At 48.0% G+C, this 139,443-nt stretch overlaps 1 protein-coding gene across 1 annotated transcript; it reads left to right on the top strand.

Annotated features, from left to right (window-relative positions):
• The first annotated feature begins 25,581 nt into the window (after positions 1-25,581).
• On the top strand, positions 25,582-109,646 carry PAX2 (paired box 2). Its single transcript, XM_055720799.1, has 9 exons — positions 25,582-26,015; positions 27,077-27,274; positions 55,801-55,886; positions 57,969-58,088; positions 79,840-80,015; positions 81,844-81,970; positions 98,309-98,410; positions 104,411-104,497; positions 105,864-109,646. Exons 2-9 carry the CDS (start codon positions 27,189-27,191, stop codon positions 105,983-105,985), a joined length of 906 nt encoding a protein of 301 aa, XP_055576774.1. The 5' UTR covers positions 25,582-26,015; positions 27,077-27,188; the 3' UTR covers positions 105,986-109,646.
• Positions 109,647-139,443: the final 29,797 nt, after the last annotated feature.

The raw sequence follows: 139,443 nt of genomic DNA, 5'->3' as shown, positions 1-139,443 counted from the left end.
AAAAAGTGTATTGAATTGTTGAAAGCGATTTTAATTTTAATTCTCTACCTGCAGATGTCTGATAATAATAATGTCTCCTAATAAAATAGGAAGGTGTCAGTTTAAGCAGCAGTATTTCGCTTCACTTCATCCTTCCCATCCCCAGACTGTGGCAACATTAACCTCTTCTTATAAAAAGGCACATAAAATTATTATAATTACAGAGTTATTAATTTTAAAAAGAGGGTTAGCAGGATTTTTTATTATTATTAATAGAGCTCGCACAGTACCCCTGCAAGTAAATCCCCGTGTGAAATGATGGATCCGATTGCTAATTCTATTATTAGATATTGCCTAGGAATTGCCTTTCGGGTTTTTAATTAGAGTAATTGAAACTAGAAGAGGCGGGGCTAATTATTTTTATTTTCCCCCTTTGTTATTATTTAAAAGTCATCGATAATGCTCCCTGCATTCAGATCTCGGCTTCAGAGGGAGACCTGCAACAAAGCAACAAAGGGAGAACAGGCAGATCCCCGGCTCTGGAGGCTGCAACTCCCGAGCTGGCAGCGTGTGTGGCGGCCGAGCGGGGTGTTGGGGGTCTGGGGGTCTGGTAGGAGCCCAGCCTCAGCGCAGCCCCTGCTGCCTCTGATCCGGGCGGGTACTTCACGTCAAAAAAAAAAAAAAAAAAAAAAAAAAAAAAAAGGGGGGGGGGGGGGAACCCAACTACAACAACAACTCCGGTAACATGAAATCAATGACCTGGCAGTTACACTCTAATTAGCGCCTCCTGCGAAGCTGCCCAGAGCCAGCCCAGGAAGCGCTGCGGCAGGGCAGGCACCGGCACCGGCCGGCACCGGCCGGGAGCCCCGCTCCCGCGAAGCCGGCCCTGGCCTCCCCCACTCGCGGCGGGGAGACGCGGGGGGCGGCCGGGCCGCTGCCCCGCGCCCAGCCATGGGGGTCCCGCAGCCGCCCAGCAGCCCCCGGCTCCGCTCGCGTCCGCCCGAGCTGTTTTTCTCTCTCCCCGAAAGGAGCAGACGATCTTGTCCATTCATCAGACAGGCAGGAATTTGGTGCTTCTGGTTGACTCCGAGCCGGGTGATTCAGGGAGAAAAGCAAGCTGGACGAACGACTCGGGAGTGTAAATTGGAGTGGAGGGCGCAAACCGTCTCGCGGAGAAGTACGGTCTTATAAACAACAGCATCATCTGGCAAAAGGGTAAAGAACTGTGCCGAGCTCACCGCTTTTCTAAAGCATCACGTTGATATTTTATACATGCACAAGAGGGGGGAGAGAGAGAGATACGTGTGATATATGTGCATAAGCACAGGCTGTGCAAGCACACAGGAGCGTTCCCCCTCAAATCTCCGCACAGGTGCATCTCTCCCCATGTTAGATGCTCCCTAGCTGTCTCCGAAAGAAATCGTTATACGCAATAAAATATATATAAATTAAAGTATCTCCATTTTGATATAGAGATTCGGGTTTATACTATACATTTCGTGCATATTGCCACGTATTCCTCTCCACAGACGAATGTATTTCGGGTATATGCGCGTAGCTGTGAATATAACGTATATACTTATAGTCATGCAGGGAATCTGAGAATTGGCAATACGTCTAGCAATAAGAGAACTCGTTAGATATATAGTTGCATAAAGGATCGTGTACAGTTACATTAAGTCCCATTAAGAGAGAGAATGTCGGTCTGCGCCGTTTCGCACACGAAATTACAATTACAAGTTCATCGCGACAGAGTGGGAGGAAATTGCCAGAAGCTGGGGTGGTCCGGTTCCCCCGCCTGGTGCCTGCGACCTCCTTCCCACCGGGGTGCTGAGGGGTTTAGGGAGCCGGAGATGGGGAAAAGGCATTTATTCAGGGCAATTAGAAAGCAGGTACCGCTTCAAAAAATGGATTTATTAAGGGGGAAAGGAGTTGAAATTATTGTTTAAAAAAAAAAATTGCGCATAAACGAGTCTAACAAAGTAGGGAAGCAGAAGCAGCTTGGCGTGTAAGGTATCGCACTGGAACTGCTTCTACTTCAGACCTCGGGATTAATCAAAGAAATCGGTGCGGCTGATGAGGAGTTATTCAGCAGCTGAGCTCTGGAAAACTGCATCCATGCTTTCTTTATACATTTTATTATTTTCAATTGGGTTGAAAAATTAGGAGTGTTTAGAGAAAAGAAATACACATTTCTTCTTCCAGCGGGCTGGAAAGCTTTGATTTCATTTCCCCCCTCTCTTCTTATCTTTCCTTCCCTTTCTATTTTGCCTTCCTCCCAAGTTTGCGGTGGGGGCCGCAGGGAAGGATGCGTTTGAGAAAGTCCGAAATTGAGGCGTTTTTCTGGAGGGGGCTGCGGCCCTCCGCCCCCCCGCACCCGCGACTCCCGCTGCCACCACTCCCCCCGGCGCGGGGAGCCGGCAGCCCGGCCGTCCCGCACCCGCCAGCGCCAGGCGGGGAGAGACAAACGCGGGCGCGTCCTGCCCGCTGTCCCGCACCTGCCTGCAAACCGCGCCCGGAGGGCTCAGCAAGTGCCTCTGTCCGCTTGCGGGCGGCCCTGGCGGGGGGTGGCGGGTGCCCCCCCTTTACGTGGACGTTCGTCGATGACCAAACTTTGTCGGGAAACTTGCGGGAAGACCCTGCCCCTGGCAGTCAGGGGAAAGATGGCAGCTGCCGGGGATGCCCCTTGCCATCAGCCCTCCGCAGCTTTCTCCGCTTTCCAAACCAAGGGGAATACGCCTGTCCCCGGGCTGGCCGTCTCCTCCCTCCGTTATTTTTAAGGATAAATCTTTAAAGCGGTTGAACCAGAATCTCCGTCCCTCGGCAGGCTCGGAGGCAAAGCTGATAGGCTAAGGGGATGCTGGGGAGGTAAAGTTGCTGACACGAGTGGGAGAAGGCAGGAGCGGCCGCAGCCCCCGCGCCCACCTGCGCTGTGCCGCGGCCACGCACGCCAGGGCCGCCCGGGAAATACCCCCGGGGGCGTCCCCGGGCGGGGAGCGCGGAGCACATCTCCCCCTATGGCCGGCGGGGTGGGGGGGCAGGGAGGAGGGAAAGGAGCTCTTGGGCCACTCTATCAGTTATTGAAGGACCCTTCCTGGACCTGCAGAGCTCAGGGGCATTTCTCATCTCAACTCCAAATAGGAAAGGAAAAAAAAAAATGCAGTCAGCTATCTTTAATCATTGACTCGAGGGCACATTTCACATCATCTCTCAAATCTGCATTTTTTATGAAGTGGCCAAAACGTGTGCTGTGTGCCTAATTTTCTCTCCCTTATAGGCGTTAAGAAGAGTAATGAGAAATCGGCTGGAAATTAACTTGCTTCTGCCCCTGCAGCCTTCTCTCCTCATGAGAGACTGGAACTTTTATCCCTCTCGCACACACTTTTATATCAACTGGTTCAGAGCCCGGGGGCTGCCGGGGGTGGCGGGACAGGCGGGGGGGGGGGGGGGTTGGCCGCAGCGGAGTTAGGAGACAGACCTGCAGAACTCCCTTTTCTCTGCAGCTCCCAGACCATAACAGAGATTCTTGTCACAAGGACAATGGTTGTGTTCCCGGTATAAGGTGAAAGGCACACGAGTTACACCTCCCCCGGCTCTCACTCTTCCCATCAATGTCCCTCTCTCGAACCCACCCCGGCCCTCGGAGCACCCTCAAAACTCAGCGCGTCCCAGAAACCCGGGGAGCGGGAGGCAGCGGGTGCAGGAGGACATTTCCTAGGTTTTAATATACGAAAACGCATTATCACTGTTGTCATTACTGTTCCTGTTATCATTATTAGTGCCTGGAGTATTGGAGTTTTCCACCGAGGTTTGGAGTTTTCCACCGACGTGGAGGCGGCGTGTAAGGACCGGCTGCCTGGGGAAGAGAAGTGGCTTTCGCTTCCCCACTTCCCTGCACCTTGAGGTCCTTCTTTCGTCGCTCCCGCAGCCGCCCCCCAACCGTCGCCCCCCGCCCGGCAAGAGCCGAGGAGCTAGACAGCCTGTCCGTGCCTCCCCCCGCCGCGGGGCCGCCTGTCCTCCTCCCCACCCCGGGGGAGCCGTGCCGGGGAAGGGCAGGTCCTTCCCCTCCCTCGACGTGCCGGGGAACTGTTGCTCCTGCCCGAAGGCCCACCCCGGCGGCTGCGGGCCAGCGGGGAGCCGCCTGCTGCTCCCCCGCGGGACCCCTGGTCTGCCGAGGTGGGCGGGGGCGGGGGCGGGAGCCGCCGTGTCCCCCCGGCGGGAGGCACTCGCTGTGGGGCGCCGGGCGCCGGCTGCCCCCGCTGCGAGGGACTGGCGATGGCAACTGGAAGTGAACCTAGAGCAGAAAAGTGTGGGGGGAAATAACTCTTACGGCTCAAAACAGCGTTAAGCGGAGATTTAGGAGCTCCATAAAATGCCAATGGGGAAAATCGCCTCGGCGCGGGCTGCCATAAATGCTTCTGCTTTTCTGTTCTAATTCTGATGTCTACCAACTGTTTGACAGCTCTTAAAAACCTCTTCTCATGTCTTTTTTCCTTTCCTTTCCTTTCCTTTCCTTTCCTTTCCTTTCCTTTCCTTTCCTTTCCTTTCCTTTCCTTTCCTTTCCTTTCCTTTCCTTTCCTTTCCTCTCCTTTTTCCCCTCACTCCCTTCTTTCGGTCCACAAATGCTAGAAGGGTTTTTTTCACCCCTCATTTTCTGTTGCCCTCTTCTCATATTTTCCATCTTTCCCATTAAAATATTATCTCTGTTCTGTCTATTTATCCATCCATCCATCCATCCATCCTCCTTTCATCGTCAAATTAAACGTCCCCTTCTTTATTCAGCCCTTTTTTTTCTAATATTAGTAAAAATCAATGTCTGTCTGTCTGTCCATCCATCCTGATTTCCACCTTCTCACTTAGTTTCATCCATCTTTTATTTTCCCCTTCTTTACACATTAGTACAGGGCGCGCTCTGCGCCTCCAGCCTCTCGGGTTTTTTACGTGATCTTCCACTTTCCCCTGCCCCTTTCTTCAGTCCTGGCAACGGCGAGGGGTGCCCCCCGCGCCCGTGCCCCCCGCCCTCATTCCTCCCCGGCCCCACGCAGCGGCCCCCCCACGCTCCCCGGCCCCGGGGCAGCTCCCCGGCCCCGCCAGCCTGGCGGGCTCCAAGCGCAGGGCACCCGCAGGCCGCCGGGCCCCTCCTGGGGCCACAAACTTGTGCTGAACTATCCGGGGAAGGAGGGAGCGCTCACACCGCCTGTCCTGAGCCCCCGGGGAGCGCTGCCGCACCGGGGCTGCGGCACACCGGACCCAGGGAGCCCTCGCCCGATGTTGCCAGCTGCCAGGGGACGGGGGGGTGAGCGTGGGAATGTGCTGGGCGGCGCTCCTGGGCCCCAGCCTCGCCACCGGGGCTAAGCGCCGCCGTCCCCGCCGGGACCGGGGCATAGGCCCCCTGAGCGGGCCGAGGCCGCAGCCCTGTGCCCGGGGGGCCCGGAGCGGAGCCCGGCACCGCCGATCTGCACTGCCCCCTCTGGCGGGACAACGGGCAATGGGGCCGGAGCCGCCCGGCGGCTGGGGCCCGAGAGCCGCGGGGCCAGCGGGGGTGCGCCCCCGGGCCCCCCCGGGCCGGCGCCGGAGCTGCCGGCCCAAAAGCCGGTTTCCCGCAGCCGGCCGGGCTCGGTGCCCCGGGGCGGCAGCGAGACGTCCGCCCGCCCAGCCCGCTCCTCCCCGCGCCGCGTCCCGGCCCCGGCCCCGGTCCCGGCCGCAACTTCACGCCAAGGCCGCGACACCGGCATCGCCTGCCGCAGCTCCGCCGGCCCCCACCCATCCGTCCCCCCCAAGCCCCCGCCAGCTCCGCGATACCCCGCCGGAGAGACCCGGAGGCAGCGGGAGCCCTGCGGGGGCGGGTCCCCCCTCCCCGCCCCACAGCAGCCCTAACCCACCGCCTCCCCAGGCGCTCGCCCCCGCCCCACACCTCTCGCGACCCTCTTCCCACTCCACTGCTCTGCCACCAGCCCCGTCCCCAGGAGGGCAGCCTCCCCCCGTGCCAGAAGCATCCCTCCGACCTGGGTAGTTCAAAGTTGCTCCCGCTGGTCCCACGCCCCCCCCCCCCCCCCGGGCAGCCCCTGGCCGAGGGGGAAGCCCACTCCACCCTCTGCTCCTCTCCCCTTCCCTGCGCCCTCCCCGGCACCTCCACCCCCGCCCAAAGGCACCGGGGGGGCGGGCCCGGCGCCGGGGCACCGCGCGGGGCCCGGCGGCAGCGACACGGGCGTCCCCGCGCCCCTGAAGTCGCCCCGAAACTCCCGGAAGGGGCCGGCTGGCCCCGGGCTCGGCTGCCGAGGGGCCGCGACGCTTGGGGGCCGCCTCACCTCTGCCCTTGCACCCCCCGCGCAGGCTCCTCAGCCTGTCCCCCCCTTCGAACCCTTTCTATCCTTCCGAGCGCACCCGACCTCAAAGGGAGACGAGGCACCGGACGAAGGGAAAGGCACCCACTTCCTTACGCCGCTCTCCAGCCGAACGGCCAAGCAGTGTGCCCCCTGCTCCCCGTGTCGCTGGTGGCTGCCCTGTTACCTGTTGCAGCCACTTTCTGCCTCGGTCTATGGGAAAATATCCTGCCTCCCTCCTGCATCCCACATCCCCATCAGGAGTTTATTCCTTAAAACACTCCGTCCCGGTTTCCCTCCAAAAACTCGCAGGCGGCCGGACCCCCAGCCCGTGGCGGAGGAGTCGGGGAGTTCCCGGGGGGGTCCCTTGGGGGCCGGGGGCCGCGCTCCCGCGGCCGGGAAGAGGCGGCCGGTGCTTGGCGGGAGCAGGGCGAGCCGCGCTCCCTCTGCCTCCGCATGTCCCTGGGAACTTTCTGTTCCGGAGTTAACTATTAACTGCAGGAAAACAGGCAATTTTCTTCGGAATGTGAACTATTTCCTTTATCCACCAGATAGATGGGGTGATTGATTAATATGGAAATTTATATTAAAATATGGGTCGCAGGCATGAACACTTTCCCTGTAGTCACAGCCGCACAGAGGAACAGGCGTCCAGGGCAAAGCGGCGCACGGAGCTACTGCCGGGGTTCTCCTGGCCCGCCAAGACGCGTTAATGGGGAAATGCACGCGGAGGCAATTAGGACAGCTCACGTTAACACATTCCGAACAGCGCTGAGGGAAAGGGCGCCCGGAGGGGGCCCAGGAGCACCCACACGGGGGAAGAGGGGCCGGCGGCCCCGCCGCGGAGGCGGGGGGTGCTGGGACAATGCTCGGTGGCCACCTCGGGAGCAAAGGCGGGGGTCCCACATGCTGGCAGGGCCGGGGGGGGGGGGTGAAAACCAAAGAGAGCCAGGCACGCGGAGACGGCGTGCAGCCAGCCAGGTACCCCCCGCCCGTCCGCAGGGAAGCAGCTCGCTGCGAGGGGAGAAGGCAGGAATTGCAGCGGCAGGTCCGTGATTGCGGGCTCGAGTTGGGCAGCACCTCGGCAGGGCTCCCGGGCAGGGACAGACGTATGCCCGCGGTGTACCGCGGGTCCCCCCTTCTCAGCCGCTCGCCCCTTGCACCCGCGGCAGCAGCGGCACTTGCGGCCCAGGGCCGCCCCCCGACGGGAGCTGTCGGAGCCCGCAGCGCGGTCAGCGGCCCGGTTACCGCCTCCCCGGCCCCACCGCGCCCTGCCGTTCTCCCTCGGCCGGCCCCGTCCTAATTAACAGGCGCCTCTTTTAATTAAGAGGAGGACCGGCTCGGTGGCGACCCCCGCTCTGCCCGGCCGCCCCCCCGCCGGGCGGGACCCCCGGGGGCCCCCGGCCGCCCCCGGCCCCGCAGGAGCGCTTGGCGAGGCACCTGCTCCGCCCGGCCCGCTCGGCTCAGCCCCCCGGCGGCGTTTTTCGTGCTCCTTCCCCCCTCCCTCTCCCTGCCGATTCAGATGTTATCCCACTCACCCCCCTCCCTTCTCCTCTCTTTATTCTGGGGAGGGGGGAATTTTCCAGTCTCCTTCGCCGCTTTTTCCTCTTCTCCGGGTCTGCCCCTCTCCCCCTCGCCCCCTTCCCCCCCGTTTCCCTGCTCCTCGCCCCCCCGCCGACGTTTGCTTGTCCCGGTGCCCGGACGATCATCGCGGTGTATGAAGTTCTAACTGGTTTGTGTCAGGCAGCTCTCTCTAAGCAGCCTGGCGTGACGGATTAAACATCAACTAGTTAAATAAAAATTAATATCAACTGCCTCCTAACTTCTAATGTCATGTTGTTTATAACTAATGAACTGATTAGGGGATAAACACATCAGGAAGACATTTCTGCTTCCCTGCTCTTTCGAGAGAGATTTGCAGAATTCAAAGTAAATCTCCCAGAGTCCCTCCTGGGTTTTTCCCACACCAGCCTGGGAGGGAGGAGGGGGATCCCGCGGGGTTCGCTGGGGCCAGGTCGGAGGGAGCCGGCGCCTGGGTGAGGGTCACCCGCGCTTATGTCAGCATCTCCCCGCGGCAGCGCGTTTCGGAGCGGCGGGCAGGGCTGGGGCTGCGGCGGGGCGAGGAGCCTCCAGACCCGCGGCTGCTGCCGACCGGGCTGCAGACGGCGCCTTGGAAAAATGCTCATTGCTGCCATTATTGACTTTTGGCGTCCCGTTTTAATATTTAAAATTAAATTTCTCTTCCCCCCCGCCCCCCCTTGCTTGAAGCGACAATCGATGCTTTTTAAGTGTTACGAAGGAAAGCGCTGCCTCCACCTTCTTTATTTTTACAACGATCCACTTGTCTGGGGCACGCTTTTCGCCAGTCCGCGTTGTTAACATTTTCCTAAACACTTTAGAAAAAGAAACACATGCACACACAAAACCCCCAACAGCCTCATCTTGGAGACGTCCCAAGCTTTTAAATACTGTTTGCCCAGCACCGCCGGCTCTGACAAGACAATAATAACAGGGGAAGCTTTTTAAAACCAATTTAGCAAATGCAGAAATGTAATTTTAATGAAGAATCGATAGCAGAATGGTTCATTTTTCCTGGGACTCCTTGTTGGAGCTGAGAGAGACTTTCAATCAATGGGGAGATGGAAGAGGGGGGCTGGAAAAGAGAAAGAAAAATATTCGCTCGGTGATGTCTTTAGCACTGGGAATTTTTCTTCTTTTCTTTGGAGCTTTGTTTTATTAATTATTTATTTTCAGTCGCGAAGCCTCTACCAAAATGAGGCCGTAAGAGCAAGGAAGAGGCGAGTGGACAGATAGATGGACGGACGGACGGAGGGATGGGCAGGCAGACAATCCCGCAAGAGCACAAAGCCGGGTGCTCCCAGGGGCAGACTCCACGGGACTGCCTGCCGCCGCCTGCCAAGTCTGGCGGAGCCCCCGGCCGGCTCCCCCGCCGCCCCACCGGGAGGCTGCCCGAGCCCCGCGCGGAGTGCTGCCGGCCCCCGGGTGGGCTGCGCCGCCGCATGGACCCCCCTGCCCGGCTCCCCCCGGCCCGGCCCGCTCACCCCACCGCCAGAGCCCACCGCCTCCCTCTTCAACTCGGAGGAAGTTCCTCCTCTGTCCCGCGTCCCCCTCTCCTTGCCAGCCCCTCTCCGAGCACATTTTTATGGTAATAAGACAACAAATTAATCTGCTGTTGCAACAAGACTTCCCTACAGGTAGCCAGTTTGCGGGAGGGGGGCAAGGGGAAGCAGATTCAAAGTCCAGGCGCTGCCCCCCCGCAGCCCCCCCCCAAGCCCCTTCCCTCCCCGGCTACACAGCCCTGCTACACTGGAGCAGGTGAGACTCTCTCCACTTTTATAAGCAGCAGCGCTGCACTTGCTTTGATTGTTATTTATTTTCTCCTCCTTTTAGCCTGTCCCGGCTCAGCAGAGCGGCGTTTCTTTCTCTGTGGCTGGCCTTTTTTTTTTTTTTTTTTTTTGGTGGTGGTGCTCTGGTGTGTGTGTGTGCGTTGTTATCTAAACCGTTTAGTTTTGGGTGGTTGCGCCTAGATCTCGAAAGTCAGCGGGGGAAAGCAAGACACCCAAGCGGGGAGGAGAGAAGCGAAGAAAAGGCCGCGGCGGATCTACTGGTTTGCAGCCGTCCCGGGGAGACGGGCCATTAGGCAGAGGAGCCATGGCTCACAGCTCAGGGAGAGCAGGTAAGGGGGGGGGGGGGGGGCGCTGAATATTCAGCAGGGAGGGATGAGATCGTCACCCCCAACTCCCTCCTTTGGCAGGAGGCAGCTTGCCTCTGCTCTCCTTCACACACACCCTCCTCGCCTTGCCAGATTCCCCTCTAAGACTCGTCACCTCACCTGCTAAATGCCCCGCTGGCCTAACGGGGGCCCGCTCCAGGCCCCCTCGACGGGCTCGGTTCCCCCGTTCGGACCGGGAGGGCTGTGCCAGGACCCGCAACGCAGCCGCCCTTCAGGCGCCAGGGCGAGCCGGGCCGACCCCCGGCCCCAGCCCTAGCCCCGCCGCCCACCCCGCCGCCAGCCCCCAGCCCGCTTTACACGCCAGTTTTGGCGATTTGCCCCTGCCCCGCAGCTTCCTCCCGTCCGTAGAAAGTTCAGGGCATCGCCTAAACTCTCCTCCCCGACTCCCCACACCGACCTCGGCCCGCTGTGGGGCCCTTGGCGCCCGTCCCCGCCGCGGGGCTCACCGGCCGCCCAGCGCTGGCCGCTCTCCGCGGGGCCGACCCGGGGGCCGCGGCAGCATCGCCCCCACGAGGGTTGGCTCTGCTCCCCCCGAAACCTGCCCCGCCGCCCGGGAGGCTCTCCGGATTGCCCCCCCCCCCGGCCGCTCCCCGTCGTCAATTTTATGATTTGCAAACAAAGCTTCAAACAAACCCCGCCGGAGAGGAGGCTTTCCCCGGCGCTGCCGCTTGCGGTAAAGGCACCATTACGCGGATTTGGTTCCCTCAAATCACGTATATAAATGGAGCTGCTTGTAATTTAGAGATCGGGGAGGGGAGAACACAGAGGTTTAAAACGCAAACCTCGCCGAGCGCCAGTACGGGGCCGCTGCCGGCCGGGGGGAGCCCTGGCGCGCGGGGGGCCGGGGCGCGCGGCTCCGCTGCCTGTGGCCCTTGCTGCTGGGGTCGCAGGGTGAGGTGCCCCCGTCTGGAGAGCGGTTCGAACAGAGGGACACGGACGGGAGGCAAATAAAACCACCCGCCCTTCAGGAAAACACATCTCTTTTCTGTCGATAGATTCCCTATATATAAGCGCGCGCGCACCGCCTCAGTAAATCTTAATATCAAATACGCTGTGTGTGTATATATATACGCGCATATACGCACATACACGTGCGAGCGTATATTTTCATAATCGAACCAACAGAGTCTATTATATATGCCGTATATTACATATAAACACCACGAAGATTCACCAAACGTAAAGGAAAAATATAAAGGCAACAAAAAAGGCCTCCCGAAAGAAAAGGCCACAGCGGCTTTTTTTCTCTGTTCTGCACCGAAAACCTTCAAAGTCGAAACTAAAAAAAACCTTCAGAAAGTTTGCAACTCCCTCTGCTCCTTTTCCCTTCTGTGTTTTTAAAGGATCTGCCGAAGTCCCTTTGCATCTGAGGTTTAAATAGGGAGATCAATAGAAAACAGTTGTAATGATCTAATTAATTATGGCAAAATTAAAAGCGAGTAGAAAATCAATCTCTGATGGTGTTGAAGATGGAATTAAATTGATAGTCCATCTGTTCACCTCCTAGACCGTATAAATATGCAACCCAAGGACGGAGCTAATGGGATCAAGCTGCCTGGGAGACTCTCTCTCAATCTCTCTCTTCTTTTCACTCCTTCCCTTGCCGAGGTTGAGCTCCCGGGCTGTCCCCGCTCCCACCGCGGCCCTGGGGCTGCCCCGCGCCACCCGCTCCGGGGGGCAGGCGAAAGGAGCTTGTGCCGAGCAACTCACACCGACACCAGCAGCCTGCAAACCCGAGGGCAAAAAGCTGTATGGTTGGGAGGGGTGTGTGTAAAAAAAGGGAAGCTGAGGAGACAGCCTTCAGTGACAGCGTGATCCCCATCGTGCTGTTTTTAAATCAAACGGACAGGCTTGATGATGATGATGATGATGATGATGGCTACGGAGTAGGCTGGGGATGCTCGCTCTCCCTCCCTCTAAGCGTCTTTTTTACATCGGTGGGGGTTTCAGAAAAGTCAGCCGTTTCTTTAGCCGGATTTCTACAAAATACCGTGTGTGCGCTGGCAGGGAGAGGCGACACATTGAATTGGTTTTGTTTGTCGGGATTTTCCGACTGTGTGAAGCTCTGAGGGCAGAGACCCAACGGGAGGACCTCGGTGCCGCCGTGTCCCGACGCCGGCCCCCCCCCGCACACCTGCCCGGTCTCCGCCGGGCCAGCCCCCCCCCCCGGGCTGCCCCCAGCCCCCTCCCCCCCACACCGCCCACCGCGGCGGGCTGCGGGGCTGCCAGCGCCACCTCAGAGGGAAGGAGCGTCGGTGTCGGTGCTGAATTAAAGAGGGACAACGCAATTCCTGTATTTACCCGTTGAAAAAAAAAAAAAAACCAAACACCAATACCGAAAGAGCCTTTTCTCCCCATTTCCCGCTGATTCGCAGGTGCGGGGCCCCCGCACGCTAAGCGCAGCGAGAGAGGACGAGCTGTGGGGCTGGGGGAGCTCCCCACCGCCCCGGCCCCTGCGGACTGTGAAAAATGAAAGCCAGGGGGCTGCGGGTCCGCCGCTGTGTATCGCCCGGGTTAGAGCTGCGTGGGGTGGGACGCAGTGCGGGGGGGGGGAGGGGGGGGGGAAGTGTCGCTTAAATAAGTGAAGCCTAAATATAAATCAGCTAAGGCGGGGGGGCCCAGGCCCGGCTCTAACCGCGTGTGCACACCCCCACCACCGCCCCTGTGGGGGCCAAAAACCCGGCCCGTCTGCCCCCGGGCTGTGTCATGCAGCCCTGTCAGAGCCCAAGCCCCGCCGCGGAGAGCCCCCCGGCTCCGGCTGCCGCCACCGGGCCCGGGCCGCGCTGCCGGGGCTGGAGCCGGGGCCGGGGCTCGGCGCAGGGCCGGGGCAGGGGGCGGGGGCCGGCGCTGCCTGCGGGGACGGCCCTGCCAAAGTTTGCCTTCCCCTCACACTTCCCCATCCGGCCAGAAAGAGTGCCCGGGGGGGAGCAGCCCGCAGCAGCAATCGGATTTATTAATTGATGTATTGAAAAGAAGGATTGATTGACATCTCCTAATGGAAATTACAGCCCCGCTTTCCTGCTGCACGCTGCCCTCCCGGCTATCCCTTCATAAAGAAACCCTTGAGGCGAAAGGTAAATTTTCATTTAAAGTGCCCAATTTCAGTCCTCAATTTCACAGATTAGATACATTTTAAACACAGACACACATATTGCAAATCAGAAGCTAATTTAATTATAAATCAAAACTGGGCATAAATCTGCACTCACCACAAAGGATCCATTTAGCAGAATGCAACCACCTCCCCTAACCCTGGAAATCTGCCTTGCAGAAATAACATTGTATATACATTGCCAAAGTTATGGCTTGTGCACAGTTCAAAGAGATCCACGGGAGATATTTTTTCCCCACGCTGGGGGAGGGGTATAGCCCCGTGTGTCAGAAATTAGCCGATCACATGGTGACAATTTCTCTTTCTCCTAGAGAAAGGAATTCTCCGATAAATAAAAGTTTGCATAGATGTAGAAGGTTGTAATTCTGAACTTACAGGCTGGGAGGGAGTCGGAAGCGGCAGATTTTTGAAGTCCAGCAGGTCAGGATCAACACACACGCTCACACACACTCACACACGCACACACACGCACCCACGCACCCACAGAGCCGGGGTTCGTATTGATTTGGTGACGTTTGGTTTGCAGCCTTCAGAGGGCTGAGGAAGGAGGGAAGGGATCAGGGTGCAAGAGAGGAGAAGGCGAGACAGGCAGCCAGGAAAAGCGCTCGGCGGCTCGGACGGGCGCCGTCCCTCCGCCCCGCCGTCCCTCCGTCCCTCCGTCCCTCCGCCCCGCCGCCCCGGAGCCGCTCTCCCGCTCCCCGCTGCGCGCTGCCCGCCCTCGCCCGCAGTTGCTCCCTGACTCCATCCTTCTCCCGAGTCTGCCCGGCTGAGGCATCCCGGGGAGCTGGCGGGGAGATCCGGTGTCGGCTCACAATCCAGTCCTTCCCCGCCCCCTCCACCTTCCAGCTCCTCTTTTTAAGTTAAGATTCTCCCCTTCCCTCCTTCCTTCGATTTCTCCTTCTCTTCCTTCACCACGCCGGAGACTGCCCTTCCCTCAGCCCCGCCGTTTCCCCGCACTCTGCGTTCCCCTGCCTCTCGCTCTGCGTCTTCCTCAGATGCACTAAACTCCGAGGCCATTAACAGCTGATGTTAAAGAGGAATGACTCTTCCTGCCACTCTTTTTAATTAGGCGCCGAACTTGGGCTGTCGCGGCTCCCAGCCAGGGGAAGGGAAGGGAAGGGACTGACCGAGACCCCCTGCGCGAAGGGAACGGGCGGGGAGAGAGAACTGAAACCGCCCGGGCTGCCGGCTTTCCCAGAAAGAGGGGAGGGGAGAGAAAGTTTCCCCACCGACTTACGAGCAGTTTCTCCTGAAGCCCCGCAGACCCCCGCTCCCCTCCCGCCGGTGCCGGCACTGCTCCGCGAGCAGGACCCCCGCGCCCGGCCGGGCGAGCCCCAGCGCTCACCTGCGGCGCTCGCACCGGGCGGAGGGGCCGCGCCAGGTCCTTTGTTGGTGCGTGCCCAGCCTTTGTTCGGCGGCGGAGAGCAGCCTGCCTTCCCGGCCCCGCTCCGGCGCGGCCCCGCGGCCCGGGAGCCGGCCCTGGCGGGGGGAAGCGGGGGCCGCGCCAGGGCTCGCAACGGGGCTTGGGGAGCGCTGCCAGGAACGCGGCCGGGGCAACTTTCTCTGGGGAGGTGGGTTCGTGTGTGTATAGAAATTGTCCGGGCTTAGCTTGGCGGGGAAGGGAAAGAAGACGGGCAGGGGAGAGGGAAAGGAAGAAAGATGGGAAGAGAGAAGGGGGAGAGAGAGAGAAAGACAGAGAGAAAGAAAGAAAGGGAGAAAGAAGCTGAGAGAAAGGAGAGAAAGAAAGAAAAGAGAGAGAAAGGAGAGAGAAGGCGAGAAAGAGGGAAAGGGGGGGGGACGGGACGACGGACACAGAGGGAAAGAAGCAGAGCAGGAGAGAAAGAGAGAAAGGAGAAATAAAGTCTGGAGGCATATCTATCACTTTCTAATGCATGTGTGGAGAAGCCTGCGCCCAACTTCCCCCGGCCCCGCGCAGGACGCGGAGCGCAGCGGCCGCCCCGCTCCCCGCGGGTCCCTTTGTGCCACCAGTTTGGCGATGGGAATCCCAGGCAGTCATTACCACACTTTGGCCCCTCTGACTGCTGGAATTACCCTTTCCGGGGACTTTAATGGGCAAGCCATAGGGTTTTTCGCTGATCCGCAGCAGTTTTCGCTCCCTCCCCGTTTTTATGGGTGTATTATAGTTAGGGGTTATATAAATGTTTTTGCGTGTGATAACTGTAAATCCTAACATTTGCAAATGGCCCGGAGGCAAACTAACCTTGGACGGGCAGAGAGAGGGAGGGAGGGAGGGTCTCCCACTACTGCTGATTAAAAGGAGACTTTAATAAGCGTCTAATTCACTCATCGGGAGTTTTATGGAGAAATTAGAGGAGGACAAAAAAAAGACATCTCCAGCGCGGAGGGAGGAGGCGGCAGGCAGAGGGGGGCTCCCACGCCTCCTCCCCGGCGGTAGCCCAGGGCAAAGGGAAGAGGCAGCTGGGCCTCGCCAGCGCCGCAGCCTCCCATCACCAGAGGGCCGGGAGGGTTCAGATCTGGGCCAGCTCCTTTGGGCCAGGCGCAGCACGGCCCCCCGCGCTCGCCCCCAGCCCCGCTGTGGGCAGGCAGAGGGGTAGCAGGGCTGGGGCACAGACAAAGGCAGCGCTCCGCGGCGGCGGCTTCGTGGCGAGCGGGCGGCCGAGCCGGGGCCGGGCCCCCGTGGCGGCGAGAGCTGCCCCAGCCCGGGGCCGGAGCGAGGCCCAGGCCCGGCGCCGGGAGTCGGGAGCCGGGAGCCAGGAGCCCTCTCCCTGCCTACCCGCCTGGGGAGGGCGAGGCTGGGCCGGCGGGCTGCGCCCAGGCCGGCCCCGGCCCCATGTGTCTGTGCCCGGGAGGCTTGGCGACTCGCCCCAGCTCCGGCCGGCCCCGTGCGCTGAGAGCTGGCTTTGTTGCAGAAGTGTCTCTTCACATTGTTGGCTTTTCCCCCCAACTCTTTCTTTCTCCCCACCCCCCACCCCCTCACCCCCCACCCCCAATGAGGCTGCAAAAGGTCTCCGGCTTGTCTCGTTTTTGTGGCAAACGCTCTCTTGTAAAGAGGAGAGGTTAAAGTGTTGGTGACTGAATAAAGAGCAGCACACGTGGGCTATTACCATTCAGGGCAAACAAATGCAGAGCAGGGAAAAGCCAGCAGCAGGCAGGGCAGGGGGAGCGCGGCCCCCCGCGCACACACGCACCCGCCCGCCGGCAGGGCCCGTCCGCCGGCCTCCGCGCGGCCCCCGGCGCCCCCCAGACATGCAACCCACCCATGGCTCACAAAGGAGTGAGAGAAAGGGAGAGGGGGAGACATGAGGGGGTCTTAGATGGGAAAAAAAGAAAGTAGCTTTAGGGGGAATGTGCTGTGGAGTGTGAAATTGCAGCCCGTGGTGCTCCATATTGTACCAGAAGCTCTCCAAAAACTCATCCTCCAACGTGACCAGAGGTGCTGAGAGGGGGAGAGAGAGGGAGAGGGGGAGAGGGGCTCAGAGACACAGGGGGAGGGGAACGATGGGCATCTTTTATTCTTTTTGCTCTCTCTTTTTTATTAATTGTTCATTTAAAATCTAACTTCGTGCTTATTTGTTAAACTCAGCCACCGAGAGCAATCTTGGGTCTCCTGGGCAGAGCGGCTGGGGGGGCAGCCGGCAGGGTCCTGCTCCACTCCCCTCGCCCTGCCCGGCCCGGGGAAAACCTCTCAGGCAGCTTTGATCTTGCTCCCACATCTCCACACCGCTGCCTGGCACCTCGTCCCTGCCCCATCGCCCTCTCTCCCGGGAAGATCAGACCCCAGCACCCCTTATAGCGAAGGAGTGATCCCTGGTCCAGACACCCCCTTCCCCTGGGTGCTGGCTGGGGAGTGGCAGCAGGATGTCTGCTCAGGCCAGAAATCACTCTGTCCTTAGACAAAGCACCCCAAAAGTCGCCTGGGAAGGTTTTATCAAAGCACTCCCTTCCTTGAAGACCCTTCTCACACTCACACACATGCCAACTCCTTCCTTTAAATGTCCACAGCCCTGCCCCCCCCCCTCCTTTTTTTAAAATCTTTTCACAGCCAGGGATTTTGCCCCCAACTTTCTCACATGAGGTTAACTTAGTTGTTGCAGGTCAGGAAAATACATACAGAAGGTCAGTGCACATTTCTCCTGCAAATTTGTAAATATGGTAACGTGGTGTTGGGCAGCATCAAGGGCCTGGCTAAACCACCTCCGAAGCACCAGCACTATGGCTGTAGATGCTCACCTGGTGCTCACACGGGGAGGAAGACAGGCGGTGCGTGGGGCCAAGGGACTCATGGCACCTCGATGCAAGGTCAACACAAAAATTCTGCATCCTCAGCATGCCATCCCACTAGCTAAGGTCGCGTTTAGCTGGTTTCCAGCATAACCAGTGACAGAAAACCTGTAGAAAACTGGGAGCCAAGCTGGGCACAAGCCCTGGCCCCAGAGAGGATGATGATGGCAGACATGAGGGCTTTGCTGCAGGCCTGGCTTCTCCCAGGGGCTCCCGTCACCTCCCGCATTGTTCCCGGCCCGAGCGCCCTTCCCAGGGCCAGCAGCCGGCGGTGAGGAAAACGCCAGGAACAACACTTGTTCCACCCGCATCCCAGGGACACGGCCAGCACGGCAGGTTGGCCAAGCCAAGGAGCACGGGGCAACCGCAAAGGCCTTGGAGGGAGCTGACAGGGCCCTCCGGGTATGTGTATTGGGGCCGGGGGTGGGAACAGGATCAGTGGAGAAGATTTCGGCTGGATCAGCTGGAGAAAGCCGGCTAACGAAGCAGATCGAAAGATAGCTATCGCAGCAACTCCCCCCAAAAGTTTATTTTTCTTGAAAGTTCCGCAGAAAGGCAGCCGTCTCTTTTGAAGTGTAAATGTTCCTAGCTGGGAGGAAGGGGGGGGTCTGGGTTTGCGAAGAAGGGGAGATCCTTAGATCCTCTTTGAGAAAGAGTAAAAGAAATAAAAGGGGGGAGAAAAAGAGAAGAGAAAACAAAACAAAAAAAAAAAAAGAAGAGAAGGGAAAAGAGATGAAAAGAGAAGAGAAAAAAAGAAGATATGAAAAGAGAAAAGAACAGAAAAGAACAGAAAAGAAAAACGAAACAAAACGAAACGAAAAGAAACGAAAAGAGAAGAAAAGAAAAGAAAAGAAAAGAAAAGAAAAGAAAAGAAAAGAAAAGAAAAGAAAAGAAAAGAAAAGAAAAGAAAAAAGAAAAGAAAAGAAAAGAAAAGAAAAGAAAAGAAAAGAAAAGAAAAGAAAAGAAAAGAAAAGAAAAGAAAAGAAAAGAAAAGAAAAGAAAAAAGAGAAAGAGGAGAGATGGAAAGGTTCATTTGAAGTGGGATGAGGAAAAAATGCACCCAGGGCGGGTGAAGTGGGAATAGGCTGGGGAGATGCATGTGGAGCCGCGGGAGCAGGAAGAAGCCCACGGTCTCGGCCTCACCCGGTCCCGCAGGGAACAGAGCCGTGCCGGGGCCATGGGGACAGGCCGGTATTTTTACTTTGGGCAGACAGAAATTGTTCGGTGGATTTAAATGTTGACAAAGCAATTCTTCCAGGAAGTCTGGTGCGGGATGGGGTACCAGGTGATACTGTGGTATGCGTGGTGAGGGTAGGGGACAGCAAGTGAGGAGCTTTTTCCTTCTTCTTTTCCCTTCCTTTCCCTTCCTTTCCCCTTTCCTTTTCCCCTTTCTTTTTCCCTTTCCCTTCCTCCTTGCCTTCCTTTCCTAAGAGAACGGTCCCGTTCTACCAGGCAGGGGCTCCCCCGTTTCCACAGGTTCCTCCGCACCGCGGGACTCAAGACTCGCAGAGGGCTCACGGTGTGTTTCTCGCGTCCCTCACTCCTGCCGTTCTCCTCACTGAGATGGGGAAACAGCACCAGGGAGGGAGGAAACTACGGCAAAACACATTCCTGGGGGGAGATTCGGGGCTCGCCCCCCGCCCCCGCCCCGGGCTGTTATCTGCTCGCCATACAATCAACAGTTACAAGGGCCCGCAGAATCCCCGCGGGAGGCGAGGCGGACGCCCCAGCGCTCCTGAGGGCACAGGCGGCGGGTGACCGACCGGGGCGCTGGACAGGGGGGCGGGCAGGACAGGTACCACCCGCGGGGCGCGCCCCGCTGCCCCTGCCCCCCCGCCTCGGGCCGCGGCCCGGCTCGACGGGGCGCCCGGGGAGAAAGGGAGGGGCAACTGCCGGCAGACGGGGGGACTGTGCCTGCCGGGCGGAGCGGGGTTACGGGAGGGCCGCTGGCCGCCGCGGGCAGCACGGGGGCCGCGGGGGGCGGCAGGGGCTAAGGGCGGCGGCAGGGCCGGGGGTCGCGGCAGCGCCCGGGGGTCGCGGCGGCCCCGCCGCCGGCCCGGCCCCGCCGCCAAGCCGACCGGAGGGCGCCATCTAGGGGCCGCGGCGGGGAGCGCCGCTGCCCCGCACCTGCGCCCGGCCGGCCCCGCCGCGGGTGGGCGGCCCCGCCGTGGGCTCAGCAGCCCGGCGCGGGGTGCGAGCGGCTGATAAGGCGGGCGGCGGGTGAGCGGCGGACGCGGGTGGGCGAGCTGCGGCCGGCGGGTCCGGGCCGCCGAGGGGGGGGCGACCCCGGAGCGGGGCCTGCCGGCGCAGCGCAGCGGCCGCTCGCGAACTTGGCGCGGGGCGGGACCCTCGGGCGCGGCGCAGGGGGCCCGGCCGGGCGGGGGGCCCGGCCCGCGCGAGCGCGGAGGCGCTGCTGGGAGGGCGCTGCCGGGGCCGTGCCCGCCGTGCCTCTGCGCAGCGCGGGGCCGGGGCGCAGCGCTCCTTACTTGGCGCTCAACCCTCGGCGGTGTCAAAAAAGAAAATTATTATTATTTTTCCCCAAACCATCCCTTTTTGCACGCAAGGGAACGAGAGAGGGGAGCGGGGGGAAAGAAAGATAAAGCATCAGCTGAAGTGCCAAAATGATTTATGAGACAGTAGAAAATATTTCATAAAGATCTCTCACAGATTCTTTACTTAAACCAGTTAGAAAACAAAAGCGGCTGTTTCGTGACAGATCAGCAGAGGGATGGGGCAGGATGACGGAGGAAAAGAGGAGCAGGAGAAAGTACGTTTCAGGTGATGATGAACTCGCCGCCTGAAAACCAAAATTGAGCTCGCAATTCGTGCCTTGTCTTTCTACCCCTGGTTATCACCCTCAGAAGGTGTTTCTCCCTCGCTCTCTGTTGCTCTGCCAGGTCAAAGACACGTCTATTTTAGCCGCAGACTTACCTGTGAAACAATTTTAAAATTCCACTCTAGCATTAAAAAAAAAAAAAAAAAAGAAAAAAAAGAAAAAGAAAAAGAGAAAAAGCGGCGGGGATGGGGAAAGTTGAATTTGCTGTTATTTCCCCAAACGCGCGCGAGGGGAAACTTCGCAGTGGCTGCAAGGGGCCCGGGTGCGGCTCAGAGGGGTGCCAGGAGCCCGCCCTGCCCTTCTTTCGTTCTCTCTTGCCTCCTCTCGGGCTCTCTGGCTTCTATTTCTTTATTTTTCTTCTTTATGTCTTCCCCTCCTGATCTCCCTCGCCCCTCTCCTTTTTCCTTCCTCTTTGCTCCCCACCTCCCTTCTCTCTGTCTCTCCCCGTCCGCCTCCCGCTCCCCGCCGCACCCCGCGGAGCCCTTGGCGTGCACCGACCACCCCCCGCCCCGTTTCACCCCCACTAATAGACCTCGGTAACAGAGCGGGGCGTGAGCGGGGAGATGAACCGCCGGGCCGTGTGCGCGGCCGCTCAGGGAGTTGGGATCCAGAGCCGCAAGTGACAACAAAGCGGGGCTCCCGTCCCCGCCGCGGGCCGTGCCGTGCCGCCCCGCACACGCGTGGCCCGGGGCGCTCCGGAGCGCGCGGCCGGGTCTCCCCCGCCGTCGGCGCTCCCGAAGGCGGCGGCCCCCCCCGCGCCCAGCGCCGCCGGCCCGGCTCTCCTCTCCTCTCGTCTCGTCTCGTCTCGTTTCGTCTCCACTCCTCTCCTCTCCTCTCCTCTCCTCTCTTCTCTTCTCCTCTCCTCTCCTCTCCTCTCCTCTCCTCTCCTCTCCTCTCCTCTCCTCTCCTCTCCTCTCCTCTCCTCTCCTCTCCTCTCCCCTCTCCTCTCCTCTCCTCTCCTCTCCCCTCCCCTCCTCTCCTCTCCCCTCCTCTCCTCTCCCCTCTCCCCTCTCTCCTCTCTCCTCTCTCCTCTCTCCTCTCCCCTCTCCCCTCTCCCCTCGCCTCTCCTCTCCTGGCCGCGCTCGGCTCGGCGCGCTGGCGAATCAGAGAGTGTCGGAATCTATTGCCTTTGTCTGACAAGTCATCCATCTCCGGGGAGGCGGGCGGGGGGCTGAGGGCGCTGCGGCTTTTAGAGAGACACACACCGGGAGCGGAGGCTCCAGTCTCCGGCCCCGGCTGCTCGCAAGCACTTCCCACCTCGGGCCAAAGTCCGCCGGGCGCCGGATCCTCGGCCCGGCCGAGAGGAGGGGGCGCGCCCGCCCGCCGCTCGCCGCTTACCCGGGGATTGCTACTCCGCTTTGAACTTAAATGAACTAGCCCCGGACCGCGGGAGGAGGAGGAGGAGGAGGAGGAGGAGGGAGAGCCGCGTCCTCCTGCGCCTTCTGCCGCCTGGCCGCCGGCCGCACCTTGCTCCGGCACCCCCTCCCCGCCGCCGGGGATGCTCTGAGCCCTCCCAGCCATGACACCCACCTGCCCCCCGGCGCCGCCAGCCCCTCGCTCCCACGGACTCTGCTGACTCCGCCGGCCCCACCGCTCCGGCCCCCCAGAGCCGGCGCAGCCCTCCCGCCCCCCGGAAAGTACTTCGCGCCCCGCTCCACCGGGCAGGGGGGCCAGCGCAGCCCGCCGCTCCCCTCCTATCCTCTCCTTCTGTGTTTTATTTTTTTGTTTGGTTTGGGTTTTGTTTTTTTTTTTTTGGTGTTGTTTTTTTTTTTCTCCCCTAAGTCTTGAAGTTGAGTTTTAGAGGCGACACGGCGGCTTCAGCCGATTTCTTCCCCTTCCTTTGCCTCCCCATGGATATGCACTGCAAGGCAGACCCCTTCTCAGCAATGCACCGTGAGTACTGGAGCCCGGCTCCTTCTGCTGCTCTCCCTCCTTCTCATCCCTCCATTCCTCCTTCCCCAACCATTCTTCCTCGCCTGATCCTCCTCCGGGTCCATCCCTTCCCCGCCAGCCTCTCCTCCCGCGGCCAAGCCCGGGCTCAGAGCCGCTCAGCAGGCAGGACGGGCACGGCCGGCCGCGGCGGCAGAGCCAGGGTCCCGGGCAGCCCCGGGCCCGGGGGGAACGGAGCTCCGTGCCAGGGGCGGGGCGGGGGCCAGGATCCCCAGCCCGGGGGGCAGGGGGCTGTGTGCGACCGTGCCTGCGCTGCGTGCCGTGTGTGTGCGAAAGAAAACACACACACACACCCCGAACCAGACCTCTCCTCCGCAAAGGCACTTTCCCCATCGCCCCTCAGACAACGCGAGTTCATTCCTACTCGCGTCAGCCCCGGGCTGGACCTGCACCCCCCGCCCCGCCGGGCGGGGGTCCCCCGACCCCCGCCGTGGCTCCGAGCCCCCGTTTGCCCCGCGGTCCGAGGCTGTTCGCGCTGACTCCGGGTTTCAGTGGCAGAGGGGAGACGCCGGTTTAAATCCACGGCGGGCTGGTCGGCGGCTCCGCGCCTCGGCCGGGCTTGGTGAAAGGCTGGGTTGCGGGGAAACAGGACAATTGTGTGGCCGGGAGATGTGGCGGCTTCGGAGGCTCCCGAGAAGCCACGGTCCCTCCTGGTTTATTTACCAGGTGCCCGGTGCGCATTTTAAATGTATTCCTGGCGCAGAGGAAAGCGCATTCGTGATGTATTTTCACTTTAAAGAACCTTTCTATAATAGGGGAGCGAAGGAAAGCGAGAAGACCCCTTTACCAGGGACTGTAACAAGGCATTTTCAGGAATTTTAATTTCACCGCACGGAAGGAAAATAATTCCGAGATTTAAATTAAAGAGGAAGGAAAAAAAACCTACAACAACCAAAAACCAAAACCAAAACCGAATAGAAAGCCGAGACTGAGAGCATCTTGAGTCAGGAAATGAATAATTAAGAGCAATTTGTAACTTTTGACACCGAAACTTTTTGAGGACACGCCCTGACCCCTGCATAAAAACAAACCTAAAAGATGCAAAATGGAAATGCTTGAAGTTTGAAAAATTCCGATTTTGCCGTGAGAAGGGAGGCACAGAAATATAAACCCACGATCAGATCCCCAAACGTGGATGTAGGTAACTGTCTTCCTGTTTCCAAACCAGTGATTTCCAGGAAACATTGCTTAAAATGTAGCGTTTCATTTTCGAAGACCTTTAACAGCAAATGGTCTGTGCATTAGACATTATTTTTGGTTTCCAGCGTGCAGACGCGATGGCAGTCATTCCGCCTCCGGTGCGATCCGGAACATGTAGGCAGCCGAAAGAGGCGTTTCACTGCCGCTGGTTTTTTAAAAACTCCAGTGAGATTCGTGAACAATTCTGGCTCTCGATTATGAAAAATAAATAAAACCAATTGATTTGTTCCCTAAAGTGCATTTCTAGAGCTACAGACCTCCATATTAGTCAGCAATTAAAATACGTACGAGCGCGGGCTCCTGCCACACAGAGAGCAGAGCACGGGCTGTACGAACGCGGCACCGGCTGGTGTGTGTGCAGACGGCGGCACTTACACACGGATAAATACACGTAAATATCTTTACTGCTCTGATAGAAATAACCGAGGAAACCACGGGGCAGAGCAAAACAAACTTGTGTGAAAAATATCCGGGCTGCAATAATTTGAATTATTAATTTTTAATCTTTTTTGCATCTGTTGCCTTTTAATACTTTGTAATGCGAGTGATAAAAGGTGCTTTGAATTATTTATCATGGAGTTGCCGAAGAAATTGCTGTCTTGTAACTTTAGAGGCAACATGTGCAGAAGGGGTTCTGAACAATTGAAGAAAACGCAGAGCAACACATACCCGCGGGTTTTAGTGGAGGAAGATAAATACACCCCCCACAACCCACCCACCCCTTTCCACTCTGAAACCCCAAGTATGTTTTAAGAAAGACTAACAAAAGAATGCAACAAATAACCCCTGCTCATCGGGGAAGGGACGGGGAAGCCAGCCGGCGCCCGGGCCGAGGCGGCTGGGAGGGGGTATGTGGAGGTGTTACTGAAGGGGTGGGGGAGATAGAAAAAACTCTATTTGTGCGAAAGGGCTTGGATCGATCGCAGGGCAATGAGAGTTTCCACTAAGTTCAGAGCCAATAAGTCAGTGTCAGAAGCAGGGGAGAAAAAAAAACTCAGCGAAAATACAAACAGATCATTTTTCAGCAAACCGCAAAACGAACTAAGATCTCCTGGCGAGGAAGATACAGAAGGTTAGGGTTGTGTGAAAGGAAAGCTTTAATGCAGTGCGCGCTGCACAGCTATATCAGCTGGGCGCCGCGGACAGGGACGCGCAGGTAGCGCCCGCGGAGCCGGCAGCGCTGCTCGGCCCGGCCCGGCCCGGGCAGCCGCCCTCCGCCGCCGTGCTTCCCTTTATTCCCGTCACTCCCTTCCTCCTGCCCATGCTTAGCAGGTGCAGAGTTATTTCCCCCACAAGTTATTTCTCGAAATGGGGAAAGACAGATCGGGAAAAAGCGACTCTAGCAGTCCTATTTGAGAGAGAGCGGTTTTTTTGCCCGGAAAGGGGGGGGGGGGGGACACAGAGGAAAACGGAGCATTTTGAGTTCTCCCTGAATTAGACTTGTGTGGGGGAAAAAAAAAACACCGGAACGTGCGAGTCGGTTAGATTAATTTTTTGTAACTGGAGGATTTTTCCTTCAAAGATCGAAAGCTGAGGACAGAGAGGGTCTGTCTGTTAACGAACACTGGCCGCGGGACAAAAAATATTTTCTTTCTCTCTCCTTCCTTCTCCCTACATTTCTTTCCCTTCCTCTTTTTCTCTCTGAATCCCTTCCACTCGCATCCGAAAATAACGGGAGAGGACGCGTTGCAGGGGGACACGCCGCGGGGTAAGGGAGGGCGGGGTTCGCCAGGAACTGTAATTGACAATGTGATAGAAAATCGTGGAAAGAAAATGAAAGGCGAGAGGAAAAGCCCAGGAGCAGAGAGAAGGGGACAGCGGCAGGGTCTGCCCGGCGCCGCTGAGCAGCTGAGCCCCGGAGTTGGGGAGCGCATCGCCCCCGAGCCCCGGGAGTGGAGCGGGCGCTGCCGCCGTGCCCCGCACAATGGCCCCGCCGAGCTGCCGCTCCGGCGTCCCGGGCGGGCACGGCGGGAGGGGGGTGGCCCGGGCCCGGGAGGGGAGGCGGCGTGCGGGGGGGAGAGTCCCCGGCCAGTCTCCGGCCCGGGAAATCCACGCTGCCTTCTCCTTCCTTCCCTGCTTTCCTCCTTTATCTTTCTTTCTTTCTTTCTTTTCTTTCTTTCTTTTCTTTCTTTCTTCCTTTCTCCTCCTTCTTTCTCTCTCTCCTGTTCTTCTTTCGCTCTTTATCTTTTCTCTCTCATTCTCTTTCTCGTATTCTCCCCGTTCTTTCCTCCTCCTTTCCCTTTTTCTCCCTTTTCCTCTTCTTCTCTCTCTCCCTCACTTCTTGCTCCCCCCTCTCCACCCCCTGCCTTCACCTCCATCCATCTGTAGTGACTGGAGATTTTGCAGTGCGAGTGGCAAAGAATCCACGACTAACGGTGTGTTTCTGGTGTGCGTGGGTTGTTGTGTTTTTTTTATTTCTCTTTCCCCAGCAGGGCACGGGGGTGTGAACCAGCTCGGGGGGGTGTTTGTGAACGGCAGGCCCCTACCTGACGTGGTGAGACAAAGGATAGTGGAGCTGGCTCACCAGGGGGTGCGACCCTGTGACATTTCCCGGCAGCTGCGGGTCAGCCACGGTTGTGTCAGCAAGATCCTGGGCAGGTAAGGAAAGAGGCAGCTCCTTTTCCTCCCCTGGGACGGCAACGGTGCGTGTCCCCCCCCCCCCCGCTCCGGTGTGACCTCCCGCCCCTGCGGGCTCTCCCCGCCGCCTCCCCGGAGAAGCCCAGGCCCCGCGGCTGAGCAGGGCCCCCTCCCCTGGCCGCACCGAGATGCCCCTCCCGCCTACCCCCGCCCCGGCGGGGTCTGGAAACTCCTGGGAAGACAAACAATTTCCGAGGGGAGGGCGGGAGAGAGAAGGGACTGGGGTGGGGGTGAGGAGGTGGAGGGAGAAAAAACGAAAGAACGACAAAAAACCACCCAACAACAAAAAGATCCCCAACTCACAACAATCCGTGAGCGGCCTTAGCAAATACACGGGTAAATAAACAAACAACGGCGCAAATAAATAAATAAATACCCACGGTAACCGATGGCCGCCAAACGGGATGTGAAAGACCCCCGGAGGCAAGGCGGGGGCCGGCCTGGCGCCCCTGCGTGCAGCTGTGCCCGGGTCAGAGCTGCGGCACCGGCGGCGGGGGCTGCCTCGCACGGGCACCCGCTTCCGAGTGCCCGAGGGGGTCAAACGGCGCCCCCGCCCCCACCGGCGCCCCGAGAGCCCGCCGGGTGCTGCGAGCCCGCACTGCCGGTGTCCCCGGCCCGTCTCCGCGGTCGGGGGGCTTCGCCTGCGGCTGGCCGCACCGCGGCGGGGGCTGCCGTTTTGTTTCCTGATGCCCGGGCCTGGAACGAGCGTGTGCGTGTCAGGCGGGCAGCGGGGAGGCAGCGGCGAGCCCAGCGCCCCCGGCACCTCACACACACAAAAAGAGGGAAAAAAATAAAATAAGGCGGGGGGGGGGGGAGGAGAGCGGGAGCGAGCCCTGGAGAGGAGGAGAAGGAAGCCCCCAGCCCCAGCCCCGGGAGGCCGCGCCATGCGGCACTCGAGCCGCCGCGCACCGGCACCGCGCACTGGCGGGCCGGGGCCGGGGGCCGCTCCGGGGGGCAGCCGGGCACTCGGGGGCGGTGGGGCCGTTCCGAGCACGGCAGGTCACTGACCGTCCTTTGTGCAGGTATTACGAGACGGGGAGCATCAAGCCCGGCGTGATCGGCGGCTCCAAACCCAAAGTGGCGACCCCCAAAGTAGTGGATAAAATCGCCGAGTACAAGAGACAAAACCCGACAATGTTCGCCTGGGAGATCCGGGACAGGCTACTGGCCGAGGGCATCTGCGACAACGACACGGTCCCCAGCGTCTCCTCCATAAACAGGTAAGCGCAACCCCGCAGCCCCGCTCGCGTCCCCGTCGCCTCTTTATGGCCCCATAGTCCCCCCCGAACGGCGCGGCCGGCCCAGTCCTCCCTGGGTCAGGTCAGACCCAGCCTGCTCCTGCCCCCCGCCCGCAGCGGGACCCCGGCCCGGCCCGCCCCGCGGGGCTGCCCCGGGGCTGGCCGCTGCTCGCCGCGGGGCTGCAGCCTGCGCTGCCGCCCGGCCCGGGGCGGGCGCGCTGCGGCGGAGGCTGTAGGCTGCTCAGGCCGGCGGGGTGGCGGGCGGCGGGGCCGGGCTGTCCCCTGCCCCCCCCAGCACCCCCTGCCCGGGGGTACGCGGCCGCCGGCCTTGCCGGGGCGTCAGGGCTCCGAGCCGCCGAGCCGCCGCCGTGCCCGCAGCCCCGCGCCGCGTCGCGCCGCGCCGGGGGAGGCTCCCCTCGCCCCCCGGTCCCCTCCTCACCGCTAGCCCGAAGGAACGGCCCCACTTGCGGGGCGGCCCCTTCCCCGGCCGGGGAGCGCTGCGCCCTGCGACCCCCGCTCGGGCTGATCCCTGCCCTGGCCGCCGGCTGGGATCGATTCCGTAGTAGCGAAGGATCCCCCCATCTCCTCCCCCAGCTGCTAGGGCGCGACTCTTGTCGGCGGAGGGACTCAGGTCTCGGGTTTGAGGTGACAAAAATAACCGTATGACAGGCAAGGAAAAAGGATCGATGCAGGAGAAAAAGGCCGGTGATAGATGTGATCGAGTGCTGCCTGCGAGGCGCTCAGCCCGCTCACACGGCCGCGATCTGAGCGCGGCACACCCCGCACCCCGCGCTCCGTACCCCGCACCCGGCAGCGCGCAGCAGTCTTTGCATGCGGCAAAAGTAGTTCGCTGTTTTAGTGTAATGTACGTACAGATCCTGTGCCTATGCCCACAGACACACAACCTCTAGAGAGTGACACAGGGGTGTTGGCAGAGGTTACACACACAGCCACCAAACACCTTGCCGGCGGAGTAAGCACACATGACATTTTGCATGCAATCCCAAATATACAGTACTTCCCGCTCAAATAAACACACGTAGCATATATGTAAATACGCATGCAGGATTTCATAGTGTCTGCGCAGATAAAAACACACAAGTCAGTATATTGGCCCTTCTGATATATAACAAGTTTAGCTAGATTTTTTTTTTAAACCTGGTGTATTTATAGCAAGGGAAGCAAAAAATAAATAGCAAGGAAAATGCGGCGGTATTTTTTGTCTTGTGCTTTTCATGGCAGATTTATCAAAATATGTCTAATAACTCAGACTGTGTATTTCTAAATCTGGCATCCTATATAAATGGGTTTTAATATTTTGCAAATGATATGGAATTATCCCAAATCATCTTGAAAACAGCAGGTAGAATTAGCTAGTGGAATGTACCTTGGCTAAGAAAGATTCCCTCAGACACACTGTCTCTGTAATATACTGCTAGGCTACCCTAGGAAATTATCCCTGTGTGTGCCATCTGTATTAAAATGGTTATTAAGTTATGAACAGGGTAACATAATACTGATCGGCTAATTATACACCCTCCTAAAAAACCTCCAGGTCTCTGTTACTCTCTCAGTCAGGTATTGAAATAATAACAGTTTGACATTCAGACACCTTACAAAGGCAGCTGTGGAAGGACAGCCGGCTATCCCTGGGAGGAATTAAGCTGGTGGTACAGAAGTCCAGAGGAACGGCTGCGGGCTCTTGGAGGAATAGCCTAGACGGACCCGACACACTTGTATGCCCCGGTTAGCTCAGGGGATGTCAGCGTCCAAATGCCACTGAGGCCTCAGCCCCTCCTGCTGGACCTGCCGCCTGGTGTTGGGGCGCGATGTCCCAGGCAGAAGGCAGAGCGCCAGGTTTTGTTCCCATCTTTGCCACCAGTTTGCGGCAAGGCTTTGGGTGTTTTGCACCTCAGTTTCCCCACCATGGAAATGGAAAGTGATCCTTCTCAGAAGGCAATGGGAACAGATGTCAGTTAGATTGCGCTTATAAAATGCTTTGAGAAGGACAAGTGCTTTGTAGCCTCTAAGTATTATTATACTAAAAAGGCTCAGCTGTGACCCACCATGTTTGATTCATACTGTGATGGCATTTGATGTCTAGTCAGCAAGGTACAAGAGCATTTTGGTTTCACACAGTTCAGTCTTTCCCCATTCCTTTTAAATGTTCAGGCCTGACTTCCCATTGTTCACTGTTGTATGAGGCTCCCTAAAACCCACACCTGTGAGGAGGTGAGCCCATCGCACCACAGGACATAAAATTTGCAGGTCTGTGCTAGGCAAGAACAGGAGAGTGAACTGGGAAAAACTGCAGCTGAATGGGAAATAGTATGTAAGGGCCCAATCCTGGTGCCATGGAGAGTAGCTTAAGCTTCATCACTCCAGTGACTTTTGTGACTCCAGCTCACAAAACTCACAAAATGTAAAGATGGGACTAAGTTCACAATTTAAAGACACATTTTCCTTTCTCCCATTGCCAAAATACATGTGTAGAATCGGGTCAATCCTTTGTAACAGCACATCCCTTACCTGTGGTGCAATCACAAATCGGAATGAATCTAACACTCCGAGTCTCTGAGCACCTTCAGATAGATGACAATTTTAAAAGTTAACCTTCTAGAAATACCTGGCACCTTATTTTTGCAAAATGTTTTTTTTTCCAAAGCAAAATCTGCATTGGCTCAGTGTCCAGAACTGTTAGAGCTACATCCACGAGCGCTTTAGTATCTTGAGACTATATGCGAGGCATTTACTGAAACAGAAGTTACCTAGGTCCCTGGATAGGCTGTGAGTAGTGCACTTAAAAACAGAGATCTCCTTGTACATGGAAAAAAATTACTTTTGGTTATTACAAGATTTTTCTGAAAATGTATTAATTACATTGTCTTTCCTTTCTTTCTGGGGATTAGTCTAACATTAACAAAGGCTTTTGGGTGAGAGACTACAAAGCAATGCAGTTTCAGTTCAATTTTAAAAGTCTCCCTTAAACATTTAAAAAATCTGTTTTCCATGATACCTGAATTCTCCGTGCCTACATTGCACTGATCTTTCAGTATTGCACTGAGAGTATCAGGATGCATTTGGGGCGACGTGTGTTGAGATTTATCAGAAACTTGTTCATACCAAACTCATGCAGATACAAACTCGGGTGAAAATCATGACTTAACTACCCTGTCAAGATTCAGGAAAAATATTAAAGTCTTCTGCTATGCAGTAATTTTCCTTTAATTATGGCAAAAAAGTCTAGAGCGTATACTAGTTAATAAGCAAGCACACCAGAACTGACAGGATCAAGACAGAGCAGTTATCTCTGCCGTGGGAGCCTTCCTGTTTCTGCTTCACACATTAGGTACTATACGGTATAAACCTATTGTGTATGTGTAGATACACACACACATACACACAAACATATATATATACATGCATATATGTAAACACACACACTTAGACACAGCGCACGTAACTGAGAAGCAGGCAAGTGATTAAGAAGCTCTTATTTCTTTGGTAAGCAATTAATGCTTACTTCAAATCACTCGAGCACCTTGCTTCTTGAGCACCCTGCCAGCCTGAACTTTTCCATCTATCATATGATGACAAACGAGTTACCTTTGGTCACTTTGGGTTAGAATATTTTGACCAGACTTAGGCACTGCTGTAAGCCTTGTGGCGGTCTCCTAAGTGTGAACTTGGAGGCAGATATTAATGAGAAATTTTCCTTTGTTTTGCGGCATGTACAGTTAGCCTCAGAACACAGGTTTCATGAGATAATGATCACCCTAGAATCTGAATTACACAGTGTACTTCAGTAGGAACAGGATGGAGCACATCACGGACACACGTTCACAGTGATGCAGCAAGTGATGCAATGGGCACCGTAGTTTATGCGTTATTTTCTGCTTCTGTTAAATTAGTGAATTCCTTACAGGAATTCCTTACAGGTCCAGAAAGGCAAAGCAAAACAACTCCCCCCACAATCTGTTCCTCTCTCCCAGCTCTCTTGCAGCTGGGTTCAGGATTAGGGACTCCCCCTTAGCCCTTAGCCAGGGAATGCTGAATCCGAAGCATTACGGAGTTCCGTCAGCCTTCTGGATATGCCTTGGACCCTGAGCTCCTGAGAGCAGACCTAACTAATACCCCATGGCAGAGAACAGAGTTTAGCAGACATATTATCTCAGTCAAGCCATTAGATGTTTTTTCAGTCGTCTCTTAGGTATTGGGTAGATGTTAATTCCCAGTGTTAAGCGTTTGGTTTGGGGAGATGTCTCTTGTTTCATTATACAACAATTGGCTAATAATTCCTAGTTAAAGTTTCCAATAATGATGCGCTTTTTAAAAACACATATGGAAAGACACAGACATTGATTCAGGTTATAATGACCAGTGAAATACATGCGTACACTGAAATATTATTGAGCATGTGGCCAATTTCAGTGGCTGTGGGCAGGCCTGTAGTTTAGACCAAAGAATGGCATATTAGGAGATCAGATTTCTCTTACCAGTTCTTCCATTAACTTCCCAGTTGATCTGGGGCAGGTCACACGGACTCCTTATGAGGCTGCTTTGCCATCTGTAAAATGAAAATAACAGTATTTAGCTACCTTTCTAAAACTCATTGTGACCCTTCACTGAAAATGCCCATGGAGTTACACGCGTAACGAGAAAAGGTTCAAAACTGAAGCTAGGTTGTTTTACACCAGCTGAGGCTTTAGCCCACGCAAGGGAGACAGAATTGAACAGAATCTTGATTGAGGTAAACGTAACATCTCAAGACAAACAACCGAGTCTGGCAAAAGGCAGGTGTATTAGGGCAGGGGCTGTGTCATATGCGGAAGAAATCAATGTTATGCAAGCTGAGCTTTCTGAGTCACTCTCGCTGGCCTCGCTTGAGAATTTCCCCAAAGGACACCCTGGACAAAGTCATTGGTGGATCTCTCCTGCCTTTCCCACCAAACAAATCTGGAATCCTTGGAGGACAGGTAATAAGTCTAGGGAGATGCTGGAAGAGTACAGAGTATCTCTATAGTGGCAGTTTGTTCATAGTGACCAAAAGCAGCAACCACTGCATGGCCTGCAGTGAACACGGGAGAAATTGCAGTTTTAACCAGCAGGTGTGTGTGTGTGTGTCACACAAACCTCTCACCACCACCAGTATTTAGTAGCCACAAGTCAGTTTTCTCAATAGAGAGGGCAAGGATTAGACTGGCCATGTAGATGGGATTAGCCTCCGACTGGCAGTGTGTTGGCGCAAGGCAGGGGTGAAGGAAGCTTGCCTGGCAGTACCTGACAGAGCTCACCAGCTCTCATAAGCTGGCACTTCTTAGGGCGCACAGAAGGAGCTCGGGATCCTAGCAGGCATCCTCTCCCTTGGTGGACGCCGAGCCTCAGGTTTCCATGGGATTTCCTGCATCAGGGCATGCCCTCAAGGCAGAAGACTTCTTACGGCCAACTGCTTTCAGCTGAGCAAAGGAAGCGATTGGGTCACACAGGGCTTCATTACAGGGAATATACTCCTTTAAATTCAGATTCTTTTCCATCAGACACAAACCTGGTATTATCTTCTTTTTATCATTGCAAATAAAGGACAGGCTCATAAAGCAGAGGTTACAGACAATGTTACTGCAGCTGAAAGAGTAAATGAATGCTCATAGCATTTCTCTTTGTCTTATTCCTCATATCTGGCCACTGGAATGTTGTATGGTGGGAACCACAATAAGCTAGCCGCATTTTTTCTAATTTTCATATTGCGGAGATATTAGCTCAACAGAGGTGGTTTAGCAAGTAAAACTGATTGTGCCTGGGAAGTTTTCAGCTCCCTGTTTTGTGAATCTTGAAGTTCAGAACCACATCGGTCCCTTTATCACCTAAAAATCCCTGCCCTTCCTTTTTGTATAGATGTACAGAAAGCCTGATTTTTTGTTGGAAGTTTTTTCAAGTTTTTGCATCTAGTGAAAGATTGCTACATTCTGCCATAGAGGTAGCTGCATTTCAGTGCTGGGTGAGTGAGTCCTATGGAGCTAAACCTCATTTACCAGAATCACTATTATGTGAAAAAACTCATTTGACTTTGGGAGAAAAGAGGAGAAAATATAAGTAGCTTGGCCAAGCAATGACGAAGTGGTGAGAACAATACAGTGATCTGAAGGGCACAGTCCCTCCAACAGAAAAGGAATTATTCACATTTAAACAAAGCAGTATAGCCAGGAACGAAGGGAGGCAAACAAGAAAGGAGACATTTAAATGGTAGCAGAAGGTATCGCCTGATAGGGAGGTCCATTAAGTTGTGGAATTGCATCCTATAGGAATTCCTGATTTCTTGGAATGTATATAACTAGACAGCGTTAATAACAAGCAAACACAGAATAACAAATAATCTTGTGTTGGCTAAAGAGATAGATAATGCTCTAGCAGGCCAGCTGGACCCTTTATGATATGATGACATGCTGCATACAAAACAAAGTCGTGTTTTCAGCCGTATATCAAATATCCCAGAAAACCCGTCTCTGATCCTAAAGCCCGTTCAAACAAAAGATTTCCATACTACCTGAATAAAAAGATACGACTTCAAAACTGTCGAATAAGGCTGAGATTCACTTAGATTCCATGGTCTTTAATTAAGGCATGTTGAAATGCAAATGGAGTTTAGGCTTTCTACTTACAATCAGCAAAATATTTAGGGATCCCACTTAATGAAAAGGTAGAGACTTCCAAAAGCATTTGTTATTGGCCTGACATGCGTGCAGCTAACTAAGGCTTTAGGAAATCCCATCTGTGTGTAGATGGCTCTGGTGATGATTAGAAAGGTTTGAGTTTTTCTCCCAAACAATCATTCTTTAAACTGAGAGCTAATGGGAATGAGGACTTTTCCACTGCAATCCCAGTTAATCTATTGGAGCCTATACATGCATGGCCGTATTTACCAGTCCCAACTGTTTAAAAATGCACAGCCTAAACCATGCAGTTGGCATAAAAATCATGAGTATGTGTAATACAACATGGGGATGGTTTTACTTGTTTTCTCTTTTCTACCCTATATTTTAAATGGATTTGGGTATCTGACTCCCATTAAACAACTTTAAAAACACCTTTGGAGAGCCAACAGGCCCCTGTACAAGTGCCCGCAAGCATTGGAAGCACACTTTATTAAATGAGAACTGAAATTCTCATGCTATCACTTGACTAGAGGAGCTGGAAAACCCACAACAAACACCGTTAGGCTTGTGATGAAATACTAGACAGTATGATATTCAGTGCTAGCCTCCAATTTTCTCTAGTGCCAGTAACTGAGAGCTGATTTTGTAGCACTTATATGGCTATCTACCCAGCTGAAAATCACAAATCTAATCACTTGGTTTCCAAACTCCTCAGAGTGCACTTACAAATATTCATTTCCAATCAATTTGCACCTGCTAATATTTCTCAACGCTCACATGCGATGACAGAGTCAGAAGCAATGCCGGTTCTTACTGTTTCTATTGCAATGGCATAAAGAGGCTCTGTGCATAGATCACAGCCCACCGCCCACCATCCAAAACAGGCACAGCGTAAACAGGAATTTCTTTCGAGAGGTTCTTTTAGAAAATCAGTATATACACACGTCTGTCTTTACACCCTCCCCTTAGCTTTGACGAGGCTTGTAATTCAGACAGTCCTCAAGGTTTCAGGGATCCTGAAACAAACATCTTTGTTATAGGAAATAAGATATCTGGCCACGGCTCACCCACCGAGCCTGAGTCTAGGTAAAAAGGCAGAGCAAAACTGGAGAGTCCTCTTCTTCAGGCTCACAGCTGATGAGACGGAGGCTGAGCACTAGCTAGGCTGCAACTGCCTCCCCCTCTTCCCTGATAAGTAGGCATATAAATAAATAAATAAACGGCATCCTAACTGCACTGAGAACTCAATAAAACAATCACATCAAATATGAGGAGGTATAAATCTCATGTCTGCACAGGTAACCCACTCAATTGCTTTTATTATGGCTCAGCCTGACTCCATTTATTACCATCCGTGGTCTGGGTGAAGGATGTTTGCATGGAGGGTGGTCTCCTGGTGAAATCCTATCCCTGGAGCAGTGACAATCAACCCATACAGAGGTGGATTTTGGTGGGGAGACCAAAGGCAGATCCATCTGTCTGCATGAAAACCAATCAATAACCCTGTAACTAGACCCCTTGTCACTGGGAAATGGACAACAATAGTTCAATCCTGGAGCCATAGGAGAAGAATAGCTGTGGTTGGGGTGTGAGGAATGACAGGATGTATGCATGAAGTGTTTGAGACATACGGACAGAGTATGTCTGTCCATACAGATACTGAGGAGAAATGACAGGATAGGCGGAGAGCAGCGAGTACATTTATATATATATTTTTTTTTATATATATATGTAAGGCAAATTTGAAACGCTGATGTGTTCAAAGGTGGGTATGGCAAAGCAAAAAGCAGAGTTATACTGTGTTTTTTTACAGGACATTTATATGGGGACTGTGAGTGTGATGCAGGTACCTTTGGTGGCACGCACCTGCTGGTTGGATACTACCTATGAGTATATTGGCATACGGCAGGGAACATGGATCTCTGGGCAGGCACACAGTCAGGGACACAAAATGCTGGTAGGCTAAAGGAAGCATATGCGGGAGTTTGATGTGGCCGGGGAAGGATATTCCTTTGTCCTCTGTCTGGCTTGGGATTTATGTGTGTACTAGTTTTGACAGAGAGGAGGAAGAGTGATGTGCCTAAAGCCTGAGCTAACGGACTGTGAGTTCACAGATATGCTTCCCAGAAAATACTACGTATGAAACATTTACCCAAACCTCACTGTTAAATGAGGAAGGGAAATTCTGGAGGCTTATTTCTGCCTGTACGAAACACAGAAATAGGACATTTCTTGCTGCTGTCATTCCCTAGCTCTGCAGTTCCTGTAGTGTTTCTAAAATCTGCAGAGTGTATTGTTCCCCAGGCTTCTAGCAACTCCCCCAACACAGGCACACATGCATACGCACACAGATATGCTGGAGTTGGCCTCTATTAATTGTCCTCTCTTGGGGGCCAATTTAGTTTTTATTCCTTCGGCTCCATTTTGAACAGTTCCTCCTCTGCCAAGGTAGGCACGCTCCCCTCTCGGCAGGGTCCAAGGCACAGGGTTAAATGTCCATCTCTGGTTGGGAGGCAAATTGCATCAAGAATAGCAATCAGCTCTGCCCAAAATGCCCATCACTGTATTGCAGTTCAGAGGGGAGGTATCCATATTTTTCAAGGCAGATTGATGTCTGTTCGTTAATTTACAAAAGGAAAAGCAGAGACTGTGACCAATTGACAGGGTCACAGAAGAAACCCTCACGTATCTGTCAGACAGGATACCCTCTAGTTTCAGGGTAGTTTGGATGGTTCTGGCAACAATAATAGTACCCATTTCTTTGGTCAGGAAGGGTTAATATACCGGCCCTTTGACTCTTGAACTAGTCCTCATTTTCTTCAAGCTGGGCTGAGATACAGGGCAATGTCGTTACTCGGCTGCCCATTTTCAAGCTCTCACTTTAAAATTGTAATGGAGTCTTTGGGCACTAACATTTGGGCACTTCCTAAAGGGACTGTTGCCTTTCAACATACTCGTGTTTCTCTAAAAATTCTTTTAAGAACAATTTTTGGTCACTACCTTTAAAAAGGAAGACCACAGCACCATGTAGCTATGTAATAGTGCTTGCTGTTAATATTCGCCTACGTTTAAGACCTTTCTTGGTTGTCTAAATTTAGACTCTCGAGCTTGAAAAATTACACATTTATACATAAATTATACATGCACAAAAATACATATACACTTATTTATAAAATCAATATGGAAGACAGAAGGTGTAGAAAGGAAGAGGAAAGGAAGGAATAGTATTTCTGAAGAAAAAGACATCATGTTTGCATACTGAGCACATAGGGGAAGGGTATTTCTGGGACATGCTATGTACAAATGGGCCAAGGCTGTGCAAGCAGAAGTAGAGTGGAAAATGTGCAATGTCACAAATTCCCTCTCCCTGTGGAACAAACAGTAAATTTAGAGTTTTAAAGAGCCAATGTTTGTGGTGCTGTCTCTGGCAGACAGACGGCCACAACACAAAGCTCCCACAGCAGGTGGAGAGCACAGCTGGGTGGGGTTGGTGGAGGAAAAGGCAAGAGATAAGGATGGAGTGAAAGGCTAAGGCAGATGTGACTTGGATTGGGTCAAAACCAGACCTGCTGTAGTTTCAGAGAAGGCAGTCTTGGCCACTGGGCCAAACAAGATGCAGAGTCACCCAGTACCGGCATCCAACACCCTTACGTGGCTTTAACAGTTTCAGGCTACGTGTGTGCCTGAGTGGGGAGTCTGTGTGTATGGAGGCAACCAGGATGGGGACAGAGTAAGTGTATCTGGCTGTGTATTCCTGTGAGGTGCGCAAGCTGGAGAGCAGGGAGGAGCTGCATGGGTGAGTTTGTGTGCTTGCACGTGAGACAGCATGTGTAAATTGTAAAAAGATGACTGCTGTGATTCTAACCCCCTTTTGAGGATTACATGAATTTTTGTGACCTGCAAATGTTTTACGAAAAATACATGCCTATGGGTGACCCCCCATCCCCATGGGTCTTGGTGTCCAGCAGATGAAACTGGCAGGGCTGGTGGCACAGGGAGACATGAAATGAAGGGAGTATGGCCCATTTCAGGAATTGCCCCTGGCCCAGTGAAAGGCAGGAGATAAAGCGATCCTAGGGAACAGTCTTTAGAAGACTGCAACAGGAAGGTGCCTGCCCTGTAAATGAGGCCTTTGTACTGCTCAGAGCACCACCTTTCCAAAACGAAAGCACCTTCTGCACCATTTGAATGTGCTCCTAGATCATTCTGTGCACGGTGAGGTAATCTGATCATGGAAACCTGGGTGCATTTGTGCAGATAGACCGCCGAGTCTCTATTGTTCCACCAGACAATCTTCTCTGTAATGGATATTTGGGTGAGACATGCCCTATACCCCATGACATGTGTACAAGGAGGAGCGTGGGCATATCACTAGGGCAACATGTCCAGCTGGGAGTATAGACTTATAGCCAGTAGGTATTACTGGTCTGCGTGAGAACTAAGAATAGTCTTAGCCATGGAAACAACGTCATAATCCTGCAGTTACACACAGGGAGTCGTAGGGGCAAGAAAAGGCGTGGTAATACGCATCTTGGGAAGCCCATCTGGTTTCATGGGGCTCTGCACAGGATGCTGTGTGACTGCTTCCCATGGCAAGGCAGCCATGTGAACGCACTGATGAACCGTGGCTGTGAACAAATGCACGGGGGGGGGTCCTAGCAGTGCTCACTTCTTTGTCAGGAGTCCTTTTGGGCAGACCTGGGCATAAGGTGCTATGGCAGCCAGACCACCAACGTGCTGAGGAGAACGCAGGAGAACGCAGCGGGCAAGATGGGCAGTGCCAGTTACACAAGTGCGTGCGAGTGTGCGTACAGCAGAGTGGCGTCTGCTGAGGCGTGTGACCGCAGAAGGCGTATGGCAGGGCAGATACATGTATACATGGAGATGTCATGTACAAATGTGGGGACACGTGCCTGCTGGGGGTGCCTTGTGCATCTGAGGGTACAAGGGGCGCCTAAGGCACAATGTATTTGTCAGGGAGTGGATCTGTGCTAGTTTGTCGATAGGTGATGCAAGAAGGGGATACCTGGGGATAGTGGGGGCAGAGGCGGTTATGCTAAAGGAGATATTTCTAATGATAGCCATAGTTTAATGCACTGGACTCTGCCCTCCTCTCCTCTCCCCTCCCCTCACACTCTTCTCCTCATTACCCAGGTTATCTTGTTTGGGTTAAGAGGCCAATTTCAACAGACTATAATTGAAGAGTGAAGAGAATCTGATAAGATAAGGAAGGGACATCATTCCTCAAGGGATCAATAGAGGTTTCATGTTCCTCCTTCCCCTGCTGTGTCCCTAACACGCTAACACTCTGTGTCCGTGGGCCTGGTTTATTTGCTTTGCTTGTCTGCAAGCCCGGAAAGGAAGCGTGGGAGAGGGGTGGGGGGTGGCTGTAGCCCCTGTCTGTCACACAGACAGAGCAGAGGAGGGGGCATAAGAAAGGGACAATGGAGAAGTCGGAGGCAATAGGAGCCAGGAGGAGGCAGGGAGGTGTCAAGCCTGATGCCCTCCTGGCTCTGGCAGGGGCACGGCTTGCAAGGGAGGTGTTCACCTTTGGCCTTTTATCTCAGCGGTGTGTGCTGCAAGGGAAGGATACTGATAAGTTGTCTAGATTTAGACTTGCTTTTCCTAGTGTCCCCACGCAGACAAACTCAAAGCTTTTTATAAGTACTCAGGGGGCAACCTCTCAGGGCCCCTCAGGGTGAGGGAGGAATAATTACCCCTACCACAAGGAGGGCTGGTAGCTGCTCCTGATTAGGTTTATGTTAGGATCCGAGGCTCAGGCTTGATGGCCTCAGTATCTCACAAGCCATTCTTAGCAGTTTTTTGGACCAAGCCAGCATAAGCAGATCCTCCTAAGAAACGTGGAGTTGCCTCAGCAGTGGATACAGGTCCCCTCAGGGCAGGGCTGCCAGGGCTCCTGCACCCCTGGGCAGGAAGGTGCCCTTGCACAAGCCGCATGAGACCCATGTGCACCGGCAGCCGGGGCAGCCAGGGCAGTGCAGGGCAGTGCCTCCAGGAGACCCAGCCTCTCGCATCAGGTGAGCACTGTGGGCGCTCCCCCATCCTCATGACCAGTGTAGGGATGCTCGGGCACGGGGAGGCAAGCGGAGAGGTCAGCACAGTGCAGGAATCGATCCAGATCCCATACACCAGGGCCGGGCAAGTTTCTGGAGAGCTTGAGACACGGAGGGGTCTGGGGCTGAGATATCTTCTTCCAGCTGATTTCTCTTTTATTTTTAACACCCAGAGAAACAGATGCTGAGAGCAAGTCAGTCATGCAGTGAGCATGTGGCAGAGTTGGGAATACAACCCAGATCCCCTGACTCCCAACCTCAGGCTTTAACCACTAGACCATGCTTCCCTCTAAGCCACCTTGAACTTTCCTCGGTGAGGATGGGGGCTACTAAGCCTCTGTGGGCTGCAGTTTACCAAGCTGTCAGGAGTGTGCTCACTGGACCGCCTCACCAGAGACAGCCTTCCTCACGCATGCTAAAAAAGTTGAAAAGAAATTCATTTCATGGACGGTGGCTGCTTAAAAAAGGCGATTCCAGCATATGTATGTGATAAATGTTAACTGTGCATTAATCGCATTAAAGAGGACCCTATAAACTTTTCATTTCTAATTAAATTCTGGCCGGTGATTCTGGCGAAGCCAGCACACTCCGGGCCTTTGTTTATGTGGAAAATTAAAATGCAAATACAATGGAATTTATTTCCATTACTAGAGTGATATGCTGGGCTCCTCTGTTTAACAGCCTCCAATTATTTTCAAACAGGTCTCTCTCCCCCTCCCCTCCCCCCTCTCTCCCTTCCTCACTCCCTCATTTTTTTCCTCCCCCTATTACCCTGATGCTGCTACCCAGTGTGAGGGGTGGAAGCTGGTAAAGCAGTGGGTGGGCTAAGGATGGTGTCATCTGTTCAAGGTCAAATGCAGGCAGGAATACAGAGGAGGAAGGGGGAAAAAGACTGGGAGAGCACAAACAAGCAGGCAGGTGAAGTAACAAGACTTGAGCTAATGCAAGGAGGAGTAAGGAGTTACCTGTTAGCAACCTCACTGAAAAATAAAAGCTAAACTCACTGGCTTGCCATATCCCAGCCATATAGATGACCTGACTGAGAGAGCTCACAGGTCTTTCCCTGATGGGATATTTTGGTGAGAGGGTGCAGCTGAGAGCTCTCTCTAGAAGTTTCCTGGATCTTTCACAGCCTTTTTCATAGACTTTGTCTGGATGTGGCTGCTGCTGGGCCAAATCCTGATGGCTGAGGAAGCACAGAACAGGCCCAATGCCAGACACATTGCCTGCACAGAGCAAATAAATCCACGCGGCAATGACACATAATCATCAGCTGAAAAATAACTGAACTTTCTTGTTCATTTCCAAGGGACCAAATGTGGCTACACAGTCTTAGGGCATTAGTGCACAATATCCACACAAGTCAGAAGCCATTGCACAAACCCAGAGATTCATCATACATTTAAAATGTCTTAACATATATATTTACTGCTAAACGCTGCTGACATAGAATCCCATTCTTTCTTACATATATAAGAGACCCAGGTCAGCTCAGACATGGAACACTGCCAGGCAGTCATGCACAGATCAGAGGCATCTGCTAACTGACACGGATGCCCTTCTATGCATTAATACAGAAAGTCACGCAAGAAGACCCTTGCAAAGGCAAGTCTTCATTGTAGACATATGTAGTTGTTTGTAGATCCCATCACAGGCTCAGTCAAATCTATTTGAAACTGCACAGTATAGTCTTGCATATATTTGTGAAGAAACCTAGGATATGGAGACGTCGAAAAATGTAACTGAAAAGCCTTAGCAAAACCCCTGCGTGCACCAGAAGGCGCACACACCTGTAAGCGCATTCACACAGCCGTAGAAATACGCTGACACACACAGACACATGGTTATTCACAAGCAAGTGGCCGCAGACCTTGAAGCGTGCAGCTGAGAACCGGCCACACGTGCCACCCTAAGTGTCACACACGCGCGGGCAGCGCACCCTAGGCACACCCCGCTGGCAGGGAGAGCTCGGGAGCCAAAGGGATACTCTTTTAGTGCATGTGAGCATCTTAAGGAATCACCTAGTGTAAATGATCCTGCCCCAGCCGAGACAGGGAAACAGGAGAAGGACACATTCACTTACAACACTGAAAAGAGGCCATTACCCAGTCAAACAACCCAATCCCTGACATCATTATTCAATACACAGGAGCCCTGAAATGCACACTAACTCAATCACAGAGACACACGATTACAAAATAATACTGATGGAATCAATGAGACAGACATGCGGTCATACAAAGCGCACCCACCCCGGTGTTAATACACAGTAACAGCCACCCAACAGGCGAATACAAAACAGCCATTCACCACCACAATGGCAAAACACGGCCGTTCTCAAAGGAGACTCAAAACTCTGGCAACAACCCCCACCCTCAGCAGAGGGGGCTTAGAGCAGCACTGGGGGTGTGGGCAAAACCCGGCTGCTGTCAGCCTAAAGAGTAACAAATAGTCACAGCCTCGCCAGGAGGTGCCCAGTGTGCTCATCTCCTAGTGAGGCTGGTGGACCCCCAGAGCATTCAGCACCATGCAGGATTGCACCTGCAGCCATTGAAACAGACCCGTTGGTGAAGTGACATGTTTGCTTAATGACCAAAAGGGTTATGTGGTCACTACTAACGCAGGCAGGGGTGCATGACATTCAAGACTCATCGTAACACAAGCCAACACAAGCCAGCAAAACCTACTGAGTATCAGAAACACCACACGTCCACGCTATGGATGGATGCAAATGCTGCTCTGCACTCTGAGCCACAGAACCATCTCACAGACGTGCCTCTGCAGAACAGCCCAGCCCTCTTCCCGAACCACAGCACCACACCCAAACCCATCACAGCACTGGTGTCTCTCCCTTTCAGAGAGGAAAAAAGCGAAGTGCCCGCATAAAGCATGCTCGTAACGCCACAAATAATCGACCTTCCTTGCGCCTTGCAGGCTGTGCCACAGCATGCTAACCCAGGCGCTTAACACGCGGCCCGAACGGCCGGCTTTTGCAAATCCTGCATGATCTTCTGGGGAGGGAGGCAGGAGAACTGGGCTCTGGCGTCCTTTCCCTGGCACAGCAGGCATCCGCTCATACCAGGTTGTGTGCACAAGAATATGCTGTTACTGAAAAAGCCCATAAGGCTGGGGGAAGACTGCTGTCGGTTCTGTGTGCCTGCGTGTGCTCTGTGTACAGGAATTCCCCTTCCTCTGCTGAGTGCCGCTGCTTGTAGCCATTAAAAAGCCCAGGTCCTCATGCTGGGTGTTCAGTGAGTATTGATTCAGTCTGCAAGCAATTTTAATATTTCTTCAGGGACTTTCCAGCAACAGCACAAGTCATTAATTCACCCTCCCAAATTGCTTATTCAATAGCAGGAACATGGCTCCTGAATAAAGTCCCAGAATTTATGTGACTCACATGAGTCAGGAGGTCAAACAACTGTTATGGAGCGAAGTTAAAAATCCAAATAAAATATTGACACTTTTTTGGGGAGTGAGAGGAGGGGGAAGGGGGAAGGGAAAGAAAAGGTATTTAAAATAGGGTTTTGTTGCAATGCCCCCAGGATAAAGAATGGAAAGAGATTGAAGACAAGTTGGAGTTTGTAAAATCAATGGGATTTATTGCATATCCGCTTGGCATTTAATAACTCCTTCCTTTCCACCTCCCCCTGCTCTGTATGTACATGGGGAGATAAACTCTTCAACAAAACTACAAATAGCCATCCACAAAGTACACAGATGGGCACCCAAACCCCAACACATGAAGGCAGGGATGTGCAGGGATGAATGTTACTGCAAAGCAGTGGCAGAGCATCACAAGATTTCCTTAGGACCCAGAGTCTTGCCTGAGCTAGGCAGAGCCCATCACATGTGGCGTTACTTATGCCCATGTGGTAGCAGATAGTCTATGTCCACAGTCTTTGTAAAGAAAAAGAAGGGAGGGGAAACTGAGGCACAGAGTGAATTAAAAGAGCCTGTGCAGTCACACAGAGCCCATCAACAGGGCGGTGGGATCAGGATCCAGATCCCCTGATGCCCAGTTAGTGTTTTTGCTGCTGAAGGACGCTGCCTTTTACAGGACTGAAAGCACACACAGTGATGGAGATCAGACTGCAGGAAGGCATCCATCTCACAGGAGGGACACACAAACCACACTAGAAGAAACGCATCCACAGACACTACACAAGCCCATCCGTATGCAGATAGATGCACACGCTGATACAAATACATCCATACTTTTACTGAGCTCATTGCTATTCAGAAAGCACTGCAGCCAGATTACACACACAAGCGGACACACACCTGCAGACAGACAGACAGACATGCCAATGACTTCGTGTACAAGTGCACATGCACATACCTGCACACGCTGACACGCCAGCGTAGCCTCATACAGCTGTACAGCCACACCGAAAAGGCCATGCAAACTGATGTGTTGCTACAAAGCTAGATTTTGCTTACAGTGGCCTCCTTCTAGCTAGGTTTACGTAAATGGATGTCCCCACACACTCAAATGCATTCTGCATAGGCATATTAATACATAGGACTGTCTCCTTATTATATTATACCGGTAACTGTTTCAGTGAAACTATGCTAATTTTCTACCAGTCAAAGATCTGAGACTGTAGGAGCTGTCAAACAACATTTATTCATTAGCACTAACACCACAAAAAACAAACTCACAAAAATATAGCCTAACCATCTAATCAAATAATACTTGATGGCTTAGGGATATTGAAGGGGGCTTTCTTTGCTTTTTTTGTTGTTTTTATTTGTTTGTCTGGTTGACTTTTTAGCAAAGATTTAGGGCAGGTTCTTTCTCTGAGTCGAGATTTTCCAAATGGCAATTTTTCAAGGGCTTTATTGCATTGTGATAAAAATAATGTTCAATGACATTTTCCTCCTAAGACATCTTTTGAGCAAATACACAGTGTGGTTTTAAAATTAAGCAAGGTAATGAAAAGTTTGAAATTTCCATAACAATGCTTAAAAATGTTTAATATTTTTGCATTGAAAATACGCTTCTGTGTTATTTCTAAGATTGTTTTGTTCATGATCGATTTTGCAACTGCCCTTTAAAAACTGCAAGATAGAATCTTTGGGCCAGCTTATGCTACCTCCTGTCTTCTTAGAGGACAATATATTCAAGAAAAAATGTAAAGGCAGTGTAGTTTTTTAAATACCATCACCTGTGTTCCCCTGTTCTCCTCTGCCTACGAATCCTGCCTGCATCTGATCTTGTCCAATCCAAGTTAGATCAAAAAATGAAACACAGGCTAATTTACAGCTGGAGGTATTCCAATTGATTAGGTGAACAAGTACTTAATTCAGATTACAGGGACCATGTTTTGAAGTAATGGAAGTGGATAAAATCACTAAAATTCTCTAGAACATTGTGATTTTCAGAAAGAATACGTTGTAATTTGTAATACAGCATTCCACAGCAAAAGCCTAAACTGTAAAATTTGAATAATTAAATATTTATAACCTAGGTTTTCAGACAGTGTTAAACAATTGCTGTGCCTCTTCTCTGTTTACCCCAGCCAGTGCCTGGCTCCATGTACCAAGCTCTGGACAAATCAGTCTTAGAGATCACTAAAGCTTATGGGGAGAAAAGTTGCCTGCATGGGGATGCAGGGATGAGGAAACACCTGTGCATGTGGGGGGATCATTTAAACTGCTGCTCTGGGGAGGCTGTTTGTCAGCTCGGAGTTGTTGAGGGAGTCTCAGCTGAGATGGTTTCATTGACAGGGAATAGTCAACAGGTGTGTTTACACAGGGGCAAATGACAAACTTAATCTGAATTAACTTTGCAAGTGCATTGGTTAAAAGCATTAAAACATTGTTTGGATGCTCATTCAAAATTTGAATGTCCTAAATTGAATTTAGTTTACTTCATTTCCAGAGTGAATTAAGCTAAACTAAAGCTGCCTTAATTCTAAACAAGGGAGTCAAAGGTGTAATGTAGTTTAACTAGACCACTTTAATTTTCACATATTTAGTTAATTCAAATTAGTCATTTTGCACAGCTGTGTGTAGGTAAACCCTTAAACTGCTAACTCGTATGGACAGGGACTGTATTTATACAGGAACCAGGAAAATGGGTCCCAAGACTCCAGTGTATGCTACCAGCCATCGCCACTGTAACAGAGGAGGGCAGGAATGAAAGGTCGCTGAAGGCCTGCAGAGCCCTATAGCTCTGCGGGTAACTGGGTGGATGCCAGCTGTGCGGTTTAGAAATAGCTCACAAACTTACACAACTGTGCAAACGTACACACGGTTATGGGTCTTACCATACAGCAAGGTTCCACATTAGTTATGTATCAGTATTCAGATATGTTAGATATTACATCACAGATATTATAGCCTCGTTATGGATAAGTTCTAGGTGGTGATAACTTATTTGTAATAACTGTGCTTGGTGCTGTACAAAAACATCCATACAGCTAGCTGGTGATGGTTACAAGCCACAGGTCTGAACAGCCTATTCGCACATTAAACTCCGTTAAAAACTGTAACGGTTGAATTAATGTTTATTAATTCTTCATGGGGTCTGAATATATAATATGAGACCCAAACATCTAACTCCATATAGCCACAGTTACAAATGCAGACCTATAGGCAAAGACAGACAAAGTACGCACATTGTGTGGTAAATTAAAACATACGAAGGGACTAACGGTAGTGTATTTGCAAACACAATACAGATACACAACATACAGCAAACATATATATTTGTTTACATATATATTTATGTTTATATATAAACATATAGCAAACAAAACATATAGCTCGTGCTCTCTAAAGGTTAAACCTGGTAGTAACTTGCATACGTCAAGCCTACCAGTTACAGGTTTGTCTTTCCATTTCAAAAAGATGGCTTTGTCCTGTAAATATGAAAACCAGACTGCCTGCTATGGAGGTGGGCACCGGCTTTGTGTTGGGATGTAGCAGCCATGCCCTGAAGTGCTCACCTGGGCCTGACTGCTTGGGGCAGTATGATAAAGCAAGGAATAAATAATACCAAGAGCAGTGAGGACTAGAACAGGAAGGGAAAGATTCAGGTTCTCTGTGGAAATTTTCAACTTCTCAGTGTGCTTTTGAATCAGAACTTTGATAAAATTCTACAGCTGTATTTCAGTGTAGTTGGAACCTGCCACTTCAATCAAATCTCAATATATTCTTCTAAATTTTTTTTTAGCATAGTCTCTCATTCACCCTAAACAGGCCATTTTAACGGGAAAAAAACAATTTTTCCATTCTGAGAAGACTTAAATTATTCTCACGATTTCTTTAAAACCCAAGGTAAAAATAATATTAGATCTAAATTGACACATTCCCAGCACTGTTTCAGTTTGGATTTTGGGCAAATGTCTGCTGCTAAGGGTTGTGCTATGAAGCTTTCACCAGCTCCAACGAACACCAGGGAGGCACACACAGCGACGCCCCTCAAAGGGAATCGTTGACTTACCCAGCACACTCAAGTGGAGCTCTGCAGGACGCAGAGATAATGCACAGCTAACACACAATCCTGCCGAGACCAAAAGTTAGAAAGTCCTGAGTCGATACCCTCCAAAATGAAGAGACTGGCATAAAATTCACAAGGCTGTAAATGAGAATGTATTTGGGTTTTTTCCCTTTGCCTCCAGTTCTGGCCACTTGGGAGGCAGCCAGGTCCCGCTTCCACCTGGCCTTTGCAGCTATGAAAGCCAGAAATACCTCGGTATTAAATGAAAGCTGAAATAATTGCTTATCTTCAAGATCTGAGGCTTACACAAAATGGCATAACTTGCAAGAGGGCTGAGAATGTTATCTACATTTATCTGGTTCCTCCCAGTTCAAGACTCCTTTCCTAGTACACACATGTCTTCTGTTAATCAAAATGAATGTCCACAAGGAATTCAGCACAGACTCCTGAATTTTAATAACTGGAAATGGGCTCAAAGCAAAGCTTTCAATTAAAAGTTCCCATGCTCCAGATTAAGATATTTAACCTTGGCAAGCCCATGTGTTTCTGTAGGTCTCCTTAACTCACCTGCTGGCACAGCTGCTGCTGCGACAGCTCCGGCCAGTGTTGCGTGGCTGTCACCGGTGTGCTGGCAGCTCCTGGGGCTGTGCCCCACACCAGCCCCATGCTGCTGCAGCGACGCTGCTAGCAGGACCCAAGCCAGCCAGTCCCTAGGGAACAGAAGATGCCGCTTTGTACTGCAGTCATTGCAGTGTAGGTGTACACTTAGAAAACGGTGAATGCCTAAGAGCTCAAAACCTTCCGGGCATTTTCATGGCAGAAACCTCTTGCTAGTGAAGGGTACCTAGCCACTGGCAATGCTTCTCTCCTGCTCTCTTCCTGTGGCTTGTTGTTTTTGAAGCTTTTGGTCTTTTGCTGCAGAGATTATGAGTTTGTAAAAGGGGAATGGTAGGTCTGTAGCTGCTGGGATGGATGCTTTCAAGTGTGCTGTGAGTTGAACATCTGCTCTGTGGTTGCTTGTGATATCAGAATGTGGACTTGATGACCCATTGACCCAGGTGGTTCCTCCCAGGCCTGCGTTTCTACGTCCAAGACGAGCAGAACTCTTTTTGTCCTTTAAGATTTCCTTAATTCACCTTAAAACCAAGATGTCAAACACCTACAGCCAGGATCAAGTTGACTTCCAATATTTTGTAAACTGTATGACATCTTCTAGATGTTTGGATTTTAATGAATTTCTGGCTTTCCTGACTGTGAAGAAAGCCTTCCAAACGTGAACCGAGTGTAATAAAAGTAGAAACACCTGCCTGAGGACATTTCTATGCTGCAGTCACTGCTTGACTGCAGCTCATGTAGATATACTTTAGCCAGCTTTAAGGCAGGCAGACCGGGTCCCGATGGCTCTGTAGCACAGCTTTGCACAGCACAGCAACTATTCAAGCACACCTTCTGCTTCCCAGGTGGGTTCTGTACCCTAACACAAATCCGCCTGGATGAATGGGAAAATGTTTCTTAAAGCTTCATGCAGCAAATTCTGGGAGGTCAGGCTAGGCAACCTATACACATGGGGCTGACTGCTGTCAACCACATCAGTACCAGTGGCATGAAGTTGTGTGTTACTGCTCAGCAGAATGAGTTGGCAGGCTGCCCCCGCTGCCTGGCAGATCTCCCCCCTTCCAGAAGGCAGGCATCTTCACCTTTCTCTCCTTTCTTCCACCCCTCTTCCTCACTTCTGGACTTGTACCGTGTAGCACAGCAGTACTGGAATGGGCAGAGATCTGCTAGAAGCTGAACGTTAATGCTTTGCTCAAATTAAATGAAATAAAACCATATGGTGTCATCATGGGTCACTGATTTAAAACAACAAAAAAAATCCTAGCTCCTCTCTAAGCCCTTCAGATAGTAAAACTGCTGCTGTGAATTCTGCCTCTCCGCAGAGTGCAGCCAAGAAATGCAGTCAGAAAAAAGAGCAGGATTGGGCTTTCTCTCTCTGGGGTCTGGAGTGAGCAGGCTGACCTGGAACACAGCGGCACATTCTTCCTTGTGTCTTCAAGCATGATGTCAGCGTAGCTCTAGTGAAGTTGACAGACCTACACAGATTAACAGCAGATAAGGGGTCAAATTTTCTCAGGGAGGGCTGGGACTGTGTTTTGGGATATGTAAGGCATCTCCATTTCAACCTCTCATCTATTTAGAAGCTTCAGGAAAACAGATAATCCCTCTTCAGGCACCTTTTGGGACTGTCAATCTATCTATCTAATCAAGTTAATCTCTCATAGTTGTGCTTATATACTAATATAGTACATGATCACCCTCCTTCTCTCTCCCATTCCAAAAGGTAGGGAGAAGGAAATGCAATTTTCATGACAGGAGAGAGTTTGAATGTGTGAATATTGCTTGTGGCCCCTGAATATGGCAGGGTTTGAAGGCATTCTGCTGCCTTGGCAGGGAGCACCAGAGCCGCAGGCCAGCTAGCAAGGAAGCTGAGTCTGCTGCTCCTGCCAATGTCAGCTGTTGTTCTGAGGGCTGCAAGTGTTGCAGTGGATTTTGAGAGCAGTAGGAGAAGCTACTTGTCCCCCCCACATCCTAATGAAAATTATGTTGTGGCTTTTGGGGGGCAACTGCCACTCTCATCTTCCCAACTGCATCTGCTGCCGCAAATTCAAACGTGATCACCAAAGCCAGTGCAGCTGAAATACGGCTCCTGTTGCCTTTGCCTATCTCCCTTCCCTTCACGTACAGCCACTGTCAGCAGGGTACATGTCACTTCTGCTTCAAGCAGGGGAATGAAGCCAATACTGTGCTACAGCTCGCTGAAGCACTTACTTGGCCCCTGTTATTGCAGAGTCTGAGCCCTTCACTCCTCCTTCCAGCTGTCCTCACTGTGCCCCAGGTGGCACGACAATGCTTCTATCTTCACACTTCAGGCAGGAAACAGAGCACAGAGAGAAATGCCATTTGTCCAAAGTCTTGACGAGAGGTCCATGACAGAGCAAGGAACTGAAGCCCTTTCCCTAAGTCGGATTAGGCTCTAACTATCAGACTTTCTATTTCCCATCCTTCATCCCCAAATCCCTTGGTTGTTTTCCCTCACCATGCTATGAAGCTTGCTTTCCATTTTGAACTTGGTGCAAACAAGACCTTCACCCCCCCGCCCCCTTTTTCTTTTACTCAGCTGTGAATTCAGATGTGCCTTGACCCATGCACAGAAACATGACTCTCTCCCATTGGAGCTCCTTCCATGTTCAGAGATCCTTATGCCTGCTCAGCACCAGTCTGCAGCTGGGATACTGTTGGCTCCATGGGGGCTGTCACCAAGGAGCCCAAACCTGCCTCTTCCCATCCCATGTTCTCCTTCTTTTCCTCAGGCATGCTTTGATGCCAGCATCGCTGGGATGGTCACGAGGCCCTTTGTAGGAGCAATCTGATGCAGAGAAGGCATCACTGTCTTGCTTAGCCCTGCACTGAGTCCCCTGCAGCCTGCCTCGTCCCTGCCGCCGGCACAGCCCGCAACTCAGCAGTACGGCCCTGCACTAATTAAGCAGTGTGGCACAGCAGGGTGTGTGTTCCTTGGCCATCACAGCCTCCCTTGGACACACTGCAGAGAAAAGGCTGAAGCTTCGCAATGTTAGCCTTCCAAGAACCGCTTTAATTGCCCAGTAATGCACACCCTGGGGCCTTGTAATGTGCTTCTAATATGGAGCATTTAAAATATGAATACTCCAAAACAATTACAAGGAGTTTGGTGCTCTGCTGAGTGTATCCTTCCACTTTGAAAAATAATCCATGACAAAGGAGTATGACTAAAGCGAGGATACCAGTGCTTTCCGAAATCTGTTAGGGTCTCCTCCGGGCAGCAGGACACACAGCTCTTTCCCTTAGTGCAACTTCAGTCTGTTCTTCCAGGATTAAAATTGCTAGACTGGGACTCCAGAGGAGTCAGACCCACCTCCTCTCCCTCTGATCAGCCCTAGTATGATTCTTTCTATTTGTGATACTAATGACTCTGCCAGTAATAGTATGAGAGGAGAAACCACAGAGTATGTCAGGCCTGAAGAGAGTTTGGATAGAAATGTCAGAGAAGCAAGGGACGTTCCCTGTGAGCTGTCATTTTTTTAGCAAATAATTTCTGGACATGAATTTACAAGGAATAGAAGAAAGTTCTGTTTCTCAGACAGGACTATGTCTCAGCTAATTTTAGCTTCTAATATTTCTTTCTACATTCTTGACCAAATTTGATTAGTGCTTCTTACAACTGTCATACTGGGAGAGATGATTTTTGCCTGTCCATCTGTATTCAGAACCAGCAAAAGGAATTGCATTAAACCAGCTGAAAATAATGAAATAGAAATCAAACATCAGAAATTCACGATCTGATGCTGAACGTTTAAGAAAGTCAAAGGCATTTGGAAACAGGCAGTTGGTTTCAGCTGGAGCTGTATGTGGTATTAACTCTAGAAAAGAGTTACTACAAGCCAGCTATGGTAAAACTCATGAATTCCAGGAATGGATGTGTAATTCACAGTACAGTACTACGTACTGCAATGACATTACATGCCATTACTTAAGATAATATCGCGTATTAAATTCAGATTGTGAAATGAAGTTCAGTTGCTTTACTGCAATCAAAGATCTATAAATGTCCTGTTGCTGAAACTTCAGAAGGTTATGTATTAAATCTGTGTATATTCTCTGAAACTCAAAGTAGACAACTTGTGCAAAAACCTCCCACTGGAAAATGAAAAATGGGAATTTACAGTAAATACCAGTTTATGCCCCTAATTAAACGCAGACACTGTTACTGGAGTCACTGACTGTGATGGAATTACAGCAGGGATGAATTTAGTCCAAAGTGACAATTTCTTCTGGAGGAAAGAAAGGCGTTTGAAAATATTGGTGCTTACTTCGAGAAATCAGCACTGCTGACTGGTGTGCCAGGATTTGTGACCCTTCTGCTTTTGGGAAGGGCTGAGGAAGTGTTCTGCAAAAAAGCTTGTTTTTTCTCCAGTGTCTAGAGGCAAGAACAAGCCATCAGAGGCAGCAAGAGGTGGTCAAGGTTTTGCTCCCTCTTACACAGCAGTAATCCAGAAATCCTGGGTTTGAGGCAGCAGAGCTGGCTTAGTGCGTATTTTAGTCTCGGGTAAGGGTGTGAAGCTTTCAGCAATCCTGAAGTTTAAAGGCAGCATTATTATGCTGTATCTGTTGCTACAGGACCAGGTCAGCCCTGTTCATCTCTCATTTGCTGTTTCATTAGGTGGTCTCGTGTAGGACAGCCTCACTCAAAGCCTCTTAAAGCAGCAACAGCAATGCCTAGCTATCCTGCTGTTTGTCACTATCCCTAAATGCTTCAGCCCCGGGGGACACACTGCCGTGTTCCATGCTGAGCATCAGGGCCCTGAGATTTCTCCTCTTTACTTACGCACTAGAGTTCGGCCATGACTGCAGGACAAAGGAGCACTCCTGGGCAGAGCCTCTTCAAAACCTGCCTCTTCTTTTAGCCATAGGAAACAACCTTCTGCCTGAGGCCTCGTTAGGTTTGCTGTTCATTTGATACCAAGAATTATCTGACCCAGGCCACTGGAGGCTGCACAACCAGAACTGCTCCTCTTTGCTCACCATTTCCAAGCGCTTTCCCTTGACATAAAACCAGTTTCGTTCTTAGGAGGGGAACGTTTTTGAACAGAGCCTTTCACCCCTGGGTCACCAGCTGAAATCTGGCCCTGGTTGGTAGTGACCAAAAATCATTAGCAGCTGACGGCTACTTGGTGAAATGAGCTGGTGAGTCTCATTCCAGTTCCCACTGGACACATCTCAGTAATCACAGTCACAACTGGCAGTGACTGGCATTCTTAGCCAAGAGACCATGAACTGAACAGGGAAGGAAATTGAACCTTCCTCTTCATCCTTTGCCGGGGTTTTTGAAGCATTATGGACAGGCATTTTATACTGCCATTGTTTCACAGGCTGGTTTCACTCTAAAAGGCTTTTTGAAACTTCGCAATTTTCATGCAGCGTGGTTCAGCACAGCCTGATCGGCCATCTCAGTATAATTAGGCTCATCTTATGGTTCCCCTCACTAGAAGCTGAGCTGTCTGATGCCACCTCCCAGTACGGATGGAAAATCTGATGTCATATCTCCATATGAATAGAACCGTCTGATGTCACCTCACTGCTAACAGGATTTTTTATAATATGTCATCTAAGGCTGCAGGGATAATCTTCTAATCCATTCACTATGCTACACTACAATAGAACGTAACACAGTATAATGTGTAGGTTAACTTAGACACCTTCAGGCAGATTTTGGATAGACAGACGGACGGATGGATGGATGGATAGATACATTTATACAAAGTATACATACATTATATCACTCTATTGATTTTTAAAAAGTTGCAGGTTTGCCTGGCTATAATGAGATTTTTGAACTTTGTGTTGCGATCAATGAGGGGAATATTATTGGCCTGGAGAATTGATATACCTGCTCTCTGTGGCTTGTTCTGCTCCTGGACTGCCCCTGCCCCCAAGGTGTACGATTCCATCAGACACTTAACCTCTTTTACAGTGTCATCAGGCTAAAAGGAATCTAATAGTGACACGGGACTTGTGCTCAGCACTCTGGCACTATTGCTTTCCTGTCACAAATAATTTATAGCTTTCTATTTCCATCCCTTTGCCTGCACCCCATCCCCTCTTTCTGTTTCTCTGGGCTGGGGGAAATCAATAAACTCACACAACCAGAGTGGCACTTCAGGGGGTTTTAGGGGGAATGTGAGAGGAGAGGAAAGAAAAGAGAAAAACAGAAAAGAAAAAAGTTGTATTATTTGCCCTAGCACAGACTTCTCAGATCAGCTCCTCAGCTAGTGCAAATAAGCAAGACCTCAGAATCTGGCCCTGAGGCCCTCGGACACCTTCTGAGCTCCTCAGCAGCTAAGGAGTAGGGCCCCTGGTACTGCTGAGCTGTATGGGGTGAAGATCTGGATCTCCATCCCCAGCTAGAACCTTGCCATTCCCTGCCTCCAGCTATGTCCCAAGCAGCCTCTCTGTCACTTCCAGCTACTGCCTAGGCTTCATCACGTGTGTATCGGAGTTTCCTAACTTGCTGAGGTGACAGCGCTCTGAAATACCTTTCTTTTCCTAAAAAGATTTCACTCTCAGGAGTTGTGCTTTTTAAAACATGCCTTCTCACTGCCTCTGCTTATCTCTATCCATGCCATACCGCTCACCAGCCAGACACTCACTCTTTGAAGTTTTGCCAACTTATTCTACAGAACGAATCTTTAAGGGAAGATCTCGGGTGGGCAGGGAGAATGCATTATTTGCTTTCACTTTCTGGAAAGATTTTTTGGAAGAAGTTAAAGCTAATATAATGCAGGGCTGAGAGTTCCAGAAACTCAGGCTGAAGAGCATCTGCACTCTTCACCCTAATTGGAAAGGCTCATTTTAATGTCAGAAAGGAATCTGGCCTCCATAGGTCATGGCTTATTCACAGAGTTCCTTGCTGAGACAGTCGTCCCTGGGTCACAGATACCCAGCACCCGCCAGCAGGCAGGGACCTTGCCAGCCAGGCACTAGGTGCTAGTGATTTACCTTCACCGCTGACCTCAGCTGGATTTAAACCACTGACACAAAGGTGAAAGATTTCATGTAACGAGAAACAGAGCACTGGCAGTTCAGTTTATTTTAATTCTGAGCTGCATTATGAGCTCTGTGGCATTCACGGAGACATCTTTTTGAGTTCCCGTGCTGTGTTCATTCACCACCTGATAAACACCAATTTTTGCCCTCTTTGTTGGGGCTTCTTTTTCCTGGTGATCTGTATCCCATCACCACTTCCTACAGGAACCTTCTGCTCCCACCTTCTCATTTATCAAGGGCAAGGGCTTTGGCAAAGCCTTCTATCAGTACAAAGCCTTCAGTTCTATGCCAGAAAGGTATTTTTTCAGTACACAACAAAATTAAATCTACACCGTTTGTAAATCCCACAGTGGCTCTACTAGCTGCAAAGCCTGCCTTGTGATCATGCTGGCAGATTAGGTCATAAACGATACTGCAGTTGCTAACACACAGGAGATCCTACCTCACTCACTGAGCACCACAGTTATGCAGGGAATACCCAAGTTTGGGGAAAAGATGACAGAGCACAGCAAGGACAACTTGTTGGGAATGGGACCATTGAAACAGTAGAATCAGAACCACAAGAAGGCAAATGACGGCACTTTGCTGCACCCAGAGCTCGGATCAGGCCTTCGGGTTCCGATAGCCGGGATTACGGGTGTGTGAAGGCAGAGAGAAGTTACAGTTGAGTTCTGAAAGTGTTTTGCTCTTTTCCAGGATCATCAGAACCAAAGTTCAGCAACCTTTTCACCCAACACCAGACGGGAGCGGGACAGGCGTGACTGCACCAGGACATACTATTGGTAAGAAGACCGGCATGAGGGGTGGTGGCAGGGCAAGTGGAAATGAGGATGAAGCTTCGTTGAGGGAACAAAGTCTGAGAAGCAGGTGCTAAGCAGAGCAAAAGGGAGGAGTGTGTGTGTGTGTGAGAAGCCTCAACAGAAATCAGAGGTTTCTGTTCTTCGTTGCCCTTGTTGCATTGTAGGGAAGGGAATCATGGCAGAGAAACCAGCCCAAAGCAGGGGTTTGCCCAAAGTGATTCTGCCTTAACATCCATTTCATGGTCATGCTCTCCCCTTCACCTCCCCAGAGAGGAGTATTTACTGCTATCCTGTCTAAGAACCAGTCTTCACCTTTTGTCTCCTTCTTACCCTGACTCTCTCTTCCCCTCCCTCTCCCAATTTCTCTTCTCTCCCTTTGCTGAAACTGGTCTGTTTCTTAGAGCTAGTAATACACAGACATGGGTAAGGTATTCCTGATGCCTCACAACTGAGTTCTTCATTGTTCTAGCTCTGCAGTCAGGTATCCCATGGGTGTATTTCACTGAGAAAATGCCTTTTCTGCTGGGGGAGATGGGTTTGTCGAGGTGAGCAGAAGATGGAGGCTGTAATAAAGTGACCAAATGTCTCCTGGTCTGCTGTGTTTAAAGGTACTGTGCTAGATATGCAATGAGGTACTTTTCACTCTGTGGGCCGTAAGGTGCATATGTCTGCTGTTGCTAGTACAGCTTATCCACTAACAATTCAGAGCAGGAAAAAAACACACAGTATTCTGGGATACTGTGAAATACAGTGGCTTATTTGTGGCCTTAGATGCTGTCTTAGATTGTGTTGGTTACTGAGAATCAGTTGCTGTACAAGGATTTACTGGAAAGTGCTGGTCTGCAGGGGACAGAGCTGGCAGATATAATCCTGTACACAAATTGTGTTCAGGAGCACAATGGAATTAACAGGCCAGTATGGAAGAGCATTTCTGGATGCCCTTTTAGTCTGGACTTGCTCACTGGACTGGGGATCACTGACCACAACAGATGGATTGGCAGGTATTATTCCTTCTTGGAAAAGTAGCGCAATGTCTAGAGAATGCATTGGCTGAGATGGGATAGCGATTGCGAGTGCTGCTGCTGGAGTCTCTCATTGCTCTGGGATGTACTGGGAAGTGTGGGTCTACATTGGATAGTGTTGACAGATTCTGCTCCACCCTGGAAGGCTTGTATTGGACGTATTGATTACTTCATGTCAGTGCTTTATGAGCTGAATGATGGGTAGTGGCCTATAAGAGAATCGGGACGTTCTCCCCATTACAGAGACACACTGGGACATAATGAGCATGCCTACGGAATGCATAGCTCTACTTGTTCTATAGTCTAAAGCCCCGATTATCACAAAATGATAATTTCCAATCTGGATGACGTGTCATTTCTGATATATTGGAAACTCACGAGCAATCTCGGACAGCCCTGAGTGGCACGAGGAGCCTGCCTGTTGACATTGGCAAGTGCCAAAGGAAGACACTAGATTGTTACTGATCTGGGTCGGAGTGTGTATCACCGACTCACCATTTGTCGAGTAGGGAGCTGAAGTGCCCAACACTGAAGTTCTTCTAACCTATGCTAAGTAGGTAATTTTTCAACGAGTGTTTTGGGTGGACATGTAAGAGGCTGATCTGGCTAACACAGAACATGGTGCTCCTGGTGGAAAAATGCTAAGAGGAAATGATCTGGCAAAATACAGATGGCCTAGGAAGTCACAAGAGAATGTGGCCTGTGCAGCATTGCACTCAGTTACCATGGCATGCACTGGGAAGCCTGATTGGAACTGGGGTATAACAACAAGGTTTAGCTTCTTGGTGGAATACACCTGCTTGTTATTAATGGCCTTGTACTGGAAGGCTGAGGAGCTACGGTATAAGAATGGACTGGCAAAGCTGGGATGCAGCAACATTAGCAGTAGAGTGAGTATGAGTCCTTCAGTGCGAGGGACTGGAGTCTGCTTAGCGCCCAGGCTTTCCTATGCGACTGGTGGCATGTGTAGCTTTCAGCTGGGGGATCCCTGAGTGCTGTGCTGCTCTCCTCATGGCCCTTTTTCCCTTTTCCTTTTGTCCAGTGCCCAGCACAGCATCCCCTCCCGTCTCCAGTGCCTCCAATGATCCAGTGGGCTCTTACTCCATTAACGGGATCCTGGGGATTCCTCGGTCGAATGGCGAGAAGAGGAAACGTGATGAAGGTAGGGGGAGGGGAGAAGCTCATCCTCCCTTTTATATTCTTTGTCCCCATGTACAGGCTCCAATTTCAGGCCAAGGTTTGCAGCTGCTCCAGGGGCTAGATCAGTTTTAGCAACAGAGACCCGTTCCCCGCTACTGCCCTGCTGGCTTGGAATGCTCTTCTTCCGAGGCCCTTTCATGACAGGCTGCGTCTCCAGACATCTGCTCGGCAGGCAGAGAGCCGTCTCCATTGCTGGAGCTGATCCCAAGTTCATTCACTGCTGGAAACGGCTGGAACTGAACTCCCCAGGTGCCAGCAGGTGCCCGGACTTTGAACTGCGGGTAAACGTGGTTTCCCCGACTCACTCGTTTTCAAACAAAATGCCATCTCGGAGAAGCACCAGCAATGTGGGAGTTATCTTTCATTCCCCTTGCAAACAAGTTCCTGCCCTGTGACGTGCCATGAGCTACATTAGCTGGTGCTCATAAGGGCCCAGTTTTCTATGGGTAGCATCTACCACAGCAGAACTGCCACGCTTGCAACAGTCTGAAAGCAGAACAGGAGGCCTCTGAGTACTGTGGCCCTAAGGCTGTTATCCAAGCCTTTGCTAGGGCTCTAAAGAATTAGGATTAAGCTATTTCCTTTTCCTTCCTACCTGCTGGGAAGGACTCAGGGCAAAGTAAATCCTGAAATAAGCCAACAGCTGGAGTCCCAGGTCTAGACAGACTGAGTCAGGAGGGGTGGGTAAGGTCTTGGTGCTCTTGTGGTGGCTTTGTAAACTTTTTTCCTAAAGTCTTGCTCTTTTAATTTGATGCATTAAAAAACTGAGGGCCAGGAGGTGAACTTTTCGTAAGAGTAGTGCCTGACCACTTTGTTTGGTTCAGCTCTGCCTTCAGTATGTTGTTTCCCGCTGTTGTCTGTTGCGTGGAGGGACCTCTTAGCAGTACCGGTGGCTCAGTGTGCTGTGTGTGCTATAACCCCACACCTGTGCGGTGCAAGAGAATGTGAGGGTTCTCTGCGATACGTGGCAAGAAGAGAAAGCTCTTCGGAGAGAGATGCTGTATTTTGGGGTTTTGCTAGTAATTTTCTCAGTATTGGTTCTGGTGAGGTTCACATCTGTTAAGTTGCTGATCCAAATGAACATAATAACCCCATGAAAAAAAGGCAGTCATCATGACCCCCTTCTCCCTAATACAAAGTAGAACTAGAGGTAAGAACCCAATCCAGCTCCTACTGAAGCAAATGGGAAGATTTTTGTGATGTCATTGGAAATTGGATCAGGCCCCAGAGGAAGATCCACTTCCCAGCTAGATGGCAGTAGGGCCCAGCTAAGAGAAAAGTGTCACAATCGAAGGGCTGAGTCAATGCCTCAAAGTCAAAAAATGTCAGGAATAAGAGGGTGCAAACATTGCAAACCCCTCCAGCATTTCCCATCACTACATATATAGGAAATAGCAACATTTCAAACTGAGTGACAAGTTTCTCTAGTGGTTGTGCTAATCTCTTGGCAGTTATTTGGGGGTTTTGTGAACCCCTGTTCTCATACCGTCTAGCACAGTGACCACCAGCTCTCAATATGGTGCCTCCATACCTCATTTTGAAATGAAGCAGTTCAGTCTGGCTTTAGCAGCTGTTCTTTCCAAATACCTGGAAAGATCATCCCACTTTAGGTGCAGCCACGCAGTCACCTCCAGCCTCAGAACCAGAGCTTTTTTTGAGCGGTACAACTAAATGCAGAAACAACCAAGTCACAATCTAAGACTCTGACACTTCACAATGATACACTGACAGTAAGAACAACTCCCTGTGTCTGTCCTTAATTCATCCCAGATTTGATTTATGAAGAGCAAGCAACACTCTGTGACTCCCTACTGCTGGACAAGAGCCCACATATCCCACTAGGAATGAAAAAGGTACCAAACAGACCTGGAGATGTTGCTTGCCTTTAGCTTTCAGAGTTTTAGATGGCAGTTACATCACACTGCTGCAACTGCCTTAGAGAACAGCCTTCATCCTGCCACCCCAGATAGATGCTGCAGGGAGATGTTGTGCTGTCCCAGAGAAACCTTGCATGGGACCCCTAGCCAAGAGTTGAGTTATCTGGGCTCACACTGGCCTTAAGAAATGCTGAAAGACATCATCACTTTGCAGAGTTGGGTCCCAAGGCTAGAAGGGTCCAAGGGGAGGTTTTGCACAGCTGGGAACCTGCACTCACTCCTGGGCAATCTCCCCTGTAGCTCTGAGGGCTCTGATTGTGCTAGCTGAGATGGGGATTAGGAAAGCCTGGCAAGAAATCCAGTGCAGGTACCTCTTTCACGCTCATGCTGTATGCATACACCTTCTCAGTATTTCCCAGAGCTTCTAAGCACTGCTCTGTTGCAGTTTCTTCACTGCAGGGTTTATTCTTGCGTTGAAAAGCCCTTATGAGCTCCCAATGCACATCTACTTTCCCAGCATTTTGCGGGTGGATCTTCCCTAAAGGAGACAGAAGCAGCAGCATTGCTTGCTCTTGCTTTCCGCTCTGTTGGACCAGCTCTGCTGCAAGGATTCCTCTATGAGGAATGCAGTTAAGCAGAAGGGGGGGAAGTACCAAGCTGCTCCTGAATCCCCAGTTCTGAAAACCTTGTTGGCAACCTCTGTGATGGCTGGGGGGAACAGGGTGGGAGAAAGACAGAGGAGCACACCCCCTCCCCCAGGTCCTCCTTGCTGCAGCTGGTGCTTACATTAGACAGTAGCACAGATGATTAAGAAGAGGAGAGATAATTATGTGTCAAGATGATGTAGCAGAACTCCCGAGTTGGACAGAAGGAGCCAGACAGATGCATGAGGTGGGCTTAGCGATGGATGCTGACAGTGAGGTGTGCCCCTCACAAGGCATTAGAGGGAAGAGGGGAAATCCCAAACTATCAAATGTGCTGGCTGCAACTTCGAGGGTGGCCTGGGATGACCACGGCATTGAGAGTGAGCTGGCAGGGAGGTAGCTCTGACTGTCTACTAGTCACAACAAGGAACTGTGAGATCACAAGTCTTTCCTCAAAACTCACTGTGTCTTCCTCAGGTGAGTGCCTAGGAAGGATGGTCAGGATTTGTCTTGTTAAGACCATGTATTCCTTTTATTTCAGTTTTTGGTCAGTGATTGTAAACCCTCTGGCTTCCATGACAGATTAGACAAAGCAGAGTTGGTGTCCTCTGATTTTTTAAATAAATTGGCTAAAAAAAGTTCACCTCCACTTGTGGATGCCATTTCTTGCAGTCTGCAGGCACTGCCAATGTTGCTGTAATTTCACTCTGACCTTCTCCACCACTTACGTCCACCATCTTCCAGAGGCAGAAGTGTCCCTGGAGCATGTAATGACTTTCCCAAGACCACTGAGGGTCTTGCAGTATCGTGCTGCAGCTGGAAACAGGAATTCCTGGCTCTGCACGATCCTAATGTTGTACCATGCTGTGATGGCAGGCCAAGCTCAGCAGGGTCATTGTCAGACTAAGCAGCAGCAATAAGAAGTCCAGAAGGATAAAGGGGAAAAGTAATACACAAATATTTCTGTTGTTCCATAACCCCCAATTGATAGCTGAAAGGATGAGAATTGGGGTGACCCAGAGGCACTAACAAGAAATAGGTCTCACTCATGCTTGTAGTCTTGAGCAATGTATAAGGAGAAAAAGAGAGAGATGGGGAGGATAGGAAGGACAGATAGATAGATAGATGGATGGAGGGACAGATAAACAGATAATTGGGTAGTAAGAAAACAGTATTTCAAACTGCTCCCTGCATGCCACAGCATCTCCAGCTGGGTGAAATTTTTGGGATTTTTACAAAACCACTCTCATTAGAGATGGCTCTTTCTCTCCATAGCAGAACACAGACTTCTATAGACACAAACTCTCACTTGGGATTCATCTTCCAGTGAGGCTTGTGCTGTAACATTCTCAGCATTACTAATCTTGGTCCTTGGCAGTATCTGCAGTATTTGACAGCATTACCGGCAATAATACCTGCCATGCCGACAATGGCAGAGATAATATCCCCCAGTATTATCGACATTAGCAGGGATCATATCTGCAGCCTGCCATTGGCAGAAGCAGACGTAATGTGTCCGGTATTATTAGTATCAGTTGTAATAAAACCCACAGGCTTGTTAGTATGATCAGTGCTAATATCAGCAGCAGGTTTGTGGGAGAGGAGGGGACGGAGTGATTGCTACTGTAAATGGCAATAATACTCGGGCTGTTTGCAGTAAAGGAATCCCCAGCAGAGATGGGGGAGCAAACCTGAGAAGGCAGAAGTTCCTCCTTTCCTTTCTTCACCTGTCATTTTGATGATTAGAGTAATTTACATTGAAGTGAGTGATGCAGGGCTGCATCAGTGCAGGGGGACAGTAGAGTCACCAAAATTTTGGCAGGTCTGGTGGCATTTTGCAAAGAGTGTTAGCTGTGTCAGCCCAGGTGGTTCACTGTACTCTTCAAAATGGGGTTCAGCTATGGAGAACAGGGTGCTGCCTGCTAGCACTAGGAGCATTTACACTGTCAGTCCCGTAGCTGCAGGACTTTCAGCATCACTGCCCTTCCGCATAATTTTCTGTTACTACCACAATACCCTCTACTGAGAAGCATTGCTTTTATTACAGGTAGCTTTCTTTTCCTTCCCTCCAAATGGGAGGATGCTGACTGCAGGGCAGGGTTTTGACAGTGTTCAGTTTGGGCTTTTCCTACCTGGCCATGATCTCATTTTCCTACTGGGAAAGCAGAACCTCCTCCGTTGGGTGGAGTGTGAGGCAGGGAGATCTGCAACACTCCCAGTCCTGAGAGCTGTTTTTTTTAGATACTGCCCCAGGACATAGACTGTCTTGAAGAAAATTGTGAACTCAATTGTTTAAGTGGAAAGTAGTGCAGAGAGGAGAGATGTGCAATGTGTTTAATAGGGTCTGTGTTTTTGAGCAGATACACAGCAGCTGGATGTGCCACTGCAAGTATGATCCCATTTGTGTGGTTCACAGTGGCGATAATATAATTTGGCAGATGTAGTTGTGACATCTCAAGTGACTTTGTGTCATTGTCAGTGGCATCAATATGTGTTTGCTGGCAGTGTGGCTGTGGTTATCATGTTGTTGTAACTGTACCACTATAGGTTGTGGGTCGGTGACACCACTGATGAGATGGAGTGTATCACTGCTTGCTACGCTGCCCTGTTACACTCAAGGCCGTTACACCCTTCACAGAGGCGGCTGTGAATTGTTTCTGGTGGTGTGTCTGCATCGCTGCATGCGGTGAGGTTGTTTCAATGTGGTGATTGTTGGTACACTGGTGCAGGCTGTACTGTACTGTCACTGCAATTCACAGAGTTGTTACTGCAGCTGATGTAATGTGTTGATTGACAACTGACTGTCACCTGGCCACGAGGGTGAAGTCAATATGGCTATGTCACTGCAGCACTGTGTTGAGAATTGTGTATTTTCACAACATAGGACTGTATTGTGCCACAGCATACTGGGGTTGTTTCAGGACATACAGCACGCTTATGCTGGCATCTGCAGTATGATGATGCTTTACCAGCGCTGTAGTTGTTCTAGTGCGGAGAGGTCTAGCCCTTAACTGTCCTGTAGGGAAATGCATTCATTTTCCTATGCTGCCTGCATACATTTGCCAAGAGTACAAGTGAGTCATTCCACTTGACTGTATCATGGCATCTGATGTACGTTCACCTCTGGGCGTGTCAGGTGTACCTGTTCTCCCAAAGCCGTTGTGTTGCTGAAGACAACAGAGTGAGTTTGGACCCCTCCAAGTGACACAACCACACAGTCTGTGGTGTGGCTGCATCATTTCATGCTGTGATTTCTTGTCACCACAGCTGATGTGCTTTGTGTTGTGCTATACGATTACTTTATTGCAGGTCAGCAATAGTCTTAGTGACACTGGAGACACATGCAGGTACATTGCCTTGGGTGCTGACTCCATGTTCCAACCATCGCACAGAGCTGTGGGGCGTGCACTCAGCAGTTTATGGCTGTGCTAGTGGAATGAGCAGTTTCTGGAGACACTCTTGCAGTGTCTTCCACCTGCCTTCCCTGTTCCATGCAGTGTGGCAGAGTTTCCAGTGGCTGCCAGCTTGCAGCAGTGGCGTATCACTGCAAACAGCCGTGGTCACAGGGGATGTCCAGGTGCATTGTGTCTATACACACAAGTGTAGGTAACACTCCCTGCCACTGTAGATGAAAATGTAAACTGAAGAGGGAGTTTATTCTCAGCAGCCACCCACTTCTCCCTCCTGAGGGTCTCTAGCTGGTGAGACTTAGCGGCAGGACATAAAAAAAGTGCCTGCTACTGATCCTGCACCTCTTTAAATAAAACTGCAGGAGGATGGTCAGAAAAGGGAGAGTATGTGTGGAAAAAGAGGAGGGGGAAGCTGGATAAAGGAGAGGACAATGAATAAGTAGCACAGCACTGTCAGAAATGAGGGCTGATGCTCCATGCGTCTGGAGGTCAGCCTGTAAGCAAAAGGAACAGTGGGTGTGCGTGTGTGTGTGTCCGCACACACCCTGGGAGTGTGGGGGGTACGCGTTGCTCAAGAGGACTTCAGGTAAGGGAGAGTTAACAGCTTACATCACAGAAAGCAGTTTGGGCACAATGCTCTGCTTCTGAAGCTTATAGTGCTGCTTAGTTTGACAGGTTTGGTACTATCTGAAGACAAGCTGGTCTGGCTTCAGCTGTATTTGTGTGCGTCTCTGCTTGTGTATTTGTGTCCCTAGGAATGCACGTCTGTTTGTTTTTTGTATTTCTGTGTTAGGATCACTGGTTTCTACTACTCTGTGCTTATGTGCTGGGGTGAGTGGCAGGCTGGACCCGTGTCTTTGTGCATGCCTATGGAGACCTGGAAAATGTTTATATTAAGCTGTGTATAATATTGCCTAGTAGGAGAATGCATACTGTGGATCACATGGATGTCTGGGCATGTATGGCTCAGTATTAGTGCTATGTATTTCTATGAATGCCAGGTATTTGTATTCACATTTTGAGCATATATGTGAATGTTGTATATTTGTATGTATATTCTGTGTGTATGTGTTGTTACATACTTGGAGTATCTCTGTATCTTTGTGGTTGCTGGATATGAATACGTAGCCTGTTAGTGCTGTGCACTTCTGTATATAGTTTGTACAGATGTGTATTTGCATTGGGGTTATATATTTGCGTGTATGTTGTACATATATATCGGTTGTTCTTGCCTGTGTGAAGGTTGTTTATTTATGTAAATAGTTTGTATTTGTTTACATGATTTAATTTTGTATATGTGAATTTAAGGAAATTACTTTGAGTTCCAGGTTTTTGTTTAGTTAGTGTATGTATATTTTTGTAAGTTATTTGTTTATTCAGAAATTACATTTAATTGACATGCACCTGCATTAGTACCTCCTTGTGTCCCAGTCTGCATTCTTGTGTCTTTAAATGTTATTGGCTACATTTGGTGAGTCTTGCTCATGCATAGAGCTTTTCTTTAAGTTTATTTGTGTGAGTGTCGTGAATGTGTGCTTGTCTGACTGTTTATTTATGGGTATTTAGTTTGTGGTTAGTTCTTCTTCCACTTTTTGACTCACTCCTGGGAGGAGTTGCTGCAGCTGATGTGTCAGCAGGAGTCAGGCAGCTACAACTCCTCCCAGCGTCTCTGCCTGCTCCGTGTCTGCCTGTGCAGAGGCTGCTCCCCGGTTTTGCTGGTGCCCGTCTCTCTCTGGACCTTCTTGCTCTAGATGAGTTGTACCCTGGCTCTGCCTGCACTCAGGGAGGTGACTGCTACGTTTTGTCATGGATGTAGAGAGCATGGGAGTCAGAGGGAGCATGGTGCCTGGATCCGTGAGGATCCCAGGTGAATGCACAGTGGATGACAGAATAAACTGCAAAAGGGATCAGCTGGCAGTGTGCAGGCAAATGGCATTTTAGAGGGTTGTTGGTAACTGGTATAACAGCGGATCAGGGTGCCATGACAGTGGGAGACAAGAGTGACACTGACGCTGCTTTTGGGGTCAAGTGACATGGCAGTGAGACATAAGGGCAATACTGCTATGGAATCAAGGTGACACAGCGTTGAGGCACAACTGGGATCAAGGTGACATGCCGATGGCCCAGGCTGATCGATCAGAACAGGGAGGGCTGGGAAACCTTCATCAAGAATCAGCTGAACAAGGCAAAGTAGAACAGGAGAAGCAGGGTGAAGAAGATTGGAGGCAAATCAAGGGACCCGTACTGCAGCTGTAGCAGCCAGGTCACCGGCAGTGTGGGACATGCAGCGTCCCCATGAGGAGATCAGTTGCATCGTGTTGTGGAAGGCTGGGCCAGTCTTTTAGCAGTGGCTGTTTGCATCACAGTAATGGAGAGCAGGGACAAACACAGTGATGACATCAGGTGATGGACATATCCTGTGACAGTAGCCACAGACCACAGGGACTGTGTGGGATGGGGCACTATTCCCAGTTGCTGGAAAAACAAAGAACCTAACGGGCAGTAAAACAAAAACAAAGGAGACTTGGAAGCACCTGACAGCCCTAATTCATCACAGCCCAAGATTTTTTTTCCCCCCTCATGTTCCCATTATATTTGTTTGTAAAAGTGGAAATCAATTTTGAAGGTAATTTTCTGGAAAGAATGGAAGGGAGGTGGGAGGGCCGGATAAGGCAGAGATGGCAAGAAGAAAAAAAAATTTAGGCCAGGCACAGCCCAGGGGCAGCTCTTGGCAAGGTGAAAGAAAATTGCATATTCAATCTCCATCCATGAATCTCCCTTGCTGCTGCCCGCCTCCTGCTCGAAAACAATGAAGGCTTTCTCCCCTACGCTGCACAACGCCTGAGTATCAGCGCTCACTTTAACTTCAGGGTCATTAATTCACCTGATTATTGCAGGAGAGGAGAGGGTTGCAGAGGCATCCTTTCTAAAGAGCCCTCCCTTAGCTCATCCTTTGATTAGTTTGGGGTGGGGGGAGTTGAGATAATGTGTTGTCTTGGACTCAGTTTAAAATGGGAGGGGTTGAAGAGGGGGTGGAAGGAGGTAGAGGTGGAAAGGGAAAGATGTGGCCCGGCTTGTTGTGGAAGGGAGAGTCAGAAAGCAGTCATTCTTGCATCCTTCTGCTGTGGTGTTATTGCAAATTAAAAGTAGCTTGTTCCACTCCATAGCTATCTTTCAGGGAGGGGAGGGGCATGGGTATATGTCGGCATGGGGATGGGGGGGATCTTATCATTGCTTCTTCAGCAGCCCAGCGTAGTGTCACCCTGTGAGGTGACATTTGAATTTACAATTCCACTGAGAAAAGCCATTAATTCACAAATTAACATTTCTCCCCCTCTCTCTAGCTCTCTCTCTCTTCCTCTCTCTCTCTCTATCTCACATGGATGTGCAAGCAATTGAAAAGACAAAGGAAATAGCCTTAAGGAAGAGACTTTACTGCTACTCTGTCTGTGCAGAGATTGCTACTACTGCTTCTAGATAGATAAACCAATTACCTGAGCTGCTCTGTTCATGGCAGCCTGCTATTACCTCCTTTTGTAGGGCTGACTCCATTGCTGGATTACACTGTGTGTATCTCATTAATGTAAACCAGCATGATACTGGGCACTGTCCGTGACCCTTCTTGCCAGTTCCCATTGCTCTGCAGTGGCAGAGGGAACTGGGAGAGGAGTCAAGAGCAGAGGTGATGGAAGGCACAGACGTACTTCCTAATGTACAGGGACCAGGCCACACAGAGAACCTGCTTAGAATACCTTCACTGAGCTTAGGGAGACAGGGGCTTCCCTTTTCCAGAGGGGATGCATAATGTTAACTGGGGTCTCTTCCACATCTTGGTGGGCACTGAGAGTGCTGCGCAAGAGGCCTTATGCATTGGTACCAGGTGTGGGCAGCCCCTTGTGGCTCCATTCTCAGCATTACCCTGAGTTTCCTCCAGGTGTGGAAATGTGCATGGTAGGCAGAAGCAGAGGTGTTAGTGCGAAAGCTACGCATACATAGCTATAGACAGACTGCACCCAGGAGCTAACTGACTCACAGAGGTACACGACAAACCTCAGAATAGGAAGCAAAAATAAACACTCTAGCTTATGGACTGAGAGGGCCAGATTTCTCTGTAGCAACTCCACTGAAAGCCAGTCAATGATGCCTGTCGACACATTCTTGTGAAAGACAAACACTGGACGCTACTTCCACACAGCTCCCAGTCCTCTTCTGATTCCCTTTTGTTGCTCTCTCCTGCTGTGCGCCTTCTCACATGCTTACTTCTGCTATCCCTGCTGCTGTGTATGCTAAGACAGCACATGTGTACAGTACACACACACACACAGGCACTCAGCCACATGCTGATGCCACCCCAGGCACACGTCTGTGACACCAGCAGCCTGCCTGTGCATACCCACAGCTCTGCAGACACCCCTTCTCCCCACCTGCTCTGGTGAGGTCCCTTTCAGTGGCCCAAGCCTGCCCTGGGGTGCACAATGGTTGGCACCTTCTGGTGCTCTCTGCAGACAACCTTGCAGGAACACACCTGGCTACCCCTGCCCTTTTGCAGGGTCACACAGCCACGTGTGCCCTAGCAGTGTGGTTTACATAAAGCCTTGCACGTTAGTCTTTGCTCACTAAGCATTCTACCTATGTAGAACTGAGCAGAAATCTTCACCGACAGGTTGTTCACCCCATAAGGGTTTGACAGGCCCTGTTCAAGCCATTCCCTTAACTTTCATGAAAGGCAGAAGCTTGCAGGGGTTCTCCTGACAAAAGAAAAACAGATCAGAACTGCTGTTTCTGGAAGCCTGGTCTCTACATGCTCAGCGCGTGGAGCTGAGAAAGGCGTGTGCCTTTCTTCAGCGCTGCCTTGGCTCCTTAAATCTTCCTAAAAACTCACCCTCTTAGCAAGAGCATCTACCTCTCTGACATTTCCTACGCCCCACACCATGCACAGCACATGGCCAGGGAGAAGCATCCCGCAGCCGGTGCTGGAAGACGCATCACGATCAGCAGAGGAATCGGCAGGCAGTGCCAGTAATTCAAACTATCCTGACCGTTCAGTGAACCTGAACCTGCTGACCTTGACAGCACTAGACAGCAGTGGCCTCAGGAATCCCAACCTTTAGAGAGGCATCAGCGGAGGATGGCTCCTGCTTTCTCCCTTTCTTTCTCTCTCTTCCTGCCCCCCCCCCCCCCCAATCACATCCCAGCAGCCAAGGGGCTCAACAGTCAATCCCCAGTGCACCAATTAGCTCCTAATTTGGCTATCTCTGCACTCCCAAGTCTATGTCAATGTAATGTTAAGCATTGCTTGCCATTCATAGATGTAAATCATTCCTATAGAGGGGTGTCTTCTTGTGCTAAAGGAAAACACTAAGCACCTTGTTCCCTGTCAGGGTCAGAGAGAACCCCCTCCTCCTCCTCCTCCCAAAATGGGGGCTGCTGCTGTTTGGAAGGAAAGCAGGAGCAATTTTGCCTCCCTAAGTGATAGCATCAGATCCTCTAGTCTTGTTTCACTGGATCACAGGGGAAAGCAACAAGATCTCACTGAGTGATTAGCCTGTGAGAATCCTGGCTGGAGAGATGAGGGGCAGGGAACTGATTTGCGTGCTGCAGGGGGGAAGAGGGGGGGGTGAAGAGAGAGAGAAACCAGTATGCTTAATTTTGCCACAAGAACTTGCATTAAAGAAAAATGCAGTTTGTGAACATTTTAAGAGCATTTCAGGGAGTACTGGATTTCCTCCAGCTATCTCTGTGGCTGCCAAGCAAGACCTGAAATAAACAGCATTTTGTGTTGGCCTGCAGAGGCTAGGCTAAGCTCTAAGTCCTTGCATCTGGAGGACAACTCTGTTAACAGTACATGGCCTGAAAGAAGCAGTTACAGATACCTATCTACTGAGACGTAGCAGACATGTCTGTCTCCATCCATAACTCTGAAGGTGATTTTTACATCCATCAATCAGATAAAATAAGGGGCCTAAAAATAATGCCTAGGTCAACCTTTCTCCTTTGCTTTTCCTTCATCCATCCAAGCATCCTACTGCTTACATGCCATCAGGTTCAAGGTATACAGTCCTTTTCTCACACAGGTTGTCATCAGCTACAGAACACACAGGAGCACGGTGCCAGAACAGGAGCTAGGTCATGGGTATCACTGTTTCCATTTGGATATGGAGTAGGCCAGCATTTCTTTTTCTCACTCACTCTGCCTATTTTGGGAGCTCAGAGGTGTTATTCTGCTTTTAAGCTAGGGGATCTGCATCAGAACAGGTTTGTAGGCATCTGATTAAGCCTTAATGAAGTGGTTATTGTGTATGAAATGTCCATCAAGTCTTGAGTGCCTTCTAGTCCTCTCTTAGATGCTTTAGAAAAAGCTGTTATAAAGGACAAGTGCACTTACATGCTTGGGTTTCCCAAAGGAGCTGTTGGGTTTTTTTTTGCTTTGGCTTTTGGCATTTAGTGTGGGAAGAGGTAGGCTTTGAACAGAAGAGTTGATCTTGCAAGCAGATCAGAACTATCCTAGAGTTTGGGACAACTTTACTAAATCCCAGGAAATTTAAAAAAAAACACCCCTCTAGCTAATCCTTAAAGATACTTACAGCTGTTCTCTGCAGAGCCCTCTCTTATTTGTGAAACTGACTGCTACCCGTGACCGGGCCTCCTCTTGTTTGGGGAGGTATCTCTTACAATTTGGGACATCTCTCTCACATGTGTCTTATAGAGGTGATATTAGTACAGGTTCCTTCATATACCAATAAGGGCCTTTACATGAGCACATGCAGAAAGATTCCAAATTACTCTACTAATGATTTACAGTTATTATAAGAAAGAACATTAAAAAAACCCAAAGAGTTTGCATGTTGACAGTCCAAGCAGATTACTGCATATTGCAAGCCTGTAGCTCTTTCATTGCATGGCATTTTGCAATTACCCATCCTGTATCATACATTGTTTATTAACCTTCCCATTCTTAAGATCTCATTTAATACTGAAATGTGGCTGACTCTCGGGTGGACCATGGCAGATGTTGAACAATACAGAGCATCAACTGTGAAATTTTGCTGTGCCATGTCCAAATGAAACCACAGGAGAATTAAGATATGCTGTGGGTAATCACTCAGGCTGGATTTTGTTCAGGACAGCCAGGTTAATGTCTGCACTCTTGCAAAAAATGCCATGGGAATTTTAATGACTCTGAGTGATTGGAGCCTTTGTTTTATGGCACGTCAAAAATGGCAGCTCTAAAAACACACTGCTTGAGCACTGGTTTAGTGCTGACTCAGAAGAGCTTCCAATAACATGATTCACTAGCATCTGGCTCAGGGGCAGGCACAGCCGCCTTCGACTTGCGAGGCTTAGGTAGAAGTGTGTATGAGGGGAAAATAAGGTGGAATGAAAGGAAGGCAAAGTCTAGAGCAAGGGAAATGGAAGGAAAGGAGGTATTAAGAGGCATGTTAGTGGGTGACCAAGCCAATGGAACCCAGCAGGCTAAAGAGGAGTTCATATTTTCTAGACGCTGCATCGAAGGTGTCCATGGCCTGATCCAGATCTGCTGAGCCCTAACGCTGGTGGCCTCTCAGGTGTCAGTTTGCTCCACTGGAATCTCAGGGATCTCCCAGAAACTGGGAGATGGGGCTAGATGGGGACAGCCCAGCTCTGTGCTCCCTCCCTTGTCTCTAGTGGTCCTGATAGCAGCGTTGATTTGCATGTCAGGCAGGCAAAGCACTGCTTGAGAAAAAAAAAACCCTCTGAGTGTGGCGGTGTCAGCGCTCGCTGTTGTTCGACAGTGTAAAATTAAATTAATAAAGCCCCCAACACAGGAAAACATAACAGGAAATTAATGGCCTTTACTGTCGCTCTGATGCAGTCATTTGCAACCCTGCTTTCCGCACCAAAGACTTCATAAATGCAAGCAGTTTCTCTAAACAAGCATAGTTAGGGCTGCATGCAATGTAATTTTTTGCGTTGCTTCTGTCCTTTGGAGCTACAAAAGCCACCCTTTTTTATGTGCTCACCAAGGGGGATCCTGCCAAGGAGTAGCCCCCCAACAAATGGGCTTAGGAAGGTGAGAGGAGGGAGCTAAGTCACACCAATGATGTTAAGAACATCTTCTGCCCCGGCAGAGGGAACCGCATAGCTCCCGGTGCCCCGCTTTCCCTGCGGCAGCAGCTCTCCCTGAGGGCTCTGCGCTGAAGGCAATGTTGTGGACACCACAGCAGCATAAATCAGGATAACCCTTCTGATAACTTTCAGGATGTGTAAATCTGTATAACCACTGAATGCAAGAGACTTACAGATTTACACTAACTGGAGGATCTGGCCCGCTGCGTGACAGTGCTGCTTGCCACTCTGCCAGCATAAACAAAGCAAATGTACTGGGTCCTGGAGGCAGCTGCATTTCTGTCTGGCCAGCAGTCAAGCCTAATAGTGCTAGTAAGAGAGACTGGACCCATGCTCTGTCCCTCATTACAATTAAATCCCCAGTGCTTCTTCTGAGCTAAGTGAACTGTTGCAGATCTGCAGCCACCTGACTAGGAGCAGAATATGTCCGCTCACCTCCAGCATACCCAAAGGTCACAAAGCAGCAGTGACTGCTCGCACAGCAGGCACCAGCTCTGACTACCCGGGCTAACATGCCTCATCTGCACACCCACACATGCTGTAGTACATGTTGCACACACATCTGAGGCAGCTGCTTGCATCCCACCAATACCTGGAAAGGCCCTTACTGGTGTATTCAGTAAGGCTGGATGTGCTGATTATTACTAACACATAGACCTAGGTCTGTACAGACTTAGTTTCCCAGATGCTCTGGGCCAAATTTGCAATCATACCCTTAGATGCTGTAGTAAATACATATGATTTTCATACGCATACACACACACTCCCTTAAATGCGCTTTGCATGCTCCCATGATAATCCAAGACAGATCTGAGTACACACTTCATTATGCATTTGCACACACAATTCATTTCATTTACATTCTCATTGAGCATTGCCATTTTGCTCATGTAAGCCCTGCATTAAAGCTGCACTGCCTGTCCCTGCTCCATCTGAGGGACTCAGTCATACACAACCCTTGCGGTAGCAGCACGGCAGCCCCTCAGCTGTCAGGCACCGGCACACATCTCACTCTTCCTCGGTCAGGCACACTTCCCACTTCCCTGCATGAGCAGCCTTCCTTGCTCACCGATTCCTCATCTGTGCTATACCCTCATTTCAAAACATAAAATCCCTTTGTTTCTGAACCTTTTGGCTCTAAGTCTGAGCATATAAGGAACAAATACACACAGTTTATGTGTCGCTGACACACTTAAATTACAGAGACACGTGGACCGACACAGTACCATCAATTAGCATACTCAGTTCCAGGCTTGAGGATTCCCTTGAGGCAAATGGTCACAGGAACCTCAACAACTGCAGAGTTCACGAAGGCTGATACACTTCCTTGAGGTGATACTGTTCCAGCACTCACCTCCCAGTATCCCTGTTTCTGCAGGATCCTGTACATAACCTGAATTTGTACCTGATCTTCTTGTACTATCACAGTGGAGACCCCTGATAACATTCCCTCTCTATGCGCTGCTTAACCTCGCCAGCCCCCCTGCACTCACTTGAGATCCTTTCCATCTGACTCTGAGGTTCATCTTTCTCCCCACCTGTTCAGTTATCACAGTGAAAGCCCTGACGATTCTTGCAGCACTACTATGTGCTGAAATACAGCACTGACCCATCTAGAGATGACGTCTTCTTCCATGCTGCCCAAAAGGCTGCAAAAATTCTTCTGCAAGGAAACAGAAACCAAATTTTTCAGCCCTCCTTACCAAACCCTACTGAGTAGGGCAAGAAAGTCAACACAGGTGAAAAGATCACCAGATTAGGGCTGCTAGTCCTCACCTTTGTCCCTGCTACTGGGAGCACAGCATTAGCTTAATAATCATTGAGGATGCAAACAAAGTCTTTAGAAACACCACGACTGCAGACTGGTGCCGACCAGGACGCCAGCACCAGACGCTTCTGGCCAGGTGAAAATGTGTGATTTGCTCCCTCAGCCAAGGTCTTTGTCTTTGAACTCTCCCTTGGTTGGGGGTCAGCTCAGACGCAGATGCAAAAGGTCCGCTATTCCCAGCAGAAGCCTGATGCCAGGGTTTGAAGCCTGGGTCTGAAAGCGCTGCGCTCCTTCCTGGCCCCGTGCCGAATGCAGCGTGAGGGTCTGTGCAGGGCTGGCTGCCGTGAATGACAAGCACTGGCTATCGATCGCGTTCTGAACTCGGCCCAGCCGATAGAAGGTAATTAATGACTCCATTTGCCTCAGTACCGAGGAGAACAATTGAGTTTGAAACTGCAACAACTGGCAGTGCGGGGAAAGGCCCCCCGGGACGGCCAGGAAAGCCGCCTGACAGGCCCAGGCTGTGCGGGGACACCGGAACACATCAGAGGGGGAAAAAAGAGAAGGGAAATTGGATAAAGGGGAAGAGCAGCCCTAACACAAAGGGTGACTTCAGGAAGGGCAGCACACATAGTGACGAGTGCCCAGAAAGCAGGACAGGACTGTTCTGGGCTAAGCCCCCCAGCTGGGATGGTGACAAAGGCAGGCTGCAGGAGGGGACAGGCTGTCTCGCTGGTGCAGGGGGATGGCACTGCAGCAGCCGGCTCAGCACCACTGCGTTAGACAGATGCGTTTCCCTCGGAGGCTTTTGACAATTAGATGGGTTCTGCTGTGTCACCTGGCTGGCAGTTCTCATGCCAGTCACATTCACTTTTATTATGACTGTGATTTTTATTGGTAGCGCTGCGAGGCCCCAGCCGAGATTGGGGCCCCACGAGGCAGCAGGCAGACACGTCATGGGGGTGGTAACAGCCTCTGCCCCGAAAGAGAAAGTATCTCCATGTTTGCATGCCAGCTGCACGGCTTCTCATGACCTTCCTACATGTTTCTGTGCCACAAAGGTCTTCCTGTGCCAGCAACACTTCTGGATTGTTTGTTGGAGACAGCCCTGTCCCACCCTGAGCAAGGGTGCTCTCTGTTGCCTCTAGCCAGGGAGGTGACTGCATTACGCTGCTCTGTGCTACCTGTATGTGGTGGTGACTTTGTGGCTTCCAGGCCTGGGAACATCTCTTGTTTTGGAGCTATTTAATGGGTGTATTCCCTGCGTCAGATGTAGTTAAAGTTGTTCCTCTGTCCTCTGGCACAGCATTTCCTTGTTATCTGTCAGGATACTTCTGTGACACCTGTGGAGCATTTCTGTGTCTTGTGTCGAAGGTTTACGCCGAACATCGTGTGTGTGTGTGCTCCCTCAGCAGCCCCTCAGGAGGAGAGATGTTTCCTGTCACATGTGCAAGGCCAGTCCTGATCGTGCTGACAGTGACTGTGTGTTCTTGTGAGGGACACTGTGACCGAGGCCATGGTTCACCTCTCAAACTGTTAAGATACTTCTGATTTAAGAGAGAGGTGTCCCTGTGTCACAGCACCACACAGTTTCCCTCTCCAGTAAAAAGGGAACTGGGAAAGGTGATGCTGCTTCCTAATGCTACAGCTAGTGCAGTTATCCAGGTGGCACCCCCAGACTTCTCCTGCAGCTGAAGCCTTGCTTCACCACGGTACCCCTTCCAAGAGCTGCTTTCTTGGCAAATCCCCGTTCCTTAAGCTTTTACTCCTAGCACTGTTCTTCATCAGCTGAAGTGACTGTTGCCCACCACAGTGCCATTCCCCATGGGATCTGCTAGTCTTCCCCAACCCAAATTTTCCCCATGAGCCCTCCCTTCACTTTCACCCACAGCACTTTGATGGACCAGTCTCCTCTGCTCCTTACTGCCACCTTTGCTCATATCTATGCAGTTGCCAGCTCCCATACTTGGTGTACTGTATTTGAGGCTTCTCCTGATAGTCCAGCTCACCGTCATATGCTTAGATGAGAATTGTGACTTGATCTAAACCCAGATATAAATGCCTGTCCCTTGCAGTTTCAGGGAAAAAATGAAAACGCATCCTCTATAGGTTTTGACACCAGAAAACAAACATAGGGGATTTACAATCCCTTGGTTTTGAAGAAAATATAATGATCTATGACTGTGAATGTCTCAGTGTTAGCAACACAAGATGTATAAATCTGTCTTTCAGGATCACCTCTCTGAAACTTTGCTTTGTAAGTAAAATCCTTATGCACAGGTCATATTATTGCTCTGCGAAGTTTGGGATTTGCATGCCCTACCATTATTAAGTCCAGTACTAGTGCAAGCAGTTTGGACAAGGCCCACCCTGAGGTAGCCTACAGGTCTCTCTCAAAAGTTTCTTTTCTTTTGTAGATTTTAAAGCCTAGGCCATGGCAGACTACCCCCTGCCCTGTATCCAGATTCCTGTACTGCTTTTCCACTTCTCCCTATCTATTTGCTTGCTTTGATCATTCTGATTTCTTATCTAACCCTGCTCCTTCCCCTTCTCCTCCCTTCATCTTTTTCTTTAATTTCCCACTGACTGTACAGGTCCCTTCTTATCAGCCGGTCCTGAGTTTCCCAAATACACATAAGCACATGCACGCGCGCGCGCTCACACACACACACACACTCTGTCACAAATAAATAAATAAATAGAAAGGTCAGTGAGCAGAGCAGCAATAACCCCTAAAACAGTACTATCAGAGGGACATGATTGATCAATTGAATTCCATAGCGGCTCAAAAATGTGGGATTAAGTAGTGTATTATACGCACAATGAGTTGAGGCATGATGTTCATTTCAAGTTCATTTCGCCAGCCCTCTGCCACCAGATCAGGCAATCAATAGGGGCAGCAGATATCATATATCACCTCTCTCCGTGCTAGGGAGAGAGCACCATAATCTCTCGCAAATTTAGAGTGACAGATTTGTCAAGATCTGAAGGGCCCCTGAATAAATGAAGGAAAAGAGACTCCTACAGTGACTTGGGAAAGCTGTGGTTTCAGCTTCTTCACACAAAGGCATGGCCTGTGCACACACAGGAGACATGCGTGCACAGGGCTCTGCAGGCAGATAAGAACTGCAAATACACATGCATGTGTGCACCAATCTGTATAACCACCCAGGGCAACTCACTAAGTGTAAAATCTGGTTTAATTACAATCAACGGAAGTTTTAGCATACACGTGAACACACGTCCACTCACACCAAACGCCATGCATGGTGTAGGGCTGCCATTCTTGAAAATCAAACATAGCCTAAATCAGCCGCTGCAGATGAACGGCTGCTCAGAGGCATGCACAGTGATGCAGAATCTAAAGAATATCAGAATAATGATCTGCTGTAAAAATACCCACATGTATTAGCACCATGGTGTGCACAGTCGTGCACACTGACTGACACGTGTGGAAAAATCCTCAAAGGCAAACAGCTTTACAGTCTGCAGACAGGTTGAGACACGTGCTGTTACAGAAAGAAGTATTTTTTTTTTTTGCTTGAGCCTGGACCCCGGAGCTCTGTGCCAGCTTTCTGCAGGGAGGACCGGACAGCAATGCCTACTGGAACTGGCAGCATGAGCCTCAAGCTACCCTAGTCCTCCTGAAAGCCACTCCCTGCAGTACCAGCCCAGTCCATCTAAAACATGAAAACTGCACTGACATACACAATGTGCAGTCCACCAAGCCTCATCTTTGCTTTGTTTTCTCTTAGTCAAATCTGTCATGAACTCCAGCTTTCGGGAACTTGAGAGATTTCCCTTGTGCAGATAAGCCTGAGGAGAGGAGAAAATGCCAGGGATCCGTGCCAGTGAACAGCCCTGCTCTGGCTAGGGGTGGAAAAGAAAGAGAGAAGGGGCTGCTCGAGGGAAGGCTGCTGGCCAGGACAAATCAATATGTAATATTTTCTATGGTCTTGTGAGTGGTACTGTACTACGTTACTGTATATAATGTACTATTGATTATATCATATCATATAATCACCTATAAACGGATATATCTCATAGCCAGAAGGCAGCAGGCTCAGTTATAACTCTGGGCCACCAGTTGGCCATGAACTGTGCCAGCAAAATACCCGCCTTGGCACCATCCACAAGCTAAAAGATGAAGTGGCGGAGTGGCACGGTTCTGTCTGTTGCACAGCAAGTGCCAATCCAGGCTCCCGGGAACATCATCTGCCCACGAGTGCCTCGCAATCTCATGGAGTCAGGGAAGAAGTCTATGCGGATCCCTCAACCATTTTCTTGACAGACAGACAGCAAGTTTCTGAGATTCACAGACTGGGAGCCACCACTTCAGCCAAGAAAGGCTGAAGTATGAGGAATAATAGTGAAAAAGCAGGAAGGTAATCACAGCGCAAGAGGGAGAACCCGATTTCAGGTCAGCCTTGTGTCTGACGGAGCACAGTAGGTAGAGACTCAGCATGGAGGGTATGAAGGTACATCAGCCTGGATGAGACAGGGGATTATAACCAGTCTCACCAAAGTTAGGCTGAGAGGTGACAGCAGAAAGATACTCAGCACAGTTGGAGAAGATTATAATGAGCAGACTTGCCTCAGATGAGATGAGGGATTATGACAAAGGAAGATTCACTTCAGCTGGGACAGGAGGTTATAACAGACAGACTCACCTTGGATGTGACAGATGCTAATAGCAGGAGACTCACTCCAGATAAAAAGGGGTTATAACAGAGATAAATGTACCTCATTTGAGTTGGGGGATAACAGGGGAAAAAAACCAAAAACAGGTGGGTGATAAGATGGTTTATCACAAGGAAAGATTCACTTTGGATGGGGCAGGGCATTTATAACGGGCTTACCTCGGAGGGGATGAGTGGGCTGTAAGAGATGTGGGATGGCACAGCAGAGACAGAGACACCTGGAACATGGCAGGAGGCGCTGCAGTGAGACTGAACTGTGTCAGCGGTCTGTTGCAGGGACAGAGAAGCACTTCTGGCAATGCTTCTACCAGAAAAGGGCTTTTTTCCTAGGAAGAACAAAGGAATACCAGGAAGGCCAATTCCTACAGAGTAGGACTAGGTTTTGTAATACAATAATTCATTTTGGATAGGAAGGGGGACCAACAGAGACAAAGATTCATCTCGTTTTGGAGGGAGTTTTATAACAGAGATATGGGTTGTGATAAATCACGAGCTACACATAGGAGAATGGGACAGAGATCATAACAGAAACCAACGTATGTTGGATGGGGCAGATGCTCCACAGGGAGAGACTTGTCTCTGGTGAAACATGGAGTCAGAAGCAGGATTATTCCTGTTATCTGAGGGGATGAAAGACTCATCTGGGGTACAACAGGATAAGATCAGATGAGAAGGAAATTATATCAGAGATATAACTTCTATTGGGACTGGGGAGGTACAACTGACTGACTCACTTCCAAGCTGTAAGAGAGCCCTTTCTCCATCCCAGGCATCCTCAGCCCTCTCCAGTACAGGCCCACCCTCAGCACGCTGGTTTCTCTATGAGCTGCCTCTCCCGGTAGCCTTCCAGCGATGCTAATCGCTCTGCTTTGCTCCCATTTTATGCTCAGCGATGGAGATTTGGCAATTTTTAACACTGAAAATCAGCGGAACCGAAACTCATCTCTGAGCCAAGCACCATTCCCCACAGCCTCACTCATCCTGGGCAGGATTGTCCCACAGAGCCTGTGGGAGCAGCCTGGCAGCTCCAGCAGACAGGAGAGGGCTTCCCCTGGGTGCTTCAGCCCCTGCTTCCCGCAGGAGCGGCACAGCTCCCTGGATGGAGGCGGAGTGCCCCACTCTTTCCCACTCCATCCTTTTCCTGCATCCCTTGCTGATCCCAGCCAGGGTGGTGCTAACTCCCTGTTTTCTCTGTCTGTGCCCTGCAGATGTATCCGAGGGCTCAGTTCCCAATGGAGATTCCCAGAGCAGCGTGGACAGTTTACGGAAGCACCTTCGTGGCGACACTTTCACCCAGCAGCAGCTGGAAGCTTTAGATCGAGTTTTTGAGCGTCCTTCTTACCCAGACGTCTTTCAAACATCAGAGCACATCAAATCTGAGCAGGTGAGGGCCTGGCCCAGTAATGGGCACCCACAGGATGATGACAGGGAGATTGTCTCACTGAAACCACTCTCTCCCTCTTCACTCACCCCTTGCTCTCACACTGACCTGTTATTTCACATACACCACACTTACATTTTACAGCACTTTCTAGTTGTAAATATACCACTGTGCCGATGCACATGTGTACACAAGTTCTACCTCATCTCATGAACTTGCCATGTACGCACGCACTTTGCTCTCCCTAAATCCCCATGTCCACCTTTCCGTTGGCACAGACTCCTGCAGGCAGGCGGGCACGCTCTTGCCCTGAACGTGCAAACACCGCCATGCATGTTCACCGGCACACAGCACTGCACAGAAGCTCCTGCACTCTCAGATCACACTGGTGACCAACGAGCCACAGGGCTGGGCTTTAACTGAGCATTTTCCTTCATGGCCCAAAGCTGAGACTTGACTCCCATCTCCAACCTAGTTTTCTGCACTTCTGCAGCTCTGCCCCCCTTACTCCCCCGCTCCCCCGGCCTTTTATCCCAAAAGCTGTTTGTCTTAATAAAATGAAAATCAAAAGTCTTTTTAAACCGCCCCAAGCCATAAACCAACAAAGGAAGAGAAGGAGAGGCTGGCTGTGGACTCCCTTCATCCCAGAGTCCCTGGGTTTATTACAATGAATAACCTTTATTTACTTTCATTAGACTATTAAGCACCAGCACAGTCATTTTTCCCCCTGAAACTCTGAGCAGGGCCCATAAAGCAAATCCGAAGCCTAATTGAGTTCATTTTAATTTCTCTCCGATCACAGCGAATTACTCTGGTGATAAATCAGGGGGCAGGCTCACCCCCAGTAGAAGGCCTAATTTGCAGCTAATTACAAAACTGATTTCTACAGGAAGATCAATACAAGAAGGAATTGGAAATGACTAGGCAGTCCTAGCCAAGCAGGGACAGGGGCGGGGAGGGGGCAGCATGCAGGGAGCCTGCTGGAGGAGGGGGAGATGTCAGGAGGGGGTTGGGGAAGCGCATGGAAAAAAACGGAGCAGAAAGAGCAGAAAATCAGTTTTAATTTAACGTAATATTAATCAGAGCAACTTTTCCTGCTGTTTTGTAGCCTTCCCAGTTTCTCCAGCTCCCGCGTCTGGTCCGGAGGCTGCCACAATAAAAAGGCAATTACCAGAACCTTTCGGACAGGATACCCTTTCAGATTCAATGGCTCTCCCCCTCCCACCCTTCTGTTAGCCATGTGGCTCCCCCCTCCCCAATTTCATACCCCAATGCACAGAGTGACAGAGGCAGGGGATGAGGCTTCTTTGTTTGTTTTTAAAGAGCTAGGACAGAGGTAACAGCGGAGGGGAGGCAGTCAACTCAGCAGAGAGCCTGGCTACAGTGGGCCAACACTGGCTGCTTCTTACAGCCCGCCTGTCCCAGTCATGTCATTGCAGCCCTCCGCTCCAGCTGTCCTTGTCACCAGGGCAAACACCTCCTGCCTCCGCTCAGCCAAGAGGAGGAGATGTGGATTTCCCCTCTCTTCTCCCCTGGGTTGGCACAGGCAGCTATCCCCATCCCCACAGCACTGAACTGGGTCTCAATTGTACTGCAGTAACGGGTCAGATCCCTCACCCCTCTTCCCCTTCACAGCAGCACACAGCGGGTGGTATAGTTCATCCTAGGAACCGCAACTCCCCCCCGCAACCCATCTTCTCTGTTTCCTCCTTCTCCTCCTCTTCCATCTGTGCAGGGGTTTGCATCTCTCCTCTTCCTCCCCCCCATCTGTACACTCTTCCCTTTCTCCTGGCGCATCAATAGCGAGCTGTCTTTCTGCTCTCTTCCCCAGGGTAATGAGTACTCCCTCCCAGCTCTGACCCCTGGTCTCGATGAAGTCAAATCAAGTCTATCCACCTCTGCTAACCCAGACCTGGGGACAAATGTGTCAGGACCCCAGACGTACCCTGTGGTGACCGGTAAGCTGCCTGACCGAACAGCAAAACCAAGCTTTTTATTTATTTCCCTCATCACCATTAGCTTCTGCTTTTTCTGCTAATGCAAGATATCCCTCTGTGGCAAACATGGAAAGAGACAGAAAGACTGTGGAGGACATAAGGGCTCAAGAGAAGCTTGACATTCAGAGTACTGGCAGGTTTGGGTACACCTAGAGCTGCCCAGCTCTGATGCAAAGACAGGCAAACCAGGCATGAATCAGGAACTTGTGTGCCCAGATGGGGCTTAGGGATGGATGCTGGTGGAGGACAGCCATGTCCAAATAAGCACTGTGGTTTTTGCCTTTGTGTCTGAGAACAAGAGGGTTGTGGCTTACCCATGATCCACACTTGCTTTTCTTCAGGAGAAACAATAATTTAAGTTTTATTCAGCCCTGGCATTTGGAAGGGGCATTTGCAAACTAAACACTGAGGTCTGCTGAACTGTGACTGCTAAACAACTTCTTCCTTAAGCCCATGAGTCTCTAGCAGCAGCTGGCAAAAGATGTTTTTTCACAGCCTTCCTCCTTGCCTCACATGCGGGCACATGAAACTCAGGTGTGTCTGGGAGAGTAGGGAATGAGAGCGAGTGCATGACAGCAGAGGGGTTGGGATGCACACAAGTAGGAGGCAATTCCTGCAGCAGCTGCTCCACAGAAGCTTCCTCTCCGCTGATGGCACATGCAGGACCTGTGCGGCACAGGGCCGTCCTGGGGCCATGGGGCACACCACCCTGATGCTAGTGTTAGATTGCCTGCCCCGTGCGTGTCTAGAGCCGTAAGGAGGTATTCTGGTGCCACAGCTCTTCTTCTCAGGCTTTAGTGGCCGCTGGTCCCTGCCCACACAGCTACCACAGGTTTGCACATCTCCTCCCAGGTAGCTAAGGCAGCTGGCAAGGCCCGAGCACCTCGCCCGTTTGGTACATCCCTCCTTCCCTACAGCTGCTGTGGCCCCTCTAGAAACCTCGTGGTGGAAGTTGAGAAATAACTCATGACAAAGAGGTGTAAGTCCTCTTAGCAAGGGAAGGAGCTGTTGCCTCTTAGCCAAAAAACTGTCCTGTCATGGCACAGCGTCAAGAGCACTGGCATTTGAATCTCAACTTTTTCTTGCAGCAGCCGCAGCTAATAGCCCCTGAGGTCAAAGCAGCTCCTGGCTGAGGCAGGCAGTCATCGCTTGTTCGGTCAACACTGAGCAAAGGCATATTGTTGCATGCAAATTTTGGCTACCCAAAACTTCGGGACCAGGCAGGATTAGTAGCTGTTATCCCAAATACAGAGGCGATCCAGTGTGAGGTCTGCAAAATTTAATGGAGAGTCATGGGGAGGCAAACTGCCTATTTAGGAAGCGTCTAGAAGGCGTGCTACTCCCAGACTTTTTTTCATGGCTTTTACTACTATCAGGCTTGATCCAGGATCCTTGTAGCCATGCAGTTTCTTAGCCAACCAGAAAAAAATGGCTCAGCTGTGGCAGAATTGCTCCACGTTTCTTTGCATTTGCATATGCAAGACAAAGCTCAGCTGGTGTCCATCTACTATTTAGCAGCTCTACATCTCTTACAGGAAATACTTCCCTGTCTTTGGGGTGCAAAGCCAGTTGGATAGTAGTGCTTTCCTTCCTTCATGGAAGGCAGATCCCCATAGCTGGATGTAAAGGTGAGACAACTAAAATCAGAGTTTAAGGTTCAAAGGGGCCATTAAAATAATTCTTTTTAGTCCTTCTGCCTCAGTGAAGATGGTGCATTCCAGCATGTTAATATGAGAGCAGAATTCCTGAAGGCTGAGGACACTGCACAAGCTTTGGACAGGACTGTCACAAGGGGACAGCAGGAGAGAGATTTGGCCTTGCAGAAGAGGCTGTGGGCTGAGGCAGAAAATCTTCTTGCCCCCACCCTAGTGCCATCCCCACTCTGTTCCCTGCAACATTCCCAGCTCAGCTCAAGAACATCCCCATCAGATCCATCTGGATCCAAGAGTGAGAAAAGTTCATTTCAGACCCAGCTTGACATTCCCAGGTGGCAACTTAGCACTAACATCTCAATCTGTATGCGACATTTCAATCAGCGCAGAGTAACAAAAGCAGAACTATTAGCGTTGGGAGCTGTTCACTGGTGGTAATGATGGGGAAACTCAGAAACTGGAAATGAAAATGGAAAAAAAACCCTCAACACCCTGAAAGGCAGCAGGGAAAGAAGGGCGGAGAATTTTTCCTCTACACTTAGGCCAGGATCCAATGTTTGGATTAATGATGCCATTACCCAAGAAAGGACTTCAGATAATGCTCATTCTTAAAATGTTTTTGCTGGCAATTAAATGGTTGCAGTTATTGATCTTCATTGATCTGATGTCCTCAATTTGCATAATCTATTAAAGATGAATGATTCATGATATGTTTGCTATGGGGCTGGGCAATGCTTTCAGGAAGGACCAGAGAGGTGAGGAGCTCAGTGCTGCCTCCTGATCTACCCTGGCCAGGAAATTAAGGAAGAGGCTGGGAGCATGCAGATTTCTTTGGTATCGCCCAGATTCCTCTCCCAAGAAGGGATACTGGAGTAAGAGCGAGTACTTAATTGCTGGCTGCCTGTTCTGCTGCTATAGTGTTATCTTTGAAATGCCTCTTTGCTCTTGTCGCAGGGCAGTCTGTGAACCCAGGTGATAACAGAAAGAGATGTGAAACAAAAATCCACCCACACAGGCTACAAACTCTGCGTGCAGTCACTTCAGGGTGTAAGATTTACCTTCAGTCTACAAGATGGTCTCCTCAGCTCAGTCTTGCCAGACAGAAAGAAGTATCACTAGCTCCTTCCAAACCAAAGCTGTCCAGCCCTGGATTCTTGCCCTTTCTGAATATTTCAGAGAAAGCCCTTCTCCACTCTCTGTCTCATGACTAGCTTTCCTCAGCAAGCTCTCTCAGCTCACACCATTCTGAGAATATACCCTTCCAAAAGCCATCAAAACCTCAACAATATATGGCTACCTGAAATCTGGGAACTTGGTGAGATAGTTGAGTACAGGTGTTGCTGAAGTCCCCTTATCTGCTTGTAAGCTTTGTTGAACCGAAGAGCTAGAAATGCTGCAGAGCAGGCAGCCCCCTCCCCAACATGCAGGATGGACCTCCCCAAAGTCCTGGGCATCTACTCCAAGACAGAGCTTAGCATCACAGTTAGGTACAGCGCAGCCTTGCCTAGTACTGCCAATATCAAGCTCTCCCTTTCAGACAATTATTCTATCTGATGCATCTTAGATGGTCCATTTATTACTTATATCTCCTAAAGCAAGTAAACAAGAACATTTGTTCAGTATGGAGCAGGCAGGTCACCCTTATTTCTCCCCAGTAAGTACCTGCAAGGCATTTCCATGAGTGAGCTGACACTTGGGGGCTAGTTGGGCACTAGGCTAGGAAACATGCTCCTGCTCTCCATCATATAGAACAGTCAACACAGAAATTTTCAACTTCCTTCTGAAGTATCAGAGAAAGCTCTAAGAACTGTCTGAGAACACCATCTCCCCTCTTCCTTCATGCAGAGGCCAGTAAGCCAGCTACATCTTGCCTTGATGTTGCATGGCCATCATCGCTAGATTGGCGTAGATCTGTGACACCTTTCCCTGGACAGTAATTTTGAACCCCAGTCAGATTTCCTAGAAGCAAAGATCCAAGCTCGAACATACCATGGCGAGTATGTGCAGTACATGCGCAACACCAAGACAAGAATTTTGTTGTTCAGAGATGTTCTACTTTGGTTATTTCTATTGAGTGCAAACGGCCCAGGCAGATGGGTATAAACCTGTACAGGGCTAAGTAAACACAGAAAACCTCAATAGCTTTCTTTTATTCAGTAGTTTCCATAGATCTTTGAGTTTGGAAGGTACTCGGTAGCTAACACCCAGAGGTGAGTGGAGGACAACCTCAAGATTTTGGCACTAGCAACAGGAGTACTTTAAAAGCACAAGGTTGTTCTCAGAAGCCTTGAATAATTTGGGAACAAAGATTAAGATCCTTCTTTAAGCACTATCAGAAGCCACATCTTTTGGAATAGGCATGCATGAAAGAAGTGAGGTGTCTTCAGATCAGGTTCTGAGTTCTGGGGACTTTGATAGTTTGGGAGCAGAGTCCTTTCCAGCTCAGTTATCTAGCCCAGAAGTTACACAACAGAGAGGTAGCACTATGGGAAATAAACCGCAATGAACTTTTAAGGTATGGTTTGAAATGTTCTTATTAACAGACTACTAAAGGGGAGAATTTACGTACTAGATGGATCCTAAAATTACAGCAATGGTAAAGAAAAAACTTCCCTTAACTGAATCCTGGCAGTTTTAACTAATCAGACCATGTTTCCCAGCTCACTACAACCAGTGAGATCTGCAAAAAAAAGTAAAGGTAAAAGACAAGCCCAAGAGAAACGGGGCAAAAAAAGCACTTCAGGAACTTCTACCGCTGACTGAAAATGGGAGTATGTGTCCCCATCTTGTCCTGTGAGGCAGTTTCTGAGTGCTTTGTATGCTACGGTTAGCACCTACTAACAGCAATAGGTAACTTTTTAAAATCAACACCACCCACCAAAACAGCTACCGCATCCTATACAGAAAACGTTTCCTTCTCTCTGGGAAAGAAACTTTTCCCTAAAGCAACAAGTATCAGCCAGAGTGCGAAATCCTGATGACAGCTCATGATGTGTCAAACAAAAGCACCAAAAAAACCACAAACCCCATTGGTCTAAATCTCCTCCAGACCTTCCCTTTTCGGCATGGGACCAGAGTTTTTGTCATTTTAAGTTATTTTTTCAAATTCATACATGAATGTATGCAAAAAAAAATTGGAAGTACTGACATAAAGGCTACTTGCTATATCTGAAAGATGTACAAAAATGATACTTAAACAGCATCTGATTTTATGTAAGTTTTCAAGAAACTTGTGATGCTGAGCATAGAGAAATCACTGGCTAGACACCTGGATCCAAAGTTTTTCTGAAATGATAAACAATCTTTTGAGAACTTTAGCCTCCTGCAAGGTGAAAAGACATTATTTCCTTCGTTTCAGCCTAGTGAGTGAATGGAAAAGAATTTTGTTCAGTTCAATAACCAGGTCATTCAAAACTAAGAAACAAACTAGGATTTGAAAAAAATTTGTTTTCCTCTGTCAGTAAATGAATTAAGCTTGGTGTGAAAGGATGAGATCTATTAGTTCTAAAATCAGTTGAAATGTCTCCTTATATATATTTTTTTTTTCTTCATTTATTAGTCATTTTTAATGCAAAACCTGCTTCAAAAGGTTTGCATTTTCTGTTCTAGTATATTTAGGAAGTCAGGGAACTTGTGGTCATTTTATTTAATTAGCATGAATAATTACAAATACTGTTTTAAATTTAATTCTAATTTCCAACCAAATATAACTTGACACAGATCACATGTAAAAAGTTAGTAATCTCATAAAATAATAATATGGACTCATCATTCACTATTTTCTCATGTAATAACATGTAAAGACAAATTATATTAAACAGCATAATTGCTTAAATAAATGTGCACAGATGTAGTTCATCTACTTAGCAAAAACTGAAATAACCACGTTTAGTGTAAATTTTGTATTTGTCAGAATATTTATTACCACCCATAAAATGCAACCTTTTAGACAACAGCATCACAGTGCACATGTAAAACAAGTTGATCCAGCCTGCTGTTTTAAATCATAATTAAAATTGACCATTACGTTCAGTTGTACTTATATCATTACGCTGAGAGGGGGAGCATTTCCTTCCCCTTTTCCTTGTTGGTACTGGTGAAGATTCCCTGCCTTGCTCCAACCTTCTTTAGCCTCTGATACCAGTGAGCAATGGCCCCGGTCAGGGTGTGACTGAGCTGACTTAGGAAAACCTCAGTAAGAACCCGCTGAGGCCTCCGGCTGGCTTTGGTGATGGCCACCCCTGGAGATGCAGACCCGCGCCCTGCGGCACAGCACCACGGCTGCAGCCGCCAGCAGGCAGCCAGCCAGAGGGGCACATCGCTGGGCGCCCCAGTGCCCCCAAAATGGAATATGATAATCACTCACGTGGCTGCTACGAGGCTGTTACTGTCCTGCCTCATCAAAATGAAGGAGGTATTTCCTGAGAGTGAGCCTCTCCTCTATTCAAGATGAGGAATCGGCAAAAGTAGAAGTCCACAGGACCTCCCAACTTCATCAGTTGTTTCTCATCCCTAAGAAGAGATAGCATCTTCTTATCTAGTCAAGGAATTTGAAAAGGCAAAAGGTGTTACTACTCTTCTCCAGGACCAAATGGCTGAGGGTGATAGATGGTCAGATGAATGATCCTTGCAACAGACAGGAATAGCAGGGGGCAATCACATAAACTATTTCCATGCATCCAATGGAAGTTTCACTTCACATCACTTTATGATGCTGAAGAATGCGGCTTGTGGGCTTGAAAGGCACACTGACGTGAGGAACCCAGAAATGAATGGGCCCGAAAGAAATAAGGAGTTCACCTTCCTTAAATTAGCATTTAAGTGAATGATAGCAGTGAATGACAATAATGCTGTGTAGTGACAACAGCTGTGAATTGGCATGACCCGTCTGATTTCCCTCAGCAAGGGGACAGCACTGCAGGCTGCCACATTCTATGCTGCTGGTGAAAAACGGACTTTTTTAGAGAAAATAATTGTATTGTCTTCCCAGCAATTCAGTTTTTGCCTTTTCTTTTGAGGCTAAATGCAGGATCCAGGAAGTATAGCTATGATGAAAATTTTTGTGATGTAGACATTTTCCCACTGACAGCAAAGACAGTGTTTTATATCTGAGTTAGGCAACACCTGTCAGCAGGTGTTAATAACTTTTGATCTCCATCAGCTGTACTGGATTTAGGCAGGCCAGCTGCCTGTACAATTCAAACTGCCCACTGCAGTCTTTCAGAGAAACGGAGAGCTTTCGGCAGTCTTTGGTCCTTCTTTGCAAATTTTGGATTGCTGTGGGCTACCCAGAAAGATCTATCCTATCTTATGATCAGTAGAATACCACTGTGATGAAACCTTGGAGGTATCGGTAATGAACACTGGGTGAAAAACTAATGTGTTCTAATTACATTTCCCAGCATATATTTCAAAAGCATGTTGTTTAAGAGGTAACATTCAAGTCCCAGACCACCAAGGAATAGGCATATGCTACACTTTAAAGCAGGAAGTAGTTGCCCAGCATGACAGGCTGGGACTTCAGAAAGGGGCAACAGTACAAACTCCACTGAATCTCTCTGCCTGCCAAGTGTACAAGCTGCACATCTTCCCCCCGACTTGAAAGCACATCTTCCTTCATCAGCTCCATCTGCAAACAAATGTACTTGGAGCCACATGAAGTTGACTTCAGTGGAGTTCTCAAGTGATTAACATAAACAGTACAACTAGCTTTAACGAGTAAGTCCAGATCACAGGTCTACTGGAAGCTCCATGTTACGAAGACTATAAAACTTCTTCCGTCCAAAGTAACATAGAGAGTCAGCACATCAGATTACTTGGAGAGCAGCAGTTCACCAGATCAGACACAAAATCTAGATTTATAAAATTCAGTTTTATAAAAATTGGGGCAAATAGATTTCAAAAGTTGACAACAGTGATGTTACAAGAGTTTTGAGTCTCAGTGGAAAGCAATCCAAGGCAATAACCTGCAAGTATTGGGCTAAGAACGTGGATGGATCTGTGCAGAAACAGGAAATAAGCTTGAACACACAAGGCTCATTGTCCAGTTAGCAGAACACAAAGAGAAGACAAGAAAGGTACAATGAGAAGCCGATTAGTCTTTGCGCACTTTTTCTAGCAAAGATCTGTTGTGATCAGGGGGAGGGAAAAAAATAGGATCATTTTTCTCTTCAGTGCAACTTGCATAATGCTCTTGCAAAAGAAAAGCTAGAAAACTAAGAAATGAAAGAAACAGTGGTTCTGACATGACAGAAAGCAGAAGTAAAAGATATGCAGTGTCAGTCCAGTTTGGTCTTTTGCACGACTTCTAGAATCTGAGGCAAGGTTCTCATGTGGGATAAAGTGATGTGACTCCACTGGCTGTAGTGTAAACTACCAGTTTGTGAATGCTGAGGACTCAGGCCCGTTCTGTTTGCCCCAGTGAAACTTTTCTAAGGAATGGAGAATGCAAATATGGAAAAAGATGTTTCAATGGTGGGTACAAGCACAGGATTTTAAACACCTGCTTTGGCACAGGGCTCCTACATGAACTTGGGTACGTTTTCTTTGTGCTCAGTTCCTCACGGATACAACAGTGATCCCTAAGGGATGCTGTAAGGATATGTGTTCTAAAGAGCGAGGCGCTGCAATCATATGAATATTTGATAGAGACCCCAGGAGAAGGCAAAGGGTAAAATTGTCAGGGTGGTGAGCAGTGTTGTTAAGTGGTTGTGTACAGGCCATCCCTTATGCAGGGATGCGCCATCTTGATATTCTTTGTTTACTGAAAAGGAGCACCGGATGGAGGTAGCTTATCCTCCAGGAAACCAGCAATGAAAAACAAGCAGCTTATCTAGTCCTGCGAACCCCTCTGCTTCCCTTCCCTTCAGCAGCAGACAGCACGATAAAAGCTGAGACAAGTCTCTGTAGGAACCCAGAGCTGTGAATCTTCCTCTCACCCTGTCTGGCCAAAATCCCTTCATTCGCAGGGGGAATTTAGGCCAGAGATCACCAGTTCTAGCTCTCCGCCAGAATAACAGAGGAGAGGGTTAGAAAGGAAGAAAAACAGCCATAACTCAACAAGTACAGTCAGAAAAAGAAGAGATGCACAAAATATGTAGTCCTCTGCTATGCTTCCAGCCATATCCCCACTCTCCTGACCCTTTCAAATTTCCCCCACCATGACACTGGGTGATTTTTTTTTTGGTCTCTCATAAACAAGGATATCATTTGCCATTTAGATGAAAGGAGGCTGGGACAGGAACAGATTTCAGTTGCTTTGGAAAGGGGTTGCAGACTCATTCCACCCTGCATTTGATTACAGGTCAGTATTCCGGCCTTTGGGGCTCTCTGACGCAGCCTCACTGAGGGACACCCCGAGGCACAGAGAAGCCAACAAGGCAGTGCTCCGCAGCTTGCTGGCTCTAGAAGGATGTGGGACAGGAAGGGGCAAGTTCTCCACCACAAATATGGAAAAATTAGACAAAGGAGAAAGAAATGAAAACAAAAAAATGGCAGCTGAATTTTGACGTGGTTAAAATGAAGAATGGGACCGTGCCATTCACAGGTGGATAGATAGATCAATCAATTGATCTCATCTACACTGACACACTTTGGAGCTATAATTCACTGCTGGGGCAATTATTCCAGCACAGCAGTGGCAGGAGTTACATCGGAGATGGAATTCAGGTGCTTTTAGTCAGGGGAGAGTTGGACAACAAAGGAGTAAAAATTAGTAAATGCCATCCAGCAGTAAAGATACGTGGGATAGAAGTTACATGTGTGCAGTTGCTGAGCGTGGAGGAAAAGACAGACAGAAAAACAGACACATAAAAGTCTGAGTTTTGGTTGTTCAATCATTCACTGTCTGACCTTATTCTTGCCTCCTCTCCACTACTCTTGGAGAGAAGAGCGTTTAGCATTATTGTGTCCCAGTCTCTTTGCCATGTTGCTGTTGACTTCTTTATTCCCCCGCACTGAGTAAATGGTGCTGCCTCTGGAAGGTGCAAGGAATTTTTCTTCATAAGCCTTGATGTGTTCAAGAGAGGGCTGGACTCGTCTCTGCTGTGAGTCTGACAGGGGCTTTAACAGCCTCACAACACCGGGACAAATAGCTCCTGGTCCCTTAACCCTTCCCAGCTTTGCAAGGCAAGGCCTAGCACTGTTGTTCCCATCGCAAGGGCTTTAGACAGTCTTTCAGGCTGAAATCCTCTCTGTGGTGGCTGGGCAGAGCGGAAATCCAGGGGCTGGATCAGATTGGCCTAATGCTACAGGAGCTTAAGCGGTCTGTTTTACCAGAGATTATGGTTTCACTTACACAGAGCGCCTGAAAAATGCTGTGGTTTAGGAAGGATTATAGCTGAAAATTCCATGCTTTAAAAGAGAAATAAAGCAGGGGAGGGACTAGGAAACCCAACGTGCCTGGAGGTTGTGCAAACAGGATTAACCTCTGCCCATAGCACCTCTGCTTCTGCCCACCCACGCTTCCCGTGTCCATCTTTTTCTCTGCCCTTTCCTCCCCGGCGGCTCCCCACAAGATGGAGAGCTGAAAAAGGAGCCCAGAAAATGCCCAGGACCAAAGCATCCCTAGTTTATTTAGATATGACTGTCAAACTGCTTCCTTGAAAAATATCACTTCTCTTGCAGCCCATGAAAGCCAGGGGAACTTTTGGCCCTTTGCCTGCAGGTAGAGCTATTCATCCAAATTATCTAGTATCAACATTATATGGATAAAGGCTTCAGCACTCCCAGACTGCTGGTGGTGACTCTGCCTGTCTGGCCTGAAGGTAAATCCGTGCACTCCTCGCCATCTGATGACAGAGGATGCAGGGGAAAAATAGCTTTAGGGGTTCTCCATCTGCAGAGACTGGCACTAGCACATGGAAGCTCACTGGTAGGATTGTAGTTGTAAAAAGCAGAAGGTGGGCACTGATGTGCTGCCTACTCTGGTGACTTTAATTAACTGTGCAACAAGAAGCAGGCACTCCAGCTTCTATCCCCCATATCCTTCACAAAAGGCCCTTGCCAAACAGAGCTTCCTATAGCAAAAGGGGAGAAGAAATTACAATCCTCACAGCATACCAGAGACTCCACACAAGTAAACTAACTAAAGAGGAACTGTACACCTTTTGGCCAGGACTGATCCTTCCCAATCAATGGAACCATGAACATATGTCTTTGCTGCAAAGGAGTGTCAGTGATCAAGAGGCCTTTGCTGGCCATCCAGGTTAGAGGTACTTGGAGAACACAGATGGCAAACCATCGTTTTTGCCAGGTAGCAAACCTTTAGGAAACAAATGTCTCAGGATAAACAGCATTCACACACAGAAACTGCCCAGCCCTTTATTGTCTAGGTGAGCATTGCAGTCTCGTAATAAGTGCCTAGAGTTAATTAAGGCAGTCCTACATTAATGAAGTCAGATTTATGACCTAATTATATGTCACATTTCTATTTCTCTGTATAAATCAAAACCACCAGAACTAACTTATTTCATAGGCCATTGGCAACACTTGCCGTCATGGCAGAGAGATGGCTTTCATTTATTGGCTTTAATCTGTCCACCTGAGGGTGGATGGTTTGCTAGATGATTTGGATTGGATCTGATCACATCATCCATACTTAGCTTCAGGTGTTCAAATACAGGATTCTATTACTGCTGACCCAGCAACGGTGGGTGTTCTGGAGTAATCGTGCTTTAGGTCACAGAGTTCTCCAATTCCCAAACCTCTTACTTGGCAGCCAAGTTCAGAGCAGTTGCAAAGCTGTATCTGTTGTGCCTGTGCAAATCTGCATATCAGAAATGGAGGCCCAACACAAACAACAATGAAAATGAGACCTCTTATAAGTCACCCACTTTTCCTCTCCTCCATTATATCTCTCTGTCAAGGTATCTGTCTGGCAACACTATACTGTGCGATCAACCAGAGTCAGTTCTGACTGCTTTTATGCTTAAAGCTCCGAAGTGTGCCGCTGTGAACATGATCAATTGATTGATCTATTTGTCTATCCACCTATTAATTGCACAGTCCCATTTTTATTTTAACCAACTCAAACTTCAGCTACACCTTTTTTGTCAAAGCTTTTCCACAGTTTGGCTTGAGAAGCTTTGGCTGTTACAATGAGCATCCTGTTCAATAAGATGCTCATAACAGTGCTGCTCTCCTGGGGAAGGTTACCTTGAGTTTGAAGAGACAAAGCAGTGTAACTCCCTGGGCCAAAATGTGCAAGTGTAGCACCTTCATGTGCCCTCGGCCAGTGAGAGAAAGCAGCAGGAAAGGGAGCACAGAAGCTTCAGAGCATTCTTCTCCTTCCCAGCCCTACGCTTCTTCCTGTCCTCCCTCTCCTGCATGTTCCCTTCGTCACCTCTCCTCTTCCTGCATCCCACTCCTCCCATGCCACTGCACTCCATTCTCCTCATCTCCTGCTGCTCCTGCAGAGGCATCCCTGCGGTCAGAGCCTAGCCCCCGGGTACGTTTACTGCTGTTGTCTCAGCACTGGCTCCTCTGATCTACTCCTAACCTTTTTATTTTTATTTTTGTTTTTAAATTAATTTCCCTGTAGATTTTAACCACTCCATTTTCATTTACCCATTTTGTTCTTCCTCTCCTCCCTTCCCCACCCTCCTCTTCCTCCCCCTGTTCCCTTTGTCTGTCTGTGTCCATCCCTTACCCTACCACAGAAAACCTCTCCTCTCCCCTCAGTATAAAGCAAGAGCCTCATGGAGCCTCTCTCACCCCTTTCACCCCCACCACGCCGGTCGGCTCTGGGCAGGCTGATCTTCAGCCCTTCCACATGGCCCTTTCAGACGATGCGTCCACGCCTTGCTACAGTGCCTTCCTTCATCATGGTGCCCACTTTGGGCAGTCCAGCAGCCAGCCTCTGATAGCAGGTAACCGGCCTTGGCCACGAACTCAGTGGGGATGCTGCAGGCAACGGGTTCAGTTTCATCTGACGGGGAGACCAGTAAATGCTGCAAGCTCTTTGAGTGCAAGTGGGAACCAGAGCAACCAACCATGATCCAGTTCTGTGTATGCAGCATGTGTTCTCAGCTCCATGGAGAAGCAAAAAAAGATTTCATGCCTGTCCTTCATTTTTAGCATAAAATGGGAAAAGAAGCTGTAACTACCTAGAAGCAACTGGGTGTCCCCGTTGGATGGGTCTGGGACTTATTACAGAAACACTCATACAGCAAAGTCCCATGTTGCCTCAATAGCCATAGCCCCTGAGTTCTGCAGGCCCAGCAAGGGTGCTGTGTGCTAGCCTAGGCAGATGGTAGCAGCTTGACCAGCCCAGCCAGCTCTAGGCCTGACAGGGTTGTTCAGTGTGGGTTGTACAAACCCTGAAGTCAGATAAATACATAGGCAGCTGGTGAGCACTCCCACAGCTACATTGTGAGCAACATTTGAGTCTCCTGGTTTGGAGTGTCAGTGTCAGCTGGTGCCTTCACACAGCAGACCAAATAGTTAAGAAACAGAGCGTCACGTCTGAATGTCCAGACCAGGAAGGGTGGGTGAGAGACTATTCATGTCTTACAGCTGAAGGAATACAGACCTGAGGTAGGCAGCCTTTAAGGGAAGGACAGAAGAGAAGAAATAGGTCGCAGAAGGTGGCAGCACTTAGAAGCAGCAGGGTGGAGGGGAGGATGTGGAGGAAGGACAAGTTCCAGGTAGGTACCAGGGGAAACTCCTGCGCAAGGTGACTGAAGCAACACTGCTGCAGAAGCTCAGGGGGTGCTTGGATGAAACAGTGGATATCATTTTAGGTGACCACTGAGGCTGTTGTCACTCCACTGTCAAAGAATGTAATTTGGGCTTCTTCAGAACAGACAAAGTCTTAGGGCACACTGCAGTTCCTAGTGCTGAAGAAACACATCTTACCTCTGTCTCCTTCATGTTCCTGTATTATTTTTCTCTTTTGACCTAACATCCTCCCTTTGTCTTGTCAGGTGAGATTTGCATTTCTAAACCTCCCTGTAGGACAGCATTAAGTAACAGCAGAGAAGACTTTGAGTTCATAGCACTGTCTTGGTCCAATCTTACTGCAGCCAGCAAGTGCCTCTGAGCTCTGAGCACTTCCTAAGCCAAGGAGTCTCCTGACAAGACTCCAACAATATAGGTCTCTGGGGATGCAGACATGTATGATCACCCTCTAGCCTAGAAGGCACTGTGTTTCAGGAGAGGCACTTGCCTTAGGACCCTTATGGAGAATTAGACATGGGAGAAAGTGTTCAGAAGCTCAAACAATGTCACAGTGGTGAAGGTGCTGTTCCTCATCCAGAGGGCTCTTGGAGAAGGGAGAATGTCTGGAGTTGGAAGCATGTTATGAGCAGGATAGGTGCTAGCTTTGCCACAGCCCTGAAGTACAAGAATTTAATAATCCTATCTACCTGTTGGTAATGAGAAGAGGTAATGAAAGGGGCCTGCTTGTATGTAACAGCATTTTCAGAGTCTCTCTGTGGAACTCTTATTCATGTTGCTGATACCATACTTGTTTGTTATCTTCTTCTTCAAGATTGGGAGATTTGACAGATGATCACTTCCCAATGAATTTTCCACACTGAGTTTTGAACATCAGCCTCTGTGCACTCATGTCTGAATAAAAACACAGGGGCGTATGTGCATAGATCGAGTAGCAGAGTGAGTGTATATGTGTTGCCACCTGAATGGAAGTGTCAAAATGAATTAATTTCGCCTGCTGCTACATAATGTTCTCTCTAACTTTTCAGTGACACTGTTTTCTCACTCATCACCTGTTGTTATTTCTCAGGCTAGTCAATAAATGAAACCAAAAGAACATGAATTTTAAGCATAGAACTTTCTTGCCTTAAAAGAATGTCAGGGGAAAAAAAAGTACTACATCTAGTAGGTGCTAATCATGTAGCTTAACACACAGCTACAAATCACTAAAGGAATGATGGTGATAAGAGTAGAAGAGTGTAGAATATAAATCCCTGAGGCATTATATATTTATTTTTATCAGTATTGGGGAGTGGCTGGAAAATGGCTCAGCTGTTGTCTGGTGGTTCTGTGCCACTACCTAAGAGGAGGTGAGCTAGGAACATCAGCCACTGATCAGAAAACTCTTCATGGAGAAAGAATGACCTTGCATTTCTTTTTTCTTGAGCAAACCACCTTAGTAATCTTTAGTCAAGATGAATCACTATGAAAGTGATGACACTGGTTTAGCCTACCTCATCCCAGAGAAACTTCCTCCCTTCAGGTTAATGCTCCATGTTGATTAGTTTTTGCTTTGCTGTATAACTGGTTTTTTTATTTCTGATTCCCCAGCCAAGGTCCATGTTTGTTCCAGGGCCTGCTTTACCAGTTACCATTGTGCCACTAGTACAGCTAAACCAACTCTTACTCTTCTTTCATTGGCATATCCCAGCACGGTTCCAGTAACTCCAGTGGTGTTAACGGGCCATATTTAACCTGTCACTTCTAAAGGCAAATCAGACTCCAGCCCTCCAGTTAGAACAGACAGGAGAGACAAAATTTAACAAAGGAACAACAAATGGCACAAACTTCTCGGTGAGCGACAGTTCACCTAGGAAATGTGAAAGGCTTTGGATGCCTGGAACAGGCTGAGATCTCAGTAGGCAGCGTTGGAGGCTGAGCTGTAAATCTCCCAGCAGCTGTGGGGGAAAGATTATCTTAATTTATTTAGCTTTTTTTTTCTTTTTTTTTGCTTTTTTTTTTTTGCTTTTTTGTTGGTTTTGTTTTTGTTTTGGCTTGAAACTCCCAGCAGCTTCTGAGATGATTTTAGTTCATTTAAATGCAATAAGCGCTAACAGCAAATGCCCTTCTGGCTGGCCCATTTTCAGGCTAACCAGTCCAAATGAGGAAATGCCTCTGGCATCAACCAAGAAGCCTCCAGCTGCACTTCCTAAGAGATGAAAAATAAACTACAATCATCCACCCAGTTCACACCCCTCTCTACTTCTTTGGTGGAGAAAAGATACTACGACTTCAAGCACTGCTAACAAAAATTGGTACCTGTGATAAAAATGAAGTGGAACTCAAACTAATTTGCATGATCCTGTTATATATATTACACTAGCACCTGGAGGGAGTCAACCAGTATTGATCTCATGCTAAGCGCTGTGCAAATGTACTAAAAGTGTGCCCTTGCACCAAAGAGTTTGCAGCATAAAAAGAAGCATAGAGAGGTGAAATGACTTGCCTAAAATCATCATCAGGTGAATGGAGAGGTGGGAAGACAGACAGGCACAGAAAACTCTTGGATCACTTTCCAATGTCTTGCGCATTGATCACGCCCTAAAGCAACATCACCACAGTTTTGGAACTGCATCCATTGCATATAGGCAGGACCTCAGCTACTCTGGCAGCAACTATGCTGCCATTCTCTGTCCAGCTCAGGGCCATTTTGATTTAAAGTAGATCCAAAATCTACAATGAAAGAAAACAAATTATTTTGAGCCTCACAAAACTAAGTTTTAACATCCAGCCTTACAGGGTGAGATCAAAAGCACCACGACCTTCCCCCAGAATTGTCAGTGGATGGACAGCACTTACATAAGACAAAGGCTGCACAGCACTTGCCTACCAAGCTGCTAGTCATGTGACAGTGGGACAAAAGGTGATATCAAATCAATATTGAAAGACCTTATCCCTATTGATCACCTGCCCTGATTCTTTCCCTTTCCAGGTCGTGATATGGCAAGTACCACCTTGCCTGGCTACCCACCCCATGTTCCCCCAACTGGACAAGGCAGCTACCCAACCTCAACTCTTGCAGGAATGGTTCCTGGTAAGTCACCCCCTCAGACTTCAGTAATGGTGCACACGTGTTTGAACAGTGTACTAGCACTGTAAGAGCTTTCACAGTTGGCTTTGCTATTGTTTTGCTGATCTTAAGGGCTATTCTTTTCATAAAGAAGTCATCAGGTGCCTATAACCAATGTAGCTAACAACCCTTTTTGTAACGTATCCCTCTCACCCTAGTAACTGATTCACTGCTGCTATGGGCAACTAGCTATCTGTAACCTGTGGCAATTAATTGGTAATTAATTAACCTTAGTATTCATTAACTAATGTAATTATTTTCCAATGACCCGTGCAGATTATTATGTACTGCTCATGGCTCAGGATATTCAGCTATCCGCTAACTTAGGGTATGGACTTACCTTCTATCTAAAGCCAAGGCATCAAATTGAAAATCATCAATGGTAATTTAATACCCGCAGTTTTTGGAGACCTACTGTCCATAGCCTAAACTAGCTAAGACTCAGCAATGATTAACAGCATTTCAGGAGAAACTGACTATTCACTTTCAACAACCAGCTACTTGCCCATCTCCTGTTTGTAAGACAGTGCCTCCAATCCAAGAAACTACCTACGTAACCCTAGATCCAAAGGCAAACTCTTTCTTTGCTACCCAGTGCCTTTGGAGAAATACCTTCTCTTGGCATACGGATTCTCCCACTGCTTAGGGAGAAGAGAAGAACATTTACCCTAGGGCAATTGAAGACTGTCTTACCCCAGGCTCTGTTCCCGGCTCCTCTGATGACAGTTATCCCCAGCAGATAAATTAAGAGGCAGGATTTTTGTTTCTCAGCCACCGCAGCTCAGAACTTCACTTGCCACTGATTTCTGTTTGTGTTACTGCCCTCGGTTGTGAGTCGTGACAGCTAATGAGCAGGTACACAGTCCATTCAGCAACCTCTGCTACTGAAGGGATGACTCCAGAACTAAAGCAGCAGAAAGCAGATGACAGAAAGCTCTTAGATCACTGTGATATGATTTGCCAGGGCTTATGAGCGAAAAGCCTAACTTAACCTTCATCCGAATCTCGGAACAGCTAGCTAAATGAACATACACTATAGCGAGGACAGTGAAAATATGGCTGATAGGAAATGTTTGCGAGTCAAAGTCTTAACGTCTTTAAATGACAAATCACTGCTTATATACCATGGAGTACTGGCTAATACCTATGGTCACAGAGCTAACAAGCTACCTACAGCTTACAGTCCTAAGGCAGAACAAAATCTTGGGCTATGTTGTGAAGAAGATGAGATTGACCTCCAGATCAGGAAACAATAGTGGATTGGTCCCATCCTCACCCCCACTTTAGTCCCTTGGAATAGTTGACCAGTTTGCAGAACTTTTGGGGTGGTGCAGAGTTGGCAAATTTTAGGGCATCTCCTTCTACACTAAATTTTTCAAGGAGATGGTTTAGCTCCAGAAGCAGAGAAGCATTAAGACAATATAAATCAATTAAAAAACCCCACACAGTAACACTAGGTAGATGCAGTTGTCAATATTAAAGTCAGTTATAGGTCAAAACTTATAGAAGGTTGTGGCATGTTGAAATATTTAATAACACCAAAGTAGCTGGGTCTCTGAATAGGTACTTTTAAAAAACAGGCTCTTCTCAACTTCTAACTGTTCTCAACTGTTCAGTAACTGCTATGTAAGTTTAACATCCTCATTGCAAGGATGATAGTGGCATCTAAACTGGGACAAAAATCTTAAGACCACTAATATGACAGGAGCCGCTTATCCAAGAATAGGGTATTTCAGTTCCTTAAATGTGAAGGCTACTTGTCCATAAGACAGCAGTGTCCCCAAAACCACACAAATACCCCCAAAAGGAAAAGGAGCAGGTGATAAAGAAAAAAGTTGAGTTACACTTCAAAGAAAAAAAGATTATTCAAGTCAAATGGATATCCTTACATTACACCTGATGTCAATATTCAATTAGAGGAAGTTTTCCCAGTGTCCTAATTGGGCATCCTGCAGTAGTTGCTCCCTCTTTCCACAGAGCACCAAGCTCTGGCTGTTTCAGTCATAGCCCACTGGTCAGACCCAGCCTGGCAGCCCTTCTATTCTTGTCTTCTAACCTGATGGAAGCCCACAAGCTGGAGATAAAGAGGCTTCCTGGGAAGGAACAGAAGACTTGGCTTTAATGGGTCACACCACAGATCTCTGCAGCCACTACTCTCTGCAGGGGCCAAAAGTGAATGCCTGGGGAAGGGTATAAGAGTAGAGGAAGGATGTATCGGTGCTTTCTCAAAAGCTTTCCCAGCCTCCAACAAGCTGCAGCTCAGAGACTTCCTACACCAGATTTAGTATTTTTCTATTTAGTATTAAACACCCTGGATAGGTTTCCCTTCCACAAACTTGAACGGTATCTCTTGAACCCATACAAGCCTTCAGCATCTGTAGCAACCTATGGTAAGATGTTCTGCAGCTTAACTGCATATTATGTGAAAACTACATCCCTTATTTGTTCTGAACCTGCCACCTGCTAGGCTTACTTCATGCCTCATGGTTTCTGTATTAAAAGACTAAACGTGCCAAGATTTAAATACAGATACCAAGAAATATTGTTAGTAAAGGTTCCCAGAGCACAGATTGCACAGAGTATAGGCCTCATGAGATTGATCCTCTGTGCCTGCTTGCAACCTCTGTTGAGAGTCCAGGTTGAACTGAGAAAACAAATATGATGTTGCCAACAGTTTGTTACATGCCCTCAGGCTGAGAAAGATCAGGGGCCAGCGCTTTAAATACACTGCAAACAAGAAGCCAGCAAGACAGCCACTCGGGGAGTATCTTTAAGAAACATACTGGCGCGCAAACAAACCTCATTGTCCAGATGTAAGTGAATATAAAAAGGTGCCCTGTCTTTTCTACATAAAGGCACAGAGCTAAAAATAGAACCGGTCAGAAATGAGAATTTCCAAGCCATGCAAAACACTGTGGTTTTTTACATTTGCTTTCCTCTTGTGTTCGTATGAGGAATCAAAATCGAAATAGTTCATTTTGCAAACATCAGGATGAAACATTTCAATAATGTCAACATGTTCTAGATGTCAAGACATATTAAAATAATAAAAGAATTGAAAGGAAATTAAATGAGATGAGAAAGGCAAAATGAAACAAAACAAGAAAGTTGAAACATAATACTTTGTTTCAATTTGCAATCATTTCAGAACTTTTCTTTCCAAAACTCCATTGAAACTGACAGGCTCATGCAAAACATTTCCATTTCGATGAGACAGCATTTTCCAGTGGAAAACTGTTTCTGAGAAGATTGTTTGACCAGTGCTGACCAAAGCCGCTTTGTTCTATCCGTGACAGCCTTTCACTAGACTTCTACTTGTATAGCCTAGAGAGGAGCTTGTCTCCAGTAGCATTACGTCCATGCAACATGGTCAGTCATGCATGCAAGTATCTCTGAGGTTTATGCGGATGATGTGGTGTGATACATATCCTGCCTTTGCCCTTGCCCATAACGGCAGGTCCCAGGCTGTAGGTGTGGATGTAAGTCCTGGAGCACAGACCTGAAAAAGCAGGAGTTAGTTCCTCAAAGAAGGATTAATCAGGTATTGTGCTATGCTTAACCCATGTGTCTGAGAGAGGTTTCCTGCACAGGTAACAGAGAACCTTTGATCCCTGCCTTAATTCTTCATCTCTCCCAGAAAGGCCATCTAGTTTCTGCAAACTGTTTTGGTGAAGTGAGCATCCAGTGAAGGGAACTGCAGTTTACACAGAGCAGCGCAGAGTCTGCAGAGGGCTGGTGATGGCAACGGCAGGGAGTCGTTAAACAGAATCCAATGTTGATGAGGAAATTACACTTGTTTCATTAGTGATTGGGGAAGGCGATAGCTCAGTTCCTCTTGGTCACAGTTGAGCTCAAAAGCTCATTATCCTGCTGCATGCATGCTTTCACTCCTCGTCAATAAACACTGTTTCCAGTGGCTGCCCTCCCTCCTCCCCAGCTCTCCATAGCTGGGGCTTTTTCTCCTCTACTTAACCCGTGCTTTAGGAACACTATAAACAGTTTAGGGTGACAACTCAGAAGAGGGCGAGAGAGAAGCATTGAAATAGCAGAACAACTTTTCTCCATGCAGAGAAGTGACATAAGTTTATATGAGGCATTTCAAAGCAGAAATTCTCATCCAGATAGGTTTTTTTTCCTTCTTTGGGGGGCAAACTCATTCCGGTATATCTCACAGATAACTCACTTCAGTTAGAGCTAACTCTGGACTATGCATTGCTTTTTGCCTTTGTATCCTATCCCACAGCATCTTGGTCACCATAGCAGGTTTCACCTATTTGTTCCCAGCCAGCTGTCAAGATTTTCAGTGGAGGATGTTTCTAGATATGGAAATATGCTGAGTCAATTATCACTAAAACAGTATTTAGAAAGGTCCGTCACACAAAATGAGGTTTGAATGCTGAAACTAAAAACTACTGTGGCTAAAACAGCTTTGGATGATGATTCATTTTGATATGTAGACATTTTCAAACTGACTTCTTTGGTTATTACACAGTGTGTCTTTGAAAAATCTGGCTGGACAGATTCTCTTCATGTTTAAACCACGGCAAATCCCCTGACTTCAACAGACTTAATTTTCACCATTGAAGAATCTGTGGGTTTGGCTTTAACCCTCCGGTGAGGGGAGATTTGCGGAGATTACAGTATAATTAATTGACATTTATTTGGTAATTGTATCACAGGCATCCAGCGTGCCTTGCATTGCCCTCTTTCCCTATTCCATGGTATCTAGCAGGAACCCCAGGTGCTTTACAAACACTTCTCTCCTAACAGCTCTTTTCCTGCCCCAGGGCAGACCAGAAGCCAATAGTCACACTGTTCTTTCACTGTCTTTTAACCGCACAATACCTTTCATATTGCATTAATTGTCCCCAGTCTATTGACACTGCATTAAATTGAGCTTATGATCAGATAATGGCATATTTTTACTTAACAGAATCATACATTTTTAAATGTTGGGAGATTTATTTTCAATGCAGCACCATACCTCCTCAGTTACCACATACAATTCCTTCAGCTGTGCACAGCCTTCTATAAAACAAGGAGACTCAGCTCCTTATGCACAATAAGAATGAATATTTAAGAAGACTCTACAACATTCAAATCTTGGGTCAGAGCCTTATTGGATCACAAAGCTCGCAAGTATTTTGGTTTGGGCCCATTTTACTGAATGTGAAAAAGGATGCTGTAGCTCAGCTTGCCTTTCAGATTCAGAGTAGTACCTAACGTGCTAATCATTAGAAAACTATCTGCCAGAACTGGAATACAGCAAGTTTTCTATGTAACTCACTAGCTAAGCATAAAGGTGGGGTTAATCATATATGAATCAGTTTTCTGGCTACCATCATCATATAGAGTAAGAAAGAGTGATTCATACGTTTTCCATTTTGGTTTGTATTTAAGCCCACCCTGCTCTCAGACCATTTCCAAAAATGAACAGTACTCTTCTACACAAAAACATCATCACCCTCAGTACCCTGTGAACAAAACATGACAATACCTATCGCCATCAACAGCACTGCTAATCCCAATGTGTTTATTGTGAACTTGTCCCATCAAGCTCCCATGTCTGCTGCCTTGAGAACCTTAGATCCTATTTAAAAGAAAGCTGACGGCTAATTGCCGAAAAAACCTGCACATGCAATCCCACTGCAACCTGAGGAACTGAAGTCAGAAGGCAACGAAAAGTAAACCATTTTATTTATTTGTATTACTGAAATTCATTATTTTAAACTAATTTCTTGATTCTGAAAAGGTCAGCTTTATAAGTTTAAATTTTATGGGTGAGTAACACTGCACTGAACAAACTACAGTGTCCTCAAAGGCACAGTCTCAGTTGGGCTAGGAAGGTACGTATGCTAGTTTTTATGTTGGCATACGGATTTGGCACGAATGCTGGCTTGATGGAAAAGCAGATGTAAATCTTCATTCCTAACCATATTTCACACCTTCCTTGTTTTCTTCCAGGGAGCGAGTTCTCAGGGAATCCCTACAGCCACCCTCAGTACACAACCTACAACGAGGCCTGGCGGTTCAGCAACCCTGCATTACTAAGTGAGTACCTCTTTCCCACAGCACACCCCCAGCTTCGCGCTCCTTCTGTTTGTCTCTTTGTTTTCTTTTTTTTTTTTTTTTTTTTTTCCCCCCTAAAGAGGGGTTTTCAAGTATTTGAGCAGGTGAGAGGCCTTCTCCCTCACTCTCCAGTCCAGCATCTAGATGGGTATACACCTCATGTGTGTTTTGTATGTGTTCTGAAGCCGATGACACTTCCATGAGATGGTTCAGAATTCCAATTCAGCTCTGGCTTCTCTGTGGGCTGCATCCACAGTTCATTCTACATTAGATCAGAAGTTAAACTCAGGTTCTGCTACTCTTTCAGGCTGCAATCAGCATCCATTCAGGATCTGATTGAAAACCCAGATGAGGTTTCACTCCTCTCTCAAGCTACACCCAGAGCCAGCTGCTGGGGATCTGGAAATCCCATAGAAGTTCTTCCTATCAGGCCAGTTGGAACAGTGTCCGGAGTGGGAGGCAGCCTGCATCACTAGGTTTATAATAGCCTGTAGAGATTTCTTGCAAGGGTAGATCCATCTTCAGTGACTAATATGCCCAGAAAGAGTCAGGGTTTTTTTCGGAGGGGAAAAAAAACTCCGCAAAGACTGTGTCTTCTAACACAACGTTTTTTTGCAAGGGAATAGGAAAAGATTTATTATATGAAAAATAAATCAGCTGTGATTATTACTTACATATTTACTGAGGTTTAACAACTGGGTAATAGATGCACATTTCACTCTAGTGTTGTTAAACCTCAGTAAATGTGATCTTAATAATCAATCACTATTTAACACACATTCAATAAACATCTAGAGAGCTTTCATACCAAATGCGACCAAAATCCCAAACAATAAAACCCTGTAATTTTGTTTAATTTCTCCCCTCCTGGTTTTAAAAGTGACCTGTTATACTTTGTCAGATATGTTGAGGCTATCTGGCCCTGACACTTCCTCTGTGGCTGCAGATCAGGTGTGGCGTATTTGTGCTGCAGCGCTCATGGGCTTCCCTCTCAGCAGCTTACTGATGGCCAGGAGCAAAAGGATCTCCTTCCCATAGAGGGGCTCCAGAGCCAGCGGCCACAGTAGCATCATCTCCACACAGAAACGCAGTCCTTGCCTGGCCTCCACTGATTGCCTTTCCCTAGCCCCATTAAGAGCAGAGTCCCCAAATTTGTTCTTTTGGTTCCTTTCTTCTTCTTTCTTCCTTTCCTTTTCAGTTCTCCTTCGCTTCTTTTCTTCGTTTGATTGTTTTGGTTTGGTTTTTTTGTTTGGTTTGGTTTTTTTGTTTGTTTTTTTTTTACTGTTTGTCCTTTCAACCAGTCCATTCTTCTCCTGTGTTAACTTTCAGGTTCCCCTTATTATTATAGTGCCACATCCCGGGGCTCCGCACCTCCCACTGCTGCCGCTGCCTATGACCGCCACTAGTTACCATGGAAACCACATGAAACTGCAGGGCGACAGCTTAGGCCTCCACATTGTACCTGTCTGATCACCTCCCTCCATCCCTGGGAAGGGTGAAGAGACCTTCTCCGTTCCTCCCCAGTCCAGTTCCTTCCTCTTCGCCACGAAGGCACCGGACCAAGCGCTCACCACACAAGACTGAGACCCCCGCCCTCCCCTGCCCCCCACCCCCACCGCTCCCCCCGTGCTGGGAAGAGCCTGTGGCCCAGCGGCTTCTCCTGCTGGAGCCCTCCACCGCGCCTGGGCCAAGTGCAGCCCCACCAAGCCCCCTCGGCTTCCAGGACTTCAGGGGGACTGGGAAGCAATGCAGCTGGCAACCATTGCCTTATGGGACCCCCTTCTTCTGGGAGCGGTAGGGGCCAGGGGAAGCAGGGGAGATCGCCGCTCCTGAAACACTGATCCCCAAAGATACGGTCTCCCATGGCGGACCCTTCGGCATGTGCAACCCGCGATGCTCACCCTGTTCCCCAGGACAGAGGGAACGGTCTGGCTAGAGCAGAGATGGCAGTGCAGAGACCTGCCCCGCCTGGCAATGAAGAAAAGGACCAAGGACCTGCGCCCCGCGAGGGGTTCTCTGCGCACCTCATCCCCACGCTCCAGCACAGCCCCCCACGGTCGGCTGCACCTCGTGCGCGGCGGCTTTGCAGGCCAGAGTCGGGAGGAACCTCACACACACCCACAACTTCTGTGACACACAATCAGCTCAGACAGGAGGATGGAGCAACATTTACAAACCAACCAACGGAATGAAGAAATATATAAATAGATATATAAATATAACTGTGTTTTTATGCTTTGTCATGAAGGTCTGTAAAAAGAAAAAAAAAAAAAGAACAAATCCCCAATTTTCTAAAAAACCCAAGCAAACAAAAACAACAAAAAAACCAAAATAATAATTAAAAAACCCTACAAAAATAAAACTCCAAGTCCCATCCCTCCCCGCCACCTGAATGGCAGACAAGTTCCTCTGACGTTTGATGCTCCTCTTTCACTCTAGGGTTTTGTTTCCTTTCTGTTTTGCACTACAATGGGATGGTGGTATTGGAGAGGATTGGATGCCAGCTCCACCCCTGTCGCCTCCTCCTCCTCCCCTTTCCCAAATCCTGTCTCTGGGGAGCAGTGTGGACAAGTCACATCTGACAAAGTTACCAAACACATCAGTCGACAAAAAAAGCACTCTGAGTCAACAAACGTTTTCCATGTCACTGGTTGGCAAACAAAGAAAACAAGCCCAGCTGCGCTCTAGCTGCGCTGTGTGGTGGAAAGAGTGGGGCTTCATGTGGGCCCATCTGATTGCCCTCTGGACAGCTGAGACTGAGATGGACAAATTCAGGATTGGCTGGGATTATTGCTTGGTTCCCTAGCCCTTAGCCTCTTCTCCTTCACCTTAACCCCTGTACCTGTGATGACTTCAGTTCACCCTCATCCCAACTCTCGCAATTTTAGATACGTCCAGCACCCATTCTCCAGACCCTCACTGCCGGTGACAACAGCCTCATGATCTGTGCCCAACACCTAATTTCCTAACCACTGCAGCCTTGCTGTTACGGCCCCCCTTCGATTCCCAGCCCATCTGCTCATACACCTACTAATTTATAGGCCTTCATTCAAATCCATATGCCTGCATTCAACCAGCCAGTCCCAACATACAGCCCCATCTTTTCATCTTCAATCCTATATTGTGCACCCCTAGTATTTACCCCTTACCCAAATGCTCACCTGATGATTCTCTAGGGATTCTCTGCTCTTTTTGGTTCCCAAGTGACTGGCAAACACTGTTCTGCAAAAGGCTAACTGTCAATAGAAACGCTTATTACTCCTGTATCGTCAGCAAACTCATAAACTGTTCCTTGCACTGACACTTCCTAAAAAATACTCAAAGAAAACATGAAGGCAGCTATAGCCTGTCCCCAGGGCATCAAGTCTGCCAAAGTAGATCTGTGTTGTTTTAGAGAGGTTTCAGATAAAACTTGTGGGCTACTGTCCATGGACAAAGACAGGATTGAGAATCAAACCCCCGAAGGGCATAAAAGCGAACAGCGGAGCAATCTGTACAGCCAACATTATGTATAAAATCCAAAGTTCCAAGCCTCAGAGGAGATGTGGTTGTGGACTCGGTATTCTGTCTCCAAGTTTAACTTGTATGTATGAAATCCATCATCAGTAAACAGCTGTGTTGATCCCAAAGGCCCCTTTCACCTAACACTTTTAGCCCTTGCATGGCTCTAGCTGATTATAGGTCTGTGTCTTCTTTATTGGGGTGCCCAAATGATAAGGGTATTTGGCGGGATGTTTACATAGAAGATATAGAGCTAAAATCTGTTCCTGTACAGAATAAAATCAAAGAGGTTACTCCTGTTCTATTAAAAGTGTCATTCTGCATGTCTTACCTCTGAGTGACCTGCTGCAAAGAGCGGAGTTGTTACACTGTCACCAAGACCAGAATTTGGCCCGTTATCTCATCTTATTCTGTATGAGAAGCAAATTCTGAGTAATTTCTGAAAATTTACTTTCACCACTCCTTCTGTTTTCCTCCACAGACACCAGACAGATGCTGGACCCTGTTAGCAAAGTCTCCCCTTTAGTGTCTCAGTACAGCCTTTGCTCTCCCTGCGCACCACCCCGTTTCACGCAGCGGGTGGTCGGGGCAGAGGCAGTAAATCCCAGGACCAGCAAGGAGAACCTCCTGAGGAGGCTAGAGAAAAGGAGACTGTCCTGCCTCACACTTGGTGACCTGCAGTCCAGGGGCCACCTCAAGAGAAGCTAGCAGCTCAGAAATGCTTATTTTTATGATGGTGTTGTGCTAAACTTGAGACACGAGCTAGGGTATGAAAGCAGGATTTTGGTTGGCTTACTCATGGCTGGCTTGATTTGACCCTCGGAGGGCCAAATCCATTGTTGGTGTAACTCCACTGATAAAAGAGGATTTCCACCAGGCACTGGATTGGTCTGGAAAGTTCATAAGTACGGCATGTAGTTTGACCAGGAAAATGAAAAGGAAAGCAGAATTATGCAAAGGACCGGGCAGTCTAATCCTCTTCCACCACCATCTGTAGACCCCCATGCGAATGTACTGAACTACATTTGCCAAAGAGTTTCTTGTGTTGGTTGTTTTGATTTACAGTCGGTGGATGCATTGTAAAGCAGTATTATAGCTAAAGTCTAGTATCTGACACAGGGATTTATGTGGTGATATTATGCAGAAGAAAACCATCAATATTCATATAGATTCCATTAGACTGGACTATGCAGGAAACGCAAAAATTCTACCAATTATTTAATATTATGTTATTTGCAAAAACAATTGCTGCTTTGTAGGAAGATAATGTGTGTAATGTGAAGGCAATTCCTCTTGTATATAAGTTCATCTCCATCTTCATCATGGTAGTTATTAAAACAACCTCGTCTCATCCTGTAGATAAGGAACACACTGTCTGTACTGTGCAAGTCTCGTTGTGCTCACTGAAAACAAAACAGTATGTTCAATAAAGCACAGCACAAATCCAGAACCTGAGGGAACAGCCAAACCTTGGAAGGACCCCTTCCCCAACAGGCCAACAGTTGCTTTGTTATAGGTGGATTTTGGGCTTTTTTTCTGTTCTTTAAAAAGTTTTACAGGAAAAAATGAGAAATAATTGGAGGAAGAAATCACTATGCAAAATCCAGTGAAGTCTATGACTCACATCTCTCTCCTCCATTCTGCTGTCTCTTCCCTTTCCCATTTCTTTCTCACACCCTCTTTCCATTCTGTTTCTATCCCTCTCTTTTATTATTCTTCATTCCCAATGTACTTTTCTGTCCAGAGAGGGAACAGGATTACTGATGGAGAGCAGGTATCTGGGACCTCAGACTCCCCAGTTCTCCTCGTGGCTCTAGAGAACCTTTGTCAAGTCCAATTTCCCCCCTGTGTCTCAATTCCAATCTTCTGTAAAATGGGGATAACAACAGTTCCTAGTTCACAGGGGGATTGTGCAGCTGAATTAATTAGCACCGGCTCAGTGCTTTGAGATCCTGGAAAGAAAATTCTATCGAAGTGTTAAGTATTATTCTGAATAATAATTAATGTTTCTATTACATTTCTCTCTTTTTCTCACAAATCATTCTTCATTTATTTATTCTTCCTTAGCTTTCCCTTCACATCTTTCTTCTTCTATCATTCTTAGCTTTGCTGCTACATTTGCTTTATCTAATGGACGAAGCAGAAATGTTGTGTGACTGGATCTCCTTCTGTCACCATTATTTTTGCGGGGGAAGAATCTCATGAGCTCTCAAATGCCATGCTTCACCAGAAGCAACAGGGACCATGGCATTTAAAACTGGGCAGCACTACTGAGTCCTGTTCTCTGAAGCTCCTGTATTTTTTTGGCCCAACAGGATGTGGGGCAAGATGGGAGGAGGGTTGCACGAGGTGGACGCATTCAAGCTGGCACCCTTGTGACCTGTAAATCTGCTGGGGATGTTGGTGGCAATGAGCCCTGCTGTGGAAACAGGGAGAAGTCCACATCTTTCTGACCCATCGGTAGCAGTGATTCAAATTCAGAGTAAGACTTCAGAATTAATCACAACATGAATGTGAGGATGTTAAACAATGAAAGGAAAACAAAAAGCCCTGCATCTCTTTCTCCTCTTGAGTATATAATTATATATGCACATGAACATTTTCCTAAAGGAATTTTTGGGTTGCTGAACTGTTGCAAAAGCCCCACCCTTTTGTCCCTAAGGAAAAGCACCCCTCTGGGAAAATAAATGAGTCATAGCTGCCCCCTTTGGCACTGACAGAATGAGGGCTTCTGAGGGACCCCACAAATACCACAGTGTGCTCCTTGGCTGGGCCCAGGACAGTGGCAAACTTGCAAAGCAGGAAGGAGGGACCGAACAGTGACAATTACAGAACTGATGACAAATCCAACCGTAAGCAGCCCTGCCGATGCTCTCCAGGCTAAGCTAGAAATGAGATCATGGAGGGGAGGGGGCCAGTGCCAAGTACAGGGTCATATCCATTCTAGGCTGCTGCAGCCACTCTTGGCTTTTCCTCATTGCTTCAGTTCTGTTTGACCCTTTTCTTTTCTCTTTTTGTGCACATGAGAAATAAAAACAATTTTTTTTTTGTATGTCATTTTTGTGGCTTCTGGCTTGTTTCTCTTTCTCTCCTCTCCCGTCCCACTCCCCCCTTCCCCAGCGCTTCTCTCTGCAGTGGATTCCCCTTGAGGTCTCCAGGATGTTAATTTGCTGCACCTAGCACCCTTCGGGCACCATGTAAACAACACTATCATTGCTAACAACCACCACGCCATGTGACGGAAGGCAGCACACGTGTCTGCAACACCCTACACTGCAATCCAGCCTCTGAGCCCCCGCCAGCCCCCACCCTGCTCCTATTCATTCATTGCCAGCAGGACTCCCTCTTCTACTGATCTCACCCGACTGACTCCCAATGATCCATAACACATCAGGTATCCCCAGCTAGTTCAGAAAATCAAAATGCTCTTGGGTAGCCACAACATCAGGTAACCCAAACTCCCCTTCCCCTCTATGCCTGTTTCCTCAGAGCCCCAGCTGGGGATGAGCAACACTGGCTCAACACATCCCTAGGAGGATTTTAAGTCTTCCAGAATCAGCCCTGATGCTCCATCAGAGCACTGGGGGCCTGTGCACGAGGTCGCAATAAAGCGAGGGTGGCTGACAGCTCTCAGCTCCCCACTTCTCTGCTACCCTTGTTTTAGTTCCATGAGAGGAATTCTGTTAGCTTGTTGTTTTATTATATCCTGCTCTCTCTTAATCTCTATCTGTCTTGGTCAACCGGGGGGCAAACCCAAATGCGATGTCATTAATAACCATTCTCCAAGCCATTCATCGTCTGCCTAACAAAGAGCTAGGCATTACATTAAGGTATGCTATAAACATACCAAATACTTAAGTATTCACTCTGTTTTCCCTCAGTCAAGCATTAATTCTGCAGGAAGTCAGATGCAGTTTAAGGTCATAGAGGCAGGGTAAAAATGTAGCAAGGAGTCAAGCTAGGCAAAACCAATTTTGCTTCTACAATTTTTAGGCATTTAAAAATATTCTCACAACAGCTCATGAAAGCCAGTGGGCCACATTTTCTGCTGCTGCATGTGTGTATCTTAAGGAAAGCCTGTGCAGAAGTGCTGTCATGAAATCAAATGCTTTTATGAAGCCTTTGCTCATCAGGCAGTTAAAGTATTTCCTTTTGTTTCAGTTTATATTTTCCCCTTGCAGCATTACAAGAATAGGCTGAAAATCCTCCAACAGGGCATTTTCCATAACTGAAAGTAAATTTGTTCAAATCCAAACAGTCTGTAAAACCAATTCAATTTTCACAACACTGCAGCAGAACTGCCTGGCAACTCTCTTGAAGTCAGAGGCTTTGGGTTTGCAGGGTCCGCCGCCCGCGAGGCAGGCCTGGGGTGCGATGCAGGGGTAGGCTTACGCTCAAAATCAGAACAAAACTGGACTCCAAGACTCTGAAATCTTTCATGTGCCAGAATTTTCTTTATCTACCGAAGTTTAGGTGATAGGAATCAAACAGTGGATTAACAGATGAGATCCTGGATGTCAAACTCAGTGGAATAAAAAGAAATTACTAATGTACATTCACCGTCAGAGGTGAAAGACAGGCTACAAATCAACAGACAGATGCACCAGAAGAAAGCAAAATGGATTTTCAAAATTAATCCTGGCCAAATAATCTTAGAAGAAACACTTAGAAACTAGCATGATCATCTCATTTGTATTGCACTGAATACAGCCCAGAGGATCACAGCCTGACATTTCTGCCTAAGTCTCTACAACTGATGATAGATCTATAGCAAAACTTTGGCAATTTTGAAGAACTTGTATATGTTGCAGAAAGAAATGCTTGCATGAAAGAGCTATTTCTACCATTCCAACTACTGTTACGTTGCTTTAGTAATCCTGCATAATCAATGGGAGTTCTGGGTGTGAAAATGTGCGATGAAATTAAAAAGAGCACCACAGTCTGTCTCCTAATGAGGAAAATGATATTGTAAGAGATTATGAAACACTAAGTTAAGAAAACCTCTTTATGATTCCTCTGACAAGAAAAATAAAGATAAGTTTGAACATTCTGAGATGATGACAAACCTTCTTTAAAAATAAATACATTCTTTAAAGAGATGTAGGCAAATAAAGATGATACACATCTGAAAGTATTAATTGAGGCAGCGGATGAATTTACTGGACGCATAATCAGTACTGAAAAACTGTAAGGACCTAGGGAACAGCAAAAATGGAAGAACAGCACCAATGCTTTAAAGGAAAAAACTGATCCTGAAAACTATCATCTAGTAGATCTACAGAGTGATGATTGTATCCAAAGGAAAATACTTTAAAATATTAAGGGAAGGATCAGCTCACTAAACAAGTAGCGGTTAATGAACACATGCATAATAGACAGTCTGTACATAAATTCTTGTCTGCTTTAGAAAAAAAGCTGGGAATATCCTTAGGACAGTTAAGTGATTCAGGAGCTACCTGCAGTGAAGCAAAGCAAGTTTGTTAGAGTCTGTATTGCCAGCCCCTCAATACTTGAAAAATCATGGACCAAGTACACATAAAGCTCACAACATTGACTGGAAATAGCGTAATTTGTACGTAGCAGATACCATTTTGTATATATGTATATTTATATACATGTATATAAAACAAAACCGAAACAACTCTTGCTTGACTTATAATTTTAGTGTTCTCAAGACATCTACAGCTATGTTATTAATTGTGCCTCTTCCACCGCAAGAGTCAGAAATTCACATTCAGTGAAAACAGAGTCTCACTGCATGGCAAGGACCCTGTGGTCTAGTGCTTTCGTAAGCAAATGTCACAAGACCTGGAAATAGCCCTGTAACTCCTGGCAAGGCTGACAGAGCTGGTCTGATACCAAAGCTTGTCAAAGACTTGGGTTTTTTCCTGCCTTCTGCTTTGTGACATTTTGGTGGAAGCTGCCCATGCAAAGCATGTTTGATCATTTCAGGTTCAAAACTCTACCTGAAAATTCATTCCATAGCAGCTGCTTGGAGAGGACCTTTTCCCACTGTTCCTTGTCCATGCAGCCGACCCCCCCCTTGTCTGCAACCCCTGCTTCCTGCCACTTCTGCCCTTTCCTTCAAGACCCCTTCCAGTGCCTTGCTAGTTCTCCTGCCCTGGGCATGTTGTCCCTCAGCATTGCCCCTCATGTGGAACATGTGGATTCTATGTAAATATCCTTCCTCCTCCCCTGCCCCCTACCCTCTCAAGTATAAACCCTCCCATGTTCCTTGTCATACACACTGGTGAGACCATCGTGCACCCCACCTTCCCTGCTCAGGCACTGTTGGCTTCTCCACACACCCCTTTCTCCCACACATTGAGAACCTTCTCTATCCTTACTGTTTTCTGCTGCTCTCCTCAGTCCCGTTTACTACCCTGACAGGAACATCAGGTTTCAGGACAGATGCAATGTCCACCTTTACTATAGGCAGCTGAACTTCCCGCTGCCAGAGTCTGTAAGTAAGTGCTGACCAGCTGAAACTGAAACCACCTGTGGTTTCCAGGAGGAAAACTGTAAGGGACCATCTGACGCAATGCAATGCATGGCCGTGGTTTCACAGAGCACTACACAGTAGTCTTTGGTGAAGGATAAGCTTTCTCTTGTGAAACATAACAAAAATGGCTTCACTTCTAAATTATCTCCTTTCAAAACATATAATTTGCATCTGAATTATTGTTTTAAAGAGACACACCAACAATGACGTATTACAAACATTGCAGCTTTCAGCCCCAGACCAATTTCAAACACACCCTGTTGAACACTTAGAAAGGAAGACAAACAAATCTGACACAGTAAACCCAAAGGGTACAAGACTGAACAGTGTGAAATCTCACACAGATAGAGTACCTCTGTGTACAGAAGAAAGAGGCATTTTTCCTCCATGTCAATGTCCATCAGAATGCAGTTTTAACTACAGACCTGCATTTGGCACCTCCTTAAGACACCAACAAAGGTTAGTTACAGCACCCAGCTAACAAGGCAGCTTCACCAGGTGCACTTTTCAGACTCATATTATGAAAGTCAAATCATCATTAACAAGCAAATCAATCCAAAGCCCCATATTTTCATGCCCCTTTCTCTAACATCAAGACCACTAGGTTTTAATCTTACGTTTTTAACATCTCTAGTTTATTTTTAAGGAAACCACTTTTAATGTAACTGGGAAAAGTGAGCTCATGGACCTAGATGCAGTATACTAGCAGCTATTCTTCTGCTGACTGGTTTTTTGTTCTTACTGTTTGCTAATTGAAAAAGATTGAAAATCACTTCTCTAGACACGCTTCAAATCTCAGAGCATGACATAAAATCCAGGAATCCAAATTTCTACCAAGGAACATCTAGCTAACAGTTAGCTGTCTAACCCATTGGGGAAGTTTATATATCCTATCCCCCTGTTAAAACTGAGTAGAAATAGGATAATAGCTGGCTAACGCTATCAGCTGAGACAACCTTTTATCTCAAGCAGACACGGTCCACACTCAGAAGTCCCAGACAGGCTCTGCTCAGAATCATTCTCCTTAAATGTCATGGATTGCCTGTTTTAAATTGAAAAGTCCTAGAGAAAAAAACAGCAGTAAAAGAATTGAGCCAAGGCTGCAAAGCTGGGTACCCAAAAGTTAGCAAGTTCCATAATACAGGAAGACTGGACAGAACTCTGTAGGCAACGTGCTGGAGGGAACAGGAGAGAAATTAATTAACTTGTCATACTTTTTGCTCTCTTAACTTTGTAGAGCCTATTAGTAACCCATGGTAAGATTCTCACAAGAGGTTTGCACCACCACGAACAGACACCCCTCGTACACCCCCCACTCCCTGTCCATTGGTCTTCCCTACAACACACCTTTGTCCAGTGATCCATTTACATCACACAAATGTAATATGCTAGTAGGTTAAATTTGCTAATAAGCCAGGATGTGAGCATGTTACACCTACTTAGTATTCAGTTTGCTCTTTTATAAATGATTTGGTACAGAATCAGGCCCTCCTCTCCCTCTCTAGCTGACTCTCATCTGATTCTAATTCAATTTCTCTGCCTATTGTTTATTTCACCACTCCCCTGTGAAGTGTCAAATGCTGATGTTCCGTCAGCCTAGAACTGTCGTTTATATTTGTCATTCAGTCCTTGTTAAAAAATAAAACAGGACTGCGCCTGCCTTGGAGCGCTCTGCCTGGGAATTCCCTGTGGTAAAATTAGTCCATTTAGATGGAAAGTTTTGTGTCACTCCCCTGTCTAAATTGGCAGATCTGGCTCTTTTGCAAAAACCAATAAACTGTGAACCTTGATGCATCTGTCAATCAAACTCATCTTTCTTGAGCAAAGCCAGATGACAACAAAAGCTGGGCAGGCTCCTCCGATTGGTTCTTCTCATTTAGGCATATCAGGAGGCACCTGTCACTCCTCTGGCTCAGCATCGTGCTCAGAGGGACTCCATTCACGGAGAGATGAAGCCTTACTGGGGGCTGGGTTGGGGCTGGGATGGGGAAGGAGGAAGGGGGAGTTTACCCTCCTCACTCTCAATGCAATCTGCGGCTTGGCTCCTTCCTCATGGCTCTGGTGAGAGGCAAGGAACTGGCATGGTTTTTTCCACACCTTAAGTGAAAGCTTTGATTTCTTAAACTATGCAGGTTTTCTGGTGGCTAAAAGGATGTAGCAGGAGCGGTAAATGTGACACGCCACATCCCTGGGGCTCTGGGGACTGAGCTACAATACCACAGAGGAGAGAGAGGAGTATTCCAAACCCCTTTCCAAAGCTGCTGTCTGCAGCCTGCCAGGTCACCCACCGAGAAGAAGCGGAGGGTATTTCTACCTCTCTGCTAGGAATGGCGGGGATGGCAGACTGAGTGAACAAGGCCTCACATGCCAAGGGAAGCATTTTTTTATAAAGGCGTAAAAGAGGAAGAAAAAAGGTAGCAAAAACAACAGCTCACAGCATGGTGCTTGAGAGGAGCTGGGGCACTTAGGAGCTGATGATACCTGTGGGAATGATCCCCAGAGAGATCAGACTTCAGGGGACATCTCAACTTGTCCAGTTTTCACTGGAAAATTCTGAATTCTGCTGTCTGCCCCAAAGAAGGGTGCCAAATTTTTATCGTTCCTTTTGCACTCAAAAAAGCGAATTTAACCTAATTTTTCAAAGTGTAATCATTTGCATTAGGTTGCCACTGAACCATTCAAGAAACTTGCTCTTCCACAGAGCTACTGCTTGATGATGGATTTATGTTGCTTCTTAAGCACTGCATGACAAGCTCATTTCAGGCACCTCTATTTTTCCTTTCTACTTTGCTTTGCTCAGAACAGCTCTGCCATCATATGCCACTTACATTGTTTGCAGGTATCAACATAATTCTCTCGTCAGTGCGGTAGCCAGCCAGTTCTCTCAAAATCAGAATGTGGTACATGACTAGCTCTCACAGTTGTCTCACAAGTCTCACGGAAGTTTGGTGCTTTTGCTCCAGTTACAGGATATATAAGATGAAAATCTCAGCCTTCCTAAAACAGTTGTGAGTTCATTTGGTTCAACCATCCAGTTTCAATTACAGGCTCAAAATGACAACACAAAGCACTTAAAAACACACAGGAAAAGAGCTCTTTATGACATTTAAGCTCATGTCATTATTCTTGCAGGTGGACGAAAGCAATTCTTCCTTACTGAGTGTTTGAGACTCGCCAAACTGGGCATACAAAGTACTGATTTTCATGTGAGAAATGAATCTGGTAAAACATTGACCAGATGATGCTAGTTAGCATTCATATACACGTTTGCTGGGCTACACGTATAAGGTCAAAATACAATCTGTACATCATAGTTTGGGGTCTTGAAAAGCCTGCTGAAAGATTGCTTATAGCAGACAGCTGCAGGGGTACTGAACAAGTACACAAAGTAGCATAGCCACAGGCTACAGGCACGGAGAGAAACATTACAGTCCCTATGTACTGCGACTATGAACCATATTACAGCATCACCTAGAGATATCCAGACGACAACTCTGCGTTATGTACTGTACAAAGTAAGACATCACTCCTGTCCTGACCAACGCACTTATCATTAGACAAAACAGAGAGGGGAAGCGAGTCATTCAACGCTGCTTACCTGGTCCTTGACAGAAAGGGAATGACGCACAAACCTCACCAGCCGTGCCAGCATGCCGGATCCTCCTGCCCTTTATGCAGGTAGGAATAAAAGCAAAGTGGGCCACCGCCAATTAGCCCTAGCAGAAGGATACTGGCAAGCAATCACATTCTGGGAAGAGACAAGAGGTGGCTGCTCAGACCCACCTCAGTGACGTACTTTGAAAGGTTCACCATATTATTGAGAAAGTACAAAAAAGATAATGAATCTTCAGCACAGGTTTTCTACCTGCTGCATCCTTTTCTGGCAGGGGAATACGTACATATAGTGTAAAGAGTGTCTAAGCAAATGAGTTGGAAAATGCTGTGAGAAAATAGAAGAGAAACTTTAGGATGTTACATAGTGGAAAGAAAGCGTGAGCTAACAGATAGCTCACAGAAGCACATCGACAGCCTGAAGAACAGCCTTAAAGCTATTTATGCAGGGAGACTCTTAGCCAAGATTCCCAAATGGAACTCTCTAAAATGTACCCCGTATTCAGGGATCTAACTAAATACCACAACTCTCCCAAATCACCAACAGCCCAGCATTTTCCCAGTTCATGAGCATCTGTTCTTGTTGTAGATGCACTCAGGAGTGGATTGAGATTTCCTTCCATGATTTACTCCCATCCCAGTACTCTACTTTGAGGATTCACTAGCCAGTAACCATAAGAAACTGGCCGGTATTCTGAACTGTACAATCTTTTGTTATTCGGTTTCACCTTTGTCAGCATATTCCAAAGGACATTCCAGTTGTGACCAGCTCCTCAAAAGGGTCCAAATGTGAGCTAAGCATGTAAATATGTACCGCTCAGTATTTTTACCAGAAGGCTTTGAGGAGTGTTTGGGGCACTCAGCTGCACATTACACACTGAGCTTTTGGGGAAAGTTTTGTCACAACAACTGCTGAAGATTCCTGAAAATCGATCCATTGTTTTTAATGTGTCTAATCAGACCTGAGCTTTAATTAATTTATTTATTTTTAACTTGCCCTACTTTGAAAATTCTCTTAAGTTCATTAGGAAAAATCTTACCCTCTTCTTCTACAAGCTAGGATACATATATACCATCCAACAACTTCTTAAGTTTTACTATAAATCAGAAGGGATTTAAATTATACCCTCTGCTCCAACTATTTCATTGTGCTCCCCCTTCTGTCTGTATCAGGTGATCACTCTCACTAGACTGTGGTCATTTCTGTCTGTAGCAGGAATTCTCTTACTGCTTTGTGTCTGCACAGCAGGTAATGTAGCGGGCTCCTGGCCCACACCAGAGGTCTCAAAGAGCTACCACAAAATAAACTGTAAATGGCAAAATATTTTTTGGGGAAAGACCACAAAGTACCATTCCTAGGAAAAATCCTGGTGATGTCGAACATTTCTTCTCCTTGGAGGCAACTTCTCTGCCATTACTGACTTCCCAGAAAATCCTGCTCTGGGTCAAGTTGCCATATGAGAAGTTCCCACCAAAAGGAGGGAGACAGAGTACAGACAAAGCTAAAGGGAACTTAGCACAGTCTTGGATTCTGGAAACCCGGCACAGTCTTTATTGTTATCTCCAGTATTGTCCTGTGTGTCTTTCTATTTTTATCTTTGAGTATGGATTGCCTATTTTGACCCATTATTGTTTGTTTATTCATCTGTTCTACCTCTTCATATGTATTTTGCTTGGGTGATACAGCAAAAGCAAAAATTCAGTAACATCTTTATTTGCTCTGAGACTTGTTTGCCTTCACAAACCGAGACTGAGCACAGACAACACCTGTTCCCTCAGAAGAGAGGGAGACCCCAAAACATTTGGGACCCGTGGTGAAGGAAGTGCCGGGGAAGGCAGATGCTTATGTGGCTGTATCACAGGGCTGGGCTTCATAATTTTTGTGTTCCATTCAGAGGTGACTGGGAGGAAAAGAGGCAAGGCTTTTTGGAGCCCTTCCTTCTGGGTGAGTTGTACAGCAGCAAAGGTACTGGATTTGTGTCACCTCAGAACTAAAAGGGCTTTAATATGGGAAAAGCAACAGCTTTGATGCATCTCTTCCCTTGTGCAGCCATGCAGAACACAGAAGTTGAGCCTGATTATTCAGTTACATATGCACAGAGCTACATGTATGTTTTTTTGTGCAATACATATCTGTGTACTACCTCAGTAAGCATCAGAGGCTGCATTAAATGGACAAGCAAAAGCCTCAAAAGGCAGCTGGAATCTTGCTACTGACTTTGGTTTATGCTCCAGAACAGCAGAAGGGTTCTCATGCTCTTAATTTGCCAAAATGGGTACTTCTTAGTTTGACATTCCCCATACTGCTAAAAGAGGAGATATATACTGACAAAAATCATAAAATCATACAGCTGCCAATGTCCTTACCCTCCTCCTCCTCAGACATTAAGTGTTGTGATTGCAGGTCCTCTCACTTTGTCTCATTAACCCAGTTTCAAGGTGACAAGTGTGGTGAATCTGTAAGCTTAGCAAAGATGGAGAATGATGTTCCTGACACTGTTTCTCTCCAGGCACCCAAAACTAGCCAGTGTTCTGTCTAACATGGCTTGCTCCTAAACTGATCAATCTTCAAAAAACCCTGGCAGGATTCTAGTTGCAGTAAGCAGGGCCAAAATAGTAACAACTATTGTTTCTGCCACCTATCCCCATTGTATTATATTTTTTCCCCTCAAGTGAGCTTTTCTCATCTGTCTCTTATTCAAATGCTGAACAAGTCACCTGAAGTACAGCCTAGACTCAAGAAGCCAAAGAGAGAGGAAAATGCACATTAGGAGGAGAGAGGGGAACAGTCTGAAAACAAAAGCTCTAGCCATCACCTTTTTGCAAAAATGACCCATGCCTCCTCCATGGAGGATTTCACGTCCCTGGAATAATCATGGTGTGAAAGAGCTCCTTTTCTTGCTGCTCTCTGAATTGCCAAAGTAGTAGACTAATACTCACAGTAGTTTCCGCTGTGAATTCTAGCATGACTCCAGTGTTTGAAAATATGCAATCCTGATAGCAACCAACTTGTTTATGCAATCACTTGCAGTACTGAACTTGAGCAATGAGATTTTACCTTTCTGTCGAAGGTCACTACTGTTTCTCAGTCCTACAGCCAGATGGGTGTATATCTACATTGAGGTTAAGTCCCTCAGACTCATTTGAGACCTCCTATCTAGCTCAGTTAATGTTACAATATTAGTATGACAAGTTACTTGTGCTGTACTACAGACAGAGATCAATTCTACAAACATCAGCGAGAATCTCAGTTCTGCTCCTGACAGTATCCACTTGGCTGGGAGGTTAGTCCCTTGGATTTCCTTTTGCTAGCCATAGACAGAGTTGATTAAAAACAAATTGCTACACAGACAAGTGCCACCTCTAGCAACAGATAGAGGTCTCCTGCTTCTCTCCCAAGATCAGGCACTGGTGCTGTGCCTTAGAACACCTCTGTTAGGATCTTTAGGACTTCCCACAGCTTCAACTGGAATCATGACCAAACAGAAGGCACTCAGGGATCTATCTTCAAGTGACCACAATAATCTTCCTTACAAATCTCACATGAGCACAAAAAGCTCTTGTTTCTGCCCAGACTATCTACAATTTTCTGTAAACTTCCATTCCAGATTAATCACTACATATGGAGGCGAGGCGAGGCAAAGCATTATTATCACTGTTATTTTCTCCACCAAGTACAGAAGAATCTTCTGGGCTCCAGGAAGAAATCTTAGCTGAACTCTTCACTCAAAGTTCCTTCCAAATTCAAATCTCTTTCATGTCTCCAGAAATTTTCTGTTCTGTTTTACAATTATGCCATATCCTTACCTTTATCTTTGCTCCATGTGGTCTGCTGCTATGCTGCTCAGGGAATTCTTTGACCTCTGCATCCCCTGGTGTCAGGAAGTCTCTTAATTGCAATTCATCAAAACGGTTCCTGAACGCTCTGCAGAAGGCAAGACAGAGGCTTCCTTAGCAGAACCAGACCCTGCAGGTCACAAGAACACAAGAAAAAGATGACACTTGATTAGGTTACAAAAAGCAAATTCAAAGCTGATTAAAATTTTTCCCCACAGTTTGTATTTTGACCAACTGAATTCATAACCACAAGAAGTTATGAAGGTCTCAGAAAAGACTGGGAAGTTTTACAGATTAAAAAAATAATAATCCAGAGTTATGAGCATTCAACAAACATTCTGGAATGATATGAACATTTCTGGTATTAAGACAATCCAGATTACATGAGGTCCCAACAAACTGCAGATGCTTCCTATGTCTGCCCATTGACAGTTCTGCCTTCCTGTTGCGAGTACTGCTGGAGATGGTAGACCAGACAAAACATAAGCCTGGGCCAGTCTTACAAATTCTATACTCCTAAATCCACAGATTTAGCATTAAAGTTAAGTAAATTCACACTGCAACTCTGATGTACATTTCTAATAGCCACTGTGCAGGAGCTGTATATTGAATACTTTTTGTTTGTCTTGCCATCTTAGCTAGCTACCTTTTGTATCCTGGTTAGCTCTAAATGCAACCTGCTCTGTGCTTATTTTGGTCCATTTTGTCTTCACTATTTTATGCAGACTTCAGTTTTGAATCATTGCCTTTTCAACGACAGGAGGTTTTTCTTCTCCATTTCACAATACAGAAAGATGTGTTTTGTTTCAGGTTTTACTCTCTTTTCAGGTTTTAGGGATAGTATTTTTTATAAAAATGTTTGTGTTTCTGTTCCAAAGGTTCAGTGACATAAGAGAAAATACGCCCATTTACTTCATTAATGCATTCTATGTCATGTTCATCTGACTGGCTCAGGACAGCCTGATCATAACCACTTTTCTCAGAAGCTTGCTTTCTCTTCTGTATCCACCACTGTCAATCAGAAGTCTGAAGTCAAAAGAGTTACACTCATGTAAACAACACGTAAGTGAAACTGGAATCAGGCATTGACTTTTAAGATAGTTGTTTTCAAGTTCATTGCCACAGCTACCCCAGAGGAGACTCCTAGTGCACTGTGATCATCTTGTCTGGCCTCTGATATGAGATACCCATAGGGCTGCTTTGAATTAATTCCTGCTGTGGGTCCAATAGCTGGGACTGAGCTAAGGGAATCTGTTTCTGAGGAACATTTGCTACCAAGTGTAAAGATTTGAGTGCTGGAAAATACAGTGAACCCTAGCTAAAATATTTTGACAGGTGATTACCTGCACTGTTGGAAACATGCACATTATTTCTGGTTGAATTTACCTACTATCAACATATAGCTGCTGGAGCTATGTCAGATCTTTGTATACTATGTTGCAGAGCTTTTGCTACCCAAATTGTACATTCTTCACTTTGCTTTATTTTTCTAAACTGTAGTACTACTAATCTTGTTTTTAATGAGGAAAAAAAAAACCCCTTTGTAAATAACCTCTAGTTAGGCTTCATATCTCTGTGTGGAGGCCCTCTTTATAAAAAGACACAACTCCAACACAAGTGCCTTCTCATTAGAAATCCATGATGTTTTTGTTCTGTGGGATTGCAGCCAGCCAGGTTCCCCCTTCACAGATACCTGCAGTTCAGACTGGCCCTTTCTGAGCACCACATACACCTCCTAAGTTTTCTTATTTCTCTGTGTCTGTCTGCATGACTTCTGTGTAGAAAAATCACTTCTCAGCTATTATTGCCACCATTGTCAATTTGTATATGTTAGTTACTATATGTATTATTGTTTGTTGTCTTAAACTACAACAGAGCTGGTCCTTGCCCCAAACAACTTACATTTTAGGATCCCACATTAAAAAATGCTACATTCATACGCATCCTCATTAATCCTACTATCTCAAGTCATAACTGTTATTTTGGATCCACTCATCTCCAATAGGAGTATTTCTAGATCTGATCCCCTGCACTACAGATGAACCTGAGCTTTATTTACCTGAGGTAACTACAATGGAAACCTGTTACAGAAGCCTTGAGAAGGAGCTACTTGCACCATTTCCTTGGCGTGATCACACCAAGAGAAGGAAAATAAAAGTGTTTGAAAACAAACTTTCCCTCTGCCCAGTATGTCTTTGCATGACTGCCTTTTCTTGTACACTTGCTCATAGTACAGTAACTTTTAACTGGCTTCCTAACTGGCAGGAAACCTGGGGGCACTACAAACAGTCTCTCTCAATCTTCTGCAGTTTGACTGTGCCAGCTCCCTGCTTCCTACATCTCCTCACCCTGATCCATTTTAGCACTCTAGAGACCTGATGCTCAGATGTTCTCAGGTAGGATGCAGGCTGGAGGTTTGACCCAACTTGGGGTAAAACCAATGTAAAGACAACCATAAACAAGCAGTCTTCTCAATGCTCAGTCGCACCATTTTTACCAGATGAGAATTATTTTTGCATTTGCATTACATCTGACTGAACAAAATAAGAGAGAGCCCATCAACCACCACACCTCTCGTGTTTCACCACCCCCAGTGTAGGGCTTGCCACTCAGATTCAGTTCTCTCTCCAGGCTGTTTACAATACGGGCACTTGTTTTGTCAGCTGAATTGATGAAGCCTTTGGTTCCAAGACAAAGATGATGACTAAATGCTGGTAAACTGACCCACAGTGCTCCAAAACCCAAAGGCAGATCCCACTAGCCTGCAGCTAAAGGCTCCGGATGGCAATTTCAGAAATGCTGAGCTCTTGACTTAATGCTGCTTCCAGTGAGATCAGCAGGAAAGCTACTGGTAACTTTTCCACTGATCTCAGCATTGAGTATCTTGGAACATCCCACTTGCAGTGTAGGGAGAGGTGGGGGAGGAGACAGAAGTGAAGACGACACTAATGGAGCCTATCCTCTGCACGTGCACGCAACCAATATTTCACAGACATGCCTTCCTTGGATCAAGTCTTCACTACACCTCTTTAGGTCATTCAAAAATTCCTAGAAAAGACATAATTTTAAAAATCTATCTAATCTTTATTTGAATACTTTTGTTTCATCCAAATTGAATTTCTTTCTGGCTTGAGTTGGTTTTAACATTATCCATGCTGTAGCACATGCATGTGCATACATACCCACACTTCTGCATTCAGAAGCTGTGAAGCCAGAGGGACTAAACGATCATCTAGATTGCGCTGCCTAGAAACTGAATCCACACACCAGAGTCACAACATTTTAATGACAATGTAATTACAATGTAATTTTAATTATATTGGGAAGTCACTTGTTGTCTCTATCTTGGACAATGAAATAATGTAACCCGAGATCATATGGTACCAGGCACCCCTCTCTGACCCATACTGAGGGGAAACTGGGAACCCAAACCGATGACATTGTTTTGTAAGATGTGATTCCTTCCTGGATGTCCCTGACCAGTAGACACAATAGCAGATACCAACACATTGTGAGGTGCTGGACACCACTCAGTACCTACTGAAACAGTATTTGGGCATGTATTAGCATTTTGAGGGTTAACCAGATTTCCCCCTAGCTTCCCACTCACTTTCATAGGAGGAAGAAATAGATTTGGGCATCACATATGGAGGCTTCTGGCTGAGCCCCGGAGACACCACACAACAGCTACTACCTCTTGCTGTTGGTTTGGTTGGGTTTCGTTTTTTATTCCTTTTCCCCCAAGCCATGGTGCAAATTGTGGAAAAGCAGCATCCTGACTCCTGTCATGAGACAAGTGGCACTCCCTTCCTCCCCCCTTTCTTGTTCCCATCCCTCTTGTGCATTATCCATCACACCGAGTTGAACTGGAGCGAGCCAAAGAAGAACAGAATTTTTCCTCTCTCTTTCATTTTGTTTTTTTAAAGAATCTCCTCCTCCACCTCCCCTTTCTTCTACTCCTCCTCTTCTTCATCCTCCCACCCACCCCCACCCTGTCCATCTCCCCTCATCCCACCACACACCACCACCCCCCTTTACCGATATCCAACACTGTCAACCCAAACACATGATAAATTGCCCTGTCAACAGAATTCATTCAGGGACCAATTAATTCCACAGAAATGAACCAGGAGCCATCAGTTGCTGAAAAACTCCAAGTGCAGGGAGCGAGGAAGCTAGCTTTGTGAGTGAGAGAGAGAGAGAGAGAGGCTTGGGAAGTTAGTCTGACAGAAATTGGTCATTTAATGCTTAAGTGCACCGTAGACAGCCCTGTCATAGCAGCCGGCATGGCAAAAACTCCCCCAGTGCTTTATTTATTAATTATGTGGAGCAGCACGGGGGTCACTTCACTGTCTCGATACAGACTCGTCAACTTTACTTCTTGTCACTGGAAGAGATCCCACAGCATGTGGGATAGAGGGCCAGGCCTTATCTTGGCTCTGTCTCCTGCCATCCTGCCACAACATGAACTAGAAGCAAGTTTGCGAGAGCACCACCTGTGCCCCCCACGAGAGTGGGCAGCGGCCGGCAGGGACACAAGAACAACCAGAAGTGGGTGGCAAACCATTATCCTTCTGCTGCCCGGCTCTTGAGCAGAGGTGGTGGGAGCCTGGAGATTTCATTTGCAAAGCTTCCTCATTATCCTCCTTCAAATTCTCCTTAGCCATGACGCCTGCAAAAATCTGACAGCAGTTAGGCTGCTGATGTATGATGAGTACTGCCTATCCTGCTGATCAATAGCATCTCGTTGCTCCTTACTGTATTCCCTCAGCTGTCCATACTAGCCACTGCTTCTTGACTTGTATTCGTAAGCTCTCTGAGGGCAGGACCATCTTCCTCGAGCATGTGAGTACAGCACCAGGCACACACCAGATTCTGATCTCTGAGAAATGCTCCTCGAATGCTAGTAACAGAAATAGTAACAATTCTTTTTACAGAATCACAGAAAACAAGGCTGAAGTTGACCTTAGGAGATCGTCAAGACTGCTTCTGCCAAGGCAGCATCAACCACTGCTAAAGTACTTCTACATCTTTTTGTCTAGGCTGTTTTTAAGAACAACAATGAAGGTTACACAACCTCCTTAAGCAATCCACCCCAGTGCTCTACTACCCTGTTCCCCTCTACCCTGCTGTGGCTTTAAGATTTGAAAATGCTCATTTCCCTCACATAAAACATCAAGCCAGGCCCTGAGATATATCTCCATCTTTAAACAAGAGACAGAAATGTGTCTCTACCATATGGCAGAGATTTACAAATGATGCATGGGCTGCTTTTCACATTCTCTTGTCTGGTTGGAAAACAGTGGGATAAATTCTGGTTTAATCCAATATGACATATTTTCCAATTGGGTCAGCAGAACCAAAACTTCATCCACCATATAAAAGCTGAAGAACACAAAGAAATCCTGGGAGTCATGATACTGCACTGGTGCTGGCAGAGTTTGTGTTTCCCACTAGCAACTCTGATGAGTCAAGGGCCTACTGAAGAAGAAATATCTTTTCCTCCACACATGATTACTGGTGTCCAGTGAAGACCTGCAGTGTTGGAACACTTCTAGTCCACACATTATTTACTCTGATGCCTGGATACACAGAGCTACACTTCAAAGTTTTGGATTCTGGGTCTAGATTTTCCCAAACTTTGGGAATGTTCAAATATGGAACTTAAGCACATTTCTGCAGATGTCTCTCTGAATACACACCTGGCCCTCCATACTTATCAGCGTAACAGGGACACATGACTACAGCAGAAGTCTGAGTTGGTGAATCACTGCAGTTCTACCTTGGCAAAAAGTTGTTGCCTTTATCTGTCCTAACCCCTGCCCCCAGTCTGCTTTAAAGTGGCAAGAAATCCTTGCCCTGCCTATCATAGTACACAGAGGGGAGAACAGTTCAGATAAACCCTTCAGCACATCAGACAGCACAACAGATTCAGTTTAACGTCACAAACTACAAAATGTAACCTGCTGATTCAGAGCTACCAGTCGGATCCCTCCAGAGCCTGGAGGACACCTTGGAGGGACATCCTAGACTGCTCCCTTGCACCCACCCCTATCCTAGAGGTGACCTTCCAAGATCACAGCTCCACAACCACCTTATCACACCACGGGCCAGCTGAAAAACTGGAATAACTGTGCCAGTTTCCTTAAAAGAAAGATGCTTTACACAAGCCAGGGGAAGGATATCTACTCTGTCCTCAAGACCCAACAATATCTCTAAAGAATGTATCTTGAACAACAAATGCTGGGAAGCAAACAACTGATCCAATGACAAACTGTATTTATTTATTTATTTATCTGTATTTCTATTTATGGTTCCACTCTCTCAGTACTTATCCATTAATGGATAAATCTTAGTGTGTTATGGAATATACAGCTTGATCAGGAGATTCAGTTGACAAAGGACTATATCAGTCACACAAAATCCTTACAAATCCCTTCCAAGATCAACAGTAGTTGATGTTGCTCCATCAGCTTTAAGTGCATTTTTTAGCATTCATTTCTTGCTAGCAACCAATATTTCGTAGAGAAACGTAGATAAAAAATGTTTTCTGTTCCTTAGTTTCACATGTGAAGAGGAAGAGAATGTTTTACTTCAGCTAATGAGTAACGTACATGGGCAAAGATGGTTTTAGCTGATGTGCAGGATGCACAGCCTGCAGTCATCCTTACCACCAACTCTTACATAACTGCCTGTGGTGCGAGTATTAGCAAGCAGGCAGAAACAGTAACCACTCCCCTATCTTTTTGTAATCATTGCAATATTGTATTAGTCAGAAAAAACCCAATCATTCTCCCATGGAAAAAACCCTAGACTCAGTAACCCCAGATATCCCTGCTAGTTCTGTTCATTTCATTCCTATGCTTCATCTGAAAAGTGATGAGGAAAACAATGAATTCAAGAAGTGAAACATAGGTATACAGTTGTCATTCTTTGGCCTTTAAAAATGTCATATTTCAGATATTCAGAATAGGGATCATAGCACAAGCTAATTCTCTCAAGTTACAGCTAATATTCTGAATGGAACATTTGATTAACGTCATTTTCACTAGATTATAACTTCTTTGTAATAGGAACCATGAATGCCTAGAAACAACAAGTAATACTGAGATCAGTCTGATATAGTAGTGATACTATAAATAACCAAAACAAAAGATAGATAAATATTTTAAAATGTTCCTACTTGGTGCCAGAAATAAACTACTCCTTCACAGAGCAGGCATGACAGGAGAAATCAGATATGAAATAGTTTTGATAGTGGAGGACCTAATAACAATCAGGTCAGAAAATTTAATTTTGTCTTGGGACAGACTTTCTTAGAGAGATGCTGATCACCTTTATTGTCTATAAAGATAGCAAAAAAGATAAAACCTACTCTGTAGCACAGAGCAGTATTTTGGGCTTCTGCTTCTTATCCCGAGAGACATCCCTATTATAGAAGCACCCTGTATTCTCCTGTTACAAGTTTATTCAATAATTTGTCCTCAAGGAGCTCACTCTGCAGGCCAAAGAACTCAGTGAGCAGGTCCCTGCACTGCAGCTCTGCTGTGGACATCGTTCCATATAATCACTTCCTCTCTGAAGCACACATTTTTCTCAAAGCATCATCTCCTGGCAGCATGTGGCAATTTACCTTGCCTAAACTAGAATGCAACAGGTCATCAGTTCCTAATGTGCAACTGTCAAACCACTTCACTGTCTATTGGGGAGTTATCCTGTGATGCAGCTGATAATGATTTGGGGGGGGCGGGGTGTGTCAGTGGGTACAGACCACCATAATCCACAGTTATGCACATCAAGGACACAGGCCTTGCAATATAACTAATACTGACAAGCAAGAAAAAGTTGTGTGATTCTGTTGCTGTTACCTTTTCTTGGACGAACAGCCTGACTCTACAAACCTGCAGGCACTCAACAGCAGAGGATGAAAGGTGGCATTTGGCTGATGAACTTTCCAGTAATGGGGGCTGCTACCTGCAAATGTTCAACAACTCAGAAGACAGCCTTAAAATCTCAGAAACAAAAAAATGTTGGGGATGATAGAGGGTTTCCTCCTCCTTGTTAATCCTTTTACTTTCTCAGCCACATGGCTAGTAAAGTGCCATGCTAAAACTGAAAGTTACTTCTTAATCTAATACTTTCTTGCCGGCACTGTCATTTAAAAGAAAACACACAACTAAAATGTTACAAAGACATAGCAGTCAATAATGCTGGACTGTGTAATCCCAGTCTTGGGTATGCACAGTGTTTAACATGCAGAAAGCGGTATGAAGACTGTATGCAGTCTCTCCTTGCAAGACAGCTCTCACCTGCCCGTGATACCAAAACGGGTATCTAACACGGGGATCGCTTGACTCACTCCCCCGAAGAGGAAGTCAGTGGTAGCTTAAAGGACAGTAGAGAGCTCTGACCCTGCTCCACTTACTCAGGCCATTTTTTTCTTTTAAGCTGCTGTGTGGCACTCTCTGCTGTGTGCTGCTGCCCTCAAAGGGTGGCGGGCAGAGCTGGGGTCCCAGCACTTCAACAGGCTGGTTGCAGCACCAAAGAGCACTCACTGCCCTCACCCTCCTGGAAATCTCAAGTTTGTGCTACCTTACTTGATTCTTTTTGGCTAAACTGAATGTTCTTCCCACCGATACAGCTGGAACCACTCACCGCCCAGGTGGGTTTGCCAGTAGCTGTTCCTAAGTGCACCTCTCTCCACATGTCCAGAACCCTGGGAAGGCAGTACCAATGCATCACTGCAGGACTGGAAGGGTGGGGGGCCCAATTAGCTGCAAAGTACCTACTGAAGCCTGTAAGGACTGAAGGCCCACACATTTGAGGCCTGTATGTGAGAACCTAGTGTAACAAGCAGAGAGAACTCCTGTCATAAAGGTGGCAGGAGCTGCTGTCACTGTGTGAGGAGAGGAACTTTGGTTTGGCCCTGGAGCTTACAGTGAGTGCTTGTTTTCCAGCAGGTAAAGCCAAGCTGCCTTCACTTTCTTTCTGCCCGATCAGAGTTTTCAAAGAGTACCTGAATAATTCAGGGAGGCTTTTATCTGAGTGCAGATGGACACAGGCATAAACTGTTTCCAGAGCCAGCTGGGAAGCAGTATTCCTGGCACTTCTCACCTCCTGCCACTTCTTCTTGACACCTGATCCTAGGCCAGCAGCTCTCCCAGTTCTCATTGTATTGGCAGCTCAATGATGTGTTTGGTGTCAGTGGAGACCCCACAGGTCTCTCAGCCCCCACAGTCCCTCTCTCCCTCTGTGATATTCATTTACCGCTTGAGAAGCACGGTGGGGCATGAAAGCACATGTGGCTCCACAGGTGTCCTTTAAGGATGGGTGAGATTGCCCTTTGGGGAGAAAAGGCCAGTACAGGCACATTGCTGCTTGGCTGAAATCACCTCTGATCCAGAGGCAAAGGTCTCTGCAAGGGACGCAGGGTCTATTTTTGGGTTGGGACAGAGTCAAAGTTGGAGCAGACCTTTTGTACCTAGCTATGAGAGAAGGCGACATCAAGAGCTTTTACTAAGCTTCTGTGGTCTCCCTGTTGCTCCCTTCCTTTTTCAGGTAATCCTGCATCTTGAGACAGGCTTTATTCAGCCTGTTGGGGTTCACCCTGTCCTGAGCAGGACCATCTGTGATTTACATCAGCCCAATCAGGAAAAGAATCCGCTCCTTTAAAGCTATAAGGTATATGCCTTTCATAGACCATTTACAGTTTCTGATGTAGCAATGGACTTGATTTTGTCCAAGTACACGGAGAACATACGCTGAAAATTAATGTATTCATGTTGACTTTAACAGACCAATTCTGGATCTAAACCATTACGAGGAAAGTTTGAATCAGCAAGTATGAGCAAGATGGAAGTTTTTGGTGGGGTTTTGTGTTTGGCTTTTTTTCCCAGTCACTTTCCTATGACTACTCTTTAAAGTATGCTTTTCTCTCTTTCTCTGACTAAACTATAACCTACTATAGGAACCATGAAAGTTTTCTGATTGTTGATGTGCCTTGCTATATTGATTTGTGCACCTGGACATTCACTATGCTAAGGAGCCAGTCTGCAGTTCTGCCTTTCACTGGACTGCGTACATGTTCTGACCCAAAGAAATGGGAATGAACAGAAAAAAGCAGAAGTTAATGTAACATGAGGGTCCCTGTGTAGTTCTTCCATCATGTAAAAGCATAGCTCTGTCATACAAACAAGACACAATACAATTCTTCCCACACACAGTAACTACCTTTCCAGCAGGTTCTAAGGATGTGTTCAAATGGATCCCACCAGCAGTTTCTCAGCTCTACGCAGGCATTCCTGACCTTCGCCTCAAACTAATGCAGGACTTTCCAGGAGCTCAAAACCATGCCCATTTTACAGTTGGAGAGCGGAGGCACAGGAATTAATTACTGTGTGCATGGTCACACGGCAACTCATAGCTCGGCAGAGAATCGAAGTAATGTCATTTAGATGCCACTTAATGTCACTTAGTATTTGATCCGCTAGACTGTTCTTCCCACAGCTGATCACCCTTTTGTATGTAAATCAGCCACTAGAGCTAGAGGAAAGGCACTATAAACTTAGATATTGAAAGAGGGAAAGAAACTGCTGAAAAAAACATAACAAAGAGACAACATACCTGGCAGGGTTTGCAAAGGGAAAAAATATGCTGTGATTAGCAGTTGAATATGCAGAGGTATGGAAACTTCCCCTTGTAATGCTGACAGTTCTGCTCGCTAGAATTTTCTATCACCCTTCAAGCCAAGCAGTGACATGGGTCTGCGAGTCCAGAAATGGGCTCCTTGTCCCAAGATGAACTGAATGTCCTTCAGAACCAGGACTATGTTTTTGTTGTGTGTTGTCCATTGCTTGTGCAGCAGAGCTCTGGTCCTTGCTTTTTCAGAAATACCAGAAGTGATAACTTGAAGAGGGGAGGACAGGTTGGGTACATCCAGTCCTGCAGTTCCAAAGTCTCTCTTCTGTTTCTTGATTTACCCATCACATTATGACAAGTCTTATAGCACAAGGACGAGAATTAGACTCTGGGCCCTGAGGAGAAGAAAGAAAAGGTTATGAGTAGGAGTTAAGGAATGGAATTAAAGAAGATAAACAGTCCTGGAGTGCAAAGATGCTGGCAAGCAATATTATCTGAATGTGTTGTCCTAATCAAGCCCATACATCTATTCAAAGGAGTACCATCACATACACAGTGTTTGCAAGCTCAGGCCATGATTAAACAGCAATGACATGTAGCAGTCTATGAAGGAAAGCAGCGGGTGCTAAAATGCTTAGCTGTTTTTCTTTTGAGAAATCAAGTGTGCTTCAAAGATAACAGGCCATGAAGATTAAGCTGCTACTGCACCAAAGCAGAAAAGCAGATGGAGCCACCAGCACTGCCACAGACGAGTACACAGAGATGTTTAAAGGCTGGAGATTTTATCAGCCCCTGCTCAAGGAGGGCTGTAGGTTTCAGCTGTGGAAGGTGAAAAGAGGCAAAGAAGAAGGGAAGGGGAATAATGTGAGGAAGAAGGATTTCATTAATTAAAAGAGATTAATTAGCACCATAAAAGCAAGCACCATGGATTACAGCAACTGTCAGCAAAGAGCAGTGACAGCTGCAGCAGGGCTGGCTGGCCACCCCCATCCCCGGCCACTGGCCATCTCTCCACCTCAAGCCGCTGGGGCAGTAAAACAGGCCAGCCTGGCAATCATGGAGTGCTCCCAAAATGAGAGGTAACTTAAAGGATGGATCTCATCTGGACGTGGAACAAGCTGGTGCTGGATTTTTATACTTTCCATGTCACCTTGAGCAAGTCCCTGATCTTGCTATGCTCCAGTTCCTGAAATAGGGAGATATTTCTTCTAAACTGCCAATTTAAATTGTAAGACCTTTGGGGCAGAGAGTAGAGCACACCTTCTATTATATTTATAAGGGATCAGTAAGCATTAAAGAAGTGCTGCAGCGAAGAGCCAGTCAGTTGGTAACCAGGGTCCGGATACACACAGCTAAAGTTAGAAAAAATGCTCATGCACTACCTCCTCCCCACAACGTACCTTCTGTATCAAGAAAGTATTTTGTAATTTCACTATGTTGGGGGAATTTTTAAACTATAAATCTGGAAGCAAATATTATCAGTTTATTTTCTGATAAATCTTTGTACTTCTATTGAAAACATTTTTACTTCAATGTTTTCTCCTATTTGTAAAAAATCAGAATAGAGAAAGGCTCTAAAAATCATACCGTCTGGATTTTGCCAGAGTGAAACATTTACATTGCTCTTAAAATTACTTCATTCAGTTTAGTCAAACTTCTCAAAGACTGTTCTTGTTCTGGATCACAGCACGCTTTTTGATGTATTAAAATTCCTGAGAGATTCTGTATTTACAGCCATCATTATAACCACCTCCAGCACATTCCACTGCAGCACCACCAGTGACGTATACTGTTCACATGTGAAGCATCTTTGTGTTTGCTCTTCAGCATCTATTAATCCTGTAAGAACATATTTATTTAGAAGCCAAATAAAGCGTGCTACAGGGTGCAGTTCAGTTACGGATATGCACAACACTGGAAGATCCGATCTCCACTAAAGGTCCCATTTGTTCTGTAAAACCACAGTGGGTACTTCCATGTATGTCAGAAACAGAGACTAGAAATCTCACGGGAGAGTGCTCTGGAGAGACTCCTGCTCTCAGCTTTCTAACTCTCAAAGACACAAAAGAGTCCCTGCAGAAATTTCTAAGCTTCTTTGTTGCCTCAGTTTCTCCACATACAAACTGAAGATAATATCTAATCCAGCTTCACAATATGTTGTAACACATACTCATCTATTCCTGTGGGGCAGGGAGAGGCTTGAGAGGGAAGCACAAAGCAACGGCAACAGAGTTGGTACCTCTCAGTACAGAAACAAATGCAGTTCCTCTCCAAAAACCTGAATGTTCCAGGTAGACTAAGAATCTTCAAAACCAGAAAATTAAACTCCAGCAACGAGCTAGGTTGGGTTTTTTTTCTGGTGCTCTCAACTGCCACTGCAAGTCACACACATTATCTGGACTCTCAACATGGGGAAAAGAAAATGTGAGAACTGTGGGTCCCCTGCTGTTCACCCTGCCATTTGGATTGTAACTTGCAAGGGACTCATTCTCAGCTCCAAGCACAGAGTGCAGAACTAGGAGATGAAGCTGTAGATTTACCATGTGACATTGGGCAAGTCACTTCTCTTTTCCCATGTCTCAGTTTCCCCAATAGCAAGAAGGAGGGAGGTAAATGACCCAACTCCTGGGACCATTGGAAGGATGCAGTTCACCCTCATCACAAGCACACAGTGTCTGCCAAAAAGATGCATTGTAAGCATCTTCTGACCCAGACCCTCTACTATCTGTGAGGGCTCCCTGCTCCTTTAAGGTGCTGGAGCCAGTGGTCCTGTAAGGCTCTGTACCTGCCTGCTATGCTCACAGCAGCCATCTCAGCACAGACTCAGACTCTGGGCTGCTCCAGTCTATTTTATCACGATTTACTTGGTAACAGGTTACAAATGTGCCATCTGATGAAAATAATGAGCCTTGATGTCACTTAGTGCACGAGGCTCCCTGCGTGTGTGCAGGGAATAGCAAACAACAGCCAGCCTGGCCTCTTTGCAGGTGCCAGCACGACAGGTCCCATGGCAGCATCCTCCCGCTGAGCTCTGCCTCAGTGAGCCTCACCCACCAGCCACATTCAGGTGCTGTCAAAGACTCACTCCAGCATCAAAATCAAGCACAAAGCAACCCTCAGCAGGGCCACTCTCTACAGTGACAGGTCAGTGTCCCTTGGGAACTCACTCAGCAGGCCAGGTCTCAAGGACCCTAGTTATGCCCCCCGCTGCAGCTATGTTCCCCTTCCAGAGGCACAGGTCAGCCAAGGGCAGGGACCAGCCCACCCTGAGGAAATAGTCCCTCTTCTCATCTTAGCGCTGTCAGTATGATGGGAAAATTTTTCAATGAAAAAAATTCCACTGAAAGTCTAGAGGAAGGTTATCCAGCTTTTGGTGACTAAGTACTCCTGGTCTTAGGGGCTGGTCAAAGCAAGCTGTACCAAAGACCTGCTAGGTGGTCCGTACCAAAGTCCCTTTGCTTTTGTGAGTCTTCAGCAGGAAAAAAAAATGGAGATGAAAACACTTCTATACTCTATGGGATGGCCTTGAAGGTAAATCTGATAAAGCCAGCCTGGGGCTACAGACAAAGAAAAAGGAGGTAGCAGCTGGTGGGGAAGGGCACAAGCCTATGCAATATGGAGCAGAGAGAGGAGGGCCAGAGAAGATGGGATCACCATGGAAAAGAGCATGAAACAAAGGCTAAAGCAGATATAGGAATGGAAAATGAAAAATGAAACAGGGAGGGCTGTGGAACAGCCAGGACACAGCTCTTCAGTCATACTCCAAAATTTTGTATCTCCCTGCTTTTTTTTTTTTTAAGCTGGCATTTACCAGAGATTTTCAAATTTCTACTTAAAGCCAAAACCAACCCATGCCTTCAGGTCGAGAAGGACTCAGTATTTTTGGATGCTTTGGCTAGGCATCCTGATCAAATGCCTGACCAGATACTGTGTCTGGAATGGGCCAATGGGCCAGATTTAAATACTTGAAAATCCTCTGGAGTTACCTGCTCAGAGGAAAGCAGCCTTGCAGCCCCCAACATTTACTATTATATTTAAGTTTTATTTCAATATATGGAAATATACCACAGCCACATGCAGACTGCTAGTCTCTTGGGAATAGGAGACATAATAGGAAAAAAAAAATTAAAAATCACTGTTTCACTCTCTTTCTGTGCAGCAATACCAATTTAAAAAGTTATCCAAGGTGCAGGAGGCTCTTACAATACCAGTGCTGGACTAAGGAGCAAGACGTAAGGTTTTTAATCCTTCTGCTCCCCTCTGTGGATCTGAAATCCATGTGTGAGGATACAGTCTTTCCAAATTCCAGGCCATTTGAATTATAAAACCTCTGGGATATAATCTGCTTGCCGTTTTTTGGGTTTTGTTTGGTTGTTTTTTTTTTAAGCAAAACACAAAATCTATCATGACAAGGGCTCTGATCTCATGAGAGCCTTTCATTGCTACTGTAATATAAACACTAACCCCACTCATTAAAATCTCATCCTCCTCCCCAGAGCTTCAACACTGCTCATAGTCAGGTTCCATGTGTAAAGGGAAATGGCAGCAGGACAAGAGAGGGTGGATGAGGACATGCCGAGTACTTAACGTTTGTTGAGCTGGTCACAGTGACACCTAGCTTTTTTCCCCCGTGTTGACAGCATAAGGCGTACAAGAAATGCAAATCATAGGTTTTGGTGTGCATTATCTTACACCAAGTCTAACACAGAAGTATCTGAACAGGGAAAAAACATTAAGTATAAAAGAGCTTTTTTTTTAATTTATCAAAGACAGACTTAACAAGAACCAGTGGCTTGAAAGCTAGAATACAGACAAATTCAGATGAAAAATACAGCCCACAGTTTTAATTTACAGTAATTAGCTATTGGAACAAAGTGCCAACTGAAATAGCGAGTTCTTACTCTCTTAATGTCACCTGCACGACACATGCCTCACTTGGGAGGACACAGTAGGCAATTTCTGGATTCCTCCTATGTGTAAACCTATTCTTTCTGTTACCTACACATCCACTGCTGCCCGGTCCCTCACAAGTTCTTTGTCATCTTTCCTGATCTTGATCAGCATACCAACCCTCTATCACACCTACAAGTTCCTCTTCCCTTTGTTCATCCCTCTTTCAGGTCATTAGCAAATATATTAATACCACTGCTGGCATTGGTACAGGTTGCTGGTTTTGCCTGAACACTACTTTCAGCAATGTAAGAGTTCTCACCAGATCCCTTGCCAGTCTGCTTCCAAACAGATTCTTTTATTTGGAGAGAAAATTTTTCTGCTAGCACTTCAGTGTATGGGAGCCTCTAGGATATGGCAGCCAAGGCATTTTCTCTAAATCTCTGTCCACAGACATTTGAGAGGTCCCCATCTGTAAAGAAGTCTGAGCATTCCTATTTTGCAGATGTAAAAGTATGCCACAAGAGACCAATGTCCAGATGCACAAAGCCTTTAAATGCCTAATTCTCACGGATCTCAGCGCTGAGTTACCCTTACAGATAAGAGCTCAAATGACTTTGCGGCAAGAGAGCTCTACTTAAAAATCCTATGTCTTAGTCAAAGTGCTTTGGAAGCACAAAAATAGGCCCCCAACCCCAGAGAGCCTTCACGCTCACCCATGCACAATATTGTACAGTCAAGAGACAAACACACTAAAGCCAACATGTGAAGCAGCTACCATCCCTCTCCTCTTCGCAACACCTGCATAACCAAGGCCAGCTCCACTCGGCACCCGGAGAACAGCCGTCTCTGCCTCTACCCGCTACAACCCCTAACCCCTGGGGCCTGCTGACTGCAACAGATAGGAAAGCTCTCTGCAGCAGAGCGTCTGCTGGAATGTTTTTTAATTATCTCTGGAAAGTATGGACTGTGTATCATCATTAACTGGACTAAACACTGACGGTCAGCGAGTCAGGTACCAGTAAACGGTGCAATTAACAGCCAGAGGAGAGAAGTGTATTCAATCTGAAAGCTTTCTTTCTCAATCCATCTCCACTCATCACCCAAAGTGCTGAGCAGCGGACTTTTACTTTCAATTACATTAATCAGGTTAATTCCAAGTTAAAGTCAACATTTTAATCAAGAGGCAGCAAACTCGCGCAGGGAAGTAGAGGACTGAGGGGAAAAAAGGAGGGAAAAGAAGGGCAAGAGGAAGGAGGAGGGAAGAAAAGAAGGAAGGATCGAAGATGTGGGGAGAGAAAGCAGGATATTACAGTGGCAGGCACCACTGAAAGAATTAACTATGATAAATAAGGAATAGGCTTTTATATCGGACCTCTAAGTTAAAGGGGGTTAGTATTTACCTCCTTTTTACCTTTGGGATAGTGGGCTGTTGCAGGGGGAAATCTGAATGTAAATCAGAGCAGCCTCGGAAGTGCTGTATTTTATGGCAAGGACTGTCCACAGGAATATCTTTTCTAAAGAGTTTAATGACTGGAGTCACAGATCCATCCCACTGACGTCGGTTTGCCCAGGCATAACTCTCCCACATGTCCTCTAGTGCATAAAAACACCGCTTGCCTAAAAACCCTACCGAGTGCTCCAGCACCTTGAACAGAACTTCCACCTGTCCTGCAGCTGAATCAATTGCATTAACACTACTGGGGGATCCAGTAGTGCACAGATCAGGTATTAATGACTGAAGAAATACAGCATTAAGTGTTTCAAAGAACCCTGCTCTGATAAGCCCATTGCATGTCACTGCTAGAGATTTTTTAACTAAGTGAATGGTGAGAGATGCCTAGTTTCCATTGGATTTCAAAAGGACCTGGGAGCCTAATGTCATTCAGCTCCCTTACAGATCAAGGCATCCAGATCTGCACAGGAAACCACAGAAAGGATGCTGGAA

Source organism: Falco cherrug, chromosome 9 (genome assembly GCF_023634085.1).
Source record: "Falco cherrug isolate bFalChe1 chromosome 9, bFalChe1.pri, whole genome shotgun sequence".
Taxonomy (NCBI): Eukaryota; Metazoa; Chordata; class Aves; order Falconiformes; family Falconidae; genus Falco; species Falco cherrug.
This window is presented reverse-complemented; position numbering and strand designations above follow the sequence as displayed.

Bases quoted from the DNA above. Each gene is read 5' to 3' on its own strand.
- PAX2 (XM_055720799.1), top strand. From the start codon at position 27,189: ATGTTCGCCTGGGAGATCCGGGACAGGCTACTGGCCGAGGGCATCTGC. The intron at 55,887-57,968 runs GTAAGAAGACCG...CCTTTTGTCCAG, and splicing joins TGCACCAGGACATACTATTG to TGCCCAGCACAGCATCCCCT. The intron at 80,016-81,843 runs GTGAGGGCCTGG...TCTCTTCCCCAG, and splicing joins AGCACATCAAATCTGAGCAG to GGTAATGAGTACTCCCTCCC.